The 128,361-nt window shown below is 39.5% G+C and overlaps 1 protein-coding gene and 1 pseudogene across 1 annotated transcript; both read left to right on the top strand.

Moving 5' to 3' along the window:
- Nucleotides 1-16,560: 16,560 nt before the first annotated feature.
- Nucleotides 16,561-110,274, top strand: OTOA (otoancorin). Its single transcript, XM_036741596.1, has 28 exons — nt 16,561-16,648; nt 16,963-16,991; nt 17,086-17,116; nt 17,236-17,263; nt 17,706-17,793; nt 19,525-19,656; nt 23,668-23,903; nt 27,998-28,101; nt 30,724-30,824; nt 35,274-35,413; nt 37,549-37,672; nt 43,467-43,682; nt 45,364-45,531; nt 46,289-46,429; nt 48,631-48,689; nt 48,854-48,971; nt 50,078-50,151; nt 51,317-51,452; nt 53,017-53,207; nt 54,399-54,492; nt 56,952-57,081; nt 64,344-64,531; nt 65,651-65,806; nt 74,570-74,712; nt 87,527-87,663; nt 89,007-89,104; nt 92,709-92,904; nt 110,201-110,274. Exons 1-28 carry the CDS (start codon nt 16,561-16,563, stop codon nt 110,272-110,274), a joined length of 3,420 nt encoding a protein of 1,139 aa, XP_036597491.1.
- An 11,298-nt stretch (nt 110,275-121,572) lies between these two features.
- Nucleotides 121,573-122,076, top strand: LOC118836343 (annotated as a pseudogene).
- Nucleotides 122,077-128,361: the final 6,285 nt, after the last annotated feature.

Below are 128,361 nucleotides of genomic sequence, written 5' to 3'. Positions count from 1 at the left end.
TCTCGATTCCTTTTTTGGTAACAAAGAAGATCAAATCATACAGCCAGAAGAAGTCAACAAAGTCAAAGAGCTTACATCAAAAGCCTCCAAGAAAAATATGAATTGGCCTCAGTCCATGGAAGAGCTCAAAAAGCATTTGGAAAAGCAAGTAAGAGAAGTAGAGGAAAAATTAGGAAGAGAAATAAGAGAGATGCAAGAAAACCATGAAAAACAAGTCAATGACTTGCTAAAGGAGACCCAAAAAAATACTGAAGAAAATAACACCTTAAAGAATAGACTAGCCCAAATGGCAAAAGAGCTCCAAAAAGCCAATTAGGAGAAGAATGCCTTGAAAGGAAGAATTAGCTAAATGGAAAAGGAGGTCCAAAAAATACCACCTTAAAAATTAGATTGGAGCAAGTGGAAGCTAGTGACTTTATGAGAAACCAAGATATTATAAAACAGAAGCAAAGGAATGAAAAAATGGAAGACAATGTGAAATATCTCACTGGAAAAACCACTGACCTGGAAAATAGATCCAGGAGAGAGAATTTAAAAATTATTGGACTACCTGAAAGCCATGATCAAAAAAGAACCTAGACATCATCTTTGAAGAAATTATCAAGCAAAACTGCCCTGATATTCTAGAACCAGAAGGTAAAATAGAAATTGAAAGAATCCACCGATCGCCTCTTGAGAAAGATCCCAAAAAGAAAACTCTTAGGAATATTGTCACCAAATGGCAGAGTTTCCAGGTCAGGGAGAAAATACTGCAAGCAGCCAGAAAGAAACAATTTGAATAGTGTACAAACATAATCAGAATAATACAAGATCTAACAGCTTCTCCATTAAGGGATCGAAGGGCTGGGAATATGATATTCCAGAGAGCAAAGGAGCTAGGCTTAAAATCAAGAATCACCTACCCAGCAAAATTGAGTATAATGCTCCAAGGCAAAATATAGACTTTCAATAAAATAGAGGACTTTCAAGCTTTCTCAGTGAAAAGACCAGAGCTGAATAGAAAATTTGACTTTCAAATACAAGAATCAAGAGAAGCATAAAAAGGTAAACAAGAAAGAGAATTCATAAGGGATTCATGAAGTTGAACTGTTATGTTTACATTCCTACATGGAAAGATGATGTGTGTAATTCAGGAGACTTTTCTCCGTATTAGGGGAGTTGAAGGGAATATAGACACAGGGCACAGGATGAGTTGAATATGAAGGGATGATATCTAAAAAAATGAAATAAATTTAAGCGGTGAGAGAGGAATATATTGAGAGAGGGAGAAAGGGAGAGATAGAATGGGGTAAATTATCTCACATAAAAGTGGCAAGAAAAAGCAGTTCTGTTGGAAGGGAAGAGGGGGCAGGTGAGGGGGAATGAGTGAATCTTGCTCTCATTGGATTGGACTTGAGGGAATAACATACACACTCAGTTGGGTATCTTACTCCACGGGAAAGTAAGGGGAAGGGGATTTTAAAAAGGGGGTTGATAGAAAGGAGGACAGATGGGGAGGAGGTAATCAAAAGCAAACAGTTTTGAAAAGGGACAGGGTCAAGGGAGAAAACTGAATGAAGGGGGACAGGATAGGATGGGAGGAAATATAGTTAGCCTTTCACAACATGAGCATTGTGGAAGTGTTTTACATAATGATACATGTGTGATCAATGTTGAATTTCTTGCCTTCCTAGGGAGGGTGGGTGGGAAGGGAAGAGGGGAGAGAATTTGGAACTCAAAGTTTTAAAAGCAGATGCTTAAAAAAATTTAAAAAAATTTTTTTTGCATGCAGCTGGGAAACAAGATATATAGGGAATGGGGGTTAGAAATCTATCCTGCCCTACAAGAAAGTAAGGGGAAAGGGGATGGGGTGGGCGAGTGGGGTGACAGAAGGGAGGGCTGACTGGGGAATGAGACAATCAGAATATCTTGGAATGGGGGGGAGGGGGAGGGTAGAAATGGGGAGAAAAATTTGTAACTCAAAATCTTGTGGAAATCAATGTTGAAAACTAAAATATTAAATAAAATATATACAGAAAAAAAAGAATGAGTAAATTGAAACCGCCTGACAGCGTTTTTTTTTTTGTTTAGGTTTTTTTTTTTGTAGTTGTTTTTTGGCAGGGTAATTGGGGTTAAGTGACTTGCCCAAGGTCACACAGCTAGTAAGTGTGTCAAGTGTCTGAGACTGAATTTGAACTCAGGTCCTCCTGACTCCAGGGCCAGTGCTCTACTCACTGTGCCACCTAGCTGCCCCACCTGACAGCTTTTCTAATGGAAGGATCATTGTTGAAAAATCAAAACCAGGTTTCTTAATTCTGGCCATGTGAAAATTTATTAAGTTCACAAGTTGGATGATAACTTCATTATTTCTTAGCCTTCCACTTAGGATGCAAATTTGTTGCTGGGTTTTGGTGGCTCATGCACATAATCCCAGCCGCCAGGGAAGCTGAGGCTGGTGAATCCCTTGGACTCAGGAGTTGTAAATTGCAGTAGGCTAAACTATTGTGTGTTTGCACCAAGTTAAGCACCAATATGGTGAGCCTCTGAGAGAGGGGGTGTATTGGGAGGTGAGAACAGAGGATAAGATTGCTTAAAGAGAGGCAAAGCAGGCCTGTGAATAGCCCCCTGCCCTTCCATCCTGGGTAAGATAGACTCAATATTTTTGTTGTTGTTGTTGTCATTTAGGATGCAAATTTGTAGTTGTCTGCAACAATAAAACAAATTCTGAATATCATCATTTAATTTTTCTTTCTATTGTACTTGAACCCCTTTCTGTCTGGCCACTCCCATCCCTTTCAGAAATCCTTTCAACAACACTTACTTACTATTGTCAAAGAACAGGGTTGGTTGTGTATTTTTGTAAACAGATTATGTTTCACTCCTACATTCTCTAAAATGTAAGCGCCTCTAATTATATACCTCAAAATGTTATTGAGGCAGGGAGATCATTAGAGAGAGAGAGAGATCGATAACCATTGTGGATAACTCAAAAAGGCACAGCCCCTTAACTCAAATCCCATTATAGCTTTGAAATAATGGAAATGCCTATTTGACAATATAGATGTTAACATTATGAAGTTATTCTTTTCACAGCTTTATTTTTTTATCCAGGTGTTCCATTGTGATTTTTTTTCTGTATATGTTCATGGACGTCTTCAGATTAAAACAGTTACAGAAACACATAGATAAAAAGGAGAACATAACCATGAAAAAACGTTATTGTGCATTAAGGACTATATTCTCCCCTCCAATATGCTCCTCTATTATCATGATATCATAACCAGAGTTGGGTTATGTGACTGTTATGCAAACTTGTTATTGGTATATATCCATGTTTTATGTTTCATTTTTCAGGTATTCAAATAAATGAAATGAAAACACTTCACCCTGCATTATAAAAATAAAAACTTGAGAGAAAAGTAAACTTAATTTCAGTTGCATAAGGACTGTCTTTGTTTCTTTATGAAGCCCTTTCTTGAGTATTGCTGCTCTGTTCATTGAACATGGGTAAAGTTAAAGGCTCAAAGGGGCATTAGTCTAAGTATCTGAATTTGCTCAAATGAGGTCTCATGCCTTCCAAATCAAGGATAAATTTAAGATCTAATTTTTTAATCTCACAATTCTTGAAGACAAAACATGTAATTAATTCATAAATTTACATTCAGTATTTAAAGTATAAATCAATTTCCATTTGTAAAGAAGAGTGGCTTTTTTTAAAGAGAGGGTTTATGATGAACATTAAAGACTAGGTTGTAAAAATAGTTTAATAAGAGTTTCTTACAGGTTGGGAGAAGCATCCTTCCACTAGATGGCATAGTTCAGCTATGGTCTGATAAATTCATCCACATTTTCCAGAGGAATTACTGTCAGTCATCTTCAGAATTCATAGAAGCTATTCAGTTTTTGGTTGTACCATCACTAACACCATTCCTCAGTGCCTAGCAGAGTGCCCTGCACAGAGTAAATGTTTAATAAATGTTTGTTGAAATGACTTCCTGATGTAAACCCTTTATATTCAACCAATGAGAGAGCTTCATTTATTAGGCAAAATAAATGAAGTATTGTGAGGATATGCAGCCTTCAAAAATTGAATATTTATTAATTCCTATCATGTTTGACAGGCACAAAGATGAAATAAAACAAATTCTGCCCTCTGGAATCTTGCAATCCAATAAGAAGAAATAAAATAATTTATGTATAAGGTTGAAGATCTGGGGAAATTAGGAAAGGTTTCATGGATGTGGTGTTACCAGAGATGAGTCTTAAAGAAAGAAAATTAGAATGGTTTCAACAAATACCAGTAGAGGTTGGTGGAATAGGCAAGTCATTTTAGCCTCTGTTTGCCTTAGTTCTCTTCTTTCTAAAGTGGGAATAATAGCACTTACCTCCCATGGTTATTGTAAGGATCAAATGAGATAATACTCATGCTTAGCGCAGTGCCTGGCACATAGTATATGCTACGTAAGTGCTAGTTATTATTATTACTAAAGGTAGAATCCATTCTAGATAGGAGAGATTGTATAAATAAAGGGATGGAGATGAGAGGAAGATGATAATGACAAACAGTCAAATTTCCTGAAACTTAGACTGCAAAGGTAATGGTAATCCTAGTAATAAGGGCACGTAAATAGATAGATTCATTCATAGTGTTCTCCACCTACAACTGTATCCCTCTTGGTTTACAATCCCTCTGAGAGGAAGAGACAGCGAGAATAACAAGACTGAAGATTTTGCCACCAAGTATGGAGAACATGATGAATTTATCAATGACCTGCATAAAATGAGTAGTGTTAACTTTTTCACAATCAAGTAACCAATCTATGCTCTATGTGTAGGCTGCTCTCCCTCCTAGAAGAGGAGGTTAATCAGACTTTATGAATGCCTCTCCACTTTTGAAGTTATCAGAGCAAATGAAGTGTGGTCCAGTGGGAAGAATATTAACTCAAGAGTCAGAAGACCTGGGTTTAAGTCTCCTCTCTGACACTTGCTACTTGTGTGACCATGGAAAATCACTTTACCTCCCTGGGCTTCTGATTCCTCATCTGTAAAATGAGGGGGTTGGGCTAGATGGCCTCCAAATTTCATTCTATCTTAAGAGCTATGATTTTATTCATCAAGAATTTTTTAAAAAAATTTTTTAACAAGAGAAAAAAGGTCCTGAAAAGACAGGAGAACCCTGACTTTCCTTCAGGAGTTGGAAGGTAGAAAAATATAACAAGAACATAAAGATGAAGCTCTGCTGTACACTTGGAGGGAACTAAATCATAAATATGAAGGGCTTTCCAAAGAGGAGGCATCTGGGCCATCTAAAAAGGAAGCAGTTGCTTGTCTTCTAGGAATGGTGACTTGGATCCGCCAAGGTATGGTAAGGTGGGGGATCATCCATTAAGCGTCAGAGGAAGAAGAGGAGACTAGTGGCAGCTAGGTGGTACAATGGATAGAATGTTATACTTGAAACTGGGAAGACCTAAGTTCAAATCCTGCCTCAGACCCTTTAGCTATGTGACTCTGGGCTAGTCACTTGACTCTTCCATGCCTCTGTTTTCTCATCTGTAAAATGGGTAAAATAGCACCTATTTCTCATGGTTGTGCGGATCAAATGATATTGTGAAGTGCTATATGGATGCTTGCTACTTTTATAGTGACTGACTCTCTGTTCAGGGGAATTGGGGCTACTGGTTTTTTTCTAATCTGACATCAACAACAAAGAGATTTTCCAGCTTTCCTGGACAGGAGGAAGACCCCTCCGAGTCTGGCACACCTAGTGACTACTCTCCACTTCTGGTGACAAAGGATATTTCCAAGAGCAGTCAATAAAACATTGCTAAGGATTGTGGAGTCTTGAGCAAGAAGCAAGGAGGGACTAGCTTGCTTATTCTTTTCATTCCTAATACAAATCAAAGGCAAAGGCTTCAAAATGGAGAGGCAAATTTGCAAAGTGAATTGTTGATTAAGAAGATAGTTTCTGAGAAAGAGTTTTGGATTTTGGGACCTCAGAGCTTAAAATATGGGAATAGTGGGCTCTTGGCCATGGAGAGATTAATAAGAGCTATTTATCTATAGTCTTAAAATTGTTACTATGGAAGAAATACTGGCTTTAGAATCAGATTGGATTCTAATCCCTCCTTTACTCCTTATTATATATATATAAAACAAATATGTAATGTAACATATATTGCCTTATTCCTCATTTATAAAATGAGGGGAGTGGATTAGATGACCTTTCAGGTCCCTTTCAGCTCTATATGAAATCTAATAAAAGAAAAAACTTTTAAAGGGAAAGAGACGAAACTGCCCACACATCTTCCGAGCTAGATAACCATAGCAAATAGTGAAAATGTAGAAAGAATAGCAGTAGACATATCCAGAAACTCACAGGACACAACTTTTTTTTTTAATGAACCAGTAATTAAAACTCATGACCTCCAATGTCTATACAAATGTACAAAGTATGAGTAACAAGCACAATGAGCTAAAGATCCTATAGAAACAAATTTTATTTCATTGTTATTGAGACTTGGAGGGAAGGGACCTATGTCTAGATGAATATATCTTATTCAGAAGAGATGGGAATAGGTTAAGGGTTTGGGGGGCTTGGAGTAGGTAGTGGCCCTGAATATTAAGAAGGTGGGGAAATCCAGGAACCCCAGTGGGGAAGCATGGTGGAGAGTACATTTAGATGAAGATCAATCAAAGAGAAACAGATGTGATATGTCATCAGAATATGTACAGACCACCTAGATATAGAAGATCATAGGCCTATCATGGAGGCCTGATCTCCCTGCCCAAGGAAGAATAGCTGATAACTTCTTGATTTGCCATAGTGATAATCTCATCCTTCAAAAAGTAGAAGAGAAAACAAGGGAAACTGCTATTCTGTACTTGATTCTTACTAACAAGAGAGTAGGGGGGAAGGGGTTAAGAGAGAAGGAGTGGGTGATAGAAGGGAGGGCAGACTGGGGGAAAGAGTAATCAAAATGCGGCCATCTTGGGGTAGGGGAAGGGGAGAGATGGGGTGAAAATTTGGAACTCAAAATGCGGGTCGAAAACTAAAAGCAATTAAGTTTTAAAAAACAAAATTTTGTTTCTATATTAAAAAAGGAATTGCATGTTTAATATATACTTAAAAGGAAAGTCAAGGCCTATATAATATTCATGATTTCATGCGCAATAATCTTTTTCTCTTCTGTGTATCTATGGAAATGCTCATTTCAATTGGTGTTGGTTATATCAGAATAAAAGAAACAAATATGAAGAACATAGAAGCTTTACAGATGGGGTTATTTAGGCCCTAACAAGCATTTGGTTTCAAAACCAAATATATAGATTTCAATGTTCGCAAACTTTAGTATGAATTATTTCATTTGAGCTACACAAGCAACCCATGAGGTAGGTACTACCAACATTATAGTTCCATTTTACAGATGAAGAAACTGAGGATCAGTGACTTCCCAGTGGTCACAGAGGTAGTTAAATATCAGCGATAAGATTTGAATGCAAGTGTTCCTGACCATGGTGTACCATTCACTCAGGACAGCTAGGTGGTACAATGGATAGAGTGCCAGACCTAGAGTCAGAAAGACTCATTGTCATGGGTTCAAATACAGCCTCAGACACTTACTAGCTGGGCAAGTCACTTAACCCTGTTTGCCTCAGTTTCCTCATCTGCAAAATAAGTGGGAGAATAAAATGGCAAATCACATCTTTGCCAAGAAAACCCAAATGGGTTTGGGGAGAGCTGGACACTACTAAACAACTTCCAAAAAACCTCCAAGCCTTAGGAGAGTGTAATTGATGAAAGGAATTGGGGATTTTTGAGAATTCAGCACAATATAGTCTTTTCTACATGGGCCTCTTCAAGCTTTTATTAAAAAACCCCAAACTACAAACTATGACCACATGATGTATATGGGGAGGGAACTAGGGGCTGGGAAGAAGAAACTTACAAATATTTCCCCAGATCTGTGTTAAAAAAAAAAAGCATGATCATAGCCAGAGCTTTTGAAAATAGACTGCTCATGTCTGCCAGAATAGAAACTATAGGGGAATGTCAATATTGGACCGGGCACGTTTACCTTACTGTGTATAAACCAACGATACTTCAAGCATAATCAGTTACATTATATTTTTATTTTATATTTACATTTACCCATTTGCATCTTACTCAACGAGCAAAGATGTAATTTAGTCCTTTAAGTGAACTTTTTTTTTTAAACTGAGAGGGCAGATACATAGTCACAGAGGTCTAACAAGGCACCCAAATAGGAGCACGACCTTAGAGGCGTCACTGTTTCCAGTGCCTCAGTTTCCAAATCTGTGGCGGAAGAAGAATAATTCGGGTTGGGGACGTTCAGATGAATGGCTCAGATTACAGTCCCATGTGGAGTACTTAAGGTTAAGGGGAAAAATTAGTTCATTCTTGGGCCACCCCCCAATCCCGACGGGGAATAGGTGTTGGGCTTCTCCCAGGCCGGGCGTTCTTCTGCAGTGGGAGGTATAGGGGGGTGGGGATGGGGTTGTGGGAGTGGATAATTCAGAGCGCGGGTTGCGGGGCGGGTGGGAGCTCTGGGTGTGTCCGGTGATGGTGAGGCAGCCTGTCCATCCCGGTCCCCGCTCGGGGCAGGCTGGCTTAGTGCGGCTGCTGCAGGTGAGAAGCAGGGGACAGGCGGGTTGGGGGTTTCTGGGGAAGGCGCCAGAGGAAAGAATTTGAACTCAGCCAATAGCTGGCACTAGTTCCGAAGGAGGTGGAGGGAGGAGGCCTCTGGCGTAGGGGTCAAGGACATGAGTCCTCCCATTGAGCACAGGCGTTCAGCATCTCAAGACTTCTGTCCACACCCGGACTCCTAAGGGTCGGCAGGGAGGAGTGACAAGTGCAGGGGAGACTGGCCTGTTTTATCTACAGAACCAGGAGGAGGTGAGTTTGGGGAAGAGAAGTGTAGGTGAGAATTTATCTGAAAAGAAACCGAGCTATCTGATGGGAGCCTTTTGAGTTTGTGAAAACTCTGGAAGGGATTGTAAGCTTACGCACTAATTACTGTTGTTAGAAGTCGTATCTGAGGGATAGTGATGGGAGATCATGACCTGTGATTTCATTTGCGTGAGGAACTCTGTGACCAATTGCCTCCAAAGATGCAGCTTTGCGTCTTCCTGTCCTTAACTTAGGATCTTAGGGAGCTGACTGTGGCACTGAGGGGTTACGTGACATGCCTTTATGGTCATGCAGCTAGTAAGTCTCAGAAGCAGCACTTGAACCCGACTCCAAAGCTGGGTGAAGCTCCGTCCGCTATGGCTGGCTGTCTCTTGGTAAATAATAATATTTTGGTAAGCGGTATGATTCTGGGGGCTGCTGTTTGGTGGAGGTTACCTCAGACTGTAACCGGGAGCCCAGATCACCTGGAAGGTCAGCTTGGAATCAGAACATTGACGAGTGGGAAGCAATATTTGGTTTTGGACCTGGATTCAAATATTGCCTGCTTAGGTAACAACTTCTCTGCACTTCAGTTTTCTTTTTTCTATGTGAATGTGAGAATTGGACTAAAATGACTTCTAAATCTATGATTTTAGGGAAAATGAGCAAGTATTTCCTGAATTTCATTAGGTGCAACTAAAGATTTTCTTGGTTTCTATGACCTCTTAACAGCATTTGATTACGTTTAAAATAAAAGTGAAATCTACTTAACCCCTGCTAATCTAACCAGGTGTTCTGGTTTGTAGCATTCTTTTATTTTTTATGGCATTCTAAAGCTCCATGATCCTGACAAAACCCTAACAAAAAAACTTTAAAACATATGTAGAAATATATGTGGGGTGTTCCCATCTCTCAGGAGTCTCCTTTCGGTATATTTACAAGCGTAACAGAAATTAAGTTTGTCCTTGACTCTACATTCTGTAATAAAGAATGTAATGTAGAAAAGGTCTTCACAGACCTGCCCTGCCTGCCTCCCCACCCCCATACACACACACACACACACACACACACACACACACACACACACTCATAAAAGTATTCCCCTTTGGCTTTGGGTTCTCTATTGAAAGTACCTATTTAGACAATCAAATTCTATCACAAGGTAAAGTATGGAGATCATAGGATCTTAAATTTTAAAATATGTATATAATAACTTGCATTTACATTGCACTTTAAGGTTTGCAAAATGCATTCTCTGCAATCACTCTAATGAGGTAATTCAAGAATTATGCCTATTTTACAGATGAGTAAGCTGATGCTTTGGGAGGCTGAGGAATTTATGGTCTCACAGGATAGCTGGAGAATTAGGAAGAATTCAAACCCAACTCTTCTGACTCTGTGTCCAGTATTCTTTCTACTATAACATTTATTGATATACTGCATTTTGAAGAAAGTTATTTAATGCTTGCATGTATTTTTGGTTTTTTATTTATTTCAGTATAGTAAGGAAGTAGACAGTGATTATGAGGCTCCTATAAAGACTTAAACATCTGAAATTCATGTTCTGTTTTGTTTGTCAAATTTCTTATATTTATTATAAGATATTTAAACCCTTGTCTTGCTAATTCCCAAATTCTACATTAATGATAGTTTCAAATGTGAAGAACTTACAGGTAGACAGGTGCTTCATTGATTTAAATTTTATTTTAAAATAAAACAACGTTTGATTTTTTTTCCAGTTCAAACTAATATTGGCTGAATGCCGTAAACATTGCTATTTGTAATAGTAAACAAAAGTATTTCAGAGATGGTAGTATCTATCTGAGATTACTGGGCTTTCCCAAGGGTCTTACTCTGAAAGTGCAATGTTCCTTACCAGTGTCTACTTCTGCCTTCACTTTAATGGAATCAAACCTCAGATGACATGTGGAAGAGTCCAGTATCTGAATACTGATGGCTGTTTGAAAACACATCTTTCCAGGAAAGTAATGCAAATAAGAAATGTTATTCTGCTTCTTACATTTTTACTGTGTTGGATTTTCATCCCAATATTCAACACAATAAATCACCTACAATACTGAGCAAAGGATAAGAAGATCATAGCCTTTCCTATGCAAGTATAAGAGGAGACAAACAATTATAGTTATGCCTCAGATTTGGCAATGTGCTAATTATAAGGAGAAGACTGACTGGTTATCTTTCCAAATGGATCTTATGGAATTTTATAAAGCCCTTGTAGAAAGTTTCAGTGTGTGCATGTAGAGAGAAAGAGATAGGGTACCTCTGTCTATAGGCATATATATGTATTTTCCTTGTTTCATTAAATGAGAATTTTCTCATGTAGCCATAGAATGATTTTTTTTTAATTTAGTTTTGTTTTTGGTGGGGAAGGAATGGGGTAGGGAGAAAGCTATCCATTTCCAAGCAACCATTTTCCTCAGGTTTTTTTTTTTTGGTCTGTTTGCTAATTTCCTAAAAATAGAGTGACCTGAAATGCTTTGAATTAAAACCAAATTCTACTCTGGTAATCTGTTGGAGTTTAGTTTGAATGAATAAATTATGCCTGGTAGAAAGCAGTACAAGCACTTGTTAGTGTAATTTTAAACTCTACCAGTGAAGTTAATAGGGAGAAAGCAGCAACAAACACAAGAAACCTCATTGTCTGGGAAACTAGATCTTTCTGAATGAGGCCAATGCCCTGTTGAACACCCAATGGAACAGCTGCCCAGGGGATTTGTGAAATAGAAGGTCAAAAGCAAAAGTTTCCTTCTCCTTTTCTTCCTTTTTTGAGGGTGGATCTCCCCATCTCATCCGTTTTGGAAATACAGCTGCTCTTCATGGGCTTAATCCCACTACTGATTCACAAAGAAGCTTTGACTTGCTCAGTTTCTGATCTGGGCTGGTTCACCCCTCCTTAGACATCCCGGTGGTCCCTTGCTACTGGGTACTCACTATATTGATGCCAAACTTAGTGTGGACACCTAATCAGGTTTAAAACTATTACAGCTTAGATCTCCCAAACTCAAGTGATCCACCAGCCCCACCCCCCCCCTATCCCCAACCTGGAACAGGAATTACAGATATGGACCACCATGTCCTACTGGAAGCAAAAGTTTCTAGAAAGCACAATGCTTTGGGATCTTTTGAACTCATAAATACTTGCTGAATGAATGCATGAATAACTTCAAAACAAGGTCTTCCCAGTAATTTTTATAACCCAAGTTTAGAGGGTATGACTGGAACCTGAAAGAAGTTTTCCATTCATTTTAGCATTTGACAATAGCAGTTTTAAGGTTCCATAACTGCAGAGTGCAATAGAATTAAAATAGTTGTTTCCAAACCAGGCTACGTAAGTCACCTTAGGAAACTCCACTTTTCCCAGTAAGCAGAGCAGAGCAAATAAAGGCAACGTGGTCGAATTCTGTTCTTAATCTTGCATCCTCTGTGAGGAGCATTTTAAAATACTGAAAATACATACAGACATTATGTGTCAGCCTTCAAGGCCATGTAGGGTTATCACACAGAAGGCTGGTGGCCAACTTTTTTCTACTTGGTGAAACCAAAGAAGATAAGCTTAAGTTACAGTATGGAGAAATTAGGTCAGCTTTAAGGAAGACTTTTGTGCTAGGGAGGGTTGTGAGACCCCACAGGGGATGAGAGAACGGAATTGGGGTCCTCTGAAAGTTGTTAAAAGGAAAAACTTCTTACTTGTGTAAAGAGGGTTATCCTGGTACCTCCCCAGTAGCACCTTGATGCTTTGCTCTAGCTTTGTTCCTTCAGAAAAGGCAAACAAACTATAATGGAGACACAAGGTACCAGGATCTTCTTCTTGACAGTTTCCTAGGAGTGTTTGGGTATGAGCCTGTAGCAAGGACTGTGATCTCTCAAGAATATAGCCCTGGGCTTCTATCCTCTAAGTTATCATTATTTTATCCCCCCAGTGAGGGACAATATAATTTCTAGTGGAGTAGTGTGGCATACTGATCACAAAGGGGGCTCAGGAAGACTGAGCTCAGGATCTGCTTCTGATGTGTGTTGGCTGTATGACCCAGGTAAGTCATTGAACCTTTCAGTGCCTCCTAGACAACTTTCTAACACTCTTTAAGTTATAGAGCATCTGCCAGTATGCATCTGGGGAGGAATTTTCCTTTCCAGGAATATATTACACCGAATGTAATCACAGATCCTATGAGAGGTAGAGAGATAAGAGGCAGTTACAGACAGACAGACAGACAGGGGTTTGGGGGAAGTGGGGAGGGAAGGACAAGGAAACAGAGACGAAGAGAGACACACATAGAAAGGGGTAGACAGAGAGAGACAGAGGAAGAGAAGGAAGGAGGAACAGAGGAAGGGAGGGGAGAGAGAGAGAGTTCTTTTTAAAATTGAGAAGGCAAGCAATATGATATCAATTATACATGTGAAATCATGCAGAACATTTCCATATTAACTATGTCACAAAACACCAGAAAAATAAAGTGAAAAATGATACTTCAGTTTGTCTTCAGAGTTCATCCGTTCTGAGATTTCTAGTTGATGAAGGGGACGTGATAGCTTTCTTTATGTGCTTGAAAATGTAATGGGGTGGTGGGGCGGGGGAAGCTCGGCCCAGGAACCCTGAATGGATTGGAGCTGAGCTCCTCTGGCCACTTCAGGGACAGGTGCTCAGAGCCGAGGGACTTTGGAATGATACCAGCAATTTTTAGTCTCATGAGGGCAACAGATTTCCTCTTGGAGGATGGGGTGGGACAGCCATCCTATGATGCATATTTTCAGTGTTTGAGACAATCTGAGTTTGAGAGGTCCAGACCTCTTGAGTCCCTCAATCAGAGTTGATAGGCTACCGGTGGTACTTTCTGCCTTCTCGGAGAAGATGAGCACTGACAGAAGGATGAGCCAAACCATAACTCCAAAGGACTCTGGGACTCCATCTCCAGATTGCTGCTTAGTTACCTATGCTCAGGAACAGAAACACAAGCAGAAGAGGCAGTGAAGGACCTGAGGTCCTCCAGGGCTCAGGCTCACATGAGCCAAACATATGACTACGGCAACGTGTGAACAGCTTCCATAGCTGTGGGGGATGTGGTACAAAGGATGATGAGGATCTCTCCACACCACAGAATGTTCAAAAGAGAGCTTCCACACATTTGGCATATGGGAAGAGAAAGAGGATCAGAAAAGCAGAGAAACTCCTATTAAAGCCTGCTGAGTGGGCCACTCTTCCTGGCTCACTGGCCAGTCCTCTTTGATGTAGCCCTCTCCGTTGTTGCCCTCACAGGAATCAGAGAATTGCTATGTCACCCCCAAATCCTTCAGCTCTGAATGCACACCTGGGGAACTCAGCTCAAGGCCACACTTACTCCAGTGGAGGGCACTTGCTACAGAAGGCCATAATATAGAAAAAAATCACATTTATTCATTTTAACCACAGAAAACAGAACTAGGTGTAATGGGAGGTACTGGTAAGAAGAAAATTTAGGCTTGATATAGCTCCCCCTCCCCGCAAAGTCTCCTAATAATTAGGGTTAACTAAAAGGTAAAATTGGCTACCTCAGGTGATAGTAGCTGCTCCCTCACTTCCAGGAAAAGTTGAATTTGTCTGATGGGTTATAGTGAGGAATCTTTTAGGGGTATGGTCTTTGAGGTCCCTTCCAACTAAAATTCTGCACTTTGTTCAGTGAATATGATGGAGTGTAATGGCATTGTGAGAAATGAGGGAAATGTAATATATAGTCTTTTCTTGGAGAGAACTTATAATCTAACTGGGACATTTTAAAGTTAATTTTATTAATATTTTTATTTTATTAATATAATCTCAATTTTATTTAATTTAAAATATTAATGACAAAATAATATAATATCTGGCATTTATATAATGCTTTTTAGGGTTTATAAAATCTTTTTTGCATATTATCTCATTTGATTCTCACAACAATCCTGTAAAGTAAGGGCTGTCATTATCCTTGTTTTTTACAAATGGGAAACTGAGGCTGAGAGCGTTTAAGTGACTTGACCAGAGTTATACAGCTATTAAGTGTCCGAGGAGAGATTCAAATTCAGATCTTGACACCTTGCTGTCTAAGTTAGACATGTGACAAATAACAATATAAAATTTAAGAATCGGACAACAAGATAAGAACATAGCTGACACTGATCTAGGGCAGCTAGGTGGCACAGTGGACAGAGTCCCAGATCTGGAATCAGGAAGATCTGAGTTCAAATGCAGTTTCAGACACTTACTAGCTGCGTGACCCTGGACAAGTCACTTAATCTTGTTTGCCTCCGTTTCCTCATCTGTAAAAATAAACTGGAGAAAGAAATGGCAAACCACTCCAGTATCTTTGCCAAGAAAACCTCAAATGAGGTCATGAAGAGTCAGATATGATGGAAATAACTGAACAACAAAAATCACAAGTCTATATAGAACTTTAAGGTTTGTTAGTGTATTTACTCTTCGCACAATATTAGAACAAAGGGTTCCTGCAGGGGAATGGTGGGAAATAAGATTGGATGGGTAAGGGAGGACCTGATTTTAGAGAGTTTTAATTACCAAGCTCACAATATTCTTTTGCATTTCATCCTGCAGGGGATAGGAAAACACTGAAAGATTTTGAGCAGGGGATTGAGGAAGATTAATGTGGTGGCAGTGTTCAGGTCATCCACAAAAGTAGTTTCATTCACTCCTCCCTGTCATTCTCAGGTCTGGCAGCATTCTATTCCACACGCGTGGGTGCAGCCTAAGGTATACAAGAGGCTTCTCTAGGCTGGTACAGAATGTCCCTGCTCAAATGGAAGGCAACCTCAGAGAGCCACATTGATGGATAAGGACTTATCCATTGCTAGCAGCAAATTCCATTGGCTCAACTCTTTTAATAGGTTAGTACCCTATCTGGACTGCAGTGTAAAATGAAAAAAACTAGACGATCATCTCTAAGGTCCTTCCAGCTTTAAATCCGGTGAACCCCTAAACATTCAAGATTTGGTGTGATAAAAAAGGACATCACAGCCTTAACACTTACGGGTGATCGTTCCTTGAGAGCAGCTGAGCCTCTGTATAAACTGAGGCAATCGCTACTATGAGATACAAAGCATAATTGTAGTGGTCACTTAAGACCACATTTATTGAGCTGTGTGAGTAACACATTTAGTTCTTTGGTGATTTTTACATGGTTTGTGAGGAACCTTCAAGATGCTTAAGATCCCTGAGGAAGACAGGGATTATCCAGCAGATAGCCTAATTCACCCATTAAAAACTAAGTTACTGAATATTCAAAAACTTTATATAGGAGATCAGAGATCATAGGAATTCGAGTTGGCCAGGGACATTAGAGATCCTCTAATTCTCTCATTTTACAGATAAGAAAAACTAAGGCCTAAAAAGGACTGCCCAGGGTCACAAAGCAGGTAACTAGCCAACCTGGGATTTGAACCTGAATCAGCTAACTCCAAAATCAACATTTTTTCCTGTATCTATATATATGGGTAAACATATAAATGCTGCACATGTGAATAAGTCTGTCTATGTTAAAAATAAAAATTTCACTATTTATTATTATAAAAGTGTAAGGGGCATGTGGTCTTTTGAAATTCTTTCCTTTGTCTTCATAATTTTCTTTCTTTGGTTGTTTCTTCTTGCAAACCTAAATGTCTCTTTTACCTGAGTCAAACACAGGAAAATGTTCGAAGAACCCAGAATTTTTTTCCTGCTTCTTTTCTTGGTGGGCCATTCAGTGGCAGCTTGGAAATCTCCAAATTCTAGGCAGGGTAAGTCCTGAAAGAGAAGTGATTTTGCATGCATTGAAAAAGTTCTCTGAAATGTATTGTAATAAGTTTAGATTAAGTACATGATATTCTAAGATGGCGGGAGAAATTTGTGTCTAGTCAGGTGGATATTTTCAGAGTTATTCTAAATGTATCATCCTGTGTACAGGTTGGTATTTGTGGTGATAATTCATCAAGAACTACCCTTATATGTTACTTCTTGCTCTTCACTTGTGGTACTCTTATATTTTAGAAGGATGAATAATATAACTTTAGTTACAATGCTCACTGGACTTTTTTTTTTAAAAAAAAAACAGATTTGCATCCATTACTGCAGAAAATGGCAGTGAGTATTCAATCTTCTTTTAATCAAAATTCCTTCTACCATAACACACTAACGTTAGGGGATAATACTTGACTTTATCTCTTGTGCCTTCTAGGAAGAAATAATAGAGGGAAGATATCTGAATGGTAATATGTTCCATGGGATCTTTCTTGTTTCTCATTATGGTTTCAAACATAATTGCAACATTGATCTCTCTGCGGTAATTCAGTTTTAAGCTGTCTTTCTGTTTTATTTCCCCATGCAGCTCTTCTGGATTTGATCCAGTTTCAGAGGTAATACAAAGAATACAGGGATCTATACATTTCAGAACATTCCTCTGAGAACTGTAGGTTTGGGAGAGAAGGATGAGGTTGGTGCAGATTAATGACTTTCATAGGATGTGGAATATCATGGAAGCTTAATACATTTTTAATAATAGTCACAAAATAGGATCATAGACTTGGGGCTGTAATAAACCCCCAAAACAAGATTTCCCTTAATTGTAAGGCTTTCATCTTAATTTTGGTGGATTATTATTATATTGATGAATATTTGGTGAATTATTATTGTTATCATCATCATCATCATCATCATTACCTCTTATGGTATTCTACTACTAACATTTATTTTCATTGCCCATATTCTTCACATCCCTATTTCTCATTAACTCAGGCAATCAGTAATTGACCACAACAGATCTTTTGACCTGTGTCTTCTCTCTGTTTCCAATTAAAGTTCTAATGTGTGGACCTCGGACCTATCTCAAAGACTCATGGCCTATTTCCATTCACGAAACGTTGCCTTTACTGTGAGCAGCCTTCAGGTTTGTGCATTCTCATCTTCGAGGCATAGTCATATCGCCGGACCTATTTCTTTGTTCTAGATCCTTGAAAACTTTGTAGCTGCTGCCGTCATTAAAATTGGCTCCTGGGCTCTCAGCCTGGTTTCCCATAGCTTCAGGAAGACTCTTCTAGAATTGCTCATGATAGTGATTGTTTCCACTGAAATCAATCAACAAGCATTGATTAATCATCTAATATGTGTCAAAGATTGTGCCAGGCTGTAGGGAAACTGTTAAACCTCAAAATTTGGTTGAAGGAAACAACAGAGCTAGGTGATAGAAAAATTCATATTACTTATGTATCCATTCATTCCCTTTAAACATAGCAGACAGACATGATCATGGAGTGAGCCAGACAGAGTCTGACTGCCTTGTACAGAAACATGAACAGGTTTTACATTTTTTTTAGAACAATCACAATTCAGCTTGTTACTCAATTTGATAATCCCCATGTATGTTTAACCGCAAGACAAGGATTTCCCTTAATGGAATAGGGTTGTAAAGGATGTTGACAAAGGTCAGTTAAAACTACAGCCCAGCATGTCTGTGTCTCATTAACATTCTATAACATAGTATATACCTGTAGAATATTAAGTGGGGTAGTCTCTCTTGGGGTTAGGGTCTCATCCTTTAATGGCTAACAGGGAAAAGAATGTCCCTAGATCAGTCTGATCCGGCCTTGTTGACAGAGGTAAGGGTACTTCCTGAGCAAACTTTAGAGAGCAAAGAAGCCCAGGTCCTGGATCTTCTTCCAGTTACTCATTAATTCAGGCTCTGGGTCTGGTTGAAATTAAAAATTATATAAAATGGTATAAAATGTTCCACAATAGAAACACAGAAGTGAAACAATCTCTCTTCTCAAGGCGCTTACATTCTGATTGGGGAATACAACACGTAGCATCTCCTCTCTGCTGACCTTTTCCTACAGTGACCCAAATGTGTTCAGGGAGAAATAGCAGCTAGGTTTAGGGAGTATCTTCTGGGATCTCCCTTTGAGAGTAGTATTTCTGATTGGATGGGTAAGCTATACCCTGGTAAGTGGACAAAAAAGAAGTGAGGTGTTAGATGTGGCTTTTTTTTGTAGTTATTACATGTGCATGTGTTTTCCTATGTGTTTAGAGGGTAAAGGCATGGGAGCATCTTTGCTATTTCCTTTGCATTCATCCTATGGGGGTGGGGTTGGGGGGGGGAACTGACCTGAGACAAGGATTGCTGGAAGGGCAATATTCTCTATGTTTGTGTCCTGACTGATTTTAACACTTGTGAGTAGTAGCACAGCTAGCTTTCTTGGCTGTTGTCAAAGTCTCTGCAGGAAGGAATCCAAAACAGAAACCTCTGCAATATGAGCTTCCTTCCCCCAAAATCCCAGGTTCTCTGTCTAAGCAAGACTCAAAACAGTCTCCAATAAGCACCCATGTCAACTAGAAAGACCATAGCATCCTTGCTTCCTTGTTCCAAAGAAAAAGGATCCATGTTTGCTCTCTCCAGCTCCCTACATCTCTGATTGGGGTCATGTGAAGGGTTATGAGACAGAGGCTTCTAAGCTAGCCCTGATTTTGAGCCCTGCAATGCTTGGCAGGCCTTGATGGCTTTGCGCTTTCTTTAAATGTAGGCCTCTAGGGAAACCAAAAAGCATGGTGACTAGCCAAACAATCTGAAAAGCATCCTTGCATCCGTCCTGGGTCAATTTGCTTTTATCCCCTTCATTCTCAGGCTACCATGGAAAATTACCTGGAACACCTTCTGTACCAGCCCCAGAAGCTGCTGGCAGATTTCCGACAGACTGATGACCAGCAGTTCTGGACTGCCATGAAATGCCTATTTGAAGACAAAAAGAGCCGATTGGTAAGGGGGTCCTAGCAGACCAGAAGATAAAGAGGAACTAGGTCCTTCAAACAACTGAATGTGCCTCAGTCCCAGGGATACTGCTGGCAGTCAATAAGCTTTTATTATTAAGTACCTTCTATAAACCAGCCATTGTGTTCTATGGTGGGGATACAAATACATAGCTGACACAATTCCTGCCTTATCCCTTGAGGGAAAAATACATAGCATCTGCCTTCTCTTTTCCCTACAGTTACCCAAATGTATCCAAGGAGAAATAGCTGCTGGGTTTTTCCCTCTTTCCCCTGTACTCAGGAACTAAGAGAAGCACCAGGAAAGGCTCTGATTAGGAATAGAATAAGGAAAGAAAAAGGAAGGGAAACTTTGCCAGCTCTAGTTCATTCAGAAGTAACTTGTGAATGATTTTCTTGTAGGCAATAAAGAGTGAGTGAGTAAGTGAGTGAGTGTGAGGGTTCTTGAGACTCAGAAAGACAGAGATTTTAAAAGATTTCCTATTTTGGAGGCGGATGTTGAAAAGGATAATTGGCCAGTCAGACTTTGAAAAATATCTCTAAGATCTGTCTTGACTTTACTGTAATGAAGGCCACCTTCATCACAGATAATCCCCTAGAAGTGAGTTAGCTGAAAATTATTCAATTCTTGTCTAAATACGTTGTATTGATGATTGTGTAATACTAATGCTTAGTAACCGTTCACTTATTTTGATCAGATAAACAAAAGATGAAATGAAGTTTCTACACAAGGTAAAATTAGTTGACTTCAGAACTGGCTATTGAGAAGACATCATGAGGTGTTCTAAAGTTTAGAACATATTTTCTCAAAAGTTCATGAATACTAATGTCGGAAGTACATAGAAGCAGGTATCATTTAACAAAGCAAATCATCATGATCTATGAGCAACACCCTGTCACCAAACAAATAAATTGAAGTACAGAGTTCTAAGCGGGATCAATTTATTAGCAAAGTGTGAATTTGCCAATAAATAGGATCTCACCCTCCTCAGTAAGCTAAGACCCTGAATGAGGGCTGACAGATCACTTTTATAGGCAAAAAGAAGAACACTCAGAAACTAGAAGGCAACATCATCAACGGGGAAAACAATATGATTGGTCACAAAGCCTGTGGTATCGTAGATAGGGAAGACAGTGCGAGTGACTAGAAATTGGAAATGTGGTCCGAACAACAACCCCTCCTTTCATCTTGTCACTAGGAAATGTTGATTGATTGAATCCACCTGAAGACTAACTAATGGTGTATAGATAACAGAATTCCTCTCATGGTCCAAGTACCCCTAGGTATAGAGATAACAGAGTTTCTTTTAATTGAAGTGATTTATAGGGCAACTGAACTTTTAAACTTCACTCGGAGAGGAAAATCTGAACTTCTGAACTTACCTCAAAGACAAAGAAAATGACTTTGGCAGTTATACAAAATGGCATCAGCGATACAGAATAGAATTAATAACAAAATAGAATCAGTAGAATCAATTTAATTTTCTCAATTTTTCAACCCTTAATCATCAATTGACAAGCATTTAATTCCCTGCTAAACATCAGGCCTTATGCTAGATGCTAGAGATACAAAGGAGAAATGAAAAAAGCCCGTCAAGGAGCTTATATTCCATGGGGGGGGGGGGGGCGCAGAATTGTTATAGGTCAATGATGGCCATCCAATGGAACGTGGGATAGGCTTTCTTCCTGGCGCCTTCTGGTAGACCCCACGTGAAAGAGCTGTTGAAGTCTCAATCTACATGCTCAAAAGAGAGTGGGAACAGAAGTTTTCTCTCCCTTTAAAGTATACTGAGTGACCCATTATTCGCTTTACTAAAGAAGCTGCCAGAAGGGACAGAGCAAAGACTCACTTATTTACCCCATACTTACTCCATGGGGTAACTCTTGTGTTACATATATTGATGAGCAGTGTTGTGCTGGAGCTGGCTTGTACTGACTTAAGAACCCATTATTAAATTTTCATTGTAAGTATTTACACCTCAAAAATCAGCAAACTACAAAGAAGGGCTTAATTTATTGTTTTGTTGATTGTCTAGACTTAAAGTGATGGTGAAAATGTTAATAATACAAATTAAACTTAAAAGTGTATTGTGTGAGGAGACCTGGTTTTTAAACATTTAGCAGCACACACACATGTCTATGGAAAGGAGACCTTAGCAACTGGGTCCATCAGGAAAGGTTTCCCATGGGATGTGACATTTGAGTTGAGCTTTGAAGGAAAACAAGTATTCCAAGAAGCAGTTTTGCTAGACTCAGTCACTCAATCAGCATTTATTAAATGCCTGCTGCGTGCCAGGCACTATGCTACATGCTGGGCATACGAAAAGAGGAAAAGATAAGCTCTTGCCCTCAGAAGGCTCACAATCTAATCTGGGAGACCACAAGCCAACAATTATGTTCAAACAAGCTATATACAGGATAAAGGAAATAATCACCTCAGAGAAAGCACTAGAATATAGAGGAGTTGGGACAAACTTCCTCTAAAAGATGGGATTTTAGTTGGAACTTAGAGGAAGTCAGGGAGGTTAGGAGATGGAGATAAGGAGGGAGAGTGTGGGGGACAGCCAGAGAAAACCCCAAGTTGGGAGAGAGAGTATCTTGTTCAAGGAGCATCCAGGAGGCCAGTGTCACTGGATGGAAGAGTATATAGTGAGGAGGTGTAGGAAGACTGGGATGATAGAGGGGGCTAGGTTATGAAAGACTTTGAATGCCAAACAGAGTATTTTGTATTTGATCCTGGAGGCAATAGGGAGCCACAGTAGTTTATTGAGTGGGAGAGGACATAATCAGACTTGTGCTTTAGGAAAATCACTTTAGTGGCTGGATGAGAATGAATTGGAGTGCAGAGAAGACAAGGCAGGCAGACCCACCTGCATACTATTGCAGAAATTGAGGAGGAGGTGATGAGGGTTGGTGTTAGTGTCAGAGGAGAGAAGGGGCCATATTCAAGAGATGTTGCAAAGGGGAAAATGATGGGGTATGGGCTCTGAGAACCCCTTGAACCCCACCCTGAATCTTCCCACTTGATCTGGTTTTTCATGCCCAAATTTGTTATCCTTAACCTAGCCTAGCCCACCATTGTCTGTTACCTCCCATTGTCTGTTCCGGATTGCCTCCGGTCACTTCCCACCCTTGATACTCTTAACCTAGCCTAGCCCTCCTGGTAGTCTTCAGCTATTTCCCACCCTTAATCCCACTCCTGGAGTCTGACCTCACCCTAGTCCCCCCAGTCACCCCAGTCCCATCAAGATCCTCCCTAAACCCCTCCTCCCATCACCCCAGACTACTTGACCACCCTACATCTCTCCCACAATCCTTGTGTAGATGTCTCATCTTGCCTCCATGAGGAGGCTCAGATTCAATCTAGCTGAGATTCTCTGAAAATTCTGAAATTCACACAGGCTCAGATTCCTTAAGGGTCTACCTAATATGGCGAATCTTTAATAAACTTTGTTTTTCTTTGGCTGTAAGAAGGCTTGGGTAGAATTCATTTGGGCAGGACCCGGCGTGTTGGTATTTTGGGGCCCGAGTACCCCTAAACCTCAATATTAAGATTAGACGTGAGGGTTAAGAGATAGTGAGGAGTCCAGGATGACTAGTAAGTTGAGAGCCTGAGGACCTAGAAGGATGATGTTACCCTTTATAGTAATAGAGAAGGTAGAAGGTGGGGAGGGTTCAGATAGAAAGATATTAAGTTCAGTTTTGGACATGTTGAATTTAAGATGTTGGGGATGAGTAGAGTACATGAAGGGGAATAATTATATAATAAACCTAGAAGGCTGGATGGATCCAAGTTCTCAAGGACTTCAAATCATTCTCTTGTGTTACTCTTAAGAGTAGATGCTGGTAGAGTTGAGATATCTCTAAACCAAGTTGTGTTGCTTTTCCCTGCTATTTCCATCCCCATAAAATATTGTTTCCCCAAGGGTTCTGATCCAACTAATCAGAATATACCAAAAAGCAAGCAGGCCACCTCTCTCTCTTCTCTTGATTTTTGCAGGAGCTGGACAACATAGTGATTGATCTGGAGGAAATCCAGGACCGTGCCTTGCAGACACCCGGGGTGAACCGAACTCTGTTCCTCATCACCCTAGAAAAATGCTTCCTGGTCATGAGTTCCATTGAATGTGTGGATATACTAGGCCGGGTGCTAAGAGTTTCCCCTGGGAACTTTCTCCAGCCAGAGATCATTGGGAATCTTCCCAGGAACCTTCCGGAAGATTCCTTTAAGAATCTGTGAGTGCCTTGTAGTTTTCTTCAGCGGTGGTCTTGGGAGCCAAAGAAAGATAAAGCATCTATTAAGCACTTACTATTTTTTTGCCAGGCACTGTGCTAAAATGCTGGGGATACAAATACAAGCAAACAAGACACCTGCCCTTAAGGCACTTACATTATACGGGAGGAAGATAACACATTAAGGGAAGCTATAAAAGTTAGGATGGGGGCAGCAATTTGGAAATAGCTAGAAGTGATTTGAAGACCTGGTACTACAGAAAGTACAGTTATCCCTTCCACATTTGGATGGAGTGGGGCAGGGGTTAGGGGCATAGTGCCCCCCTCCCCCATCTGGAAAATCCATGTAAAATTTCTTGGTACCAGAGAAGAAATGTGAATTTTTTCTTTTTTTATGGGGTATTTACACTATTTCATTGTAAAACTTGGGTTAATATTACATAATACTATACATATATTTTATGCATTTCTGAGTTTCTAAACTTTTTCTGTGTCATCTGTTGGCCTTCACATGTCATCTGCTGCTTCCATAGAACTCCCCCAAAATTCCCATTTAATTTCTTGCACCAACCTGAGACATATGGAAACCACGATGGGGAAAGTTGTGATGTGGGAGGGATAACTGTAAAGTGAATACACATTTGTCAGTGCCCAGCATACCAGAGGCAGAATGCAAGGCTCTGGTGAGAAAGAAATGAGTATCATGGTGAGGAGTTAAGGCCAGACAGGAAGTATCTTTTGGAGGATAGAGGGTGAATTAGGGTTGGAAGGGGCACTGGATCTGCAGTAGATTTCAGTAAAATCTTTAAGCTGAAATACAGAATAGTTTTAGGCTCCTGTCCATATACAGACCTTATGCTACTGACATCATCATAACACAACATTGAAGTTCTTTTTATGGTTGTGATGATCCACATCTATTGTCAGTGCTCATTTATCAGATGGCCGAATGAGACTTGGGTGTTCAAAAGCTACGGTAGCTATGAGACAGAGAATGAACATAGTGTTATTCTGATGTCATTAGTGTGGTACTATGAAAGAGCAAGATTAAGCAGCCACTCTGTGCAGAGCATTGTCTTTCTTCACCAAGAACAATGACACACAAGATGTTCATGTTGTTGAGTCTTTTTTCATCATGTCTGACTCTTTGTGACACAATTTGGGGTTTTCTTGGCAAAGATACTGGAGTGGTTTGCCATTTCTTTCTCCAACTCATTTTACAGATGAGGAACTGAAGCAAACAGGGTGAAGTGACTTGCCCAGGGTCACGCATTTACTAAGTGTCTAAGGCTGGATTTGAACTAATGAAAAGGAGTCTTCCTGACTCCAGGCCCAGCCCTTTATCCGTGGTCCCCACCTTAGGGAGCTTATAGTTGAGGGAAGAAGGGAAGATGCATAATGATTGCCAAAGCAAAGTTCAAACAATGTCTTACTAAGGTGTGTGAGAGATGATTTGCAGTGAGGTTTCCTCATTGCTAACTAACCACACCATGCTAGACCAGTATAATCTTGTTTCTCCAGGCAGTAACTGAAAACTATGTGAGTCCTCTCCTGATTGGGTATCCCCAAATTTGGTACAAGGATATGGAGGATTGAAATATCACTCTCTGATAGGTTAAGGCTCTTTTGCTAATTAAGATTGGAGCACTGCTTTTTGATAGGTTAGAGTTCTCAAGCTATGAATAATTATGTTAATGAAGGTTTGTAGTCTTCAACTTTCCCATAGGACAAAACCTGGTTGGGATTGAAATGCTTCTAGAAGGAAGATTGTGAACTCACTCTGCTAACCAATGGTAGAGTGAGACAGGGATCTAGGGGCTGGATTAGGAGAAGGATAAAAGAAGCCTGCAAGCTTCTGCAATTTGCACTCCCTGGCTGACGCAGTTTGAGTGACCAGGGCTATACCCTTTCTCATGAGAAAGAATAAAGACCTTTTCTGATCTCCAGCTCAGACTCCGAGCTGTAGTACACAGAGCTGTAGCACACAGGTGCAAAGAGTTTATAAAAGTACTGAAAATCAGCTTATTTTTGTAGTGAAGTCCAACAGTTTGTGAATAGGTTAATCAATCCAGCTCACCTGCCCCAACTGATTGCTGTTTCTGGGCTTATGTCAGTGATGGGGGAGCTTAGGAGTTAAAGGCTTCCAAGCAGCCTTGCTCCTGGGGCCCTCTCATTCTCAGCAGGTTCCAGCTGCTTTGTGCTCTCTTTAAATAGAGATCTGTGGGAGAAATGGAATCTTTTCACTATTTGCTTAACAAACTCAAACCTAAATTATCTTGAATTCCAAACCAGGAGAACTGAATAAATGACATTTCATTGCACTTAGAGTGTTTTTTTTGTGATGAGAAGACATAGAGAGGAACCAGTTTCTGTCACTCTTGCCCAGAGTAGGGGCTCAGGGACTATTTTTTTTTTTGAGGGGAGAAGGCAGAACAATTGAGGTTAAGTGACTTGCCCAAGGTCACACAGCTAGTAAGTGTGTCAAGTGTCTGAGGTCAAATTTGAACTCAGGTCCTCTGGACTCCAGGGCTGGTGCTCTACTCACTGTGCCGCCTAGCTGGCTCCCCCTTCAGGAACTGATGATGATTTCAGTTCTAGGCAAAATTACAAAGTAGGTCTAATTAATCTAGAACTCATGGAACACTACAGCTCTCACGGATCTTAAAGATCATCTTGTCCAACCACATCAGCTCTCTGTCTCATTTTACAAGTGAGGAAAACTAAGCCCCCAAATGGTGAATTGATTTGTTCGTGGTCATCTAGCTAGTAAGTGAAGGAGCTTGGATCTGAAACCAGCTCTTCGGCCTTACTCCAGCTTTTTTCTACATTGACTCTTCCATCTATGTCATTCTGTTGCTTTTTCCTTTCCTGAAGGGTTTCCCTCCCTGATTAGTGGTCAGTGCCTAAATCCCACCCCTCCAGATAAAGCCTAATTTCAGTAAAGGATCTGAGACTCATTTACAATGGAGGAATAAATAACTGATAATAGTTTAAAGTGTTCCTCTAGGAGGAGAAAATAGATTCTTTCTGTCGAGGCTGACTTTTATGTTCACTCCCCTTCTAAGTTTCCCTTATCTGTTTGGGTACCTGCTCTCTTCTCCCATTGAGACATCATATGACCCTGGAACAAGTCATTTTCCCTCTCAGTTTCAGTTTCTTTAACAGTACAATAAGGGAATTGGACTAGCTTATCTCTAAGGTGCCTTCCTGTTCAATGAACCTATGAAGTCAGTCAGTCAGTCAGTCAGTCAATAAAAATTTATTAAGAGCCTATCATGTGCAAGGCACGGTGCTAAGAGCTGGGGATACAAAGAAAGGCAAAAGATAGTCCCTGTGTGTGTGCTCATGCGCATGTGGTTTTCTTTCATTTATTCCCTGCATTTTTCCATCTTATTAGTGCTTTATTTGTTTGTAATAATTAACATTTTTTGGGTGGCTACATTTATGTTTAACTTAGGGTTTTTCTCAATTACATGTAAACAAACATTTTAAACATTTGTTTTTTAATATTTTGAGTTCCAATTTCCCTTCTTCCCCTCCCCCTCCTTGAGAAGACAGTTTGATATAGATTACACATATTCAGTTATGCAAAACATTTTCGTGTTAGCCATGTAGCAAAAGAAAACACAGATTTTAAAAAAGAGTAATAAAGAAAATTTTAAAAAGGCTTCAATATACATTCAGACTCATCAGTTCTTTCTCTGGAGATGGATAGCATTTCTCTTCATAAGAAAGAGTTTATAATCTAATGGGGGATGACGTATTAAAAAGGAGTGAGGGAAGGGAGGATACCCAGCATGGGGGTCATGATGAAGTCCTGCAGTCATATGGAAAATGATGAGATGGCTGGACACAGTCCTTAAATGGAAGATCTTCAAGGAGCTCTCCACTATCCAATATCCACTCTCTACCCTTTCTCATCACAGAGAGGGAGGGGGTTCATGGGGGAACTGAGGAAGGTGTTAGTTTCAGAGTTAATGTGATCTTGCAGGATCATGAGTTTCTAGAGCTCGTGATGATGTCCAGGAGAGCAACCTGATGAGAAATGAATCTCCATCTTTTTCTTTCCCTAGTTGACATTTGTTTTGGTCATTTAGGTCCTCAGTGTTTAAAGATCTCTACGACAAGACCCCTGCTCATTCACAAAGGGCACTCTACTCCTGGATGACTCAAACTTTACAGAAATCTGCCAACTCAACCGGTAAGACCAGCAGTGTACAGAATGTTGCCATGGGGTTTGTCTTTGTGTTAGAAAGAAGGAAAGCTTTCTAAATACCAGCTTATCCCTTCTGTGGAAGGGAGAAAAAAATACTTGCTTAACTCTTTGTTTCATCAGCTATTAGCTATCCAAAGTCAAGACCCAAGCTTTTGGTACTTTTTTTGTACTTTCCACTATAAATCAGAAATAATGGGACTATTCCTACCAGTGATTAAGGGAGCAAAATTCTCAATAGTTAATGAGTACATTCAGAAGGTGTGGGTGTCTGCTAAGGGGAAAATGTCATAGCTAATGTATCATTTGTAAATTAATTGAATCCTTCTTATAACCTGAACTGCTTTAAAGAAGGTGGGTGTGAGCAACTTTTCTCATGCTGACAACTCATTTTCTGTCTAAACCAGCAATTCCAAAACTTCTTGGAATTATGACACTTAATTGCTTTTGATTTCAGGAGATCTTGACATTTTCCTCTTAAAAGTCCTTCAGGGAACATATTTGATCTTTAACGAAAGTTAATTTAAAATAATTTACTTTGCACATTTGAATCCTGTTTCTGCCACCTATGAACTCTGTAACAATGGACAAATTATTTTTCCTTTCTGGACCTCAGTTTCCTCATTCATAAGATGGGAATATTAATGGTTTCACTGCTTATCTCAAAGGGTCATTGTAGTAGTAAAATGAGGAAATGAATATACAATGTTCTGTAATTGTAAAGCACAATATAAGTGTATAGATGAGTATAATACCAATTAAGTTGGGACTTTTTTTTTTTACCATTTTAGAATGATAAATTAATTGTCTTTGATTGAGCCTTACTAGGTGCAAAGCCCCAGGCCCAAACACCTATCTACTAGGTGCTAAGCCTATGTGGGCTTGAAGCCCTCAGAGTTCTAAGGGGAGTTGCTAAGACCAGAGCCAATAGTAGGATCCTAAGTTCTGGTTGCTCAGATGACTTGACGACAGCTAAAGAGTGTACAAGAAGAGAGAACAGAGCTATTTGCAGGGGAGGGGGGCGGGACTCTGAGCCACAGGAGGAGTGATGTGTGACTCTGGGCCAGCCGTTGTTATGAGCTCCCCGGCTCCTGAACTCAGATGTTAGTTTCTTGGTAACTATGAATTGTATTTGGTCTGTTTATAATGTGTGTTTGTAATTCGTTTGTATTTGCTCTGAATTTCAGGATGCTGGCTTTTTCCCCTGAACTAAGTGAATGATATTTGTACGTTGGATTGAAATAAGATTGTTAACCCCTTAACGTTACTTTCCTTAGTAAAGCAGATCAAAAGAACCTGTGCTGGCAGCATCCTTGTTGTTGGGCTTGTGTTGGTCTTTCATCCCCACAACAGCTGTTCGCCGAATTGTTGCAACAATGTGTCACTATTATTTATTATTTTATAACTTCCCTGAGATAAATGGACATACCTTGGAGAGTCAGAAAACTGGCGTCTATGAAGACAACCTAGTGATGATGTTAATTCCAATTAATGAGTAGTTTGCTTTGCTTACATAGGCAGCAAAAAGTGGAATCTGCTACCCAGAAGGGATCTACTGGCCTGAATTTCAGGATGCTCAGTTTCAATTTAATACCTTAATGAATCAGAAGAAACAATTTTCTTGGTGAACTCTAGTGTTCCAAGTGGATGAATGTCTCACTTAGTTTCTTCCTTACTAGAATGGTCAGATTTAAGAATTTAAGAAACTCCTAGAGTTTCATAAGAGCACTCATTGTGAGTGAGACATCCTACACTCACAGACATCCTAACACTGACTTTACCATTTTTCCAGATGTTCTTAACTGAGAAAAGAACATGCTGATGCCTAAATATCCATGTGCTGATATATTACCTTATAAAATTAATAATAAACTGTAAAGTACCATAGGATCTGCTAGTCTAATACCCTTGTTTGATTCATGAAGCTCCAATATTCCATTGCAGATGTGTGGCACATAACACTAAAAAGGGGTAGAATGCAAGAACTGAAATTCCCTGAAGTGTTGAAAACATGTAATTAACTTCACCTATGGCAATGCCTTTCCAGAACATTCGGCCTAGATTTTGTTGTTATTGATCAGTCATTTTCAGTCATGGCTGACTCTTCATGACCCCTTTTGGGGTTTTTGTGGCAAAGATACTGGAGAGGTTTGCCGTTTCTTTCTCCAGCTCATTTTACAGATGAGGAAATAGAGGCAAATGGGATTAAAGCAACTAGGTCAGGGTCACATAGCTAAGTCTCTAAGGCCAGATTTGAACTCAGGAAGATGAGTCTTCCTGACTCTAGGTCCAGTACCCTATCTACTGTACCACCTAACTGCGCCTAGAAGGGACCTTCAAAAACATCTTATCTAATCTCCTCATTTTAGAAACAAAAAATTGAGGCCCAAAGAAAGGAAATAACTTGCTGCATAGTTAAGTGGCAGAGCTAAGACTCAAAACCTTATCACTCTAAGGACAATGCTCTTTCAATTGTGGCTCACTATCCTCAACTGAGTGCATCCAGCAGATTCTTAGTAAATTTTAACTGAATACATTATTGGCATCAAAGATGTCTGTGAATATTCCAAAGCTGTGTGAATATTTTTAGTGTTTTCTTTTACTGGGCAGATGATTCTGTGTCATGGGTTAGTGCGGAAAATCTATGGATTTTGGGAAGATACATGGTTCACCTCCCATTTGAAGAAATTACAAAAATTAGTCCTGCTGAGGTAAGTGTAAGATTCCATTCATGTTCTCACATCCATACCCATATCTACTACATTCATGTCTATACAGTGAGAAGTACTCTAAACCCCTCAATTCTCTGTGCCCAAAGGGCTATAAAAATGTGCATACTCTTTGACCCAGACTGTATCCCAAAGAGATCACACAAGTGGGAAAGGGACCCGTATGTACAAAAATATTTATAGTAGCTCTTTTTGTGGTAGCAAAGAAATGGAAATCAAGGGGATGCCTATCAATTGGGGAACGGCTAAACAAATTGTGGTATATGAATGTAATGGAATACTCTTTGCTATAAGAAATGAAGACCAGATGGACGTCATTATAACCCGAAATGACCTATACGAACTGATGCTGAGTGAGGGGAGCAGAACCAGGAGATCATTATACACAATTACAGACATACGGTATCTGTGACGACTAACTTTGATAGACTTGGCTCCTCTCAGCAATGCAAGGTTCTAAGACAACTCCAAAAGACTCATGATGGAAAAAGCTATCCACATCTAGAGAAAGAACTACAGAGTCTGAATGTAGATTGAGGCAAACTATTTGCTCTATCTTTTTTTTCTTCTTTTTTGGTTTTGTTTCTTCTTTCTCACGATTTATTCCATTGGTTATAATTCTTCTTTACAACTTAACTATTGTGTAAATAAGTTTAATGTAAAGATATATGTAGAAACCATGTTGGATTACATGCTGTCTTGGGGAGGAGGGGAGAGGAGAGGGAGGGAGAGAAAATTTGGAACTCAAAAACTTGTGGGACTGAGTTTGTAAACCAAAAATAAAAAATAAATTAAAAAAATAAATAAACCCCTCAGTTCTTTATCATTCATAGATTTAGAATAAGAAGGACTCCAAAGTTGACCTTGTCCTTGTTTTACAGATGAGGAAGAATGGACCTATAGAGGTTAAGTGTTTTGACCAAGGTCAGTCAAGTACCAAGCACCTAAACCCAAGAGAGGCTTGCTGAGATTGTAGAAACAGCAATCAATCAATGAACATTTATTAAGCACTTACTCTGTGCCAGGCATTGTACTAAGTGCTGGGGAGATGAAAGAGGAAAAGATAATCTCTGCCCTCAAGGAGCTTACAGTCTATTGGGGGAGACAACATGCAAGAAAATGTACACAAAATAAGCTATATACAAGATAAATAAGAAATAATTGTCAGAGGAAAGGCACTGGAATTAAGAGAGGCTGGGGAAAGCTTCCAGAAAGTGGGATTGAGACTTTAAGGAATCCAGAAAGGTCAGTAATCAAGAGTGGAGGAGGGAGAGTATTCCAGGGACATTCTGCTTCCAACATTTACTTGACATGTGGCCACTGGCAAGTCACTTAACCCCTCAAGCCTCAGTTTCCTCAGCTGAAAAATGGGAATAATAATTCTTTTTTCCCCAACAATTATTTTATTATTCAATATTTTAGTTTTCAATGTAGATTTCCACAAGATTTTGAGTTACAAATTTTCTTCCCATTTCTACCTTCCCCCACCCCACTCCAAGATGGCATATATTCTGATTGCCCCTTTCCCCAGTCAGCCCTCCCTTCTGTCACCCCACTCCCCCACACCATCCCCTTTCCCCTTACTTTCTTGTAAGGCAAGATAGATTTCTATGCCCCATTCCATATATATCTTATTTCTCAGTTGCATGCAAAAACAACTTTTTTTTTGAGCATCTGCTTTTAAAACTTTGAGTTCCAAATTCTCTCCCCTCTTCTCTTTCTACCCACCCTCCCTAAGAAGGCAAGAAATTCAACATAGGCCACACATGTATCATTATGTAAAACACTTCCACAATACTCATGTTGTGAAAGACTAACTATATTTCCCTCCATCCTATCCTGTCTCCCTTTATTCAGTTTTCTCCCTTGATCCTGTCCCTTTTCCAAAGTGTTTGCTTTTGATTACCTCCTCCCCCAATCTGCCTTCTCTTCTATCATCCCCCCTTTTTATCCCCTTCCCCCTACTTTCCTGTGGGGTAAGATACCCAATTGAGTGTGTATGTTATTCCCTCCTCAAGTCAAATCTGATGAGAGCAAGATTCACTCATTCCCCCTCACCTGCCCCCTCTTCCCTTCCAACAGAACTTCTTTTTCTTGCCACTTTTATGTGAGATAATTTACCCCATTCTATCTCTCCCTTTCTCCCTCTCTCAATATATTCCTCTCTCACCCCTTAATTTTATTTTTTTTAGATCTCATCCCTTCATATTCAACTCACCCTGTACCCTCTGTCTATATAACTGTATATTCCTTTCAAATCTCCTAATACTGAGAAAGATCTCCTGAATTACACACATCATCTTTCATGTAGGAGTGTAAATAAAACAGTTCAACTTTAGTAAGTCCCTTATGATTTCTCTTTCTTGTTTACCTTTTCATGCTTCTCTTGATTCTTGTGTTTGAAAGTCAAATTTTCTATTCAGCTGTGGTCTTTTCATTGAGAAAGCTTGAAAGTCCTCTATTTTATTGAAAATCCATATTTTGCCTTGGAGCATTATATTCAGTTTTGCTGAGTAGGTGATTCTTGGTTTTAATCCTAACTTCTTTGACCTCCCGAATATCATATCCAAGCCTTTTGATCCCTTAATGTAGAAGCTGTTAGATCTTGTGTTATCCTAATTATGTTTCCGCAATACTCAAATTGTTTCCTTCTGGATGCTTGCAATATTTTTTTCTTGACTTGGGAACTCTGAAATTTGGCAACAATATTCCTAGGAGTTTTCTTTTTGGGATCTTTTTCAGGAGGCAATTGGTGGATTCTTTCAATTTCTATTTTACCTTCTGGTTCTAGAATATCAGGGCAGTTTTCCTTGTTAATTTCTTGAAAGATGTTGTCTAGGTTGTTTTTTTGATCATGGCTTTCAGGTAGTCCAATAATTTTTAAATTATCTCTCCTCGATCTATTTTCCAGGTCAGTGGTTTTTCCAATGAGATATTTCACATTGTCTTTCATTTTTTCATTCCTTTGGTTCTGTTTTATAATATCTTGATTTCTCATAAAGTCACTAGCTTCTACTTGCTCCAATCTAACTTTTAAAGTGGTATTTTCTTCAGTGGTCTTTTGGACCTCTTTTTCCATTTGGCTGATTCTGCCTTTCAAGACATTCTTCTCCTCATTGGCTTTTTGGAGCTCTTTTGCCATTTGGGTTAGTGTATTCTTTAAGGTGTTATTTTCTTCAGTATTTTTTTTGGGTCTCCTTTAGCAAGTCATTGACTTGTTTTTCATGATTTTCTTGCATCACTCTCATTTCTCTTCTCAACTATTCCTCTACTTCTCTTACTTGCTTTTCCAAATGCTTTTTGAGTTCTTCCATGGCCTGAGAGCAATTCATATTTTTCTTGGAGACTTTTGATGTAGGCTCTTTGATTTTGTTGACTTCGTTGACTTCTTCTGGCTGTATGTTTTGATCTTCTTTGTCACCAAAACAAGATTCTAGAATCTGAGTCTGAGTCTGTGTCCTTTTTCACTGCCTGGCCATGTTCCCAGCCAACTACTTGACCTTTGAGCTTTTTTTCAGGGTATGACTGCTTGTAGAGTAGAGAGTGCTTTGTCCCAAGCTTTAGCGACTGTGCTGCAGTTTTCAGAGCTACTTCTACACAGCAAGCTCTGCCACAGCAGTGCTGCTCCTTCCCCAAGAACTGACAACCAAGATTGTGACCCAGATCCAAGCAGGGCAAAGCTGCCTCTGTGCCAGCAAAGCACTCCTTGCACTCCTGCTCCCATCTGCCGCTTGGTTCCTCCCGCCATGTTAGCCAGGGACTCAGGAATCAGCTTACTCTGGAGCTCTGGAAGCAGCCACAGGAGCTTCCTGTTGCTGCCGCTGCCAACACCACACCACCTCTGCCACCCCCAGGGCTGGGGCCAGACCACTCTCACCCAGATACAGCAGTTTTTCCACTAACCTGCTCTGTGGTCTTTGGCATTTGTGGGTTGAGAAGTCTGGTAACTGCCACAGCTCAATGATTCATGACCCTCAGGCCTGCTCCAGCCCACTCCCAGTCTGGTCTGTCCTGGTGCAGCCCACAGTGGGCTGCGCTCTGCTTCCAGCACCAGGTGATAGACTCTTCCCAGCGACCATCCAGTTTGTCCTGGGCTGGAGACCTGCTTCCCTCTGGTATTCAGTGGGTTCTGCTGCTCTGGAATTTGTTCAGAGCCATTTTTTACAGGTGTTTTGAGGGATTTGTGGGAAAGCTTAAGTGAGTCCCTGCTTTCCAACCACCATCTCTGCCCCCCTATTGGGAATAGTAATTCTTGTTCATGTTTACCTCTTTGGGTTGTTGTGATGATCTAACAAAATACTGTAGGTAAGGGATTTTGTGAGCAATAAGTATTATGTAAATTTCAGCAGTTATTATTATTGTTAATATTATTGTTGGTGTTATTGTGGCAACTGGGGCCTCATGGCCTGCTTTCTGATCTCTGTCCATTAGATTGGGCTGTTCATCAGCTATGACAATGCCACCAAGCAGCTAGATACAGTTTATGACATCACACCAAAACTGGCCCATGCTTTCCTGGAAAGGATCAACTCCTCCAACTTTGATATGAGGAATACCTCTACCATTCACAGGTAAGAACCAACAGTTTTCTAGCTCTCTGAAAGTACCAGCTCCTCACAGATAGTCTATAAGCACAAGACAACATTTTCTTTGTAAAGGAGGGTTTTTTTCTGGCAAGAAAAAAGGAACAATTGTAGTTTTGCTTTTTTACTTTGCCCACAAAATATTGTGCTGGTGAAGGATGGTATTGTTTTCTCCCTCCTCTTCCCCAAACATTGCTTTTTGGAAGTGACATGAAGATGATGGAGTTTGCTAGAGGAAAGATGACTATGTCAAGAAAAGAAACAGCAAGAACAAACAAAAACACTTGAATACTATATGATTGTAATGACTAAGGTTGGCCCTGGAAAAAAATAAAGAAAATGCACTCCCCTCTCCTCTTTCCAGGGGTTGGAGAATATTGAGATAGAATGTGGTTTATATTGTTAGACACAATTGATGTTTGGTTTTGCTGAACTACATTTCCCCCTCCTTTCTTTGTTATAATGAAAAGGGGTTGGGGAATATTGAGGTAGAATGTAGTTTATACTGTCATCCACAATTGATGTCTGGTTTTGCTGAGCTACATTTCCCCTTCCTTTCTTTGTTATAATGAAAAGCATGTTGAGCAAGGGAGGGGAAGGAATACATTCAGAAATGAAGGTGACATAAAAACAAAATATGCCTATAAAAATAAGATTATTTATCCATTCATTCATTCACTTGTTTGCTTATCCATTCATTCATTCATTCATTTGTTTATTGAAAAGAGAGAGAAAGCACTTTTCTTTGGACATCAAAATCCCTGCATTCTAGCCCTGACTGCCACTAGCTGGCTGTGTAACCTTCATCAAATCATTTAACCTCTCTGGGCTTCGGTTTCCTTATCTGTAAAATGAAAGGATTGGACTAGATCAAAAGTTCTTAAATTTTTTTGTGTGATGGACCCCTTTGGCAGTCAAATGAAGTCTATGAACCCTTTTTCAAAATAATGTTTTTAAATGTAAGAAATAAAATACATAGGATTATAAAGTAAACCAATTGTGTTGAAATACAGTTATCAAAATATAAATTTTTTAAAGTTTATTGGCCTCAGGTTAAGAACTTATGGGCTAGCTGATCACTAAAGTTCCTTCCAGAATAAAAATTTTATTAACCATTTTTCAACATGGCCCAGAGAACTCATTTCACGTCAGGGAAGTCAGAAGCTATGAATGCCCAGTGTTATGATAGAGAGGTAAACTGCTGGGTACAGCATCAGCTGGCCATCTGGGTGACCAGCTTAATAAGACCTGTTGGTTGCTATTCTTGGAGCCAGGAATTCACAAGTGATAACAGCAGCTTCTACTATACCTGTAATCTAAGAAATGGCCTTTGTCAAGTCACTGAAGCTGAATTCCTCAGCTTAGCTATAGGACTGAGAAAAACAGCCCTTCGTTGCACTCAGGAGAATTTCTTTGAGGGCAAGGCCTTGTTCCCCTTTATTCTTTTATATCTTCTCTGGAGTTTAGATTCTGCTGCTGAAAAACACAGCAAAATCAATTATCTGTCTTAAGTTGGAGAAGCAATGGCATGTAAACCCCCTAAAAGCAGAGGGAGTGGGGTATATAGATCTATAAAGCATTTATTCAGCTTTAACGGAAAGGAGGAAGTGCCTGTGAGTAGGGAGGAAGGTGAGGAGACTTTAGGAAATAATTTGGTTCCTGGAAAAATAAGGGAAAAGCCTCACTAATTAGAGGGGGTGGAATCTAAATTTCTGATGAGCTGGAGATGGTCGCATAGTAGGGCCAAAGCAAGGAGACCACATATGACCTCCAGGCTATTTGTACCTATAGTTGAACTCTGGTTTTCATTTTTGTGTGTGTGAGATTTTTCCTTCCCTGAGCAAATTTATCTTTCAGAGTATCTTGCTTGGTCTCTTTTTACTACTTGCTACTTCCTGAATATATATTGACTGAAGGTGGGAAGAAGGAACTCCAGGTGACAGATGCAACTGACCTATTAATAAAATTTTGCCTAGATAATCTACAAAGTGGATAACCTCCTTGTGGATCATAGAGAGTTATATTGTATTTGAGCTATTAAACATGGTGCTCTTCATCCCGTTTCCTGTGTCACTTTGATTCTTGTGGATTATTGGCCAACCTACTCTCATTTTCTAACCTAGGTTGGGGCTGCTTGTTTGTTTCTATGGTGACCTGGAGGAGCTAGAAGCCACAGTAGCCCAAGTCCTACTACATCAAATGATTAAGTGCAACCAACTTAGAGGCTTCCAGGCTGATGTTCAGAAGGTAAAGAAGACTGGGTGTCCCCACTTCCAGCCTATGATAGCTTGTGTTTCAAACTGGTAGGGATAGAGAAGACTCAGAAGGCTTTGGCTGATGAAGAAAGAGCAGGATCTCTTTTTGGAGGGAGGGAGGAGGGCTGGCTTCTAAGGAACCTGGGACTCGGAGTGGAGAAGAATGCTGGGTTAGAGCAAGAGAACAGAAGCCAGGAATCCAAACCAAGAAAAATCCAGATGAGGGGATGCAGTCATGATGGGAATCAGGAGGTGGGATCAGGGGCCTCATAAAGGGGATTCAGAGCATGGGGGAAACCAGAGCTGGAGATGAAAAATAGAACACAGGAGAATCACTGAAATCATGGCTTCAGGCTGTAGGAATGCCTGTGGCCCCTCTGCACGCCCACAATTTAGCCATCTGCTAGTCATTCTTATGCCTATAAGGTGCCACTTGCCCAATCCTCTGCATATGTTGGTGGTGGGATCCAGGCACCTTGTCTCTTGTGCAAAATCAGATGTATGGTGCCCCCCACCCAGCAATATCTGTCTCTCTATTTCCCATTCCCTTCTTTCCACTTCAGCTTTCTCCCTCTCTCTTCTCCCTTCTCATTCCCTCTTTGCCTTCCTCCTTCAGTTCAACCAAATAAACATTTATCAAGCACCTGTAATATGGTATACGAGGCACTATGCTCAATGCTGGAGATATAAAAAAATGTTAAATATCTCAGAGTTGTGCTGGTAAGTGTTTAACAACTGGCTTTCTGGGGGAGAAAATAGTGTGCACAGCAACTTTTAAGTTTAATCTGTATTATTACCATTTCTCCGTTACTTTCTTAAGTCTAGACAATCAAGAGAATAATAAATCAAGACCTGATATGTAGTATTTGTCCATTTCCAAGGTGTAAAGACTCACACTAAAAATTTAATAATCTGTTCTAGGCTCTTGGGAGCAGGCTCCAGAATACCCCTGAAATAGTTCCTACCTTCACATACCTTATGTCCCACTGAGAGGCCTATGACGCGTACAAAGATAAATCAGACATAGTGTAGAGAGTTATAGGGACAAAGACAGCATGTTCTAGGAATAATTGATAGAGAAAACATTTTTATGTAGTGTAATTAGAAAAGCGCCCATGGAGGAGGTAACACTGATTGAATTCTGAATAAGTGAAGAAATTTAAAAGGTGGGAATAAGGAGGAATTGCATTCTAGGCCTATGGGGTAGACTATATGAATGTAAGAAGCAAGAGGTGGCCGGCTGCATTCAGGAAATAGCTAGTAATTCAGTTGCTATAAAGAGAAGTGATGGTGAAAAAGGTAGGCTGGACTTTAAATGCTAGGCTAAGGAGTATGAATTTTATCCCAGAAACTAGAGAACTACTAAAAATTTTTCTGTTGTTTCAGATCTTCTTTTTGATGCTCACTGCTCTTAAACACACTCCAAATTCCTGTTCTGCTTGCACCCTGGGAGAAAAACTCTTTTCCTATGAAAAGACTGTTGCAGGGCTCAGAATTGCACCATTCAAATTGAGTATTTGTTAAATCTCTTTGCTTTTTGCTCCTCAAATATTGGAATCATTTTCTGAAAGGGAGACTAGGACCCCCACATGTACAGTCTTGCTGCTTAGTTCCACAGGCAGGGGGCATCTAACTCTATGTCTTTTTCTGTGCTCCCTAAATCAAGGTTCACATTAAGAGCAAACGCAACCCTCTGGGGATCCACACCCAAACACACCCTCAAAATGCACACAATCTACATACCTACTCAATAACATGCCATGTTTTCTTCCTCTGACATTTACTCTCTGCATTAACTCAGTCATTTTGACCAGGGGGCTAAAATCTCTACGTCCACATTAGGTTCTCCACAGGTTCCATACTCTGATCTCAACACACTCTGTCATGAATATTCAGGGACTAGTTACTCTATAATCATGCCAAAATGATTACCAGGATCAAAGGGATGTTTTGATGCTGCCTAAATACATGGGCAGCTAGGTGGTCCAGTGGATAGAGGGCCAGGCCTTAAGATAGGAAGCCTCATCTTCCTGAGTTCATATCTAGCCTCTGACACTAACTAGCTGTGTGATCCTGGGCAAGTCACTTCACCTCGTTTGCCCCAGTTTCCTCATCTGTAAAATGTTCTGGCAAAGTAAATGGCAAACCACTCCAGTATCTTTGCCAAGAAAACTACAAATGGGGTCATGAAGACTCAGACGTGACTGAACAAAAAATAAATGAGGAATTTGCAGACCTGTTAGCTAACTTTCCTTCTCTAAGACCTGAGTTCAAATCTAGCCTCAGATACTTACTAGCCGTGTGACCTTGCACAAGTTAACTTCGCCTCTGTTCACCACAGTTTCCTCAACTATACAATGGGGATAATCGCAGCACCAACTTGCAGGGTTGTTGTGAGTATCAAATGAGATAATATTTGTAAAGTGCTTAGCATAATGTAGTGAGCATTACATAAAAATCTATTCCCCTTCCCTGCCTTTCCCAATCTTCACAGCTGTCGGCTTTTCAACTCCAAGGTCCCCAGGGTTGCCAAGTTAAAAAAAGATTCATTTGTCAACTATGGAAAAGATAAATTGGAGAGGGGAGAGACTAAAGGCAGAGAGACCAATTAAGTTACTATAATAGTGCGGGGCTATAATGTATATTTTATCACCAACTACTACATTTCTTTAATGTCCACTATGTGGTATTCAGAACTAGACTTGGGGAAAGGTGAGCAGATACCCAGGACACAATATGAATGGGAAAAAAGGGAAGATCAGAGCATTCTATAATATCAGCCAGGGAAGGGATGGAGATGATAAAAGATACTTTTTAAAATGACTTTTTGTAAATGTTCATATTTTAATGAAAGGCAGCTTGGCATCGGTGGTGGATAGAGAGCTGGCCTCAAAGTCAGGAAGACCTGAGTTCATCTGACCTCTGGCTGTATGACCCTGGGCAGCTCAGTGAACCTCTCAGTGCTGTAAGCCAGTGGTGTCAAAATCAAAGAGAAAGAGGGACTACTACACTGTCCATCCCTCTGGGCCTCATATTGACTTAAAAAGTCACATATTAGCATTATCTATGTTCTGTTGTAGTGAGGGAGGGCGCGGCACTCAAAGCAAGGCGGGACAATGGATAGCGTGCCAAGCCTGGAGTCACAAAGACTCATCTTCAGTATCTTTGCCAAGAAAATCCCAAATGGAGTCACAAAGAGATTGACATGACTGAAAATGACTGAACAACAAAAAATTGTATTTTTATTTATCTTGCTAACATTTCCCCATTGGGCTACATTCCTTGGTGGCCTATGTTTGATACCTCTGATCTAAGCCACTCTGAGACTATAAATTGCAGATAGGTACACATCAGCCCTAGTAGAGGAGTTTCCTCACTGGGGAGTTCCTTATATCACAGGTCCAATCCTAACCGTTCATATTTTAATGTCATAAAATCCTATTTTCTGTAGCATCTAGATATATTTATTTGTGATAAGGTGTGCATGTTATAAGAAAAATTTAAAGCCTCCAGAGGACAATAATAATAGTAACTGACATTTATATAGTAACTTAAAGCTGGCAAAGTGTTTTAATACATCATCTCATTTGAGCTTCACAAGACACCTGTGAGTTATTATAGTTATTACCATCCCCATTTTACAGATGAAGAAACTGAGGCATATAGAAGTTAAAAATGACTTGCCCATGGTCACAGTGGGTAGAGATTTGGGCTTGCAGTCAGGAAGATGTGAGTTCAAATTGGGCTTTAGATACTTACCAGCTGTATGACCCTGGGCCAGTCACTCCGCCTCTATCTGCCCAAGTTACTTCATCTATAAAAATAGTGATAGTAATGGAACTTACTTCCCAGGGTTGTTGCAGGGATCAAAATAATTGTAAAGTGCTTAGTAGAGAGCCTGGCAGATTGTTAAGTACAATATAAATTTTAGGTGGTATTATTATCGTTAAAATAAGATTTGAATCCAGCTTTTCATTATTCCACACTCAGCACTCTATCCACTACACCGCAAAGCAGGTGTAATTTTCAAATACAAAGAGTATGGCTTGGAGAAGGGTATAATTTAAAAACCTGGATCAAGTTCTAATAATGCTTTTTCTATACCCTGGTAGTATTATATGGAGGGCAAGGTCCATACTAGGCTTTTCTTATATTTTCAAATAGGAGGCATTGTATTGACTTCCTTCCCTACCCCAAGAAGCAGAAAAAGGCAGCTGTGAAGGGCCTTACCTTGGCTAGGCAGCACCTGCATAATTAAACCTGGGAAGTAAAGGTCAGCAGAAATCTTCAGTTTGATACAAGGGGCAAGCTCACCTGTCCCAGCAGCTCTGAGTAGGTCTCAGTGGTTAGACACTGATTGTGCTGTTGAGCTGCTCAAATAACTTCTAACTCCCCTAGGTGGGTCTTTTTTTCCCTTGGTGTCTCTCTGGTTTCCCTTCTCCTCCTCCCCCTTCCTCTCTCCCACCCACCCACTGTGGAGTTGTCAGATGCTCCAATTCTAGGCCCACAGCATGGATGGAAGACATGACTTCTGGGAAGGGCTCATGAGCCAGGGGAATTGGTTTCATTTAAAGGCTTAGTGACATGGAAAGTCATTCCACCTATGGTGTTTTTTGCCATCTCTTTGAATGTGTAGCTCAGTTTTCCCCCTCTTCTTGTGTCCATTTTTGGTAGGTGTAGTCTTGATCAAGAATAATAGGCAAGTGGCTACTCATAAAATGTCACAGAACTGGAAAGACTGTCAGTGTTCTATACCAACTGCTTTATTTTGCAGATGAGTAAACTGAGGCCCAAAGAACAGAGATGATACCTTAGGTGAGTGGCAGTTAGTGAGTGGCAGAGCCAAGATTTAACCCTGATCTTCCGACATCCAGGCTAGAAATCTTTCTGTTAGATCACTTTGCCTTTCAGCTACCATCTAGATATAGCCCAGAGTACGTTTTGAATTTTAGATAGACAGATAGGTAGATAGATCAATAGAAATATACAGGGCATCCCAAAAGTCTTGGTGCAGTTTTAAGGTATTAAACCTGTGTGTGTGTGTGTGTGTGTGTGTTTGTGTGTGTGTGTGTGTGTGTGTGTGTGTGTAGATGTAGATATAGATATAGATATAGAAAAAGATGGCTATCTGGGAAGGGATATATTCAGAAATGAATGTGATGTTAAAAGATATAAAAAAGATTTTTAAAGAAAAAACACATATGTATATACATACATATACACATATATTTTATGTACATACATATACATACACACACATACATATATATATCCATATACATATATACACCCTTTCCTTCCTGTTTGAATTTGAAATGGTCAAGTCCTCCCTTTCTCTTCCAGGAGCATTTAGCAAAAACACATGAAGTGGTGATTTGAAGTAAGCTATGAAAAAGTAAAGTGAAAGCCAGAAAAACTATTTTCTGCAGCACTTTTGCTTCGCTATGCTTATAACACTTCCTTCTGCATGCCATTTCTATTCATCAACATTTGACTGAGAGTGCTACAGATTATGCTGAAGAATTCAGACAGTAGGGATTTCCTTGGAAGAAAGCAAACCATAGAAGCAGTCCGGATGAGGGTTTAAATCTTCCCTCTGACAGTTATTAGCTGTGCGATTCTGGACTCCTCATGTAACCCCTATCTGCCTTGGCACACCTCCCTGAGATGTAACTATTAAGTCATAGTATTTCAGGAAATTACACAATGACAGTCTCAGCAAACCCGCACAAATAGACAAGCCTTTGGTTTCTGCTTTATTCATTCTATTATTTCTTTTGTTTCAGCTCAAGGCTGAACTTTTGGACATTGCTATGGAGAACCAGACCCTGAATGATACCCTCGGCTCTTTGTCTGATGCAGTGGTGGGTCTGACGTGCAGCCAGCTAGAGGCCCTGTCTCCAGAAGCAGTGCACAATGCAATCTCAACTCTTAGCCAGGTCTCAGGGTGGGCCAGGAGCCAGGTCATTATCTTGTCCACTAAGTACTTGACCCATGAGAAGGTCAGTCCAGTTCGTGACTTCTTGAATGTAGTAAAGGCCACCCAAATACTGGGACTGTTTTTTAAACTATATGGGTCAATATTGCAAACACACAAAAAGTACTTTAAATGATAAATACCAGGGAATTTGGCACCAGCTTAAGTATCTAGAATCCATATACTTTTTTAAAAGCAGTTATTTTTAAATTCCAAACTGAATCTGGGATCTGTGACCTAAACAAGCAGATGTGTTTTTAGTGGGTCATCCCACAATTACTTTTTATTTAAAGATAATATGAAAAAGTTGTTGGACTAGGAGTCGGGGGCCTGGTGGGAGACTGTCTCGTCCTGGTTTGGCCACTACCTATCTGTGACACCTATCCTTGGGGGGTCTTCACTTTTCTCATCTGTAAAATTTGGGAGAGTGCTGCCTGCCCCTACTCTCTCTCAGAGGATTATTGAGAGGCTGAAGTGAAATAACAGATATGAGGGCTCTATCCCTGATGCTTTTCTCTTTTTAGCATTCTCCTGCTAGATGACCTGCTTCATTAGTTCCCATTGGTTTAATTATCATTTCTATGCAGATTACTCACAGATCTATATCTCCAGCCACAGAATCTCCCCTGAGTTTCAGTTCTACATCAACTGCCCGTTGGACATTCCACGCAGGACATTTTAAGTTATCCCCAATGTTTCATTCTTCTTCGTCCCACGTATCCAATAAGCTGCCAAAATCATTCTGTTCATGCCTCCAAAAACATCTCTTACCTCCTAATCATTACTTTCACAGTCACTGTCTTAGTTCAGGCCCTTATCATCTCTTGAATGGTTCATTGTAATAGCGTCCTAATTGGTCTCTGCCTTGAATCTATCCCCTTTCCAATCCATTTCCTACATGGCTTCCCGAGGGCTATTCCTTAAGAGTAGGTCTGGCCTCCCTACCTAAGTCTCCCTGTGGCTCCCTACTATGTGAATTCCTCTGTCATTGAAAGCTCTTTGCAATCTGGCCCCAACCTACCTTTCTAGCCTCATTATACTTTGCTCCCCTTCCCGCAGTCTACCATTCAGACAGACTACTGGCCTTCTAGCCATTCCTCACATGTCTTCAGTCCTTTATTTCCTGTTTCCTATTCTTGAATTGTACTCCCTCCGCACTTGTACCTCCTGGAGTCTCTTCCATCTACACTCAGCTCAAGTACCACCTTTGCCTTTTCTGAATGCTCTTCTGTTCCCCCCACCAACTACCTTTCATTTTAAAAATATACTCTGTATATACTTAGATATTGTATATACTTATATACTTGTAGATACTGTATAGGCTTAGATTTTGTCTCTTCTAATAGAATGTAAGTTTCTTGAGGGCAGGACTATTCATTTTTGTCTTTGAATCCTCAGTACCTAGCACAGTGGTTGGCATATAATAGTCACTTAATAAATGCTCTTTGATTTATTGATTGCTATGGAAAATATGAAGCCCTATAGAAACACAAGGAGTTATTACTTTTTTACCCATTATGTCCCATTGCCACAACCCCACCTATTCTGCATTAATGAGAGCTAGGCTCCTTCCATTGTCCTTTGCTGTATTTCCTACTCAAAAGTTTAGATAGATTTTTAATGGGGGGAAAAGTGACCTAAATCCTGAATTGTCTCCAAATCTTTTAAAGCTTCTGTTCCATGAGGCATCTTGTTCTCTCTCCTAGGTCATATCATTCTACAACATCAGCCAGATGGGCTCATTACTGGCTGGTATCAGCACCCAAGCTTTCTACAGTATGGATCCAAAGGAGCTCTCACATGTCACTAGAGGCACCATCTCCCAACACGTATCTGATTTGTCAGCCGCCCAGCAACAAGGTATCCTCAGCAAGGTAATGAGAAACTCCGATAAACAGTAACTTCAAACCAGAGCACTTGGTTTCAGAATCCCTGTAGGTGAAATGTGATTTTGGCTATGGGATTAATTCTGGGTTAGACGTCTCTTAAGCCCAAAACGAAAACAAAAACAAAACAACCAAAAAAATCCCTTTGCTTGGGACCTCTCCTAACTCTTTAGTAAGTGGCATCTTTCTGAATCTGAGGAGTCTTTCCTGATTCCTCCAGTTGTTAGTGCCATCTTCCATAAGTTTGTATTGATTTTATACATATCCTATATTTACTGTTATATCTCTGATCATGTGATTTCTTGCCCCTTCCCCCTCCCCACCAGGAGCATTCCTTGAGGGTTGGACTGTTTGTATCCTCAGTGTCTTGCACATATTAGATGCTTAATGAATGGTGATTGATCAGTAATATTATCATAAATTACTGGAGATAGAAGAGACCTTGGTGTTGCCATCAAGGTTTCCTCCATCTCTCCCTGCTCTTTCCTGCCGCCCAAAGGCCAGGTTTGGACTTAATACAAGATGGTGCTTTATGAATCTTCCCTGCCCTTCCCCCACTGCCTAAAATGCACATCAGTGTTTTTCTTAGGATCCTAAGATCATAGTTTTAGAGATGGAAGAGTCTCCAGGGCCCATCTAGTCATCAAAATGTTATGTTCAATTGCAGAAATTTCAAGAAACTAAACCTAAAAGCCTCATCGTATACCTTATGTACTATGCCTGTCTCTTTCTTGTTTTTGGTTAGATGATTGAAGCAGGTGGTGTTTCTTCAACAGTCATGGATGTACAAGGAGTTTTCTTTAAGGAAGTATCTCTCTTCGATTTATGGAAGGAGCCAGGCTTTAACTCTACAGTTGTCAAAGAAAAGGAGCTCAGGAGAAGCCAGGTAATGGGTAGTCACAACATGAGTCTCCTCCTCTGGAGAAGAGATTCATGCTGGCAAAGCTAACTGTAAGTTGGACTTCTGAAAGATAATGCTATTTTACTATTGCCACACGTGATCAGGCAGTGTGGTGTCATGGATAGAGAGCTAGTTCTGAAACCAGAAAGCCTCTGATAGTACTGGCTACGTGACCCTGAGCAAGTCTCTTAACCTCTCAGTGCTCGAAGCAACCTTCTAAGGTCGTCAAGTGGCGATTCTTTGCAACTTTGGCACCTTCTATTGCCAGCTTACATTGGTAGAGGAAGTTTCTTCACTTAGGTATTACTTATCCCTACATGATCAGATCAGATGTATGATCCAGCACAACAGATTAAGTTGGATATTTATAATGAGAAAAGTATTCATTAACACTGTGGCTATCACTGTGGCCAAAGTGGGTGTAGTGGTTTCAGGAATGTCAAAGCAAAATACTTTCTCGACTCAGGAACCTCACCATAAAATATATAATATTTTATTATATGGCATATTATACATTATATATTGTATTATATATTGTTATTATATCATATGTTGTATGTAAATAGATCTCGAAATGTTTGTTGTTGCTCATTTGTTTCAGTTGTGTCCAACTCTTGGTGATCCCATTTGGTGTTTTCTTGGCGGAGATAGTGGAGTAATTTGCCATTTCCTTTTCTAGCTCATTTGACAGATGAGGAAATTGACGCAAACAGGGTTAAATGGTTTGCCCAGGATCATCCATCTAGTAAATGTCTGGGGCTGGATTTCAGCTCAGAAAGCTGAGTCTTCCTGACTTCAGACATGGCGCTCTATCCACTGCAGCTCTCTGGCATTTCTTTTTGTCTGAGTATTTATAATAGCTATGTTTAGTCTGGATAAGAAAAATTTAGAAAACTGAAGTAGTTCACACTGATATAGCACTTCCAGGTTTGAAGTTTTAAATATATTATCTCATTTGATCCTGGCAAAAATCCTCTGAGATAAGTCCCCATTTTATAGGAAAAGAAACTGAGACCCAGTGAGGTTAGGGACTAGGGAGTATGTAGGAGCACATGAATAGTAAGTGTCTAGGGTAAGATTCTAACACAGGTCTTCCTCATGGTATATCCAATGCTACGATCTTTTACAAGGTCAGACGTGAGAGCTGTTATGTAGTAATGGGATAATACTCTTGTTACTTAGCCCCAGAGGTCAATGAGTTGCTGAGAGGCTAGATGTCAGCTCCACCTAGGATAATGATATTGATAATACTAGTGATGATGATAATAATTTATATATCTCATTAAGGTTTTGCGTAGTCCTTTACATAGGTTAACTTATTTGATCCTCACAAGAACTCTGTGAGGTAGGGAATAATGTTATTATCCCCATTTGATGGGGCACATTTGATAGATGAGGAAACTGTGTGCCCAGAGTCACACAGCTAAGGAGTGTATAAGGTAGGATTAAAACTCAGGTCTTTCTCACTCTAAGGCCTGTGCTCCATTCACTTCACTACCCAGATGTCTTTTGTGGGGAAAAGCAAAAACTTCCAAACAATTAGAGGTGTCCAAAGGTAGAGAAGGCTATTTCAAGTCGTACTGAGCCTCTTATGAAAGGGAATTTTCAAGTAAGTCCTAGATGTCTCCTTACTGGCAGGTAGTATATGAAACTCCTGTTCAGGTATTGGTTGTACTAAGTGACTTCTGAGTTCTTTTCCATCTCTGAAATCCTATGTCAAATAGAGCTGGCAGGCTCCCATCTAGCACACAATTTACTTGACTCTGGAAATTACTTAGGGTTAAATTACAAGTTCTGTAAAAACAAATAGATGCCCTAGTCTATGAGTTAGAGATTCTGCAACTGTATTTCTTCTTGAAACAGGAGCCAAATGAATGTATATTTTCTCCTCTGAAAATGCTGGCAGGAGAAGGGTTTGGATAAAGCCTCTGCGGAGACAGAAATCCCTTTCCTAGAGCTCTATTCCAGCTAGTTCTGACCAGGTTCCTTGATTTTCTTCCCAAACTTTTCTTCCCTGGGTGGGGTAGGAATGGAGGAACATGGTCAAGAAGATTTAATTAATCAATAGGATATGAAAAACACAGGAAACCAAATTTCAGACTTGTTTTTCAACATTCCGTTCCTTGGCAAACACACAAACACACACAGTGTGTACACACATTTACTTTTGATTATTCTCACCACAGGCCTTGTTTCTGTATGATTTTTTGTCAAGAACGATGAGAAAGCCTGATGACCTCCTAAGGTAAGGAAAAATAACTAACCAATGTCAGTGGGATCCTCCACGAGGGTCCTACACCAGTGTGTCAGAGTGATATGAAAGGGTCTCTGTGTCCTTTCTATATCCCTCTTGTTTCTAACTTGATTCCCTCCCCACATCCCCCACCCTCCTCTCCCATCTCTTTTCAGTGTAGGGCAGTTGGTTAAAGGAATAACATGCCAGCAGATTGAGAGCATGAGCTCTGACTCATTTTTGGCTCATTTCAAGTATTTTGAAAACAATCTCCACCTGCTTTCTCCATATCAGGTACCATTAGCAGCCTTTTTTCCAGTTCTAACTCTGTTTCTGCCCATCCCCCATAAGTGGGTTGACGTTGATTGCTCTGGTTCGAGACTTTTTCCTAGGGGTTTTCAGATGCCAGTGATAGTTTGGGGCCAACTGTTTGACTCAAGCCAAGTTCTCTCCAGTTTCATATTTTTAAAGGGGGCAAAGTATCTGGACTTGGTAACCTTTATATCTTGGCAACCAAAGCCAGCATAGCATGATTATTCCAAATTCAAATTTGAACCAAGAAATACATTTATAACGTGTGTATGGGGGGGTAATTATTTTTTAAATTACTGCATATATGCTGATAATTATTTGAATTAAAAATGTTCCACCCACACATTGCTGTCCTTTATTATTAGAGTATTTGATTAAAATGCTCTAAGAATATTTTTCATATAAAACTTTATCTTCCAAGTAAGTGTGAGACTATTTGATGCTGTGAATGAGATGTGTCATCAGCATACCTTATTTAATCATAGTTTTTGAGAGGGTACAAATGTGACTAGAGTTCATAGTATATACATTATGAGCTTGAAATATCTGCAGAACCCAAGGCCTTGGGCAAGGTGCCCCCTTCCCAGGTGAACATGGAGAGCATTTTTCTTCCTTGTACTTAGATATATTTAAAATTAGAATTAAAATATTTCTATACCATTGGGGTTTACTCAGTTCTTTCTTTGAGGGATGGTGGAAAAGGAAGACTAATATTTGTTATATAGCTCTATTAGACGAGGCTGTAAAGTTTTTGTGAAGGCCCTGGCGTCTGTTTCTTAGATGATGAAAGGTTCTGTCCTACCCTATTAAATTGGTGGAGATGGGACACTCTGAGACTATGCTTCATCTGTAAAATGGGGGTCATAATAGCCCCTAACTCATACAGTTGTTGTGAGGCTCAAATGAATGATCATAATTAAAGTGCTTTGCAAACTTTAAAGTGCTATATAAATGCTAGCTATTGTTATTAATGTTGTCATCGTTCTGAAGAAGTCAAGCTCATCTTAAATCGCTTGTACCAAGCTAGGCTTGGCTCATTCAGATCTCATAAGGCCTAGAAATCTTTAGACATGACTTTATTCTTTCAGGTTAATTGTTTAGCTTGGAAGTACTGGACGGAGTCTCGCTCGTCTCTGCCTCCCTTTCTCCTATCTGCACTCCCGTAAGTAAACATTGTTGGAATCCTAAACCTGGCTTAGCAGTTACACTGATTGGAATTTATTATAATTCTCCCTTACTTACCTACATGGAGCACTTCAAAGTTTGCATATGCTGACTCTATATTGATTCTGCCTTAGATACTTTATAGTTGCTTGACTCTGGGAAAGTCATTTAACCTTTCTTAGCCTCCGTTTCCTCACTTGTGAAATGAGGATAACAGTGCCTACCTTACAAAGTGGTTTTAAGGATCAAAAAGCATAATAAATATTAAGCATTTTGCAAAACTAAAAAGCATTATATAAATATTAGCTACAATTACTATTAAGCGGGAGCAAGCTTGGTCTGTAACCTCATAGTCCTTTAAATAACTTGGAGACCTCAGCACCCCAGAAAGTTCATTTCGAACATCAGGATAGAAGTGAGAGTCCCTAATAATGAATGAATGATTTAAGGGATCCTAAAGGCAGTAAATTGGGCTCTTCTTAATCTTTTGATGAGAATAATGAATGTAGTTTTACTGTACAGAATAAAATACCATTATAATTCCAGAAAAATAAAAGAAAGTTCTTCTTTACATTTAGGAGTCTATGATCTTAATTCTGGGTAGAATTTACAACTCTGCTCAGAAGCCTGATGGAATTACAGGTGCTTTAAGCAAAGGTTCTCCATGTTAATCCATTGGCTGGTTTTGCTTTCAGAATTTCAGGGCAAGCCTTAAAAGAAACACAGTCTAGATTTGCAAGACCTGCCTGAGTACCATTCCTCCCTCTCTCTTCTTCCCATTCTCACTTTCCAAGTCCTTCTGCCTTTGCTCCCATTTTCTTCTCTCTCGCTCACTCTCTTCTCCATCCCTTTCCCCTTCTTTTCTTCTTTAATAATAATAGCAAACATGTATATAGTAGTTTAAGGTTTACAAAGTGTTTTGCATATGTTCAGTCAGTTAACCCATCAATCATCAAGCATTTATTTAGCTCATGCTACATGCTTAGGACTGTGCTAGGCATTGTGGTTATCAAACATGGTCTCTGACTAATAGGAGTTTTTAATCAAGTTGAGGAAGCAAACCCCCAACTTGAGAACAATTAAGTACGAAACTGTAATATGGCCAATAAAGGCAGCAGAAAAGCTATATTCTTCCTCCTCATTTTCCCTTGCTTTCTTTCCAGGGCGCGTTATCTGGAGCTGGTCTCAGCCTCTCAGTGTGTTCCCTTTCTGATTAGCCTAGGGAAGATCCAGCTGAACACTCTCGTTTTAGATTCTCACAAAAAGAATTCAATTATCAGAAAAGTACGGCAATGCTTGGTAAGAAAAGGTTCCTCCTGCTCTGAAAGAGGCTTGTGTTTAATTCTCTTCTGTTGCGTGATGCCTCCATTTCCCCAAATGTTCTCTGTTATGCAAAGTAAACATTGGCTCTCTCTTCAGTAAAGTCTCAGTACCACCTTTTAATCTGCACAGTAGGGGAAGGAATGGATAGTAACAGTTTGGCAAAAATTCCTAGGGTCTTGAGTTTCATGAGAACCTGTGGGAATCTAAAGTATCCTCAGAATAGTAATGAAAATAGTGTTCTGAAGCAGCATACTTTTTTTAAAAAAATTATTCATTTTTAATTTTATGTCACCTACCTTCCAAATACATACCTTCTCCATCTCCTCCCCCAGAAAGCTATCTCTCGTGACAAAGAATAAAAATGAAAGAAGAAGAAAAAATTAGCTCGGTAAAATTAACCCACAGATCAATGTAGTCTGATCATATATACAAATCTGTATGTTACCTCAAAGGGAAAAAAACTGTGCAAAGTGGGGAGGTACATTTTGTGTCATCTCTTCTCTGAGTTTAAGATTGGTCATTGTGGTTATTACATCTATATTTAATTATAGTTATGATGTGTTCCATTTCATTTTTTCTTGTTCTTTCCAAATACATTATTGTAAACATTGTGCATGTTGTGAGGATGGTTCTGCTTATTTCACTCTGCATCAGATCATATAAGCCTTCCTATACTTCTTAGAGTTCTTCACAATTCATCCTTTCTCAAGTTGAAGTGATATTCTTTTACACTGAAGCATCAGCGTGCTAAAGAAAAAGAAAGGACCCAGTCTGGCTGATACCATACAAAACTGTAGAGGCAGCAAAGTTTGTATTTAACATTGTCTGCCTCCTTATTCTTCCCCTGCCCCCTGCCCCTTTTGGCTTATTCTTTTGCCCTAGGATTCCTTCAGTTCTCATATTGTCCCAGTCTCTCCCGTGAGAAAGGAAATTTGATAGATTCATTTAAAAAGAATATTGCATGCTGAGTATAATGCTTAACACCAAATGAATGAGTCATTAATAATGGAATGTCAGATCTCAGTAGGGAAGAGTTTGGAGGAGAAGTCTTCAAATTACAGGATGTTGGCTGCTTCCCACTCCATGGCTGTATGTATAAGACCAACCATATCTATTTAATTCCTTAGAGGGCTTGAAGTAGCCCAATTTCAGTGACAGTATTTTCAAGCTATGTTAGAAGGGAGATTCATCAAATATCCCTCTTTTTAAAAAAATAATTATCCAAGTGCATCTATAAGGCACCTGCCTTCTGTTTATTTCCTAGCCATCCCTACTCACACAGTTCTATCCCTTGAAGATTTTATGTTTTATGCATGCCAGGTGCACAAAGCAGTTTTCTATAAACCTGATGCTTGCATCACTGGGATAAATTCAGGTCATGTTCAATTTCCACCTAATCCAAGAGACTGAAGGTCTTGTAACAGCCAAAGCATTTGATAGGGTTGTAAGTAAAACTACCTCACGTCAAGTGACTATAACAAAACATTCTCCTAGATGTGCCTGGGAGACAGTTTTCCCAGCTCTGGCCTCTTGGTTTCAGAATGATTCTATTACTGATGAATACGACATTGACATCATTGGAAACCTCATCTGCCATTTGCCTCCAGCCATTATCCAAAATGGGATTCACCCTAGGGCCTTGGCCACAGCAATGGACAGACTCAAATTCTGCACCAGCCTCAGCCCTGAGCAAAAGACTGAAGTGAAGCACAAACTCCTGGAGCTGCATGGGTGAGATGGTCAGCCTTTGGCTTTATGCACAGCCTAGGTCAGTCTGCGTTTGTTTTTCTGGTTAATGGCTTTCCCTCTGTTGTCTTGCTGACATAATGCAAAGAAGCACAAATTTCTAGCAACAGAGAGACTCTTGAATAGATTCAGAAGTCAGATTCCCCCTGACATTGGATATTGACATACTTTTCTTTCTGCACAAGGCTCAGGAGCCTTTGTCTTGGCCCTGCCTCGGATTCATTATGTGACCTTAGGGATTCATTTAGCTTGGTTGGGCTACTTTCCTCATCTGTAAAAGTGGGATGATAATACCTGCCCTATCTGGGTTAAAGGGTTATGATGAGGAAAGGATCAGGTAGGTTGTGATGGGCATAGGCAATTGTTGTCAGGCTTTGAAAAATGTTAAAGGTGCTATACAAATTTCTGACATTATTGTTGGTCTTAATGATGGATAGGGAAAGGGAGTAGACCAATGATTTCATTAGTAAAGGAAACTCCCTCTATTAATGCAGGTCAGCACTTTCTCTTCAACCAATTGTAACTCAAGTCCCAAAGCCCATTTGGCATGGGACTCTTTCCTCATTGGTAGAAACCAGTGGACTCAAGCTTGAAGAGACTCAGGAGCATGAAGAGACTGAAAACTTCTCTCTCTCTCTTTGTCCCCTTGGGCAAGTCACTTACCCCTGTTTGCCTCAGTTTCCTCATCTGTAAAATGAGCTGGAGAAGAAAATGGCAAACCACTCTTGTATCTTTGCCAAGAAAACCCCACATGGGGGCACAAAGAATCAGACACGACTGAAAGGACTAAACAACAACAACAAGCAGGGTAGTACTTCTATTTCTCGTCAATCTGAATAATAGGGACTACTTCCGCTAAAGGATCCAGTCTTTCTCTACCACAAAGGGAGAAGCCAAATTGCCAGTGTGGTGGGCCCCTATAAAAGACTACCAAATGTGATGTGGTTTTTTAACCACCTCTCTCTCGCTTTAAATGGGCCATCCTGCAGAATTAATTGCAGGGAAATAATATCCCATAATAAGCTGTGGGCTTCTTCCTATCAAATATGAGAAGTTATTTTTGAGCCAATAAAACTCTGTCTCATACAAGAAAGTCTCTGTTGCCACCATAGACAAAACATGTGGCTTTCCTTTTACATTCTTATAATTCCTTGTGGTTTTCTCCTTCCTTTTCAGGCTCCCTCAAAATTGGACAGTTGAAACAACAAAGGACATTGGGCCATTTCTCATTCTCTTTTCAGGAGATGAATTAAATGTCATTGCTGCTAAGGTACCTCTCAATCCATGGTTTCAGAGATTTTAGGAGATTAAGTTGAGTGATTAGAGACAGCATGTGATATAGTGTATCAGAGAGGCTTACAGTTAGTAAGGGTGGAAGTGCCTTTGCCCCATCGTAGAGGGCCCAGCGCTGAATCTTTGGAGTGGACTTTTGGACCAGTGAACTTCAAGCAAGCAGAGACCTAGGAAGTAGTAAAATAACAACTAAATTAAATTTGACTTCTCCACCAGGACTTCTGGAGGGAGATGGATAAAATTAATGGGCTGTCATTTGGTCCCATCTATACTGCATGTAAATATCTATCCCCACATAATTACACATACTATGAACATACACAGATACATTGCATAAGCATGTACATACTGTACATACACTGTACACTCACAACCACACAGCACATGTGAATAGCATGTCTTCTTATACATAAGCACAATACCATTTGCATATTTTTCCAGATACACACATTCACATATACCACAAAGAGGTTGCGTATGTCTAGACATATTTGCATATACTCTTACTCACGGGTGCCCAAATCTTGTTTGATGATACAGGGACTAGGTTTTATGCAGTATAGATGGGACCAAATGACAGCCCATTATATATTTACATATATTCTTACTCAGAGGTGCCTAAATCTTATTTGTTGATCCAGGGATTAGGTTTTATGCCTAGTGTGTTAGGAAGAAAAATATCACTTGAATGACATCTCTATGTGAGAAACTATAGGTCAAGGCTTTATAGGAGAGTATGATTAATTCTCTGGGTTGATGGACATTCATTCATTCATTCATTCATTCAGTAAACATTTATGAAGTACTTGCTGTGTGTAGAGCCCTTTATGATACGCTAGAGGAGAAACAAAATCCTATTTCCTGCCCTCATGGAACTTATAGTCTGGTGGGGGGGAGTGGCATCATGGATGACTATTATGTACAGCACTAATAATAAGTCCATCAGAGAGGTACAAAGCAAAGCATTACGTGACGCTTTGTGAATTTCAGGTTTGGAAAAAAGCACATTTGTTCAAGATGAGGTATAACAGTTTCAAGGATGCTAAGAAGATCTTGCTGCTCCAAAAACTGGCCCTTAAAATACTGTCTTCCTCTTTGATTTGGTACTTAAAATTCCAGATTAGAGTTCATCCCCATCCCCATCTCTATGAAGGAGGGATTTACGATTTCATTTATCTGGGAGCTCCCTCAATCAATGGCAGTTAAAGTCCTATGACTTTACAAAGTTGCCTGATACCTCCCTTTCTTCTTTGCAGAGGTGGAAGTGGTGGTAGGGAAGACTATGGATGCGAAACAGTATATATACTGTCAGACTTTTTCTACATGTTGTTTAACATATGAAACAGTTTGTCTGGACTGTATTTGTTCAAGCCCAGTCTCAGGCTTTTACTAGCTGTGTGACCCAGGGCAAGTCATTTTAACCTCTCTAAACTTCAATTTCCACATCTCTTAAGTAGGGATAATATTAGCACCTACTTCCCAGTGTCGTAGGGATAAAATAAGGTAATATATGTCAAGCCTTTTGCAAACCTTCAAGCACCACATTTGTGTTAGCTGTTACTACTTTTTATATTCTTTGTGATAAGTGATGGCTTTCTGGGAAGTGGGGAGGGAAAGAGGGAAGGAGGGAGACAGAGAGACTGACAGAGAGAGAGACAGAGAGGGAGGGAGGGAGGGAAGGAGGGGGGGAGACAGAGAGAGAGAGAGAGAGAGAGGGAGAGAGAGAGAGAGAGAGAGAGAGAGAGAGAGAGAGAGAGAGAGAGAGGAACATGATATAAAACCAAAAAAATACATTTACTTTTGAAAAAAAGAAAAGTAAATTTCCCAAACCTCAGAGATATTAGCTGATTTATCCATAACCATGGATATATAGTAAGTATAATAAGCTAGTAAGTATCAGAGATAGGATTCAAAATCAGGTTTTCCCAACTCCAAGCCTGATACTCTATTGACTGTTACTACTATTACTACCCTGTTAGGCAGCTAGGTGGTGTAGTGGATAGAGTGCTGGGCCTGGAGTCAGGAAGTCTTATCTTCCTGAGTTCAAATCCAGCCTCAGACATTTATTAGCTATGTGACCTCGGGCAAATCATTTACTGTTTGCCTCAGTTTCCTCATCTGTAAAATGAGCTAGAGAAGGAAATGGCAAACCACTCAGGCATCTTTGCCAAGAAAACCCTAAATGGGGTCAAAAGGAGTCAAAAACAACTGAACATCAACTCTTTGGGAGTCCATTGCCTAGGGCAATTGCCAGTGCCCCATACTTATAAACTGACTGGTATTAACTATGCAGTGAGCTTAATCAATAGGAGAAGCTACTGTGAGGAAAAGTAATAGGGTTACAATTTTAAAAAAGATTAATATGAACCTTTGTTGCAGTTATTTGCTTTAATAAATATGTTTCACTTTCCCCTCCATCCTTTCTACCCCTCACAGTTCCCTGATATCCTTCAGCAAACAGCTTCCAAAATGGTGGAAACCCAACTTCCTAAAGAATTTCTCTGGACTGTTTTTAAATCCATCCAGAACATCAGCAGAAATGTTCACATATCTGATTCCAGAGATGGTGAGTGTGTTTTTGGTATCTGGGCCAGTTCCAGGGTAGTGACATTTCTCGCTGAGTTCCCAGAACTTCGGGGTTGGGGGGCCTCTTGTTTTCACAGGGCTTGATTGAATGTCTATCAAATGACAGAGTTACAAAGAGTCAAATGTCAAATAATTTCAACTTTTTGAAAGATATTTCAGTCAGGTCTCAGTGCTGCTTATCAGAACTGGTAGACTCTAGGGATAAACAAGTTTCATGCTATGTTATTTTTTTTATATCCTCCTGTGCATAGGAAAAAAAATGCTCAGGTCGTGTTTCAGCGGAGAACTAGTTTACGATTGAAATTGGTCAACTGAACAGGTGATATGCTTCCCTAAGTTCCTAACATTGCCACCTACAATGACTGTAAGGAAAATTGTGAAATCTGGAAAGTTTGTCTTTAGCCCCCCTAGTTTTCCTCTTCTGTACCATTCTTTTCCCATTAGGGTCATCCAATTCCAGCTCCTTCCTTCTGTTCCTATTTCTCTCTTCCTCTAACCCAACTGAAACCTGCTCTCAGGAAAAGACCTGAGATTCATTTTTACTAAGGTGTGAAAGATTCATGTAAGCCACTCCAGTATCTTTGCTGAAAAAACCCCAAATGGGGTCACAAACAGTCAGACATGACTGAAACCACAGAAAAACAGAAAAGATTAATGATAAAATGTTTCCCTTAATCCAGAATTTCAGGCAGCAATCAGCAAATGAAGGCAATATCTTAAGGATGCAGCCAGGCCTTCCTGAAATCATCAATCTTTTATAAGTAAGATTGACCTACATGCCAGATACATCATTACTATGACCCTGGGGACTGGGCAGATCTACGAGAAAATTTTTCAGGATAAGAATCAGTCAACCAACAGTATTTATTAAATGTCCGTTGTTTACAGAGCGCTGTACTGGATGGAACCTCTTCAAAAGGCAACTTAAATAGATCACTGAGGAATAGGGGAGGTGTAGAAATGTATATACCACGCCTCATTTACAGCTTTAGAAGTCATCTGGTCCAACCTGTACCTCAACAGGAGTCCATTCTATAACATGTCTAAGAAGTGGTTGCCTGGATCTTTCGTAAAAGGGAACCTGCTACCTCCTGAGGCCCACCATCTATTTAGGTAGCCATATCCCTGGTGGAAATACGTTCTGCATGCCTTCATATATACAATGAGTATCATTATTTCTTGCCTTCTCAATGGGTGGAGGGAGGTAGAGAATTTGGAACTGAAAATAAATTTTTTTGTGTCCTTTAGGAAATTTTTTAGATGGGAAGATTCTTTAGGACATTATTTAAATAACTATATTCCTTATTAGGATGTTTTTCTTTATAAATACTTCCTATGTACCTTAGCAGTACCTTAATACCGGTTTGACCTTTGACTGGAGACAAGTGTTAAGTGTCAGTGATCTGAGAAGCATGTATTCCCAGTATCTTCCAAATTTGTGCGTTTAGCACCAGGACCCTGTCTTGATATTCACTATAGCTCTTAACTGCTCTCCTCAAAGCTCCCAATCTGAGGAGCTGGTATTTCCTTTGCCATTCTTTCTTCATTAGCTTACAGCCATACTTGACTGATTTGGGTTTAGTGTTGTACATCCCAGCATGATGTGCCAGTATCCAGTCAAGTTGGATAGAAGGGAAATCCTCCTAATTAGGCTCCACAGGAAGGAACCCACTTTCCATCTGGAAAAATAACCACAGGTATCTACTAGAGGTTGGCATTTCTAGTTGAAAGTTCCCAGGATATAAATCCAGACTTTCTCCAAAGACAGAGATTGTTGGTTATCCTTTATACAAGCCATAGCTGGGACCAGCAGACATAATGTCTCATTTCCATAAAAAAAAATTGAGCTCCTTTGACAAAGGAAACCTGACACTATCAACTATACAGAGAATTACTTTGCTTTTCCAGTCACTTAGAGAGAGCCAAGGAGGCCTGCTGGCCTGGCCTGCCTGAAGGGAGAAGCAGGCTTGTTCATTATCTCCTTTCTTGGACTCTATAAAATTTAAACAATTCCTCTATTACCTTGTTTATCTGAGGACTCTCCTTAAGTCTAAAGGTTTGGTTTGTACGTTAGTGTGAGCTGCTTTTGAAGCATAGAATTTTAGAACTGGAAAAGACTTTAGAAGTCATATGGTCCAGAAACCTCCTTGTGTTTTCATATGAGGAAACTAAAGCCTAGAGAGATAAAGTGACTTACTGAGGCTTACATTGCTAATAGCAAAGCCAAATCTAGAACTCGGGTCTCCCCAAACCTAGTTTAGCACTTTCTTATACCAGAGTGCTTCCCTTTGGCCTTATTATGGGTCAGGATGCTAACCAGTCAATTAATTGGTCAGTAACTAAGTATTTGTCAAACACCTACTATGTGCCAGGCAGTGATAAGCCCCAGAGATACAAAGAAGGGCAAAAGACAATCCTTGCCTTCAAGCTTACAATCTAATGACAATCTGTCTTTACAATCTAAAGACAACATGCAGACAACTCTGTACAAACAAGCTATATACAGGATAAATTGGAAATAATCAACAGAGAGAAGGCACTACTAGACTTGAGGGGAATTGGGAAAGGCTTCTTGTAAAAGGTGGGATTTTAGCTGGAACTTAAAGAAGCCAGGAGGCAGAGATGAAGAGAGAGCATGCCAAGCATGGAGGACAGCCAGTGAAAATGCTTAGAGTTGGGAGATGGGGGGGTCTTGCTGAGGGAATAGCAACGAAGCCAGAATACATAAGGGACAGTAAAGTGTAGGAAGATAAGAAAAGTAGGAAGGGACCAAATTATGAAGATGTTATATTTGATCTTGGAGGTAATAGGGACACATGGGGATTTAATGAATGGGGTGTGTGTGTGTGTGTGTGTGTGTGTGTGCCTATGTGATATCATACCTGTGCTTTAAGAAGATCAATCTGACAGCTGACTAGAGGATGAACTGGAGTGGGGAGAGTCTTATGGCAAGGAGGCCAACATCTATTGCAACAGTCTAGGTGTGAGGTGATAAGGGCACCAGAGTGGTGGTAGTTTCAGAGGAAAGAAGAAAGCATATTACAAGAGATGTTAACAAGGTATATGTAAGAGATGTTCCCAAGGTAAAATCAACAGGCCTGGGTAACAAATTAGATATGGAGAAGTGAGAAAGAATGAGGGACTGAGAAGATGACCCCTAATTTTTGAGCCTGGGGGACTGTGAGGATGGTGGTACCCGCAGCAGTAATAGGGAATTTTGAAAGGGAGGGAGGGTTTGGATGGAAAAGTAATGAGCTCAGTTTTGGACATGTTTGAGTATGAGATGTCTGAGGGACATCCAGGATAAAATGTCTAATGGGCAATTGTTAAAAAGGTTAAGAGTGAGGTTAGGAATGAATAAGTAGATCTGAGAATAATCAGCGTAGAGATGATTATTGACTGCATGGAAGCTGATGAGATCACCAAGTGAAATAGAATGAGAAGAGGAGAGGAAAGGTGAGGGAAGGGGAGAGGAGGAGAAATGGGGAAAGGCTTGGCCCAGGACAGAGTTCTGAGGTTACACTGACTGTATCGGGGGATGTGACCTGGGTGAAGATCTCTAGCGAGGAGACTGAGAAAGACCAGTTAAACAGGTGACAGGAGAACCAGGATAGAATATTGTCTTAAAGAGAAAAGAGTCAGGAAGAAGAGAGGAATCAGCAGTATCAAAGACTGCAGAGAAGTAAATAAGAATTTGGCAGTTATGAGGTCACTGGTAACTTTGGAGAAAATGGTTTCAGTTGAATGATGAAATCGGAAACCAAATTGTAGAGAATTAAAAAGAGAATAAGAAGAAAGGAGGTAGAGGCATTAGTTATAGATGGCCTTCTCAGGGCATTTAGCCACAAAAATGGTGGAACTGGGGAGGCAGGAGTTAATCCCTCACACTCCCATAACAGCACCTGGGACTGTCATGAGCAAGGAGATTATTGTGCAGATCTGGAGCAGTTGGGATTAACTTTGCCACTATAAGGACTCATCTAGCACCCAGATCTGTGGGCTCTTTGGGCAAGAAGAATATAAAAGCAGTTTTTAGGACTTGGGCAGGAGCTCCTGAAACACCAGGGAACTTTCCTGCCAATTGCTTTTAACCTCCTTCCTGGAGGCTTTTATTTGCTTTATCTTCCTGATCAACCAACTTGGGAACTGCTTTTGCCAGGGGCATTTAAACATATTTTTATTAAATGGATTGTTTGTTTGAATTCTCAGGCTCTAAGTAATCCTCTATTGTGGTGTCAAACTCAAATAGAAATGGGGCCACTAAACCATACATAAGGGCACATAAGGATCACTGCCAGCTCCTGTTGGCTCATAAAACCACATATGAATTCGTCCCTCAGGAAGTTTTTTGGCACCTCTGATCTACTGAACCAGATGTGGGACTGAAACCAGGGCAGGGCCTATAGTCAACATACATTTATCAAGTCAACAAGCATTCACTAAGCTACTATGTGACAATTAGATCCAGACAATTTTCTTCAAAAAATGAGGGACATATTAAAAATCAGAAAATATAAAGTTGTGGGGCTGGCTAGATTGAGTTCAGTTCAATTGAGCCATCATTTATTAAATACCTTCTGTATGCAGAACACTATACTAGTGACTGGGAGAGATGCATAGTTCATATTGAGTTTGTAGTCCATGAGGGACACAATCCCTTCCCTTAAAGAGCTTGATAATATAAAAGTAGCATGTGCTATAGATAGAGGGTATAAATAAGTTTCCCACATTTGAGCTGAAAGGAGGCTTTGAAGGACTCCACTACAGGCCAGGTCCTCTGAAGCTCAGTGTTTATTATTGGATTAAGTGGTAGCAAGTAGTGATGGTAGTCGGGACTGTCACAGAGAGGGAAGCTTAGGAAGAATTCTTAAAGATGCAGTCATGATCCTGGTTCTGGTCTCCTCACTCCCATTTTTCTCTGCCTCATTTCATGGGAAGGTGTCATTTTAAAAATTCCTAGGAAAATTGTAGGGTACTTAATTGTTCCTCATTAATTCTTGTTGAACTGAATCGTCCTAAAAAAGGTAACCTAATATCCATGAAATCACTTTTCTTGATCCCAGTTTCCTTTTCTGGAAAGAGAGAGTTAGACTAGCTGATCTCCAGGGTCTCTTTTTCAGTCGCTTTTCCGTCCTGTCTGGTTCTTCATAATCCCATTTGGGGTTTTCTTGACAGAGATACTGGAGTGGTTTGCCATTTCTTTCTCCCACTCATTTTACAGATGAGGAAACTGAGACAGACAGGGTTAAGCAACTTGCCCAGGGTCACACAGTTAGTTAAGTGTCTCAGGCCAGATTTGAACTCAGGAAGAGGTGTCTTCCTGCCTCCAGGGCTGGACACTCTATCCACTGAGCCTTCTATGAATCTATAATTCTGTGAAATCTCCCAGTTCCGTGATAAATAGGGTTAGGACCCCTTGCTGGGTTGCTTAACATAATCTATGAACTTGGTTTTTTTAATAACCATTTTAAAAATTGGTTGCATTTGTAATCCTACATATTTTATCTTATGCATTTGAAAACATTATTCTGACAATGGTTCCATAGCCTTCATCAGAAGGGTAAACCAAAGGGGTTCATGACACACAAAAAAGGTTAAGAATATCTTCCATCAGACCTGTGAATGAAATGTTACTTCTTATACTTTTTAGGAAAATGGAACATCAGTGACCTGCTGTCACTACAGTCTTTTGAATGGCCATGTCCTAGGCCTCCCTTGTAGGAAGAGGAAGGTCATGCTCCTCTGCTGATGCTTGTGATCTCAGTGATGTGTCTCTGCACCCTCCAAATTGCAATGCTAGCCAATGTTAACACTTAAGTTTACAAAGCCTTCAAGATATGTAGCAGGTTGCAGAAAGTCTGTACCTAATCTCTTCACATTTAGCAAAGTTAAATGGAATCTTGGATCTGATCACATTCATCTGTAGGCTGTTCAGCTTCAGCTTGCCACTTGCTTCATTGCTATATATTTTAATTTTATCCTTCCAAACTCTATAGTGACTTAGAAGCGTAGTCATAATTTATATTAATTTATATAAATTATTTCTCATCAATAAATTTGCAATCTTGCCCCCTAATATCAACAACAGTATTAATAGCTAGCACTTAAATAGCGCTTTAAGATTTGCAGGGCTTTGTATATGTTACCTCATTGGATCCTCATAACAAGCCTGGGAGGTAGGTGCAATTATTATCCCCATTTGACAGCTGAGGAAACTGAGGCAGTTAGCAGTTTAGTGGCTTACCCAGGGTCACACAGCCAGTAAGCAGCAGAGGCGGGATTTGAATTCAGGTCTTCCTAATTCCAGGTCCATTGTTCTATCAACCATACCACCTAGCTGCCACTAATTGCTTAGCTTAAGCCCTTACCACGGTTCTTTAATATTTGTTTATTTATTTATTGATAAATAAGCCTTCTTTCCCAATAGTAATTATTCTTATTTCTCTATAAGTAACTAGCAAACTTGCCAATGAATGAAAGCTGTAACAAACACATGGAGACATGTAACTATTTGCAGTATTTTGGCTATGACTGATCACAGCCTGAGTCACTTCAAACCCTCAGTGTGACAGTAGTTGACTCCTCTTTGCTTGTCTAAAAACTCAGTCTTACACGATTCAGGTCACTTGAAATACTGATTAAAGTCCTTTAAAAATTTTCTCAATATCTCTCCTCAGGATTAGCACTTTTCTTGCTTTTTCTACTCTTCAGTAATCACAGCAGTCTAAAAGACACACTGTTCTTGTTAGTTCCTTATAGACCCTTCATACAATTCTCTTAATAAATTTTCTTCATAACATGACAATTAAAAGGATTCCAACAAGGAAAAAGTTTTTTTGTTTTTTTGGCAAGGCAGTTGGGGTTATATGACTTGTTCAGGGTCACACAGCCAAGAATTGTCATCCTGACTCCAGAGCCAGCACTCTATTCACTGTTCCACCTAGATGCCCCTCCACTGTGCTACCTAGCTGCCCTAATGAAGCAGTTTGCTAGGGTTTAGAACCTTCAGGCTAGCATAGGTTGTGGAATTTCAGTCTGTAGTCCTTAACCTCTGCATCCAAGCTATTTTAATTGCAAGAGGAAAAATCTACAAGACCTGTCATCTTTGTAATAGGTTCTCTGCTTTGCTGATCTACCTCAAAGCCTGGAAGGATGAGCACTGTTAGAGCCCCTTCTAGCTCTTAAAAAAATTCTTCTAAAATGATCCTTCTGAAGAGTGTTTATTCTTCTCTCCCCCTCTAGAATGCCGAGGAGTCACAATTCCGAGTTCGGAGGACATCTTAAAGTTAGCAGAAGCCAATGCCTGCTGGTCTCCTCAAGAACTGCTGTGTATGGAAGAGGAGACGTTTACCAAGAATGTTGAGATGCTGGGGACCGTCTTGAGCTTCAGCCAGCCGCAACTGATGGCCCTCAAAGAGAAAGCAAAACAGGTCAACCTTGCCTCACAGAAGGAGTAATAAAAGCTCCCTTTTGCTATAGTCCGGGAAATGCCAAGGATTTAGCAGGAAAAAGGTTGAGAGGCTGTTGCTGTCTGGCCACACACAAACTCCATGTTAGCTAATAATGTTTACAAACAAGCCTGTTTCAAAACTATGTAGCATCATAGATTTAGAACTGGAAGACTTCAGAGGTCTTCTGGTACAACTCTCTCATTTACTAATGAGGAAATTTAAGCTCAGAGAAGTTGTGACTTGTCCACAGACAGATAGGAAGAGCTAGGATTTGAACCCTGGTCCCAGCTTGAGGTTTCATTTTCTTTTATTTTTCACGTCTCTCTTTTGGTAGAGATGATATATGTGACGTGTGTGTGTGTGTGTGTGTGTGTGTGTGTGTGTGTGTGTGTGTGTTTATGAGAGAGAGAGTGAGAGACAGAAAAAGAGAGAGGAAGAAAAGCAAAATGCATAAGTTTCCTCATCTGAAAGGCACATAGTTGTTCAGGAATATCCATGCTGGCGGCTATTCCAAACCTGCCCATTTCTGTTGCTAGAGCTCAGTTTTACAGAAAAGCTACCCAACCTCTTCATCAATCTTCAGAATTAACATTAACAACCTCTGGACAGATACCTACATTTCCTAGGGTTACTGTTCTTTCTTCTTCTCTGCCCCTTAGCAATCAATCAAGGAGCATTAAGCACCTACTATGTGTTAGGCACTGGGGCAGGTACAAAGAAAAGATCAAAACTGTCCCTGCTCTTAAGAAGTTTACATTCTAATAGGAAAGATGACACTCACCTATAAACTAGTCAGATTCAAGGTAGGGCACAAGGAGAGCTGAGGATTCCCTGATTTTGTTAGACTAAAAGAACAAAGTCTCTGCTTACAGCAAATGCCAGAATTCCTACCACTTCTCTTTAAAACCTAGCAGAAAGATGACAGAGTTGGCTTAAATGCCTTTAGGTTCTCATTTTAGGGTTTATTTTAGGCCCTAAATATAAGTACTGTGCAACAGATAATAATATAGAAGGTACTGGATACCAAGGCTGTTGAACATTGGGAGAGTATAGCACATATTATACCAGTTTACTTTAAATGTGGGTTTGTTTTCTAAGGTCTGGAATGTACCATCTTATTGGAAAAACCATCACATCGTCTCCCTGGGACGCGTTGCTCTGGCCCTGAATGAGAATGAGCTAAAACAGCTGGATCTCAGTTCAATTGACACAGTGGCCTCCCTGAGCCAGCAGACAGAGTGGACTCTGGGACAGGTAAGCAGGTTCTACCAGGAATTTAGGGTCCTCATAGATCTAGTGATGGAAGGGACCTTGAAGGCCATCAAGGCCAACTCCCTCATTTTACAGATGAAGAAACGGAGGTACAGTGCAGTGAAGTGACTTGTTGAGGGTCACACAGCTTGTGTCTGAGGTGGGATTTAGTTCCCTCAGAGAAGCTGAAAGAGAGACAGAGACAGAGAGACAGAGATAGAGAGACAGCAAGAGAGAGAGAGAGAGACAGAGAGGGAGGGGGAGAGAGAGAGAGAGAGACAGAGAGAGAGAGACAGAAAGAGAGAGAGAGAGAGAGGGAGGGAGGGAGAGAGGGAGAGAATGGGAGAAAGGGAGAGAGAGAGCTTGAGCTTAGTTTTTAGAAGAAAAGATCCAGCCTAGAAACAGAGACTTCTTCCCACTTGCCCTCGAGACACTTTTAGACCAAGATTTTGATTCATTTTCATAACTGGTGAGGGTCAGGCGCTGATTATCCTAAAAGAACATATCCTAGGAGGAACTTTGCTTTTAAAACTTAAAAAGCACCAGGGTCCTGCATTGGTAGAGTAAGGAAATCCTGGTGTCCTTCCGGCCTCATCCAAGCTCTTTCTGCACCTTGTTCAGCAGATCATCAAATCTAACTCTTTCCTTCCACTGGTGTGTTACATTTGAGTAGGTCTACTCAGTCCCAAAAAATTTTAGGTTGAAAACTCATTTTTATCTTCTAGGATTTTTTTGCTGCTAATCTTATCTGCCCCTTTGCCAGACCCTTGACTGTCTCTTTTTCCTGATCTTCCTCCAGAACCCTCCATGTAACCAGAGGTGTCCCTCAGTGTTCTATCAGGGGTCCTATGGGCTTCACCCTCTATGCTGCTTCACTTGATGATTTCATTAGCTCCTATGAATTTAAATACCACCTTTATGCTAAGGATTCTCAAATCTACCTATCCTGCCCCAATCTCTCTCCTGACCTCCAATCTCGCATCCCTACTTGCCTTTCAGACATCTCATCAGATTCCAGTAGACATCTTAAACTCAATATGTCCAGAACAGAACTCATTATCTTTCCCCCCAAACCTTCTCTAGCTCCTACCTTCCCGATTACTGTAGAGGGCAACACCATCTTCCCAGTCCCTCAGCCTCAAAACCCAAGATGCAGTCTGGATTCTTCACTATCTCTCACTCCCCATATCCAATCTGTTGAGAAGGCCTATTGATTTTACCTTTGTGACACGTCTTGAATATGCCCCCTTCTTCCCTGTGACATTGACATCACTCTAGTACAGACCCTCATCACCTCATGCCTCGATTTCTGTAATAGTCTACTGATGGGTCTACCTGCCTAGGTTCCTGTGCACTCCACTCCATTATCCATTCAGCCACTAAAGTGATTTTCCTAAAGTGTAGGTCTGATCAGGTCAGACCCCTACTCAATAAACTTCATTGGCTCCCAATTGCCTTCAGGACCAAATACAAAATTCTTTCTTTGGCATTCAAAGCCTTCCTAGTCATAGTCTTCTCACACCTTACTCCTTAACACATACCCTTTGATATGATGTCACTAGCCTCCTGGCTTTTCCATGAACAAAGCACTCCATCTCTCAGCTCTAGGCATTCTCTTTGGCTATACCCCATGCCTGGAACACTCTCCCTCATGTGTTCCAATAACTGACCTCCCTGGTTTCCTTCTAAGTCTCAACTAAATCTCACTTTCTATAAGAAGGTTTCTTTGTCTCCATAAATCCAGTGCTTTCCCTCTGTTAATTATTTCCTTTTTATCCCATATATACATGTGGTTTGCTTTGTTTATATTTTTTTGCATATTTTCTTTCCCATTAGCTTGTAAGCTTCTTGAGAACAGAGACTATCTTTTGTCTCTTTTTGTATCCTCAGCACTTAGCACAGTGACTGACACATAGCAGATGCTTAGTAAATGTTTACTGAATGAAATGAATTAAATGAAGAGAGTCTCCATCTCTCTCTGGCTCTCTGTCTCTGTCTCTGTCTCTCTCAGACTCTCTCAGTCTTTTTCTGAAAGAGTGAAATCTTAGCAATAACATTTTGACACATACTTCTCTTCAGCTTTCCCTCTTCTATGAGGGCATAGAACTTGGAATCGGCAAAACCCACGTTCCAATCTTACCTCACACATTTTCTAACCATGTTAACATGGGTAAGCCAGTGAGAATCTCTGAGCCTGCAGGACTCTGAGACCGAGGCAGGGTGGTTGAAACTGAGATTTGTTGTGATCTGTTTGGGTGGGCTAAGTTTTCACACCAATAAAATCCTTGATTTGTTGATATTGACCTTCCTTCTATAGTAAGTCCTTGGAAGCAGGAAATTACAAAAAAAAAGTAATATTAGAGACAAGGATAAAAATATAAACCTAACTCTTCTAGCTTTACATGTGAATAGATTAAATAATCCAATAAAACAAAAGAGTTATAGATTGAATAATAAAACAAAAACCTCCTCCCAGTCCCTCAGGCTCAAAACCTAAGGTTCATTCTTATTGCTTATCAGTTTTGTTAGAGGTTTTTCTTCATCCTTTTTTTCTTTAAAAAAAAATAGTGTTTGTTATATGGAGTGGCTCTAATGAAGGGAGAGGGATACTAGAAAAAATTATGCAAGTAACAACAAATTATATCAATACAAATTTTAAAAGGAAAAAAAAGAAGCAGCAAATTATACTCAGTACTATAGAGGGTAAGCTTCAATGAGGAATCTTCAGATACAAGCCACATATAAGTTGGCTAATAACAAGTACCTGGCATAGCTATGGAATCCACCTTTTCCCAGCTTGAAAGAGAAATGTTTTCTTTTCTTGGTTTCACACAACTCCCACCCTAAACTCATTTCTCATTTCTATGGTCCTTGAGGAAGAAACAGGTCCTTTGGTTCTTTTTGGTTGTTGCTCCAGATACAACCCCTAAATTTCAGCCAAGATTACTGATCCAAACAGCCCAGAGTTGGCTGCTTTTTTTCTCCCTGATTACTATGCCCACAAATCTTATCTTAATTGTATTTTCTCTCGTCTGAGTTAGTTCAACTCTTCAATCTGCATTCCTTTATTCCTGCTTTTTAGTGCAATTTTCTTTCTTCCTGCCACACTTCACAGGACCCTCTACATTTTTTTATTCTGCCCTTTTGCCCTATATATTTGGCCCCACACCAGAAGTTTTCTGTTAGTGTTATTATCCATTGTCCATTTTAAAATACCCCAAAACTTAAAACTAATTCCAATAATTTTGGACACTGAGCAGTACAGCTGTGGGCTTGTAGAAAATGGAGACTTTCTCTTTTCACTGGCCACTCGAAACAATAGAACTAAAAAGATTTCAGACATGACAGTTAAAACAAGACCGTGATGTGGGGAGGCGGGGGCATGTGTGTATGTGTGTACTCTTGTGTGCCCGTGAATATATGGGTTTGATGATTCTCTATTACATAAACTCTAAAATGTAACTCATTTTTATATTTAGAACCTTACTTTAACTGTGAATGTTTTTTCATTTTGTCTTTGTATCCCTGGCAGCTTGCTCAGTGCCGTAAGTGTCGTAGATGCTTAATAAATGCATGTCAAATTCTGTTTTGATTTTTATTATTGATTTTTTTATTGGTGCCTTTTGGTTTTTAATATCGCATTCGCTTCCAGATATATCCCTCCCCCTTGCCCTTTCCTACATAGCAAGCTATCTCTTGTAACAAAGATTTAAAAAGAAAACAAAAGTTCAGGAAAACCAGCTAACACATGGACACGTGCAATAATATACACCTGTTGTCTTCTACCTCTGCAATGAAAAGGAGGTAAATTTTCCCAACTTAGATCAATGGATTTTAATTACCCAGTGTGTAGCTTCTTTTTATTCTTAGGATTTATATTATTATTGTTCCTCTCTGTCTCTGTCTCTCTCTCTATATATATGTGTATATATTGTGTATTGTATATATGTGTATACACATATATATACACATACATAAGACAGATGTGGATTTATGTATATGCACATGTGTGTATGTATATATGTATGAATATATATGCATATATACATATACATGCATATATGTATATAAATTTCTTGGTTCTGCTTACTTCACTCTACCTCAATTTATATGCTTTACCATGTTTCTCTGAATTATTCATGGTCTTTGTTTCTTATGGTACAATTTCTTACAATCTGATACAGTCATAGATCACAATTTGTTTAGCCATTCTGCAATTCATGAACCCTGTTTTCCAGTTGTTTGCTGCCACAAAAAGTACCACAATTAATATTTTTAGATATATGGGATCTTTCTGTCTTTGAACTCTTTGGGATAAATGCTTAGGACAGGGATCTCTGAGTTAAAAGGTATGTGTATGTTAGGCACAAATTTTTAATTTTTTTAAAAAGCATATTTCCAAATTATTTTACAAAATAGACTAATTCTTGGCTCTACTGACAGTGCATTAATGTGCCTATGTTCCCATAGTTCCTCCAGCATTGATTATTTTCATCTTTCATCTTTGCCATTTTACTGGGTATAAAGTAAGCCTTCAAATCTGTTTTGATTTGCATTTCCCTTATTGTTGACTGGGAGTAATCTTTTTTAAGATTGTTAACAGTTTGTACCTCTTTTGAAAATCATTTATATCCTTTGACTGTTTTTCCATTAGGGAACAGCTCTTGGTCTTGTGTTTATTGCCTATACATTGTGAATATTAGACCTTATCCTATGTATTTCATATGGAGATTTTTCCCCAATCGCCAGTTTCCTTTATCTTAGTGTCGTTGATTTTGTTCAGACGAAGCTTTTCAATTTTGTCTAATTAGGTTTATCTCTTTATCTCTTGTACACTTGCCCCATCACATTCTACGTTGTATCACATTTATCATTATGTGTTATATCTGCCCTATTTAATTGTAAATACCTTGAGAGCAGGTGCTATGTTGTTTTCTTCTTTGCATCCCAGAAGGTTTGTACAAAGTAGTTGCACATCAAATGTTTGTTTAAATGAATTGAATTGGAGGCAGCTAGGTGGCATAGTGGATAGAGCACTGACCCTGTAGGCAGAAGGACCTGAGCTTTGTCCCCTTGGGCAAGTCACTTACCCCTGTTTGCCTCAGTTTCCTCATCTGTAAAATGAGCTGGAGAAGGAAACGGGAAACCACTCCAGAATCTTTGCCAAGAAAACCCCGAATGGGGTCATGAAGAGTCAGACAAGAGTCAACAACTGAACAAACAAGAACAATAAGGATAGGAAACTAAAGGTAAACTCTTTAAGGTTTCGCATACATTATCTCATCTGACTTTCACAACAACCCTGTAACAGAGGTGCTATTATTATATGTTTTGCAGAGGAGTAGGCAAAATTCAAACTCAGTCCAGTACTTTGCCTATTATGCCACTGAAACCAGAGTGAGCAGAGTAATTGAGATGTTATAATCCCTCATGCAAAAGTGTCTATAAATTGTGTCAGTTGAAGATGGAGAGCGAGACTAAAGGGATTTCATAGTACACCAACACCTGTTCAGGGGAAACTGATGTGATAGAGACTCATAGGCTATTGTTAAAAAAAGGACTTTAGACGTAACCTAATCTTTTGTTATAGATGAGAAAACTGAGGCTCTGAGAAATAAAACGATTTATGCAAGGCAGTAGCAGAATCAGGACTAAAATTTGAGTCTCCCAATCCCTCTCCTCTATTCCTTGCTAGTTTTAGGAAACCTTTAATGAATTTGGAAGGCAGTAGGCTTTGATTACTTTTGATAGTAATATGTATTTAATTGCTGGTTAGATTGGTTGGTCTGTGGTGATTATTTAAGCTCTGCCAAAGCCCGTGACTCAGTCTCCTAATGAGGTAGTTAGTCAGCTTCATTCTGTTCTGTGGTCTTAGCCTGTATCTTCAACTTACCCAGTCATCTTCCAGATGCACACTGTTGGGCTGTGTGAGAGAATGAGGAAGGCTAGGTGGAAATGATCCCTACTTAATACTCGAGGCAGCAAGGTGTGCTATCTAGAGTGGTGTAGTCAAACTCAAATAGAAATGGGGCCAATAAGCCGTATACACATAAGTATCTCTGCTGGTTGCTTATTAACCTAGAAAACCACATATTAATATTATCTATGATCTATTATATCTTTATTTATTTTGTTAAATATTTCCCAGTTACATTTTAATCTGGTTCTGCTGTTCTAGGAAGTATTGCTGGCCATAACGAGGCCTGCTGGCCATAGACACCTCTGATCTAGAGCACTGGACTGAGCATTAGGGACTGAGCCCACATTAGGAATTTTTGTTCCCAGGACCAGTGGCATAAGACATACCTTCAACCAGAAGGGGAGCAAAGTGGAATGGGGGAGGAGTCTGACATCTGGCAGCTTCCTTTCTTAGCTAGTCATCCTTGCTAACCAGTTGCTAATTTCTGTCTTTGTGCAAGTTCAGGATAGCCAATGACCCAGTTGTTCCCATCCCCTTCCCCATCCCCACCCCCACCCCAGTTATGGCTATGGTTAGGAGACCTGAATTCTAGTGCCAACTTTGCCACCACCTGCCATCTCAACCTTGAGCAAGTTATTTAACCTCTGTTTCTTTGTCTGTAAAATGAAGGGGTGATTATGACAGGGTGATTATGTTCCTTGCATTAGTAAGTTCTGTGGCGATGTGACATCAGTTAAGTGGATGCTGTTAGAAGAAATAGTCAGCTTTCCTGGATTTATATTAATGGCTACTTCAGCCAAAGAACCATTACAAGAAAGAAATGGCAAAAAGTGCAGTTGTGAACAGAGCAAGAGAAATCTTATAATTATTCACTTCTCAGCCCTCAGTATTGCTTTCAAGGTGTTAGCATTAATTGCTTTGGAATCATTAGGAAAAGGCTGTGGAGTCACACAAGGGAATACATTCTGATTTATCTTTCATGCTGGGCTTCATTCTTACAGGCATTAGTGGCAAGAACAATTTAATACTGCCTAGCAAGAAAATAATTTAACTTTGAAAAGTATTGTTTGTATTCACTTTTAGTTACAGGTATGTCTGATATTTTGGGAACTTGAGTTATTACCAAGAAAATAATGGAGTGATTCCTGCCTTAGGAGATTAGGAACAGGAAGAGGAAGGATTTCTGTTAACCCTTCCCAGGACAGGCAAGGACATGGATACCAAAATTATGTAGTCTTTGTAAAAAGCAAGTTGGGCTGTAGGTAATTCATGTACAGGATGGTTGGGTGTCAATTCAGGACTTTATAATTAATTAATTAATTGACATTTTAATTGCATTTTTTCCTAGTTTCAATAAAACGTTCCAAGTGACAGGTACCCTATTTGTAGTAAATAGAAGGAATCCTTGGTTTGCATTTTAACTCCAGTCATGACCTGAGTCCACATAAGAAAGCATAATGGCAAACATTCAAAAATACAAGAGCGCAGAGGCCATGATGACTATAAATTTGTATTTTTTAAATTCAACTGTATTTTATTTTCAGCTCTGAATTCTCACCATCTTCCTTCCCCCTCCTACACCAATTGAGAAGGCAAGACAACAAAACCCATTATAAATATATATGATCATGTAAAACAATTTGCCACATTAGCTGTGTCAAAAAAAAGGAAGAAAGAGAAGAAAACATGCTACATTCTGTACTCTGAGTCCATCAGCTCTCTATCTGGAAGTGGATACCATGTTTTATCATGAGCCTTTTGGATTTGTGACTGGTCTATGTGTTGATCAGTTACTAGGTCTTTTAAAGTTGATTGTTTCTGTAATATTGCTATTACTATATAAATTGTGCCCCTGGTTCTGCTCACTTTGCTTTGTTATCAATTCATACAAGTCATCTCAGGTTTTTCTGAAACCATCCCCTTCATCATTTCTTACAGAACATTAATATTCTGTCACATTCACATAATATCACTTGCTCAGCTGATGCCCAATTGATGGGCATCTCCTTAATTTCCAATTCTTTGCTACCACAAAAAAAGCTGTTATAGATATTTTTATACATATAGATCATTTTCTTCTTTAAAAATTTTTTGGGGGGATATAAGCCTAGTAGCCGTATTGCTGGGTCAAAGGTTATATACAGCTTAATAACTTTTCAGGCATAGTTCCCAATTGCTTTCTAGAATGGTTCACAATTCCACCAACAATGCATTAGTAGTATACTTGTTTTGCCAAAGCCCTTCCAGCATTTGTCATTTCCCTTTTTTGTCACCTTAGCCAATGTTCTGGTACTTCACAGTTGTTTTAATTTGCATTTCTCTATTAGTGATTTAGAGCATTTTTCCATATGGCTATTTATAGCTTTGATTACTTCCTCTGAAAGCTGCCTATTCATATCCTTTGATCATTTTTCAGTTGGGGACTATAAATTTGTATTAAAAATAAAGCAGTGCTTTTGGTTAGTTTAAAATGAATGGTCAACTTACTCTTAGAAAAAGTTATCTGAGTTAGGGAGGCACCATGGTATTGAGGGAAGCGTGGTAGGCTGAGTTGCTGATGCTGGCACTCCCTCTCTAGTTGTGATCTTAGATAAGTTGAGTCACCTAATGGGCCTTGGTTTCCTCATCTGTAAAATGAGTAGGATTGAACTAGATAACCTATGAGGTGCCTTCCTTATCCAAAATTCCATATATTTAAGTTAGCTTTCATGATGACTCCAAATGTAGTGAATTTATTTTCTCCTTTAAAAGCAATGAACAGTGATCCTGGAACCAGTTCGTTTTTCTGTCATCCACACTCAGGCCTGAATGTTTATTTTACCTTTTCTCTGGTTGTCTTTTTACAGGCTAGTGCAATTCTTCGAGGCTTTCTGGAAGACTCAGGCCATCAAATACAGGAACTAAAGAGCTTTGATTTAGTAGGACTTGGTGAAAACCTGTGTGCCATCAGCGTTAATGAAGTTCCACTGATAAGTGTCTCAGAATTTAGGTAAGATACTATCATCTAGGTCAAGTCCTCCAGATGTCATTTAGTATAAAATTCTGCCTTCAGAGAGGTTTATCAAAACTATCACCAATATTGGAATGAATGAATGAATGAAAATGCATTTTTTAAAAGTATTTACATGTGCCAGGCACCATGCTAAGCTCTGGGGAAAGTGATATTAAAATAGAGACAGTCCCTGCCCCCAAGGAGCTTCCATGCTAATAGTAAAAAACAGCATATAAAAAGGTGAACAGGGAAGGAAATTTTGTTCTGGGAAGGTAGAAGAAGGGAAAGAAGGATACAACCCAGTGGTAGGCAGACAGTGAGATGGCCTGGATGAATGGCTAAGTGGAATTAACATGCTAAAGCACAGTCTGGTATCTAGGCCCAGCCAGTATTTAATAAACTAAGTGGATCAGTTTGCACACACACAGTGTCATTAATCAACTGGGTTGGGTCTTATGGAGCTCCAGAAATGACTGGGTTAACTTTCTTTTTTTTTTAAATTTTTTTTATTTATAATTAAGATTTTTTATTTTTAGTTTACAATGCTCAGTTCCACATAATTTTGAGTTCCAGATTTTCTTCCCGCCCCCCTCCCCAAGATGGTATGGAAACCAATATATCTTCTACACATAACTTCAAATTGAACTTACTTACACAATAGTCAAGTTGTAAAGAAGAATTATGACCAATGGAATCAATCAGGAGAAAGAAGAAACAAAACCAAAAAAACCAAAAGCAAACAAAAGAGTAAAAAAAAACAAAGGGAAAAAAAAAGGAGAGCAAGCAGTGTGCCCCAATCTGCATTCATACTTCATAGTTCTTTCTCTGGATGTAGATAGCTCTCTCCTTCATGAGTCCTTTGGAGTTGTCTTTGTACCTTGTATTGCTGAGAAGAGCTGAGTCTATCAGGGTTAGTTTTCACAGAATCCATATATCTGTGGTTGTGTGTAATGTTCTCCTGGTTCTGCTCCTCTCATTCAGCATTATATTGTGTAGGTTTTTCCATGTTATTATGAAGTCTGTATCATCCCCATTTCTTATTGTACAATAGTATTCCATTATCTTCATATGCCACAACTTGTTCAGCCATTCCCCAATTGATGGGGATCCCCTTGATTTCCAATTCTTTGCTAGTACAAAAAGAGCCACTATAAATATTTTTGTACATATGAGTCTTCTTCCCACTTGTGTGATCTCTTTGAGATACAACCCTAGAAGTGGTATTGCTGGGTCAAAGGGTATGAACGTTTTTATAGCCCTTTGGGCATAGTTCCAAATTGCTCTCCAGAATGGCTGGATCAGATCACAACTCCACCAGCAATGTAACAGTGTTCCAATTTTCCCACATCCTCTCCAGCATTTATCATTTTCCTGTTTTGTCATTTTAGCCAATCTGACAGGAGAGATGTGGTACCAAAGAGTTGTTTTGATTTGCATTTCTCTAATCAGTGGTGATTTAGAGCATTTTTTCATGTGCCTATAGATATCTTTAATTTCTTCCTCCAAAAACTGCCTGTTCATATCCTTTGACCATTTCTCAATTGGGGAATGACTTATATTCCTATAAATTTGGCTCAGTTCCCTGTATATTTTAGAAATGAGGCCTTTATCAGAGACAGTGGTTATAAAGATTTTCTCCCAATGTTCTGCTTCCCTCCTAATCTTTGTTGCATTTATACAAAAACATTTCAATTTAACATAATTAAAATTATCCATTTTGCATTTTGTAGTGCTCTCTATCTCTTGTTGTGTCATGAATTCTTTGCTTTTCCATAAATCTGATAGGTGAACTATTCCTTGCTTTCCCAAATTGCTTATAGTATCAGCCTTTATTCCTAAATCATGAACCCATTTTGACTTTACTTTGGTATATGGTGTAAGATATTGGTCTATGCCCAGTTTCTGCCCTACCATTTTCCAATTTTCTCAGCAGTTTTTGTGAAATAGTGAATTCTTAGCCCAGAAGCTGGATTCTTTGGGTTTATCAAAGAGTAGATTGCTATAGTCGTTGGCTACTGCGTCTTGTGTACCTATCCTGTTCCACTGATCCACGGCTCTGTTTCTTAGCCAGTACCAGGTAGTTTTGATGACTGCTGCTTTATGGTACAGTTTAATATCTGGTATGGCTAGGCCACCTTCCCTAGCATTTCCTTTCATTAATACCCTAGATATTCTATGTAGAGCACCAGCTCTGAGGAAGTCCTTTCTGGGATAAGATACAGGTCAGGTTTTCCCTGAATCCTGTTCTTGCCCTTGGGCTGATAACTCAGCACATGGGCTCTCCAAACGCCCCCTTGGCACACATGTGCTCTCTCCAAAGCTCCCTCAGCACACACATGCTACTCAGGATGTAGGCTCTCCAAGCCTCCTCAGCACACATGTGCTTCCTCCAAAACCCCCATGGCACACATGTGCTAAACACCACCTGTGGGCTGTTAACACAATATCGTTTTGGCAAAAAGGGGAACAAAGCACGAGGAAGTCATGCAAAGGGGAACAAAGCATGAGGAAGTCATGCAATGTAACAAATGTCTCGCACGTGAACTTGTTGATCTGCTTGCCTAAAAAGGTATATAAGCCCTTTTCTTCACCTTAATAAATGGAGCTGTGCTGTACTGTCCCACCTGGCCCATGTACTCTTTTCACTCTCTGCAGCATCCTTTTCACTCTCTGGTGGCCTGGCCCCATGCGGCAATTCTAGACCTCTTGTTCTTACAGATGAATTTGGTTATTATTTTACCCAGCTCTGTAAAATAATTTTTTGGTAGTTTGGTATGCCACTGAATAAATAAATTAATTTAGGTAAAATTGTCATTTTTATTATATTAGTTTGGCCTAACCAGGAGCAACTGATATTTTTCCATTTATTTAGATCTGACTTTATTCACGTGAAAACTGTTTCATAATTATGTTCATATAAGCCCTGGGTTTGTCTGGGCAGATAGACTCCCAAATATTTTATAGTGTCTACAGTAACTCTGAATGGAATTTCTCTTTCTATCTCTTGCTGTTGGGCTTTGTTAGTAATGTATAAGAATGCCAAGGATTTATGTGGGTTTATTTTATATCCTACAGCTTTGCTAAAGTTGTTTATTATTTCAAGTAGTTTTTTACTTGATTCTCCAGGATTCTCTAAGTAAATCATCATATCATCTGCAAAAAGTGATAATTTAGTTTCTTCTTTGCCTATTCTACTTCCTTCAATTTCTTTTTCTTCTCTTATTGCTACAGCTAACGTTTCTAGTACCAAATTGAATAGTAGGGGTGATAATGGACATCCTTGTTTCACCCCTGATCTTATTGGGAATGCATCTAGCTTATCCCCATTACAAATAATGTTTGTTGATGGTTTTAGGTAGATGCTATTTATAATTTTAAGGAAGGTTCCTTTTATTCCCATGCTTTCTAGTGTTTTTAATAGGAATGGGTGTTGTATTTTGTCAAAGGCTTCTTCTGCATCTATTGAGAAGATTATATGGTTTCTGCTAGTTTTGTTGTTGATGTGATCAATTATGCTGATAGTTTTCCTAATATTGAACCAGCCGTGCATTCCTGGAATAAATCCTACTTGGTCGTAGTGTATTATTCTTGTGATAAGTTGCTGCAATCTTTTTGCTAATATTTTATTTAAAATTTTTGCATCAATATTCATTAGGGAAATTGGCCTATAGTTTTCTTTGTCTGTTTTGACTCTTCCTAGTTTGGGTATTAGTACCATATTTGTGTCATAAAAAGAATTTGGTAGGACTCCTTCTTCACCTATTTTCCCAAATAGTCTATAAAGTATAGGAATTAATTGTTCTTTAAATGTTTGATGAAATTCACAAGTAAAACCATCTGGCCCTAGAGATTTTTTCCTAGGGAATTCATTGATGGCTTGCTAAATTTCTTTTTCTGCGATGGGGTTATTTAAGAATTTTACTTCCTCTCCTGTTAACCTGGACAATTTATATTTTTATAGATATTCATCCATATCCTTAAGGTTGTCAAATTTATGGGCATACAATTGAACAAAATAATTCCTAATTATCGTTAGTCTATTTTTTAAGGTGTTGTTTTCTTCAGTATATTTTTCAGTATTTTTTTTGAATCTCCTTTAGCAAGTCATTGACTTGTTTTTCATGGTTTTCTCGCATCCTTCTCATTTCTCTTCCCAGTTTTTCCTCTACTTCTCTAACTTGCTTTTCCAAATCCTTTTTGAGCTCTTCCATGGCCTGAGACCAGTTCATGTTTTTCTTGGAGGCTTTTGTTGTAGGCTCTTTGACTTTGTTAACTTCTTCTGTCTGTATGTTTTGGTCTTCTTTGTCACCAAAGAAAGAATCCAAAGTTTGAGACTGAATCTGGGTGTGTTTTCACTGCCTGGCCATAATCCCAACCAACTAACTTGACTCTTGAGTTTTTCAGTGGGGTATGACTGCTTGTAGACTAAAGAGTTCTATGTTCCACGCTTGGGGGGGGGGATGCACCAGTTCTGCCACACCAGCACTCCTCCTTCCCCAAGAACCCCCAACCTGGACTGGACTTAGATCTTCAGCAGGCTCTGCACACCTGCTCTGATCTGCCACTTAATTCCTCCCACCAGGTGGGCCTGGGGCCAGAAGCAACTGCAGCTGTAGTTCTGTAGCTGCCCCACCTCCGCTGCCCCCGGGGCGGTAGCCAAACCACGAACTCCTTCCACTCCAGCAGCTTTTCCCACTAACCTTCTCTGTTGTCTTTGGTGTTTGTGGGTTGAGAAGTCTGGTAACTGCTGCAGCTCACTGATTCAGGGCGCTAGGGCACACTCCGCCCAGCTCCTGGTCTGGTTGGTCTGCACCGCTCTCTCTGCTCTGCTCCACTCCGCTCTGCTCCCAGCTCCATGCAAGATAGACCTCACCCAGAGATCATCCAGGCTGTCCTGGGCTGGAGCCCTGCTTCCCTCTGCTGTTTTGTGGGTTCTGCAGTTCTAGAATTGGTTCAGAGCCATTTTTTATAGGTTTTTGGAGGGACTCGGCAGGGAGCTCACGCTAGTCCCTGCTTTCAAGCTGCCATCTTGGTTTCGCCCCCCTAATTATTGTTTTAATTTCCTCTTCATTGGAGGTGAATTCACCCTTTTCATTTTTGATACTGGTAATTTGATTTTCTTCTTGCTTTTTTTTAATCAAATTGACCAAAGGTTTATCAATTTTATTGGTTTTTTCATAAAACCAGTTCTTGGTTTTATTTATTAATTCAATAGTTTTCTTAATTTCAATTTTATTAATCTCTCCTTTGATTTTCAGTATTTCTAACTTGGTACTTAGTTGGGGATTTTCAATTTGTTCTTTTTCTAGCTTTTTCAATTGCATGCCCAATTCATTGATCTCCTTTTTCTCTATTTTATTCATGTAAGCATTTACAGATACAAAACTTCCCCTAAGAACTGCTTTTGCTGCATCCCATAAGTTTTGGTATGTTGTCTCACTATTGTCATTCTCTTGAAAGAAGTTATTAATTGTTTCTATGATATGTTCTTTGGCCCACTCATTCTTTAGAATTAGATTATTTAGTTTCCAATTAATTTTTAGCTTATTTTTCCCTGGTTCTTTATTACAAATAATTTTTATTGCATCATGATCTGAAAAGGATGCTTTGACTATTTCTGCCTTTCTGCACTGGACTGTGAGGTTTTTATGCCCTAGTACATGGTCAGTTTTTGAGTATGTGCCATGTACCTCTGAGAAAAAAGTATATTCCTTTTTATCCCCATTCAGTTTTCTCCAGAGGTCTATCATATCTGCCTTTTCTAAAATTCTGTTCAGCTCCTTAACTTCTTTCTTGTTTATTTTTTTTTATTTTTTAAATTTATTTATTTAACATATTTAGTTTTCAGCATTGGTTTCCACAATAGTTTGAATTACAAATTTTCTCCCCATTTCCACCCTCCCCCCCACTCCAAGATGGCATATATTCTGGTTGCCCTGTTCCCCAGTCAGCCCTCCCCTTTATCACCCCTCTCCCCTCCCATCCCCTTTTCCCTTCCTTTCCTGTAGGGCAAGATAAATCTCTACACCCCATTGCCTGTGTATCTTATTTTCTAGTTGCATGCAAAAACCTTTTTTTTGTTGTTTTTGAACATCTGATTTTAAAACTTTGAGTTCCAAATTCTCTCCCCTCCTCCCTTCCCACCCACCCTCCCTAAGAAGTCAAGCAATTCAACCTAGGCCACTTGTGTATCATTATGTATAACCCTTCCACAATACTCGTGTTGTGAAAGACTAACTATATTTTGCTCCTTCCCAACCCATCCTGCTTTATTGAATTTTCTCCCTTGACCCTGTCCCCTTTCCAAAGTGTTTGTTTTTGATTACCTCCACCCCCATCTGCCCTCCCCTCCATCATCCCCCCCCTTTTATTTTTTTTTATCCTCCTCCCTCTTCTTTCTTGTGGGGTAAGATACCCAATTGAGTATGCATGGTATTCCCTTCTCAGGCCAAATCCGATGAGAGCAAGGTTCACTCATTCCCCCTTCACCTGCCCTCTCCCCTCCTCCCACAGAACTGCTTCCTCTTGCCACCTCTATGTGAGATAATCCAACCCATTCTATCTCTCCTTATCTCCCTCTCTCAGTATCTTGCTCTCTCATCCCTTAATTTGATTTTATTTCTTTTAGATATCTTCTCTTCATCTTCAACTCACCCTGTGACTGCTCTCTCTCTTTTATATATATACATATATATATATATATACACACACACATAGATATATACATACAAACACATTCACCTATATATACATAAACATATATATGTTTATATATATATATATATATATGCATATTCCCTTCAGCTACCCTAATACTGACGTCTCATGTATCATACACATCATCTTTCCATGTAGGAATGTAAACAAAACAGTTCAACTTTAGTAAGTCCCTTGCAATTTCCGTTTCTTGATTACCTTTTCATGCTTCTCTTGATTCTTGTGTTTGAAAGTCAAATTTTCTATTCAGTCCTGGTCTTTTCACTGAGAAAGCTTGAAAGTCCTCTATTTTATTGAAAATCCATATTTTGCCTTGGAACATGATACTCAGTTTTGCTGGGTAGGTGATTCTAGGTTTTAATCCTAGCTCCATTGACCTCCGGAATATCGCATTCCAAGCCCTTCGATCTCTTAATGTAGAAGCTGCCAGATCTTGGGTTATTCTGATTGGGTTTCCACAATACTCAAATTGTTTCTTTCTGGCTGCTTGCAGTATTTTCTCCTTGATCTGGGAGCTCTGGAATTTGGCGACAATATTCCTAGGAGATTTCTTTTTGGGATCTATTTGAGGAGGCGATCAATGGATTCTTTCAATTTCTATTTTGCCCTGTGGTTCTAGAATATCAGGGCAGTTCTCCTTGATAATTTCTTGAAAGATGGTATCTAGGCTCTTTTTTTGATCATTGCTTTCAGGTAGTCCAATAATTTTTAAATTATCTCTCCTGGATCTATTTTCCAGGTCAGTGGTTTTTCCAAGGAGATATTTTACATTGTCTTCCATTTTTTCAGTCCTTTGGTTCTGTTTTATAATATCTTGATTTCTCATCAAGTGACTAGCTTCCACTTGCTCCAATCTAATTTTTAAAGTCATATTTTCTTCAGTGGTCTTTTGGACCTCCTTTTCCATTTGGCTAATTCTGCCTTTCAAGGCATTCTTCTCGTCATTGGCTTTTTGGAGCTCTTTTGCCATTTGAGTTAATCTATTTTTTAAGGTGTTGTTTTCTTCAGTGTATTTTTCAGTATTTTTTTGGGTCTCCTTTAGCAAGTCATTGACTTGTTTTTCATGGTTTTCTCGTATCCTTCTCATTTCTCTTCCCAATTTTTCCTCTACTTCTCTAACTTGCTTTTCCAAATCCTTTTTGAGCTCTTCCATGGCCTGAGACCAGTTCATGTTTTTCTTGGAGGCTTTTGTTGTAGGCTCTATGACTTTGTTGTCTTCTTTAGGCTGTATGTTTTGGTCTTCTTTGTCACCAAAGAAAGAATCCAAAGTCTGAGACTGAATCTGGGTGCGTTTTCGCTGCCTGGCCATATTCCCAACCAACTAACTTGACCCTTGAGTTTTTCAGTGGGGTGTGACTGCTTGTAGACTAACAAGTTCTATATTCCTTGTTTGGGGGGGAGGTGTCAGCTCTGTCACACCCGTACTACTCCCTCCCCAAGAACCCCCAGTCCAGACTGGGCTTAGATCTTCAGCAGGCTGTTGCACTCCTGCTCTGATCTGCCACTTAATTCCTCCCGCCAGGTGGGCCTGGGGTCAGAAGCAGCAGCAACTGTAGCTGCCCCACCTCCGCTGCCCCCGGGGCTGGAAGCCGAACTGCAAACTCCTTCCGCTCCCGCAGCTTTTCCCACTAACCTTCTCCTCAGTCTTTGGTGTTTGTGGGTTGAGAAGACCGGCAACTGCCGCAGCTCACCGACACAGGGCACCAGGGCCCGCTCCGCCTGGCTCCTGGTCTGGTTGATCCATGCCGCTCAGGCTGGGCTCTGCTCCACTCTGTTCCCAGCTCCCAGCTCCGTGTGGGATAGACCTCACCCAGAGACCATCCAAGCTGTCCTGGGCTGGAGCCCTGCTTCCCTCCGCTGTTCTGTGGGTTCCGCCGCTCTAGAATTGGTTCAGAGCCATTTTCTATAGGTTTTTGGAGGGACTCGGCAGGGAGCTCAAGCTGGTCCCTGCTTTCCAGCCGCCATCTTCTTTCTTGTTTATTTTGAGGTTAGATTTATCAAGTTCAGAGAGGGGGAGGTTGAGGTCTCCCATTATTATGGTTTTGCTGTCTATTTCTTCTTGTAACTCCCTTAACCTCCCCTCCAAGAATCTGCATGCCACACCACTTGGTGCATATATGTTAAACAATGATATTGCTTCATTGTTTATGGTGCCTTTTAGCAGGATGTAGTGTCCTTCCTTATCTCTTTTAATTAGATCTATCTTTGCTTTGGCTTTGTCTGAGATTAGGATTGCTACCCCTGCTTTTTTTTACTTTAGCTGAGGTGCAATATATTCTACTCCAGCCTTTTACCTTTACCCTGTGTGTATTCCCCTGTTTCAAATGTGTTTCTTGTAAACACTATATCGTAGGATTATGGTTTTTAATCCATTCTGCTGTCCGTTTCTTTTTCATGGGAGAATTCATCCCATTCACATTCACGGTTATGATTACTATCTGTGCCTTTTTCTCCATCTTATTTCCCCCCATTTATGCTTTTATTTCTCCCTTTCCCCTTCCACACCTCTGCCTTCTTCAGTTTACCCTCGCTCTTGATTCCCCTCCCTTATCTTCCTCTTTTTCCCTCCCTTCTGATCACACCCCTCCCTTTTTTTCCCCTTTTCCCTCCCTACTGCCTGTAGGACAAGTTAGATTTCTACACTTGTGAGGGTATGTTATTCCCTTCTTGAGGCAAATTCGATGACAGTAAAGCTCAGACACTGCTCTTCTCCCTCCCTTATTTTCCTCTACTACAGTATGTTTTTGTGCCTCTTCATGTGATGTAATTTACCCTTTTCTACTGCTTCCTTACCTCTTCTCCCAGAACCATCCCTTTATATCCCTATAATTATATTTTTTATCATCATATCGGTTATTTTATACTGACATCCACAATCCATGAATATCCCTTTCAATTGTCATAAGTATACTATTCTCCAGATTGACATATATAGCAAACATACATAAAATAAAATTATCCTATATAAGGATATAATCAATTAGCCTTATTGATTAACTAGGTTTTTTTCCCCATTTACCTTCAATGTCTCTCTTGAGTTTTGTATTTGGAGATCAGATTTTCCATTGAGCTCTGGGCTTTTCATCAGGAAGGTCTGGAGTTCCCTTATTTCATTGAATGTCCATGTCCTTGCCTGGAAAATTATGCTCAATTTTGCCGGATAGTTGATCCTTGGTTGTAGTCCAAGCTCCTTTGCCCTTTGGAATATCATATTCCAATTTCTCCTGTCTTTTAATGTGGACTCTGAGAGATCCTGCATGATCCTGACTGTAGTTCCACGATATTTGAATTGTTTCTTTTTGGCTGCTTGCAGGATTTTCTCCTTGACCTGGTAGTTCTGAAATTTGGCTATAATATTTCTTGGAGTTTTCAATTTGGGATCTTTGTCCGGGGGTGATCGATGGATTCTTTTGATGACAGTTTTACCCTCTGGTTCTAGGACCTCCGGACAATTTTCTTTAAGGATTTCATGGAAGATACTGTCCAGGCTCTTTTTTTCATCATAGCTTTCAGGTAGACCAATAATTCTTAGATTGTCTCTGCTGGATCTTTTTTCCAGGTTGGTTGTTTTTCCAATCAGATATTTCACATTTTCTTCTATTTTTTCATTTTTTAGATTTTGTTTGACTGATTCTTGATGTCTCATAGAGTCATTAGCTTCTACTTGCCCAGTTCTAATTTTTAATGTTTTGTTTTCTTTCTTTGTCTTCTCTATCTCCTTTTCCATTTGGTTGATTTTACTTTTCAATGAGACATTTTCTCTGTTTATATTCTGATTATCCTTAACCGATTCCCCGATTTTACCTTTCAAAGATTTGTTTTCCTCAATGAATTTTTTTCCATTTTTTCCATTTTTTCTTTTACCTCCCTAATTTGGTTTTTAAAGTCCCCCTTGAGTTCTTCCAGGAATGCTTTTTGATCTGGAGGCCAGTTCACTTTCCCTTTTGAGGTTTCAGATGTGGGTGTAGTGTCCATGCTGTCCTCTTCTGAATTGGTATTTTGGTCTTCCGTGTCTCCATAATATGAGTCAATTGTCTTTGAAAGCTTCTTACAATTCTTTTTCATGGTGGATCTCTGTTTCTGAGGCTCAGGGGGCTCTGTCCCAAATTTCTTGTGTTGGGATCTAGCTTTATGTGCTATGGCCTCTAGTTTGGTGAGGTGTGGGGGAGGGGTGGTCTCCTCTTCCCCAGGACTGCTCTACAGCAGGGGTGGTCTCAGCTCATGTCTGTGTTGGTGTCTGCCACTTCCCCTGGCTGTGCAAAGCCAAGTCTGGGGTCCTGGTGTTGATGTTAGTTAGCTCCACCCCCCTGGGGCTCAGTTACTCTCATTGTTCTGCTAAGGTGAGGACTGCTGGGACACCTCTCTTTCTGCATTAGTCTCCTGCCACCACAGGAAGGGCCCTCTCCCCTACTTCAAGGCCTGGGGCTTGATCCTGGGTTAACTTTCACAGGGAGTGAACACTATACTTGAGAAAATCTGGTAACAAGAGTGCTGGTCCGGATGGGAAGGAGCAGGCACATGAGTGAGATGATGGCCTGGCCAACCAGTTACTTGGAATGTGAAGCTAAAACATGTTCTAGTGTCTGTTTGATATCTTTCCTCTGCTACCAAGTACTTCGTTGTGTCTAAGCCATGTGCTTTTCTAAAAAATGTTTTTAATTAAAAAATGTTTTATTAAAAACTTAACATTGAGCCTTACTACAAACAACTAAACTTACTTATTACTTTCTCATTTAGATTAATTTCAATCCTTAAAGTCCACTATTTTAGGCACTACCTGGAAGGCCCCATCAGGATTCTTTGTTCCGGTTATTGAAGTTTGATTATAAAACAATGAAATTGATTTTTAAAAACACACCACAACTTAGGAATTCGAATGAGCGTTGTGCTTTTCATAATAGTCACCTCGGAAAGCCATGACTTATTCTAATCCTTTGAAGAACAACATTCATGTAAATGAGTGATTTGTCATAGTAATGTAAGAATATAATCGTGGTTATAATAATAGTTCTTACCAACCGCCCTTTGTTTTCATTGCTTTTTAGAAGTTGTATTGATATTTTTTGTTTTTTATACCAATCATTTGCTAAAATACTCCCCCACACTGTAACTGAACCATTCTATTTAACAAAGAAAGTTAAACAAAACCACTCACAAAACAACTGAGCCTGACAGGGTATCATACTTTCCATATTGATAGTCTTCCACTTCTCTGCTGAGAAGAGGGAAGTATATTTCATTATTTATTCTCTAAATTAAGATTCCATATTGTTCTTTCAATAAATAGGGGGCACATTGTGACCTGTGGGCTGTGGACATGATTTTAGTAAATTGATCTTATCACTCCTTGGTTCAGAAATCTTCAGTGGTTTCCTATCACCTACTGAGTGAAACTCAAACTCTGTGGCCTGGCATTTAAGGCCCTCCTCATTCTGTTTCTATTTGGACTATCTCTCTAGCCTTATCATATATGATTGCCCTCCAAACAAGTTATACTGTGTCCACATTGGATCTCTCTCTATCCCTCAAATAAATATACTTTCCTTACCTTCCCCCTTTTAATTGAATATTATACAAGTACCATTTCTTCTATGAAGCTTTCCCTGATTTCCCTCTTCTCTCTCCCACAATCAGTAAAAAGCTTTCCTTCCTCATATCTCATCTGTGTATTTTTAATGCACTTAGAGTGAAATTTTGTATTTATGTTTGTAATCTGTGTTTGTGTCTTAGCACCCTACTAGGTGGCCATTTCCTATCCCTAGTGAAATTCTTAATATTTTAGCTATACAATCCTCAGTCTGGAGTTGTGTTTTATTTTCTGTTTTTTGGCAAGAAATTTGTGAAAATCTTATTGGTTCCAGAGGGAACACATATCCCATGGGATGTTGCCTTTTTCCAGTTGATAAAGAAAATACAAAATCAAAAATATAAATCATCAGTCCTAGATATTTCCCACTGCTTGATCTACTTCCAGGTCTCAGGATGAGTCAAAGAATGGAGTTTGGCCAAATCTATCCTGGAAAAGGAGACCACATTTGAAATATTTTCCTACAGCATGAACCAAGATAACTCCATAATTCTTCTCTTTTTCTAGCACTGTCGCTGCTAGAATTGGTACCCTGCTCTGCAGCACTCCCATCCTGGGAGCATTCAAGAGGAAGGCAGAGGCTGTGTTCGGGGATCCTACCGAGTGGAGCAGTTCAGTGATATGGGAGCTGGGCACCATTGCAGGTAATAGGTGTTCTGTTCTCATATCCAAGCATTGTCTTGCCATTTCTTCCCCCACCCTATCCCAACATTAGATATAAAAATGGAACCCTATTAGAGCTAGCTAGTCCATGTGCTAGCCTTGAGCTGCCCTTTTCCTCTAAAGCATGTATTAATTAGAACAAGAAAATCTACAGTGTTTCAGATCCAAACTGGAGGTAAATGAATGAGATTAACTTCTGCACTGATAAACAGTAGCTACGTGGTACAGTGGATCTCTCAGCCTGGAGTTCAGAAGACCTAAGTTCAAATCTAGCCTCGGACATTGACTAGTGTCAGACACTGACCCTGGGCAAGTCATCTAAACTTTAAGTGCCCCCTCTGCTTTGGGAAAGGGAATTTACATCCCAAGAGTTTCCTATAGTTGTGAAATCACAGATCTAATCTTATATGTGTGTACATATATGTATACATACACATACATGCACACATGTATGCATGTCTATATGTGTGTGTATATACAGACATACGTGTGTATTCTACCATATTCTCATTCTCTGATTCTAATATTAATGAGAATAGCTGGCCATTAAAGTGTTATATTATTGTTCATTTGTTTTCCATTTGTATCTGACTCTTCATGACCACATTTTGGGGTTTTCCTAGCAAAGATATTGGAGTGGTTTGCCATTTCCTTCTCCAGTTCATGTTACAGATACAGAAACTGCGGCAAACAAAGTTAAGTGACTTGTCCAGGATCATAGAAAATGAAAGGAAAGGAAGGAGAGGGGGAGGAAGGGGAAGGGGAAAAGGAAGGGGAAGGGAAAGGGGAAAAGAAAAGATAAGGGGAAGGAGAAGGAGAAGGAGAAGGGGAAGTGGAAGGAACAACTCCGGGAGGTAGATGCTATAAAGTGGGTAGGTCCCCACTTTACAGATGAGGAAACTGAGGCAAAGGTTAAGTGATTTGCCCAGAGTCACACAGCTAATCAGTGTCTGAGGCTAGATTTGAACTCAGGCCTTTCTGACTCCAAGCCTGGAATTCTATCCATTGGGCTGCCTAGCTGACCATATATATACATACATACACACATACATACATAGATGTGTATAATATGTTTTAAATATTTTGCGATCTTTTCCACATTGTTGTAGTCTGTAGTCAATATATTAATAAGTTCATAGCATCATAGGCAATACACTAGTGAAATAATTAAGGTTTACAATGTGTCCCTTCTTTTTAAAGAGTTGTTCCAAAAGAGTTGTTTATTATTTTGTGGAAAAAGCAGATCTCTACATTGCACTGCACTTTGAATAAAACTAGGTGTTCATGAGGGAACAAAGCCATGTAAATTTTTTTTCTTCCCTAGCTGGATTAACAAAGGAAGAATTAAGTATGCTGGATAAGGATTTAATGCCTTATTTCCAGCCATTAGCAATAAAATGCATTCCTGTGGAGATCTTCAAAGTAAGTATTCTGTTCCTGTAGAATAAATATTAAAGTTAAAGCCATTTTTCCTCATAAAAAAGAGTAACAAGGAATAGGTTCTTAGCTTGGAGGGAATCTGCAATGTTGTGTGATTCTCCTAATAGAGCCCTACATAGAGTCCTAATAGGTGTTATCCTCACCATCTTGAAGTATGAGATATTTTTAAAGCAACTGTCCTGGAGTTGTGTGTGTGTGTGTGTGTGTGTGATTGGTAAGCTCTTAGTATAGGGATGCTATTATGGGCAGATAAGGACAGTGCTTATTGAATCGGATTACTGGATTTAGGATCCAGAGCTGGAAGAGACCCTAAAGATCATCTGGTCTAATCCTTTCCTTTTAAAGATGAGAAAATCGAGTCCTAGTGAAGTTAAATGACTTGCCCACACTCCCACAGGTAGTAAATGGCAAAGCCAAGATTCAAGTTTAGGTCTGACGCACAATTTCAGCGTTTCATGTTCATCACCGTCCGCTGCCCCATGCAGTCTCCCTGTTGCCCTCCAAAAGACTGTCTACCAGTCCTGGACAACTCCCTTGAACAACTTCTCATTATGTTTTGTCACTAGGCATTGTCATTGTCATTCTTATTTTAAATTTTAAATCAATATTAAAAAGTAGGAGGGCAGGTCAACAAAAAACAAAAACACTTTTTGGAATATCCTATGTGAAAAATATTTTATTAGGTCTTGAGAGAGATACAAAGAAAATAAAAACATCTTGATACCACCCCTCAAGGAGCCTACAATCTAGTGGTAGTGGGAGAAGACAAGCACAAAATAACTATAATATAAACTATAACTATAATACAATACAATTAGCTATAATATAAAATACAAATTTAAATACAAAATAGTAGTACAAAGTGCTCTAGGAAAAATCATATTTTGACGCTTTGATGGTCATATGTTCTCATGAGTGAGGGTTCTTCTTCCCCTGGTGTGGATCACAAACTCTCCATGCCCTCTTTTTGTCTATATCCTATCATAGATCCCTCATAGAGAATCTCTCAAATGCTAGAGATTTTCCTCTCGGTCTCTTTAATATTTTGCAGGCACCAAAGCAATACTCAGGCCACTTTTTGCCCCCAATTCTCAATTCACCATATTTTCTGGTCAAGGGTGTCTCTATGATGCCTTCTACACCACATCTTATGCCCAAACTATCATTGGTGGTATGTTGCAGGATATCTATACCCAATATGTGTCTTTCCATTGCTTTTGGGTCACTTGTAATTCTTAATCTTATAAGATCACAGTGTTCCATAATTTGTAGCCATAGCATTTCTGAGGGAATATCAGAATTAAAAATATGATCTTTAAAAAAATATGATCTTTTATTGCAGGGCACAGTTTAGTGTCCTTAAAAGCACTGCACAATTATCGTCTCCAGTGCCTATCCAAGACACATGTACTGATGAACTAAGCTGCCTAACTGAATGTCATAATTTTGACAATATACATGCATAATTAACTTTTTTTTCCTGTGCTTCACACATTTTCTGCACTGATGGCTAGGCCAACTTCTTTCAATTAGTTACGAATTTCATTTAAATGATTCTACAATGCTTTAGGGCTCTATACAACCGATTCAATATCTGCAAAAAACTAGCATCTGGAGAATCTTCCCATTTATAGTAAACCCTTCCTCCACTGGAACTTTGTATAGGACATTCTCCTTAATAATTATGATGAGCATCTGTCTCCCTATTTTATGTCCCATTTGATATGATAGTCAGAAGATTATTGAGCAAAGTCTGACAACATTTGCATGGGAGACACCTCGTTTGAAAAGAGCTTTCAAGATTACATTTTGCTATGCCAAGTAAAGCTTTTTTAGTAATCAAGAAACAACAAACAGTGGGATGTTATATTCCACTACTCCTATCCTCATTTGTGGAACCATGCCATAGAGGAAGGTTCCTCTTTTTTCTTGTTTCTTTCTCATATTTTCCTCAAGGATTCTCTTGCTATATATACATAGACCAGTCTCCTAAAGAATTTATATGGGTAAGAAAGTAGCTCTATTAGTCAGCAGTTACTGATGTGTTCTTGATTGCCTTTTTTAGCATTAGTTTTGTCTATGACCTTTCCCATTTGTTTGTATATGCTTTCTTTCTTCTTTGATATATATTTAAAAATTGACTTCTGGGTACCTTTTAAATTGTCTCCTTTAGGATGGATTTTATTTTCTCAGTATGTGTTTGATTGGGTCTAATTGCTTTTCCTAAATTTATTTCCTTAAGTGCCACATCCACTTCCTTATTAGCACATGAGGTATTCTGAGTTGCTAGAATCCAGTTGAGCCTCTTTTCTGCCCTACTTACTGACTGACTGCCACCATTACTGTAAATTGAAGGCAATTTCATAGATTAAGGGCTATTTTGTATTTTTGGCTATTTCATGGACTACCATGGCCAAAAAATTCATCAGCTGATAGCCAACCTATTGTATGTTTCCATTTTTTTTTAGTCTGGAACTCAGAAGATGCAGTCTGTTTCCAGGATCTGTTAGAAGCCTTTCCTGCTTAGTAGAGCCTACATTCTTGGTAGAATGCTTCTCTCTGTTACTATAGCATTATAGAACCCAGGGTCACTTCCCTACTACAGTAAGGTATCAGAATAGGAATTTTATGGAGATTATTGTAATAATGGTAATAATTATACATAAACATTACAATTACTATATCTATGAGAAATTATATAGCTTAATTATTTTGTCTCCCACCATACTCTTCCCTCCCCGCTGAGAAAGAAAAAGGGAAAAACGGAACCCTCACAACAAATATGCACAGTCAAGCAAAATAATTCCCACGTTGAATGTCTCTAAAAATGTCTCATTAGACATCTTGAGTCCATTACATCAAGACCTGAGTATCATTCTTCATCATCCCTCCTCTGAAGTAGTAGTTGTAGCTTAATTTCTGTGGCATCTTTTAAAAAGTGTTTTTAGATACATTATTTTATTTGAACCTCACAACAACCCTGTGAAGGAAGATAGTACCAGTAATATTATTCCTGTTTTATAGATGAAGAAATGGAGGTGCTCCCTTTTATCAGTTATTTGTGTATATGGCATACTCTTGAAACTCCCTGAAAGCAGTTTCTGATATCTGTCTGTATCTCCAGTATCTTGAACACAGTGGGCACTTAATAAATATTTGTTGAGTTTAACTGCCTTGTTCAAAGTTTCTGAGATTCTATAGAATAGGGGTTCTTAACCTTTTTTGTGTCCTGGATCCCTTTGGCAGTCTAGTGGAGCATTGGAGGACCCCTTCTCAGAATAACATAGTTAAATAAACAAAATAAAATACATAGGATCAGCAAGGAAATGAATTATATTGAATACAATTATCAAATTTTTTTGGAAGTTCATGAACCCTAGGTTAAGAACTCTTGGTGCAAAATAACATGGCTTGTGATCACAGATCATGAACTAAGTATTCAGTAGAGCAAAGAAAGAGTGTGGGGAGGTTGGAAGGAAGTTATTTGTAAGGGTCTAAACAACAATTGGTAGAAAACCATGTGGCTCGAAAGACCTCTAGTTTTTTTACATTTTTGAGGATGTTTTTCTTCTTTACCATTCTCCAGGAACTGTCTCCAGAGCAGATCTTCAGTTTGGGTCCTGAGAATGCTGCTTGGGTAACAGAGCCTCAGCGGAGACACCTCAACATGCTACAGCTGCAGAGTCTCCAGTTGGCACTAGATGGCGCCAAGACCAGCTTCCAGCTAGAGGCGCTGCTAAATATGGGCACCACCGGCATTACCCATTCCCCGTCCTCTGACTGTGAGCAAAACAGCATTGCTGCCCCTCTCTTCTCCTCTCTGCAACACACACATATGCCCAACAATGCCCAACAAATTTCAGGCAGTCCTTCCGCCTTTTCTTGCTCTGGCCAAGTTATTCCTAAAATATGGCAAATTAGGGTAAACACTCAGATCCCAAGTCTTGGGACTCAGCTCCCATTTACCTGTAGTGACCGTTGCCTAGCTAGTGACGCTAGGACAGAGGAGGTAGCGTCCATCAGCTAGTAATAAAGTGGATCTTTTTCATGAGTGTGCACCTTTTGAAAGAAAAAAAAATACAGGCTACCATCGGTTAAGGCAAAGCAAGTGGGATTACATCATGTCTTTCCCCCATATTCATTAGAGTACATGATTACTGTTCTCCTTCAACGCTGCCCTTGATTTTTCATTTTAACCAGATTTCACCTGGAGGAAAATGTTGCTAGGGAGTTGTGGTATGGAATAAGAGAGGAGAGACACTATATAGTTTGCACAAGGTCCCATATCCACCTAAAGTTGACCTTGGATATCATACCCACCTAGGACTCACCTGCCCTGGCTTGATATTTCTTGTCTCTTCTTTGAATGTACATTTAGTTCATAGGATATAGTTCATGGGTCACCGATGATGAAAAGTAAACGATACGGTATAGATATCAGAAGCATGATACAGTGGATAGAGAGCAGGCCCTGGAGTCAAGAATATGGGGGCTCATCTCATTTCTTATGCATGAAGACTATGTGACTATGGGTAAATCACCAAACCTCAGCGCTCTGGGTCACTCTTTAAAACCATAAAGTTCAGAGTAGTTGCCTTTCCGCATTAGGAGAAGCACTTTTCTTACTAGAGGTTATCTATACTATAGAAGTCATAGGTCTGGTACTATATATCCATATCCTGAGGCCATGCATTTTCACTGGGTGTCCCCCAAGTCTAGAATTCGCTCCTTCTTTTCCTTTGCCTCCTGGCTTCCCTGACTTCTTCAGGTCTTAGCTAAAATCCCGTTTTCTGCAAGAAGTCTTTCCCAGGACCCCTCTTAGATTAATTCCAATTTAATATATGTATATATGTATGTACATATCTATATCTGCCTGTCTTGTTTGTATATAACTATTTGCATGTCGTCATTAAAACATGAATTCCTTGAGAGCAGGGACTATTTTTGCCTTTTTTTGTATCCCCAGCAGTTAGGACAGTGCCTGGCACATGGTAGATGCTTCATAAATTTTGTTGATTTGACTGATCAACATGGCCAAGATTAGGGAAGAAAATCATGGCAATTCCCCTTTTTTTCTTCCCTGTCCCACATAAAAAATGATTTAGGTTATTTCTAGAATACAAACATATGCCATATACATGTTGATTTGATTGTTGATACATATGTGTATTTGTGTATATATTCTAAAAATAATCTGAATTTAAGTTGGGGGAGGGAAGAAAAAGAGGAATTCTATGAACCTCTTCCTCAGACTTTTTTATATTCTTTTCCTCAATGCTATCTCCCGGTTTAGGATTTTAGAGAAGAGGGAAAAGAAAGAGAGAGATAAGATGAAAAGGGAAAGGTGGGACCGATGTTAGATACCTACTAAGAAGCTAGAATAGAATCAAAGCTGCTAGGAGACAATCTAGAGCTATTTTTCCTTCTTCTTCTTCACTAGCACCTTAAGTATTGACTCAAACCAAATTTTACTTTGGAAATTTTATGAAAATAAACATTTTCATCCTGCATATATGGACAAATGAAAGTGATACTTGATGTAGCATTTTATACAAATGGACTTCTGGAGTCCTTGAAATGTAGAAAGCCTCCCCTCAGACATCCAAATGCAGATCACTTACTCAGATCATAAACAATAGCAATGCCACCACATTATGTGTGCCTAGTGGCATTTTCATTTAGGGGCTATTTCAGTGTTGAGTACATTTAAGTGTTCCTCAAACAGATTAGTCAAAGTAGAGTTGAGGACGTTTAAAGAGAAACATCATATATCCAAAAGAATCCCTTTCTCTACTTTCTTTGGGAAAATGTTCCTGTAGAGGGGGTATATCATCATAAAACAAACCTCCATTTAAAGTGCTGGCCAAAGAACAAATATCATTACGATATAAATATTTATGTGAACAGAAATATTTCTAAATCCCAGCCTATTTATTAAAAACAATGGTTAATAAAGTAAAATTCTAATGTAGCCTAAAAGTCAGGCTTACCCCACAGAAGGTGTACTGGAATTTGACCTGTGGATAGAATTTGCAAAGTGGGAACAACAGAGTAAACAGAAGGAAATGCGAGTAGGAAGAATGTGAAAAGACAAAGATGAGTCAAAAATTCCAGAGAAATTATTAAAGTGGATTTTTCAATGGACTTGACAGCTTTTAGAAGGCAAGATGAATGGAGCACAGTTTCTTCTTAGTAGGTTGGTATATGTACTTTTTTGGCTTCTTAAAAAGACAGAACTGTCAAAAATTGGGACTCATACAATGTCCACCTTCATTGCTTCAAGTTCCTGGAGAGTAGGTGGTATTTTATTTTTTGTATTTGTATTTCCAAAACTATGCCTGGACATAGTAGGTGCTTAATAAATTCTTATTGATTGATTAGGTGACACTAATTCTTTGCCAAAGAAGCAAGTGATATGAAGCTGGGAGGAATGGTGGAGGTTGGGGGGGGGGGGTAAAGGGAGCCAGAGTTATCCTGTTATGCCCTTTTCTGCCTGCCTAGCTTCAGGAAGTTAATAATTTACTGTGATCTGTTCTCTGTGTAGCCAAGCATTAGATAGACAGGAATCATCTCCATTCATTGGTTGTACTGGAATTTGGTTTACTGCTGTTTCAGCCAAGTGGGCCATTGATTAGGGTTTATAAGTTTTTTGATTACAGAATTTTTATCTTAATTGAATTCAATTTATAAGAGGAAGACTTTGGAAACAGCTTTTGTTTCCCAGTGGGTTGTTTCCTTTAAGAGACAGAAGGTTCATGGGGAATGGTTTAATATGCCCCAATTTGATATTAAGAGGAAGCTAGAGAGAGAGAGAGAGAGAGAGAGAGAGAGAGAGAGAGTGCTACATGGTTAGAGCACCCTTGAATAATTCCCTGAGTTCCTGACTGCTGGTTTCTGTTCCGGTTCCTCTGTTGCCTATTCAGTTGCTTTAACAACAATAATAGTAACGATATTTGCAAATTATTTAGACATTTACAAGGTGCAAGGCACTTAACTAAGTCTCACATGCCATCCTTGTGGATAGGATGGATACACACACACACACACACACACACACATACACACACACACGTGGATTCAGAACTGGTTGGATGATCCAAATCAAAGGCTTGACAGGCCAATGTCAACTTGGAGGGAAGTGTCCAATGGAAGGCCCCAGGGATCTGAACTCAGCCTGTGTTTTCCAACATTTTTATCCATGAAAGATGAAAAGAGATGTTATATTTGTCAAATTTGCAGTTTGACATGAAGCTAGTAGGGGAGAGCTAACGTTTTTGATGACAATAAGGATATAAAAAGGTCGATAAGCTAGAATGATGAAGTGGATTAAATAAACTGAATTTTCATAGGAATAAATGTAAAATACTTAGGATAAAAAATTTCTTTACAAATTCTATGGTGTGGGTAGTATGGCTAGCCAGCAATTCAGGTGAAAAAAAAAGATTGTGAGTTTTCAGTAGACCATGAGCTCAAAATGAGTTAACAGTGTGTTAGGACAGAAAACAAAACAAAACTCCACAAATTCTGCATTAGAGTGGCATGTTTTGCCAAAAAAGGGAGTTGATAGGACCTTGACAAGGTAGAACTTGTCCCGAGGAGGGCAGCCAGGATGGAGACTACACATCACATCATACAAACAGAGCCAAAACTGGTAGTATTCATGCCCTAGATCAAGCTTCTCCAAACTCATGCCCTACCCTCCTTTTTTTTTCCTTAATAACAAATTCAGTTACAGGATTGGGGAAGGCTCTGTCCCCTAGGCAGAACTCATTTTGTTAGAGCAGCTCTAGAGGGGCATGCTGCCATCTAGTGGTAGCTTCCCATTTTAGTCATTTTTTTTTTTTTTATAACTAGGTGCTAAACTCAGTTGTTCCTATGCTGCTATGGTGTGCTATCAGTGCTTCCTACATTTTAGCACCCTGGGTCAAAGTTCTGAACACTCCAACCTAATTTCAGTTCAGCACACAAGGGTCCTTTAAAGGAAATGGAGTTGTTTATACTGGTAAAAATAATTAAGAGGAACATGATAGCTGGCATGTGGAAGAGGGATTAGCCTTGTACTTGGCATTAGTGGTCAGAACTAGAAGCAAAGGGTCAAAATTGTAAAGAGGCAATTGACTGGCTTAGTAATGATTTGCTGCCGCCTAAAATAGAAACTTGATGGAAAAAATATTCAAACTGACATTTCTGATAACTGGACCTCTAGCCTTAGAAGACCTTCAGGGAAGGGGAATTTTACCTCTCAAGGCAGCCCTTTGTGAACAGGTCTGATTTCTGGGAAGTTTTTCCTGGCCTTCAGCCTAAACCTGCCGCTTTGTAACTTCCACTGACTGCTTTGATCTCAGGCAAAGCAAAACGTGGGATCCCTCTTCCCCTTGAAAGGAATTAGACTGTGCGACATTAGTCTGTGAGCTCTTTGAGATCGAGGGCTGTTTTTTGTCTTTCTTTGTATCCTTAGAACTTAGCACAGTGACTGGCACAAAGAAAAACACTTAAATGCCTGTGGACTTGATTTTGAGATTGCTAAACCAATGTCTTGAATGCTTGAGGTCAGAGTTTAGTTAAAACATTAGTAGTTAAAAGCTGTCATAGGATCAAAGTTTCAGGTTATGTGTGGTCACACCTTCACACTGACGTGGATGAAATCGATTTCCCAACTTCCTTCAGCTTATATCTATACACCCCAATACATTTAATTTACCAGAACTAGATGTAGTAAGTAATATTGCCTGGTATGTGTTTTATCTACTTTTTCACCCTGAAACTCAACAAATGTCAATAAAATGATAAGCAATGACTTCAAGGAGGAAGAGAAGCAAATAAGCTAAAATAATTCCCACAATGGATTAGCAGTTTCTGGGTAATCAAGAATCTGTCTGAATGCCCACTGAGTCTGCAAGATCCACATTTTAGAGGAGTAAATTTGGGCAGGAGGCCTTTTTTCCCCACAAAAGTTTCTTCATCGTTTTTTTTTCTTAAAAAGAAATATTCTTGTGGATCTATTTTTCTGGTAAAGAAATTGCTCTACCAATTACCAGGGTAACTCTGGTTACCTAGTGTTCACTCTTCTGCTATTCTTTCTTCCTTCTCTGCTGTTCCACCATCCCACTATTCTGTGGAATTTTTTTTAAACAGCAAGACTACAAAGATGGGGAGTATTATATAGGATGGGAGCTGATGAAACTTCAGTTCTCTGAACTTAGACTACCTTTCTTCTACCTGTTCTCCATGAATGAAAAAGGATTTATTAAGCATTTACTATGTGCTGAGTACTGTGCTAGGTACTGAGAGGTAGGATACGAAAACAAAAGTGAGACAGTCCCTGCCCTCAAGGGCTTACCTTCTAATAAGGGGAGACAATACATATGAGGTAGAGGTAGACAGAGAGGGTAGTTTTGGCCTGGTAAGTCACAAGGAAGGTGAGTAGAGCCATGGGGCAATAGACTGTCATGCTCTTTCCAGAAGCAATGGAAGTAGTTTTTTGATTACTATTCCCAGAACAAGTAATAGAAATGTAAGAAGTGATGAGAATACCTGTGCATTATCGTGGGGCAAATAGCCAGATGTCTGGGTTACATGAATACGGGGCATGATTTGGGGCTGGATGTAGTGTCTTGTCAGTTGTGTAGGCTAGTAGGGGCTTGTGCTTAGAACTAGTTACTCCTTCCTGATGGGCCCCTCTCCTTTTATGTTAGTGGCACCCCTCATTCCAAACTTCTCCATCAGGAATTGGGTGTGTTTTTCTCTCTCGTCTCTGCCCTCTTTTCCCCACTTTGGGGAAGGAATTTCATTTAACCTTCCAGGCTGGAAGTCACTCGAGAAGTCTTCACTAGCCCTCATCATGTGTCAAGAACCATGCTATGTACTGGGGATATGCAGAAAGATGAAAAAACAGTCCTGGCCCTCAGGAAGATTCTAATGGAAGGAGCCACCTTACAACTAACTATGTACATATGAGATTTGTATAGAGTAGATGGAAGGTAATTTCAAAGAGAAAACCCTAGCAGTAGGAAATGGGGAAGGAATTGGTCGGACAGGGCCTCCTACAGAAGGTGGGGTTTGAGCCAAGTTTTGAAGGAACCAAGGGAAACCTGGTAGACCAAAATGAAGAAGGAGCACATTCCAGGAATGGGGTACGTCTATTCAAAAGGCACAGAGTCAAGAGATGAAGAGAGGAACAAGAAGGAAGGTATTGCTGGATTATAAAGGATAAGAAGAGGAGTAAAATGTACGCAGACTGGAAAGACAGGAGAGGGCTAGGTTGTGAAGGGTTTTGAATGCCAAACAAAGCATTTTATATTATATTCTGGAGCTAAGAGGGAGCCACGGGAGTTTATTGAGTGCAAAAGAACCAAAGATACCAGAGGCAGTGGGACTCAAAAGGACTTTAAAAGACTCCAGATGTTTCTTTCCCTTTTCCAAATGTGCTATTTTAGGCTCAGGCTATTCCTAGGTTCATGTGGTCCAGATTCATGTGGTCTTTTTCTCTGCTGTTGGAGAGTTATAAAATAAGGGTTTGGAAATATCTCTTAGTATTGATCCTCTGTATTTTTGCCGGGTAATACCTCCCCACTATAATTATGTCTAATCTCTCCCTGTAGGTAATTTATCACACAGTTGTTTCCCTCTAAGTTGTGTTTAACCCCGTAGGGAACACATACAAGCCCATGCTACCCTAAGAAGACACAGTAGTTTACAAAAACCAATTTCTTTAAAAATAAATGGCAAAAAAAAACCAAACCCAGAAATCAAATAGAACAGCCAGGGCTGTCCAGCGTAGGTTTTTATTGAAACGATAGACAATCCATTTTGATTTGCCATTTTAGTGAGAGCTCTGCAGTAGCTCAGCTCTGTTTACTAAAGCATTTATGTAAATTTCTATGCTTGTAAATGGGACACATATATCACACTGCAGGCTATATTTTGGACAGCCCTGAAATAGACTTATGGGACAAAAATTGATAATACAGCTCAGCATTCTCCTGAGAGAATAAGAGTGATAGTGAGGAAAAGTTTGGATGTTACTAGGTTTTTTCCCCCTTTGGCAACAGAGATGACAAAACTGTAACTACTGTTAAACCTGAAAATTTGGTTGAAGGAAACAACAGAGCTAGGTGATAGAAAAATCCATGTTGTTTATTATTTTCCCTTAAAGTATAGCTAAGCTATCTTACTTATACATACAAGGAGTCAGAGCATAAGCTCTGGCTGTCTGAACAAAGCAATGAGAAAACTTATATACGTTATTTTAGCAGACTTAGCAAGCCTGTATTACCTCATGTTTATGACCCCCATGTATGTTTAACCATGATACAAGAAGAGGATTTTATTTGTAAAGAATGTTGACAAAGGTCAGTTAATACTAAGCGAGGTAGTCTCTCTTGGGGTTAGGGTCTCATCCTTTAATGGCTAACAGGGGTAAGAATGTCCCTAGGTCAGTCTAATCTGGTCTTGTTGACAGAGGTAAGGGTATTTCCTGAGCAAACTTTTAGAGAGAACAAAGAAGCCCAGATCCTGGATCTTCTTCCAGTTACTCATTAATTCAGGCTCTGGGTCTGGTTGAAATTAGAAATGATATAAATGATATAAAAATATTTTCCACACTACTCAGCAACTAACCTTTTTATCTCACCATTCTCTCCTTCCAGTTCAGTCACGGTAGTAGTAGGAGGCAGTGCCAGCAGCAATACCATTCAGCATGGCATCTCTCTCTTCTCTACTTATCTCCAACAGCCTTTCTAACATCCCCTCTCTTGAAACCTCTTTTTTTTTCCTACTGCTCCCTTAGGAATGGATAGTGGATAAGTATTCTCAGGCTCCAAAGATAAATATAGGATACCAGTTTCTGGCATCCCACTACTTTCTTCCCACTGGTCAGAATTTTGCAGTCCCTTGCAAAATCAGATGTGGCACACTTGACATATAAAATTAAACATCACAGAATCAAAATCAGCTCTTAATAGAAGTAACATTAACTTAGTATCCTAGCTAATTGTCTCAGTGTATTATTCACAGCAAACATACATCAACAGTAAATGTAATATACATAGAACAATTAAAGTATTATTTGAGAGGCACTTTTTGTGATGTAGGTTTAAATTTGTGTAGAACATATTACATGCACATGTTACAGAAATGTATGCATATTGGCTGGTTGGTTGTTGTCCATTCTCAAAGAGGACCAAAATGACATCTCTATGCTTGAGTCAAGATTCAATGTGTCCGACTGTGGCTGATCAGGCCAGTATGAGCTCGCAATGCTCTGCTGTGGCAATTAACCACAGGTCAGGCACAAATAGTCCATGTGAACATTTAGAGTGGATACTCCAAATTTGTGTATTCTGCATTTCCTTTGAGCTGTTTCAATTCTGCTTTGCTCATAGAGCACAGCACCTTCTCTAATGAGGGCACACCATGCTGAGTGGTTCTGTGCCAATGTCTCTCATGTTATATAATCAATTCCAAAGTTCTTGAGAGAGACCTTGAGAGTGTCCTTGTATCACTTCTAACCACCATGTGAATGCTTGCCCTGTGTGAGTTCTCCACAAAAATAGTCTTTTTGGCAAGTGTACATTTTGCATCCAAACACCATGGCCAGCCCATCAGAGTTGCACTCTCTGAAGCAGAGTTTGAATGCCTGGCAGTTTAGTTCAAGTAAGGACGTCAGTGTCTGGTACCTTATCCTGCCAGGTGATCTTCAGAATCTTCCTAAGATAATTCAAATGGAAGCAATTCCGTTTTCTGGCATGGCGCTGGTAGACTGTCCAGGTTTCACAGGCATACAACAATGAGGTCAGCACCACAGCTCTGTAGACCTTCAGTTTGGTAATCAGTCTTCTTTCCCATACTTTCCTTCAGAGCCTCCCAAACACTGAGCTAGCTCTGGCAATTAACGTGCCAACCTCATTATCAATGTGCACATCACTGGAAAGTACACTACCAAGGCAAGTGAACTTATCCATGACATTCAGAACTTCTCCATTTTCTGTCACTGATGGTTCCATGTATGGATGGTGTGGTGGTGGCTGATGGAGCACCTGTGTTTTCTTGTTTTTAATTGTAAGGCCAAAATTAGCACAAGCAGCAGAGAACTGACACATACTTCGTTACATCTAAGCTTCAGAGGCTGCATTGAGTGCACAATCATCTGCAAACAGAAAATCATGCACTAACACTTCCTCCACTTTGGTCTTGGCTTTTAGCCTTTTCAAGTTGAAGAATTTACCATCAGTGCAGTAGCTGACCTCGATGCTGTGTTCATCTTCATTGAAAGCATTTGACAACATGGCCAAAAACATCATGCTAGAAAGCACGAGAGCAAGCACACAGCCTTGTTTCACTCCATTGGCAACTGGGAAGGCACGAGAGCATTGTTCATTGATGAACTTCGCACAACCAAATTTTGACATAATTTTACATAAGCCATGATGACTAACAGTATCAAAGGCCTTGGTCATACTATACATGTTGTATACAGACCTTCATTCTGCTCCTGACATTTCTCCTGGAGTTGTCAGACAGCAAATACCAAATTGACTTTTCCTTGGCCCTTTCTGAAGCCACACTGGCTCTCAGGTAGATGACCATCTTCCAGGTGAAGGATCAGCCTATTAAGGAGAACTCTGGGAAAAATTTTACAGCAATGACTAAGAAAGAGATGCCCCACCCCCCTTCCCTCCCCCCATCCCGTGATTGTCACAGGACAATCTATTTCCTTTACCTTTATAGAGATGGACAATGGAGACATCCTTGAACTCCTGGGGGATGACCTCCTCTTGCCATATAACCTGGCAAATTTCAGTCAGCTTTTTTTTAAATTTGTATTTAATTTATTTAATATATTTAGTTTTCAGCATTGATTTTCACAAGAGTTTGAGTTACAAATTTTCTCCCCATTTCTACCCTCCCACCCACTCCAAGATGGCGTATATTCTGGTTGCCCCATTCCCCAGCCACCCCTCTCTTCTGTTACCCCACTCCCCTCAAATCCCCCTTTCTCTTCTTCTCTTCCAGGGTAAGATAAATTTCTGCGCCCTGTTGCCTGTGTATCTTATTTCCTAGTTGCATGCAAAAACTTTTTTTGTTTTTGAACATCTGTTTTTAAAACTTTGAGTTCCAAATTCTCTCTCCCCTCTTCCCTCCCCGCCCACCCTCTCTAAGAAGGCAAGCAATTCAACATAGGCCACATGCATATCATTATGTAAAACCCTTCCACAATACTCAGGTTGTAAAAGATTAACTATGTTTTGCTCCTTCCTAACCTATCCCCCTTTATTGAATTTTCTCCCTTGACCCTGTCCCTTTTCGAAAGTGTTTTTGATTACTTCCTCCCCCTGTCTGCCCTCCCTTCTATCGTCCTCCCTTTTTTATCTTCTTCCTCCTTCTTTCCTGTGGGGTAAGATACCCAATTGAGTGTGTATAGTATTCCCTCCTCAGGTCAAATCCAATGAGAGCAAGATTTACTCATTCTTCCTCACCTGCCCCCTCTTCCCTTCCTACAGAACATCAGTCAGCTTTTGTATGAGAAATGGACCCTCACCTTGTAAATCTCAGCTGGAATAGTATCAGCACCAGGTGCTTTGCCACATGAAAGGAGCCTAATGGCATTCAAAACCTCTTCTTCAGTTGGAGCTTCAGCTAGGGAGGGATTGACTTCAATCTGAGGTAAATGGTCAGTGGCTTCAGCATTGATTGATGAAGGTCTGTTGAGAACACTATGGAAGTGTTCAGCCCATCTCTCCAGGATCATGTCTTTATCACTAATCAATGTGGCTCCATCAGCACTGAGTAGCTGAGATGCACCGTAGGTCTTTGGCCTATAAATAGCAATCAGGGCATCATAAAAGCACTTTGGATTATTACTATCAGCATAAAACTGAATTTCATCTGCCTTCTTACTGAGCCAAGAATCAAGTATTTTTCTAAGCTTTGCTTGTACTTTACTTTTGATGCAATTAAATGCTGCCTTCTTAGAGATGGGTGAGCTATGAACTGTGGAGTTCCTGTTTTTCATTTAGCAACTTCTGAATTTCCCCATCATTTTCGTCAAACCAGTCTTGGTGTTTGCGAGTGCTCTGACCCAGATGAGCAAATGCAGTGCTATACACCAAATCTCTGAAAGCTGCTCACTCCTTTTCTTCTCCACTGTTGCCAACTCTGTGTTGGCTCGATTTTTCCTCCAAGTTAGCAACAAACTGTTCCTGCTTAGAGAAGAGCTCTAATTTGTTGACATTAATTCTTCTGGTAGTCATTTTGTCTTGGGGGCACCGCTTTTGCTGAATACGAATATTTAGCTTGGAAAGGATAAGTCTATGATCAGTCCAGCACTCTTGCACCACACATTGCCTTCGTCACTCTCACATCATATCTGTCTCTTCTCCTTACAATCACATAGTCTATTAAATGCCAATGTGTGTTGTGAGAGTGCATCCATGAAGTTTCATTCTGTTTAGGTAAATGGAAGATGGTGTTGGTGATGAGAAGGTCATGAGATGCACAAGTCTTTGTAGTAGTAGTAGTAATAGTAGTAGCGGATTTTGTGTTGTCTATAAGTGTGTGCACATTCCATGTGCCAATGGTAAGTGGAATCATCTTTGCAGGCGTTTTTGTATATTTCTTTGTGTTTCCACCCCAGAGCAGGATGCCCCACCTGCCACGGTAATCAGGTCAGGGTTGGGTAAGCAGACAATTTTTAGGGCACCTTTTCTAGCCCCTTCTTCACATCAGGAGGTGAGCAGTGTGATCCTTAAAAGGCTGCTCCGACACCCAGGGGGCTGCTGAATCCCACTGGTGCTTCCAGTGAGAAACAACATTGTGGTCTAGGCCACTGTCTGTGTGTGCAGGATTGTGACTACAGCTCCCAATGTATCTGCACCTGCTCCTTAGTCACTTGCCTGTCACCACAGGACTTTGAGATAGGTATAATGGTAAAATGGTATGGGTGATGTCTTTTGATTCATGTGTAAATTGAATTTAAGTGCGGCAGAGCTGCACGAAGTCATTGGCCTCATTCCTCCAGAGTCATCACAGTCCAGTGGCAGGACAAAATCAAGACAACTGGTGATGGCTCAAGATGCAGTGGATGACCTTGGTGTCTTCAATGTCTAACCAAGCTCTCAGTGCTCCACAGTGCCTGCTTCAGCTGCCTTTGTGGCCATTGGAACAAATTGTTCTCATCTATCTGTTCCACCAGGAGAAGTCTTCACATGCTTGAGGTAGATACCCCCCTAACTCACCAATGGGTTTGAGACCCCTTGGTTACCTTCAACCTGGTTCAGCCCATCTGCCAAAACTATTTATTGGGGTGTGGCCACTGAGCATGCCACAGCTTCTTGGAGCCACAGGTGAGAGTTGGGTAGAACAGGTGGACACCAAAGGTGGAAAGCATCCTTGGAAAGAGCTCAGCAGCCATCACACCAGAGGTATCAGTCCTCCATGAACATACCCTACACCCCATGCATATACATGCATAAGTAAGTACATGACTATGTGCAGTTATATGCAAAGGATGTGTTAGGTTGGTAAACACTAGCAATGTCATCTGGCTACATGTGCAATCATTTCTCCAGTTTCTTCTTCAAATTAGTCCTAAAGTCAAATAAATTTAGATAGCCTATTTCATGCTGACCTATCTGCCCCTGATAGGACTTGTCAGAGTCCTAATGAGAGCTATAGTTTTCGTCTCCAAACCTGAACTTCTGGAGGTCCCAGGCTGACTGGCAGTGTTACTGTATTCTGTGCCCTAGGCATCTCTACAGTTGAAGTTTCAGGCAGGAAAAGTGTCGCATCTGGGTTTAATATTCTCCTATTATTTGAAGTGTTTGTTGGGTTTTTTGTCACAATTGTTATTTAGTCATTTTCGTTGTGGTCCAACTCTTCATGACCCCATTTTGGAGTTTTCTTGGTAGAGATACTGGAGTGGTTTGGAAACAAATTCTTCTCTGGAACTGTTAATTTCTGAGCCATTATTTGGTCCAGTTAGCCTTTGTGTAACCGGTAGGAGGCCTCTTTTGCTAAGAACCTGGTGAGGTTGTTGTCCATCAGTCTCTACCTGCATATCTGGGAGTCCAAACAACTCACTTCTCAGCAAAAATTGGTTGTGATGAATTGCCTTTAGAGAAACCCTACAAATCTCCAGAACCATTTTGTTAAAAGGCACATTCCCCAGTCTTTCCACATCCAGGAACTGCAATCTTTCTATTTATCTGCTAACTTGTATGTCCCCATAGGCATCAAGGTTTCTCAGGAAAACTAGTTCTTTGTTGAAGATCTTGACAGTGAGATTTGAGTATCATACACTCATTTGTTTCTTAAAGCAGTCTTCTGAACTGGTGTTGTAAACAGGTGTTAAGCTTCTTTCAACTTCTCTCTCAGCCAAAAAGGGTACTGGTTGTGGATGTCAGCAGCCTCACCCTCCTCAGAGTTTCTGTAGGTAACTCTCATTCAAGCATCAGTAGGAAGGATATGGAGCCTGTACAATTCCTGGTGGAGTTGTACTTGTTTACTAAGAAAGCCACATCTTGTCTCCACTGAGATCTTCCCATCTGTGCTCCTTATATGTTCAGCAGTATACAACTGGAAACTCAGGTTATGGGTCCCCTTGAGGGTAGTAAGGTGTGGATAGTTTTAGATGATGTCATCCAAAGCTAATATCAACTCAAGCAATATGTTTTCAGGGTCAGTGCCTTGGTCTAAATGAATCTTGGTAGGAAGTCTATGCGTGTGTCTACATCATTCACTCTTTTTTTTTTTTAGTTTTTTAGATTTTTTTATTTTTAGTTTACAACAGTCAGTTCCACAAATTTTTGAGGTCCAAATTTTCTTCCCTTCTCCCCTTTTCCCCCAAGACGGCATGGAATCTGATATACGTTCTACATATACCTTCACATTAAACTTATTTACGCAATAGTCAAGTTGTAAAGAACTGTGACCAATGGAATGAATCATGAGAAAGAAAAAACAAAACCCAAAAAGAAGAGAAAAAAAAGAGCAAATAGTTTGCCTCAGTCTGCATTCAGACTCCATAGTCCTTTCTCTGGATGTAGATAGCTCTTTCCATCGTGAGTCCTTTGGAGCTGTCTTTGAACCTTGTATGGCTGAGAAGAGCCAAGTCTATCAAAGTTAGTCATCACAGAAGCAATATGTCAGTGGTTGGGTACAATGTTCTCCTGGTTCTGTTCCCCTCACTCAGCATCATATCGTGTAGATTTTCCAGGTTATTATGAAGTCCGTATACATCATTCACTCTTTTAGATATTACTATAGCTTTGGTGTTACATGGCCTTTGGGATGGGGCATCTGAACTAGCATCACCAATCATCATTCTCCTCACAAGTTCATCCAAAGTTCATGGCCATGTTGTAAGAGAATCTTTTTGTAATATCCTCAGCCTCATACCCAGGGTATACTCCAAATATCAGTACTTAATGCTCATTAGAAAATAATTCATTTCATGTGTACCTCTTATTTTTCAAAATATTGGTTCATAATGTTAATATTAGATTAACTACATAATGAATGTGAATTAGCTGTGTAATACTATATAACAATGATACAACAAAGCAGTATTCTCTGAACAAATAATTTGTAGCAAATAACAGTAAAGCAGACAGGCAAATTACAGTAACAATAGGCAGAGGACAGTAGCAATGACAGTAGCAGCATTCCATTTTCACCAACAAGCATCAAAATCACATGCAGGGTCACTATGGGCACCATTGAATGCATGCTTTCTTATGTAAATTAAACACAGGAATGCAGCAAATTGAGTGCAAAGGGACAAGGTACTCTGTGACCTGAGTTCAAATACAGCCTTAGATACTAGTTGGACCCTGGGCAAGTCACTTAACCTCTGTTTGTGTGAATCCACTGGAGAAGGAAATGGCAAACCACTGCAATATCCTTGCCAAGAAAACACCATGGACAATACTGTCACAAAGAGTTAGACGTGACTGAATGACTGAACACCACCACTCTGGGACCGGATATAAGGAGGAAGCTATAGGACCAGATATAATTGAAAGAAAAACAATACAAAACAGAAGCAGGATTCAAAACAAAAACTAAACTATAAACTTCACCTAAAGAGAAGAAATAAAATAGCAGGAAAGGAAAAAAAGACTATTTTAAAGAGAACAAATTTTGTATCAAATCTATAAAATACAACAAAATCAAATTAAAATTATAAAATTCAACAAGCAATCAATCTTCCCAATACTGGCAAAAACTATTGAGCTAAATTCAATCCAAAATGCAAAACATCAAAGGAAAATAAAATAACAAACATTAAAAAAGGAAGACTCAGAAGTAAAATATTCTTTATATAGGTGTCTCCATGACTTGTAGCACTAGCACTGACTAAAAGAAGCAACAAGGAAGAATTAAAGTAGCATTCATTACTGTGCTGATGAATATGATAAATACAGGGAAGTTTGGAAAGACTTATATGAACTGATGCAGAGTGAAGTAACCAGAGCCAATAAAAAAAAATACACAATGACTACCACAATGGAAATGAAAAGAAAAAAACAATGACAAAACAATTTAAAGTGAATGTTGCAAAGAACAGGCATGGCCCCAAAGAAGAGTTATGAGAAGACATATCCTTCCATTCCTTTACAGAGATGGGAGGTCCACAAGTGTGGAACTTTTCAGACTTGTTTAATGAATTGATTAGTTTTTGCTCATTTTTTTTCTCTTCTTCTCTTTCTTCCCTCCCCCTCCAAAAAAAAAAAACAAAAAACCTGTTCTTTGATATATGGGATAACTCTCTGGGAGGGGTGAAAAAAGAGGGATGTGGGAAAATTTAGGCAATGTAAAACCAAAATATGTCAACAACAATTTTTTAAAAGTATTCAAACTTCCAAAGCAAAGGTAAAAGAATTTTTTAAAAATTGAATGTACTTATTTACTTATCAATTTCTATTGCTAGGCTTGCCCACAGGGAGCCGTTCCAAAGTTGGGGAGATTTTACTCCCTTAAGGAGGGAGATGTGGTCTCTGAAGGTCTGGTCTGGGATGTTAAAAAAAAGACAGGGATGAAGGATTAAAATATTCATTACTGTGCTGATGAATATGATGAATAGAGAAAAGCATAGAGAGACATGAAGTGATGCAGAATTAAGTAAGCAAAAACAAAAAAACAACAGGACTTGATTTTAAGTTCTGTATCTACTATTTGCTACCTATTTGACCTTGGTCATTCTATCAATCAAGTATCCAAATCAGGAAAGGCCTCATGTAAAAGGCAGCAGAGTTGTTGCTCTCTCCTCAATTAGACTGTGAGCTTTTTGAGAGTAGGGCCTGTCTTTCTTTGTATCCCCCAGAGATTAGCACAATGCCTGACATATACTGAGCAATTAACCAATGCTTTTTGACTAACTGACTAACAAGAAGTGAGGAGGGAGAATAACACAGATATGGGCTGTTGTTAGTCGTTTCAGTCATGTTCAGCTCTTCATGGCCCCATTTGGAGTTTTCTTGACAAAAATACTGGAGTGGTTTTCCATTTCCTTCTCCAGCTCATTTTACAGATGAGGAAACTGAGGCAAACTGGATTAAGTAACTTGCCCAGGGTCACACAGCTAATAAGTGTCTGAGGCCAGATTTTAACTCATGAACATGAGTCTTCCTGACTCCAGGTCTATAGCCAATATAAAGACATGGACAGGAGGTAGAGTGTCATATGTGAGGAACAGCAAATTATCCAATATCACTGGATTATACCATGCGTGAAAGGAAATAACAATGTATATCAAGTCTATAAAGGTAGGATGGAGTCAAGTTGTGAACAGCTGAGTTATTTAAAAGTAAGTCACTTAACCTCGCTTGAAACCATTAGTTTCTTTATCTATAGAATGAAAGAGTGTGACAAGATGACCCTCTGAGGTCCTTTTGAACCCTAGAACTATAATTTAGACAGTCTATGTCCTTGGGGTAGAGTAGGGGTGATGAGATGTGCTTTGAATTATTTTATTGTTCATGTTTTGGCTCTATCACTTTGAGAAGACCATGATGACTTTGAACATCCAGCCAGCTGTTGGTAGCCATGATACATTATTCCTGTGTCTCTTTTTTTTAGGTGCTCCAGTCTTTAGCGGTTCTAGCCTTTGGCTATGTTGGCCTATGTTGGTCCTGTTGGAACAGCATCGGTGAGCTTACTATGAATGTAAAATCTTCCATCTGCACCAAACTACCAACGGAGTCAGGAGTCAAAAGAATTTGTAGAATGAAAAACAGAGCTCTAGTCTATGAAAGAGTTTAAGAACATCTCTTTTGTTGTAAACCCTTACTATTTGTTTCCCCTAGGCATTTTATAGCTCCCCTACATCACATTTTTCCTCCTCTTTTTTTTCCTTTTGTGCTTTCCCTATGGTCCTGGATGATCCAAAAATAACCATCATGTTGGAGAAGTTAGATATAAAGGGCTGTTGAAGAGCTAAAGATGGGAATTATGGATTTCTTGAAAGTATCCATGATCTCAAGCTTGCAATCTCATCTTTCTTGACACTTCTTTTCAACTCATCCTGTATACTCAATCTCTTGCCAATTCTTGTCATTTCTACCCTCATGACACTTCTTGTATATTCCCCTTTCTCTTTGCTCATACAACCGGCACTTCAGTGCAGGCCCTCATCGCCTTACACCTAAGCTACTACAATAGTTTTGTGGTTGGTCGTTGTGACATGAGTCTCTCCCCACTCAAGTACATCCTCCACTCAGCTGCTGAATTACAAGTCTGTCCAAATCGTGCCTTCTCCATTCATTAGACTCCAGTGGCTCTCTGTCACCTCTAGGATCAAGTCTAAAATCTTCTGTTTGCCTTTGAAAGCCCTTTACAACCTGTCCCCTTCCTACCTTTTCAGTCTTCTTATGCTACTCCCTTCTGCAGACTATATGATGCAACAACACTGGCCTTGCTCATTCTTTGCCCGAGATGTACCATCTCCTGACTGTGCTTTTTACTGGCTGTCCCTCATGCCTGGAATTTTCTTCCTCCCCTCTGCCTCCTGACTTCTCTGACTTCCTCCAATACTCTTCTTCACTCCTACCTTCCCCTCACTGTTAGTACCTTGCCTCTGAAATTACCCCCCTTTACACATTGTATATATCTTGTATGTACATAGTTGTTTACATGCTGTCTCCTTCATTAGAATGTCAGCTCTATAATAGCAGAGACCATGGTTTTTGCCTTTCTTTGTATCCCCAGCAGTTAGTACTGTACCTGGCATGTAGTAAGTGCTTAATAAATGCTTGCTGATTGATTTGCGATGGATTGGTATATTATAAGTTATCTATCCTTCCTATTTTTTTTGTCATTTTTGTCCATGCATTTTTCTAATGGGGTATTTATCTAATGTGCTAGAAGCCTTTTTCTGCCTCTCTTAGTATTGACTGGATGAAAGTGCCACACTCAAGCTCTTCATTTGCTATTCTTCACCCTCAAGACCTGACTGGCCCATATCCTTTTCAGTTCATGTATGTCCTTGATATTGTTTCTCCACAGGCACAAGTCATCATTGATAATATACTGCAGCCTGCTTATGCCCACTAAGCATCTTTCCGTTGCCTTACGGGCAAACCCTGTAATCATGGTTCTTCTGAGATCAAAATATTCTGCCATTTGAAGCCATATAACATCAGTTGGAGAATATTGGTTTTAAAAAATAGAATCTCTTGAGGCAGCAAGTGAACTATTTATGATCATTAAAAGCAGTGGATAAATGTCCTAATTCGGATCTGGCTTAATCTCCTATCCTATTGTGAATCTAGATCATTGTCCCAACAGACTAAGTTATTGTATTGCTTGCTATAATCTGGGCAAGCAAGACTGAGCTCTTTTTAGTAACTATGGGTCTCATAAAGAAAGTCCTGTTGTTTTTTTTGGGGACTCAGTACAATAACTATGTCATCAAATCCAATCCAATAAACATTTATTTAACACCTACAAGGTCCTGGGGATATCTTCTACGGAAGGCCTTCCCATTCCTGCAAGGTGCTAGAGCTTTCCCCTCTAAGGTTACCTTCTATCTACTCTATATGTATTTTCATGTACCAGTTTACATTCATTTTGTCTCCCCCATCAGAATGTACATTCCTTTAGGTTAGAGACACTGCCTTTCTTTATATCCCTGGTACTTAGTACAGTGCTTGGCACATAGTAAAGCATTAAATAAATGCTTGTTAATTGATACAAAGATGAAACGGAAAATGGCCCCCTTCTCTCAAGGAGCTTATATTCTATTGTAGTGTGGATAGGACACAGAAAACAGATAACCATATTTGGAGGAGGAAGCTCTATCAGCTATGGGAACCAGGAAAGGCTTCCCATAAGAGGTGGCATCTGAGCTGAGCCTTGATGAAACCTAAGGATTCTAAGAGGCAAGGGTGAGGAGGGAGTGCATTCCAGGCAGAGCAGGATTCAAAGACAAAAGTATAATAATCTCTGCACTCAAGGACAAGGCAGGAAGAGGCAGAAGTTGGAATGTTGAGTTCAGGGAACAGCAAATAGATCAGTCTGCTGAAATGTAGCACAAGCAAAGGCAAGGGATGTGCAATTGAAAGGTAGCCTTGGGAGGTAGCAGCCAAACTATGGAGGCTTTAATTGCCAAATAGAGGAGTTTCTATTTCATGGGTTTCATTATCATCTCTGTGCAAATGAATCCCATAGCTATGTATCTATCCATTCCTAGTCTCCAGAACTCCAGGACCACATTGCCAAATGCCTATTGAACATTTCAAATGGGATGTTCTATAGGCATCTCAAACTTGTTGCTACTGTTGGTTTCAGTCATGTCTGACTTTGTGACCCCATTTGAGGTTTTCTTAGCAGAGATACTGGAGTGGTTTGCCACTTCCTTCTCCAGCTCATTTTGCAGATGAGGAAACTGAGGCAAACTGGATTAAGTAACTTGCCCAGGGTCACACAGCTAGTAAATATCTGAGGAAGGATTGGAATTCCTATCTTCTTCACTCCAAGATGGGTGTTCTATCCCTTGTGCCACCTAGCTGCTCATCTCAAACTTAGCTTATTTATCCAAGGCAAAATATGGATTTTCAATAAAATAGAGGACTTTCAAGCTTTCTCAGTGAAAAGACCAGAACTGAATAGAAAATTTGACTTTCAAACACAAGAATCAAGAGAAGCATGAAAAGGTAATCAAGAAACTGAAATTGCAAGGGACTTACTAAAGTTGAACTGTTTTGTTTACATTCCTACATGGAAAGACGATGTGTATGATTCATAAGACCTCAGTATTAGGGTAGTTGAAGGGAATATGCATATATATATATTTATGTATATATAGGTGAATGTGTATGTATGTATATATATGTGTGTGTTTTTATGTATATATATACATATATATATGTAAAAGAGAGAGAGCAGACACAGGGTGAGTTGAAGATGAAGGGAAGATATCTAAAAGAAATAAAATGAAATTAAGGGACTAGAGAGCAACATACTGAGAGAGGGAGATAGGGAGAGATAGAATGGAGTGGATTATCTCGCATAAAGGTGGCAAGAGGAAGCAGTTCTGTGGGAGGAGGGGAGAGGGCAGGTGAGGGGGGAATGAGTGAACCTTGCTCTCATCAGATTTGGCCTGAGGAGGGAATACCATACATACACAGTTGGGTATCTTACCCCACAGGAAAGAAGAGGGAGGAAGATTAAAAAAAAATAAAAGGAGGGGATGATGGAGGGGAGGGCAGATGGGGGTGGAGGTAATCAAAACAAATACTTTGTAAAGGGGACAGGGTCAAGGGAGAAAATTCAATAAAGCGGGATGGGTTGGGAAGGAGCAAAATGTAGTTAGCCTTTCACAACATGAGTATTGTGGAAGGGTTATACATAATGATACATGCGTGGCCTAGGTTGAAGTGCTTGACTTCTTAGGGAGGGTGGGTGGGAAGGGAAGAAGGGAGAGAATTTGGAACTCAAAGTTTTAAAAACAGATGTTCAAAAACAAAAAAAAAAAGTTTTTGCATGCAACTAAAAAATAAGATACACAGGCAATGGAGCGTAGAAATTTATCTTGCCCTACAAGAAAGGAAGGGAAAAGGGGATGAGAGGGGAGGGGGGCGATAGAGGGGAGGGCTGACTGGGGAACAGGGCAACCAGAATATATGCCATCTTGGAGGGGGGGGAGGGTAGAAATGGGGAGAAAATTTGTAATTCAAACTGTTGTGAAAATCAATGCTGAAAACCAAATATGTTAAATAAATAAATTTAAATAAAAAAAAGATTAAAATGATAGCTAACTGAGGTAAAAAAAAAAACTTAGCTTATTTAAAACTGAGCTCATTGTCTTTCCTCTCAACCTACTCCTCTGCTGAGCTTCCTTACTATTATTGAGGGTTTCTAAGCTTAAACATAAAGTCCTCTGTGGGCATTTAAAGCTCACTATAGCCCAATCCCATCCTATATTTTTAGCCTTCTTGCACATGGCTCCCCTCCATATGCCCTGTGGTGGAGATGAGTTGGCCTTTTTTGCATTAACTTTATTAACATCAGAGCTATGTGAAGAACATCAGACTAGACAACACACAAGTCATCTGAAAATTTTGAGAATTTCAATTTTCACATGTCATTTGTTTTTTTTCCTACCATACCCAAACTTTCTAGGTGATATGGATGATGCAGTTTGTGGTTTTGATCCATAAAATGAATCCTTCTCTTCCTTGATATTTTCAGAGAGATCTCAAACAGGAAAAAAAGTTGATTACAAAATTTCTTTTCAGCTACTAAAGCAAGTCTATATGTAAAAGATTCATTCTGACTTGAGAATTTATAGACAATTATGACAACATAATCAAAATCTGTATATGTAGGCATTTATATAGATAGGCATCTGTAGATCTTTAAATGGAGTTAAAGGAGGTTCAGGACTGTGCTCTACTTTTTCAGTTACCTTTTTTTAAATGACCAACCAAGCCTATAGTGTTTTTTCTTTTACCAATTGGAAAACATTTAGGAGCCAACTACATACATTCTAGTACATAAATAGAAGCTATCTAATCTTGTTGCCTTTCTCAAACTAGGATTTACTAATCAATTAAGAATTAGAGCTTTTACACCTTTATCTTTTTCCCCCTTTCGAGGATATATTTTATCCTCAAATCATGGGAGGGGAAGGATTATTTAGACAGAAAGAATATGAAAATATAAGGATATAATCTTCTATCTTAATATGTAACTATTAAACCAATGGGCAAAAGAATGCCAAGTCTAATAATTGATTTGTCCTGCTTGCCTAGGTTAAGGAAGTTGAGACAAGTAATGGTCACAAATTCAGAATAGTAGAAATACAAGCAATAGGGGCCTTTATACTTGCATCCCGTTACAGTAGGCTTAGTAATACCATGTGATTGTAACAATAAGTTTCACTATAAAACATTTGTAGTTCTGTCATGATCAGAGAAAAGTGCTATGAAAAGAGGAGGGACATGGGGGTTTTTTTGTTTGTTTTTTTGGCAGGGCAATTGGGATTAAGTGACTTGTTCAAGGTCACACAGCTAGTACATGTGTCAAGTGTCTGAGGCCGAATTTGAACTCAGGTCCTCCTGACTTCAGGGCCAGTGCTGTACTCACTGCACCACCTAGATGCCCCCAAGGGACATGGTGACAAAGGGACAAAACTCCTTTGCTTAATTTCAGGTAAAGGTCATAAATACCTTTTTGAACAGCCAGTCATGCAACAGAGTTCCACATTGTTCAAAATTTCCCACAGCCAGACTCATTATCTACAAGATTGGAAATATTCCCATTCAAAAAGGAAATAGCACAGTGAGGAAACTGAGTCAAGAGGATCCTGCCATTACCTTCATAAGACCATCTTCTCAACCTTCCCAGGCATCTACATTTTTCAATAGCATTCCTTTTGAGCAGCTCTTGGCATCTTCCCTTGAATCGTGAACAACTTCCAACAGTTTAAAAATAATTGAGAGTTATATCTGGATTCAAACTCAGGGAAAATAAAATCTCAAACCCAAAATGTTCAACCTCACATAGCAAGTTCCAGAGCTTATAACTTAAGAGCAAGATACAAATTTGTTTTTCAAATCAACAACAATATCACAATAAAGTATAAATTGCTACAATAAGTAACAATTAGTAGAAATATTGGTACTTATGAAGTACATACAAGGACTTTCCAAAAATCTTTAGGTTTCTCTTTCTCAGGTTAATACATCCTGATGCAAAAATCAGTCATTGGAAATAAAGAAAATAATCACATTTGGGGGTTTTACATGTAAATTAATACATAATTCATTCCCAGAATTCAAAACCCAGAAAGACACTGGCTACAATACACTGCTTAATGCACTAGTGTCAAACTCAAATGGAAACAGCCAACTAATCCCATGCATAAGGATTCCTGTGGGCAACATATTGGCTCGATCTTAAAGTGTAATATTCTCTCTAAAGTTGTTTTTGTTAAATATTTCCCAATTACATTTTAATCTGGTTCTGTGCTTGACACTTTTGACTTAATGCACTGTATATCAATCCCTAGGACAAAAGGGAATAAACTTTGTTCTAGCGATCCAAAGTTGATTCAAAGGTATAACATTGATCTGTGTGTGTATCAATTGAATTACAATTTATCCAGTTAGTTTCCATAGATTTCATAATCAGTAGTCAGACAATTCACAAAATTAATAATTCCTTTGCCATAAGCAAAACTTTAAGCTATTTCCCACCCCCTTCTGCACCGCCCCTCCTCCTCCTTAGGCTATGAATATAGGTTCGCGTTGGGGAAGGGGGTCTTAGTTCTTCCATAAGCCAATGTCTTAAAATTATCTCTAGTCTTAGGGTAGAATTTATAAGGCCCCTATTCACATCTCACCTCTACCCTTACCCTACCCCTAGCTTCTTTCATAGAGCTGACAAGGGTTTATGATCTTACTGGAGCAAAAATTCAGAGGCTCTTGGAAAGAGACAAAGCTTCTCAATGGAAATGGACTTCCCAAAGTACTGAGTTAACTTTAACAAACTGAATATACTTATTTTGAATACTTAAGACAGAAAGACATTGCCTTCCACACAAAAGTCATTAATAATTTTAAAATCACAACATTTAGATAGAGAGGCGCTAACAGTCCAGTACATCTTTACTTCCAAATCATATCTCAAACCACCTTCATAAATAGTTTTCTTCACTGCACTGAGTCTCTCATTTGCAAATTAGCTTATTTTCTTAGTAAGGTGAAATTCATTACAAAACTTTATTTTTTCCTGGATTAGAATTGAACAGTTTCTCATTCTGTCAAGTAAACTGCCTCTAATTTGGTCTCTTACTTTTGTTGTTGTTGTTTTTGTTCATTTCTGACTCTTTGTGACCCCATTTGGGGTTTTCTTGGCAAATATGCTAAAGTGATTTGCCATTTCCTTCTCCAGTTCATTTTACAGATGAGGAAACTGAGGCAAAAGATTTAGGTGACTTTCCTGGGGTCACATGGCTAGTAAGTGTTTGAGGCCAGATTTGAACTCAAGAAGATGAATCTTCCTGACTTCGCCTGTACCACATACCTGCCTGATTTCTTACTTAAGAGTTAGTAAATGCTAGGTTTCTTTTAATTCCAATTAAGTGACTTTGCTTTCAATTTACCTAGGCAATTGAATTCTGCCAAATCCTTCGCAGAAGACTTCATTTGCCCACTCTTAAAAAGACATATTGCATTTTCCCCAATTATTTGCTTATATTTATTTTCATAAGCCTCCTTCTTTCCAAGTTGAAGAATGAATACCTGTTAGGCAGTTCTCAAGCACCATTTTGAGATATCTTGAAAATCTATGCCTGAAAGCTTTTTACAATGAGATCATAGGATTTAAAGATAGAAGAGACTTTATAGATTATTGCCTCTAACTATCTCATTTTGGAGATGAGAAAATGAGGCCCAAAGAAGTTAAGTAACTTCCTTAAAGACATCACATAGTAAGTAACAGAATTCTGATTCAAATTGAGATAATATGAATCCAAAACCAATAATCTTTTCAGGATGTCATTTTGCTTTCAGTATGAGGATTTTTTTTTAAATTAGTCTGATTTCTTTTGTTATATCCAGTAGTTTTTCCTGATGGCTTCTTTTTAAAATTTTTATTTTTTATTACCAAGCCTGATGACCTTAGCAAACATCAACAAACACAAACCTTTTTTTTTTGGAGGGGGTAAGGCAGGGCAATTGGAGTTAAGTGCTGAACATTTCAATATACAGGAAACAATTCAAAAGAGGGTCACATGTGAAACTGGATTTCTGTTAACATTTTTTTTTAAAAATCATATTAAATTTGCATGATAATAACAAAACAGCCTGTTTGTCTTTATTCATGTCTGAGTATCTCTTTGTTCTCTTACGTATATTTTTAAATGTTTCATTGATAGTCTCTTATTTTTTCTTTTCATTTCTATTCTTTTTTTGCATCACTATTATTTTCTTCTCTCCCCCATAAAAGCCCTCTCTTGTAACAAATAAATGTATAGTCAAGAAAAATAAATCAACACATTGATCATTGCACTGTCTTTCAGAATTGTTTACCTTTATGTTATTGTAGTGATTACATAAATTGTTGTGTTTTATTTTTTGTTCTACTCATTTCCCTCTACATCAATTCACACAAGTCTTTTTTGGTTTCTCAGAATTCCTCATATACATCATTTCTTATGCAATAATAATATTCCATTACATTCCTATAGCATAATTTTGTTCCTATACCGCAGTTCATTCAATGATGAACACATACTTTGTTTCCAGTTCTTTGTTATAATAAGAAAGAGGTGCTATAAATATTTTTGTACATGTGGGTCCTTTCCCTCTGCCTTTGTCCTCTTTGGGATATAAGCTTTGTAGTGTTATTACTGGCTCAAAGGGACTAACTTCATCTTCTTAAATACCAATGACACTTCCACACTGAGTGCATTGGTTAGCACAGCGTTTTTTTTTCCATTGCTGATGACTATATATTGCCCATAGGTGTACTATCGTATTTCTCATCTATTTGTCATCCTCCAAGTTTCGTCTATACATGTTCTTAGTATGATCTTACTTAGCTGAATTTCATACCAAGATCTATGAACTCTCATTTGCTTTTAAATTACTATTTGCTATCTCATGAGATGAGACTGCTAACAATCTTCTACCAGTAATGTTTGGCAGATGAGCTTGTACTTCATTTTTTAAATTATATTTTATTTTTTTCAATTAGCAATAATTTGTCTTCTAACTCTCCCACCCCAAATACTCATCCAACTTAAGAACTAAAGAAAACCAAACCCTGTTATAAATATCCAAACAATTTTCTGCATTGGCCATGTCCAAAAAAATATTCACTCATTCTGCTTTCTGACTCCTCCACCTCTCCATCAGGAGGTGGGTAGCATATTTCATTCATATTCTGGAATCATGGTTGGTCATTACACTGATAAGAGTTCCTAATTCTTTTAAAGTTTTTTTTTACCATTACCATATTGTTGTCTTTGTAAAAATTATTCTCCTGATACCATTCATTTCACTAAGCTTTAAGTCATACAAATCTTCCCAGGTTTCTTAGGAACTATCCCCTTTATCATTTCTTAAACCACAATAGTATTTGATGACATTTATATACCAAAACTTGTTCATCCATTCCCCCAATTTATAGGCAGCCCCTCGGATTCCCATTCTTTGACACTTCAAAAGAGCTATAAATACTTTTTGTACATCCTTGGAATTTGTTTTACTTAGGACTAATCTCTTCCTTAAACTCTAATTGCCTTTCCCCTTTTCCCTTTACACTCCTATTTCCCTACAGCATGAAATGTATTTCCGTACCCAACTCTCTCAACTCTCTCTCTCTCTGTTTCTCTCTCTCTCTCTCTCTCTCTCTCTCTCTCTCTCTCTCTCTCTCTCATCAGTGCTGATGAGATTCAGGTTGAAGTATCAACTGCTCTCTCATCCCTTCCTCCTTGTTTATATAACTGTCTAGTTGTGTACCCTAATAATAAGATAATGAGATACTTTTCCCTAACTTTTCCTTTCCTCCCCACTTTGGCCCCCACTGTATTCCTCTTTCTTTCCCTTTCCATTATTCTCTTAAGATCATCAAGACAGAACCATTCCCAGACCTTGTCTAATTAACTCCCTCTACAACCCCTGATGATGATCAGTATCAAAAGAGGTCTACATGTATCATCCCTCTATAGTAGAATGCAAGCACTTTATCTTTGCTTGGTCAATTATTGTTTTTATTTACTTTTTATGCTTCTCTTCACTCCTATTTAAACTCCAAAGTTTCTATACAGCTCTGGTCTTCTCATCAGAAATGCTTGGAAGTACATCACACCTGTCAGATTGGCTAACATGACAAAATGAGAAAATGATAAATGTTGGAGATTTGGAAAAATTGGAACACTAATGCATTGTTGGTGTAGTTGTGAACTGATCCCACCATTCTGGAGAGCAATTTGGAACTATGCCCAAAGGGCTATAAAAATGTGCATACCCTTTGACCCAGCAATACCACTTCTAGGGCTGTATTCCAAAAGGATCATAAAAATGAGAAAAGGACCCACATATACAAAAACATTTACAGCAGCTCTTTTTGTGGTGGCTAAGAATTGGAAATTGAGGGCATGACCATCAATTGGGGAATGGCTGAACAAGTTGTGGTATATGAATGTAATGGAATACTACTCTGCTCTAAGAAATGGGGCACAGACAGACTTCATAATAACCTACAAAGACTTAGATGAACCGATGCTGAGTGAGAGGAGCAGAACCAGGAGAACACTGTACACAATTATTATCTGTGATGACTAACTCTGATAGACTTGTCTCTTCTCAGCAATGCAAGGACCTAAGACAACCCCAAAAGACTCACAATGGAAAATGCTATCCACATCCAGAGAAAGAACTATGGAGTCTGAATGCAGATTGAAGCATACTATTTGCTCTCTCTTTTTTTTTTCTTTCTCATCATTTCTCCCATTTATTCTAATTCTTGTTTACAACATGACTAATGTGAAAATTTGTTTAATAAGAATGTATATGTAGAGCCTTTATCAGATTGCATGCTGTCTTATGGAGAGGGGAGGGGAGGAAGCAGAGAAAATTTAAAACTCAAAAACTTATGGAAATGAATGTTGAAAACTAAAATTAAATAAATTAATTTAAAGAAAAAAAAAAGAAATGCTTGGGAGTACTCTAAATTATTAGAGGTCTATTTTTCCCCTGTAGACAAACCAATATCTTTTCCCCTCTGGATCATATTCCAAGTTCTCTGCGTCTTTGTGATCTTGGCTGTTAAATCTTGTGTGGGAGAAGCACAGTCGGACCCAGCAGTTGGCAGTGCAAGTTTGTGCTGGTTGGGAGCCCAGGGATCATGGACAGATAAGACTTGGCCGAGGTTAATTGGCCTTGGTCCCCACAATCCCCCCAAAAAAACATGACCTTGACAAGCTCCATGAACTGAAGGCCAAAGCCCGGCAGATTATGAACCAGTTTGGGCCCTCAGCCCTGATCAGCCTCTCCAACTTTTCATCGATAAAACCCAAACCTTCCAACATACCCCCCACTCAAGGGTCCATGGCCAACAGTACCACAGTGGGAAAGATGGCAGGCCCCCCAGGGGGCAGGGGAAGTCTTAGTCCAGAAAGCAATCAGGTTTTGACCAAGAAGAAATTACAGGACCTGGTTAGAGAATTAGATCCCAATGAACAGCTGGATGACGATGTGGAAGAGATGCTCCTACAGATTGCTGATGACTTCATCGAGAGTGTAGTGACAGCAGTGTGCCAATTGGCCTGGCATTGAAAATCTAACACGTTAGAGGTCAAAGATGTCCAGCTGCATTTAGAGTGCCAATGGAACATGTGGATCCCAGGTTTTGGTTCAGAAGAAATATGACCCTACAAACAGGCCTGCACCACAGAGGCTCACAAACAGAGAATGACCTTGATCCGCAAAACGACCAAGAAATAACACACAGGAGGGGCAGAGAGAAGACGGCACAGCATTTGGAGACAAAAGAAAGGCCTCCACAATATTGCCTATGGAATTTTTTTGTATGCTTTAAAGAGAAGCATATATATTTTTATTAACAGTACTGCAATATCTATAGGGAATGAGGAGACCTGCCAAAAAAAAAAAACGGTCCCAGTTCCCCTCCCTTTTACTTGCCCTCTCAGAAGGGAGCAATGTATCTCAGCCCAAAGGAGGTTTTATTTGTGGTTTATCCTGAGTGGTTGTCCAAGGGATAGAGAGCATTCTGGTCTTGTTTGGTGTGACAGTAGAGGTTTCTGTTTCCTTTTCCTCCCCGTACTTTGTAACGTCAGTGTTTATATGAATATGATTTTGATTTGTTTTTCAGAAATAAAGATGTCATTAATCTAACAAAAAAAAATCTTGTGTGATACTGATTGTGGCTTCTCACTTCTTGAATTCTTTCTTTCTGGCTGCATTGAGTATTTTTTCTTTAACCTGGAAGCTCTGGATTTTGGCTATGGTGCTCCTGGGAGTTTTCATTTTGGGGTTGCCTTCAGGAGTATTCTTTTTATTTCTACTTTGTCCTCTGGTTCCAAGAAATCTGGGTGGTTTTAAAATTTCTTGAAGTATAATGTCCACACTTTTGGGGGGGTCATGGCATTCTAATAGTCCAATGATTCTTAAATTTTTCCCCCGTGATCTGTTTTTCAGGTCAATTATTTTTGCTACGAGATACTTTATATTTCCTTCTTTTTTTTCAGTCTTTTGAAGTTTGTTTGTTTGTTTGTTTTTTTAAAAAACCTGATATTTCTTGTTGTCTCATGAAATCATTGGTTTCTATTTGGTCTATTCCAATTTTCAGGGAGTTTGTTATTTGGGCAAGGTTTTATACCTCTTGTGCCAACCTGTTGTGAGAAACATGGTTTTGGGGATCACTGGACTTCCCCAAATTGTGAGAAATGCGGTTTTGGGGATCACTGGACTTCCTAGGCAGGGTCAAAGTCCTGAGGAAGAACCCTGTGATAATCCCTAGGGAAGGCTGTACAGACCACAGGACTTCCAGAGGAAGACCAAGTGATAGCCTCCCCCTTAATCTATGGGGATCACAGGGCCCCCTAGGGGTCAGACCCTAAGGAGGACCCATGCGATGGCCCCTTAGAATGGTTGTGGGGAAATCACAGGACCTCCTAGGGTTGGACCCCAGGAAGGAGCCATGTGATGACCCTTAAGGAAGGCTGTGCAGACCACAGGACTCCCAAAGGAAGACCAAGTGGTAGCCCCCCTTAATCTGTGGGGATCACAGGGCCTCCTAGGGGTCAGATCGTAAGGAAGTTCCAAGTGATGGCCCCTTAAGAAGGCTGTGCAGACCACAGGATTCCCTGGGGGAATCCTGAGCGGTAGCTGTCTTAACATCCTGCAGGATTCCCCAAGGCAGGATCAGGAAGTAAGCCTGAGATAAGCTTCCACTGCTCATTGCTTTCCTTTCCTCAACCTTAGGAAAATCCATGCAATTTGCCTATTCTTACCCAAAGAACTCAGGACCAGAGTGGGCAGAGGAAGACATTTATTACACTCCTCCAGAGATTGGGTGTAGTGCTCACTGGAACACTCACACTGATACAGCTGCAGGAGCAGGGGTGACCATTCTCTCCACTCCTGCTAGAGTTATGGTTAGTTTACAATCTTTATTTTTTATGTAGTTTTCCAAGGTTATACAGTTTATATAGATAGGATAATAAGGATACAGAAGCAAAAGTGAAGTTAGTTAGATTTTCCTTGTCTTAGTTTAGGATTAAACTACATTCTTTTACTCCCCCTACTTTCCCTCTTTAACATATGCAAATTATGCAAATCAGTAGGCCTGGATTCTTGACCAAGACCAGACCCTAGATAAGCTTGAACTGGTTCAATCGCTTTGGCCTCTCTAATTCCCCTGACTGCCTTCTCAAAAAGCATGCATTTGTGTACAAGCCTCTGACCTCTCACCTGACCGACCTTGAGGCCTGGTTTCTGCTAAAGCTGGGGTGGGGGTGGGGGGGGAAGTACACCTTTAGTTCTCTGGAAACAAAACTCCTCCTCCCATTTCTTACACTGTTAATCCCCTTTCCAAGTCTTTCTTCCATGACTCTCGTTGGTTTTCCAATTTTTCCTCAAGCACTCTTATTTAATTTATAAAAAACATTTTAAATAAACTCTTTTAAAAACTCTTGCTTCATGTCTTCCAGGAATTCTAACTGACTTTTTCTCTGGGGCACTGCTTGTAAATGTTTTGGAGTCATTATCTTCTGCATTTGTGTCCAGGCATCATAATATGTCATTATGGTGGTATTATATTTTTGTTTGCCCATTCTTCCAACCTACTTCCTGACTTCATATTTGATATTAAGGTTGGGCCCTACACTTCTAGAAGGAAGGTCTGGTCTGGTCCTGTTGCTGCTTTTTTTAAAGATATTAGGCATTGTGTTTTTATTGGATCTCAAGAATAAGGTTCTACCAACTAGCCTTCAGTGCTCACAAAGGGGTTTGATCCAGGGCAAAGTCTGATTGTTGCCCCACCCCTCCTTCCACCATTTCAAGCTCTGCAAGTTCTTGATCTGGGTTTTGGTCAGAGGAAGAAGAGAATGCTGCCAGACTCAGCTTCTATCAGTCAGCTGGGAAGTTCTGCTGGTTCAGCATGACAGAACTTCAGACTCCCCTTTGGTCTGAGATTCCTGCCCTGGTTATTCTTCTACAAGCTAGGCTAGATGGCAGAACTGAGATTACCCTCTGCTCCTGGCGTCCCAGACAAACCATTGCTGCCTGCTTCTGAACTTCCTCCTCCTTAACCTGGAACAATACCTATGTGGGTAGGTCCCCTTTACAATCCACCCTGGATATGTACCCAGAACTGGGGAGTGGCTAAAGCTGCCAGTTGGCACCTGTACCTATCACAATGGCCCAATATGAGTCTAGGGGTGCCCCATATTGGTCTAGAATCTCTTTTTGCCCTGGTGCACAGCCTCTCCCTTAGACCTCTACCAATAGGTTGCTGCTTCCCCAACCTAGTCCCCACTTTCAGCAGACCTCTTTGTCTCCTTATATCAACGTGTGGTGGACAAAGAACTCATTGTGACTTTTTCTGGATTTCCCCATCAAGGTTCAGTCTGGTGTGTTTTCTAGATCTTTTTGGAGGAATTTTGTGAAAGTTGGCTACATCACTTCCTACTACTCTATTATCATAACTCTGTCTGACTTTAAAATCATATTGTCTTTGACTGCCATGCCTCTTGCCTTAGGCTTATTTCAATTGTAAGAAAATCCCTCCAGCCTTTGTCCTTATGACAGTTTCATTTCCTTATTCAGACGTAAAGAAATTATAGGAAGGAAAAGAGTTTCTATTGATATGAGATATAACATATGGCAAATCCACATTTATAAGTTAAATCTCAATGTGATGTGAGTGAAAAGTAGACACAATTCAAGTGGATTTGTTTTACCGGGATTGGATCGGGTTTCCATTCTGCTTTTATTTTAGTTTGTGGATAAAATCTTTGCCTATTTCCTTATAGGATAGTTGTTCATCAGCATCAGACCAAATGAAGCCCTGAAAAGATCAGAAGCTGGTTGATGCATTGGTGGTCATTATACTACTTAGAAGTGAAAATGCAACACTGTGTGACATGATTTCTAAAATTTTTCAGGTGCCTAGGATATTCATGCGAGTGAGCAGAGAAGTTGCCCAGAAATTACCATGAGTTTTTTTTTCTCTACCTTACTTGTTTTATGCTCACTTGACCCTTGGAATTAAAAGCATTATGTAGTAAGTAAGGAGTTATTCATTTCTTACCAAGCAATAAACCAGTTATCCATCCTTCAGCAGAGTACGATGTTGATCACCAAATAAAGCCTTTGTGGCTGCTGTGATGAAGTCATTTCTGAAAATTTGCAGGATGCCTCTGGCCCCATGGCAACCAGAACATGCTAGGGCTCAGGAAACGACTGAAACAGAGCTGCTTTTCTAATGAAAACTGCAGAAAGTAAATTTTTTTAAAACCCAGATTCTCATTCTATCATGTGGTTGGAGGCCCCCTCCCCACCTGCCTTTTTTTTTTAAAGACAAATCACTCAGTTCCATAGCTTTACTTAGATGATTCACTAGCAATTTTGTGCTAAAATGTCACACTATTGGAAATAACACACTTCACAACTAGGGTTAGAGGAGAATTCTTAGCCAAAGAGTAGATAAAGGTATTCATAAAAGATAAAAGATAGTTTGACTATGTAAAGTTAAAGATTTTCATGAATAAAATCAATGGAGACAGAATTAGAAGAGAAAGTATAATGTGGGGAAAATATTTGCATCAAATCGCACCAATAAAATTCTGACATCCAAAACACATAGGGAATTAACATATATATTTAACACCAAAAACCATTTCCCAATGGATAAGTGGTTATGGGATGTGAACAGTTTGCAAAAGAAGAATTGCAAACTATAAATGACCTCCTGAAAACAGGTTCTAATCACTAATAGTAAGAGGAAACAAATGAAAACAACTCTGAGGTTTCACATCATACCATGCATATTGGCAGAGACTTAAAAAAAAAGATGAGAACAATAAATGTTGGAAGAATTGCAAGAAGAGACATGTTGATAACACTGTTGGTGAAACGGTAAGGTGGGCCAAAGGTTTGGGATTTTCATCTGGAATTATACAAGAAAAGTGAGTGCCTATACCCTTTGACCTAGCAATCCCACTACTGGGCATATACCTCAAGGATGGCAAAAACATAAACAAACATCTATCATATACTAGAATATTTTGTGGAGTCTTGTCTCTACCTCTTGGCTTCCTGGCTCACTTCTCAGTCAAAATCCTGCCTTCTACAAGAAGCCTTTCCTGGGCCTCCTTATTGCTTGTGTCTTCCCTTCAATTTATCCTAAATATAGCTTGTTTGTACATAATTGTTTGCATGTTGTCTCCCTCATTAGGTTGTGAGGAATCTTTGTATCTCCAGGACTTAGTAAAGTGCCTGGCACATTGTAGGTGCTCAATAAAGGCTTTTTGACTTGACTTGCCCCTTGATTGATATATGGCTGAAAACAATTAGGCAAGAGAATATAATGGAATATTATTGTGCAGGAAAAACGGTAAATATGAAGAACTCACAGAAATGTGGGACAATTTGTATACACGAATCTAGAGCGAAATAAGCAGAACCATTGACACAGTGACTGTATAACAATGTAAGTTAGATCACTAAAAGGAAGTTTAACTCTAAGAAGAGAAAAAACAGCGAAGGCATCAGAAAAGAGACAATGAAACTTCCTTTCTCAAGCTACAGACGTGGGGGACTATTGGGGTGAACTGTTGTATACATTGTCAGTCCTAGAATCAGATGTTTTTGCTTAATTTGTTTTAATTTTTTCTGTCATGAGGTGGGACTCAGAGGAGAGTAGAATGATTGATATCAAGATAAAAGGCATTAATAAATGATATTTTTAAAGCAAAAAAATTCCATGCTACACCCTTCTCTCTTAAATGCTAGGGCCTCTCTTTTGCATTCATAGATGATCAGGACATGCTTTTTCTCCTTTCACAAAAGTAAAACATGCCTTATATTTTTTTAAAAAAAAAAAAGGTTTAAAATGCATTCAGAAAGTTAAGTAGATTCTAAAAAGAGAGGGAGATTAATGCGTTTCAAAATGTATTGGATTTTCTTTATCTTTTTTTATTAATTAATTTATTTTTAGCTTCCAACATGCACTTCATAAGATTTTGAGTTCTAAATTTGCTCACCCTCCTTTCCCTCCCCCCTCTCGAAGACTGCATGCAATCTGATAAAGGCTCTACCTATACATTTATATTAAACAAATTTTCACATTAGTCATGTTGTAAAGAAAAATTATAACCAAGGGGAGGAAGCATGCATGGGAAAGAAGAAACAAACAAACAAAAAAAAGAGCAAATCTGCATTCAGATTCCAGAGTTCTTTTTCTGGATATGGACAGCATTTTTCATCGTGAGTTCTTTGGAGCTGTCTTAAATCTCTGCATTGCTGAGAAGAGCTAAGTCTGTCAGTTAGTCATCACATACAGTGTTCTGGTTCTGCTCACTTTACTCAGTATCAGTTCATGTAAGTCTTTCCAGGTTTTTCTGAAGTCCACCTGCTCCTCATTTCTTATAGCACAATAGTATTCACATACCACAACTTGTTCAGCCATTCCCCAATTGATGGCCAACCCCTCAATTTCCAATTCTTAGCCACCACAAAAAGAGCTGCTATAAATATTTTTGTACA

Source organism: Trichosurus vulpecula, chromosome 1, assembly GCF_011100635.1.
Source record: "Trichosurus vulpecula isolate mTriVul1 chromosome 1, mTriVul1.pri, whole genome shotgun sequence".
In the NCBI taxonomy this organism is placed as follows: domain Eukaryota; kingdom Metazoa; phylum Chordata; class Mammalia; order Diprotodontia; family Phalangeridae; genus Trichosurus; species Trichosurus vulpecula.
The sequence above is the reverse complement of the archived record's forward strand: the minus strand, read 5'-3'. Positions and strand labels throughout refer to the sequence as shown.

Excerpts from the sequence above, each read along its gene's own strand:
- OTOA (XM_036741596.1), top strand. The coding sequence starts at position 16,561 with ATGTTCGAAGAACCCAGAATTTTTTTCCTGCTTCTTTTCTTGGTGGGC. Across the intron at positions 17,117-17,235 it reads AGAGGGAAGATATCTGAATG|CTCTTCTGGATTTGATCCAG; the intron begins GTAATATGTTCC and ends TTCCCCATGCAG. Across the intron at positions 48,972-50,077 it reads ACCTGCTTTCTCCATATCAG|GTTAATTGTTTAGCTTGGAA; the intron begins GTACCATTAGCA and ends TTATTCTTTCAG.